Source organism: Amia ocellicauda, chromosome 20 (assembly GCF_036373705.1).
Source record: "Amia ocellicauda isolate fAmiCal2 chromosome 20, fAmiCal2.hap1, whole genome shotgun sequence".
NCBI classification, from domain to species: domain Eukaryota; kingdom Metazoa; phylum Chordata; class Actinopteri; order Amiiformes; family Amiidae; genus Amia; species Amia ocellicauda.
In genome coordinates, this window is record NC_089869.1 from 10,605,417 (window position 1) to 10,725,773 (window position 120,357).

At 42.5% G+C, this 120,357-nt stretch overlaps 7 protein-coding genes across 12 annotated transcripts; 2 read left to right on the top strand and 5 right to left on the bottom strand.

Annotated features, from left to right (window-relative positions):
• Positions 1–289: 289 nt before the first annotated feature.
• Positions 290–8,556, bottom strand: selenou1a (selenoprotein U 1a). Of its 2 annotated transcripts, none has more exons than XM_066693233.1 (6): positions 8,450–8,556; positions 4,123–4,302; positions 3,781–3,872; positions 2,564–2,704; positions 2,103–2,267; positions 290–1,826 (listed from the first exon to the last, which is right to left on the bottom strand). In XM_066693233.1, exons 2-6 carry the CDS (start codon positions 4,298–4,300, stop codon positions 1,731–1,733), a joined length of 672 nt encoding a protein of 223 aa, XP_066549330.1. In that variant the 5' UTR covers positions 4,301–4,302; positions 8,450–8,556; the 3' UTR covers positions 290–1,730. The 2 variants fall into 2 exon arrangements, with proteins under 2 accessions (XP_066549330.1, XP_066549329.1); XM_066693232.1 differs by lacking the exon at positions 8,450–8,556 and adding an exon at positions 6,247–6,401.
• Positions 8,557–11,643: 3,087 nt separating this feature from the next.
• Positions 11,644–16,153, bottom strand: dydc2 (DPY30 domain containing 2). 3 transcript variants are annotated; one of them, XM_066693500.1, is made up of 7 exons: positions 16,030–16,153; positions 15,454–15,601; positions 14,795–14,917; positions 13,323–13,436; positions 12,667–12,804; positions 12,130–12,300; positions 11,644–11,834 (listed from the first exon to the last, which is right to left on the bottom strand). In XM_066693500.1, exons 1-7 carry the CDS (start codon positions 16,143–16,145, stop codon positions 11,811–11,813), a joined length of 834 nt encoding a protein of 277 aa, XP_066549597.1. In that variant the 5' UTR covers positions 16,146–16,153; the 3' UTR covers positions 11,644–11,810. The 3 variants fall into 3 exon arrangements, with proteins under 3 accessions (XP_066549597.1, XP_066549596.1, XP_066549598.1); XM_066693499.1 differs by having other exon boundaries at positions 12,652–12,804; XM_066693501.1 differs by lacking the exon at positions 12,667–12,804.
• Positions 16,154–22,663: 6,510 nt separating this feature from the next.
• On the top strand, positions 22,664–33,774 carry mat1a (methionine adenosyltransferase 1A). The gene is made up of 9 exons (XM_066692741.1): positions 22,664–22,975; positions 26,425–26,502; positions 27,656–27,778; positions 28,095–28,207; positions 28,595–28,738; positions 29,775–29,993; positions 30,250–30,432; positions 30,675–30,808; positions 31,105–33,774. Exons 1-9 carry the CDS (start codon positions 22,891–22,893, stop codon positions 31,205–31,207), a joined length of 1,182 nt encoding a protein of 393 aa, XP_066548838.1. The 5' UTR covers positions 22,664–22,890; the 3' UTR covers positions 31,208–33,774.
• Positions 33,775–34,193: 419 nt separating this feature from the next.
• Positions 34,194–67,966, bottom strand: LOC136715525 (transmembrane protein 150A). The gene is made up of 8 exons (XM_066692742.1): positions 67,685–67,966; positions 67,037–67,297; positions 62,618–62,665; positions 61,318–61,404; positions 56,391–56,458; positions 50,829–50,956; positions 38,861–39,038; positions 34,194–38,176 (listed from the first exon to the last, which is right to left on the bottom strand). The coding sequence occupies exons 2-8, from the start codon at positions 67,099–67,101 to the stop codon at positions 37,932–37,934; spliced, it is 819 nt and encodes a 272-aa protein (XP_066548839.1). The 5' UTR covers positions 67,102–67,297; positions 67,685–67,966; the 3' UTR covers positions 34,194–37,931.
• A 2,050-nt stretch (positions 67,967–70,016) lies between these two features.
• Positions 70,017–77,504, top strand: aifm2 (AIF family member 2). Of its 2 annotated transcripts, none has more exons than XM_066693926.1 (9): positions 70,017–70,243; positions 71,326–71,538; positions 71,635–71,750; positions 72,451–72,570; positions 72,806–72,898; positions 73,640–73,748; positions 74,784–74,936; positions 75,209–75,409; positions 75,902–77,504. In XM_066693926.1, exons 2-9 carry the CDS (start codon positions 71,364–71,366, stop codon positions 76,054–76,056), a joined length of 1,122 nt encoding a protein of 373 aa, XP_066550023.1. In that variant the 5' UTR covers positions 70,017–70,243; positions 71,326–71,363; the 3' UTR covers positions 76,057–77,504. The 2 variants fall into 2 exon arrangements, with proteins under 2 accessions (XP_066550023.1, XP_066550022.1); XM_066693925.1 differs by having other exon boundaries at positions 71,349–71,538.
• Positions 77,505–78,083: 579 nt separating this feature from the next.
• Positions 78,084–92,810, bottom strand: LOC136716318 (very long chain fatty acid elongase 6). The gene is made up of 4 exons (XM_066693927.1): positions 92,430–92,810; positions 88,340–88,471; positions 84,407–84,558; positions 78,084–82,797 (listed from the first exon to the last, which is right to left on the bottom strand). Exons 1-4 carry the CDS (start codon positions 92,522–92,524, stop codon positions 82,373–82,375), a joined length of 804 nt encoding a protein of 267 aa, XP_066550024.1. The 5' UTR covers positions 92,525–92,810; the 3' UTR covers positions 78,084–82,372.
• A 10,318-nt stretch (positions 92,811–103,128) lies between these two features.
• LOC136716068 (2-hydroxyacylsphingosine 1-beta-galactosyltransferase) lies at positions 103,129–110,997 on the bottom strand. 2 transcript variants are annotated; one of them, XM_066693552.1, is made up of 7 exons: positions 110,721–110,997; positions 108,730–108,821; positions 106,887–107,746; positions 105,926–106,065; positions 105,339–105,415; positions 104,723–104,942; positions 103,129–104,130 (listed from the first exon to the last, which is right to left on the bottom strand). In XM_066693552.1, exons 3-7 carry the CDS (start codon positions 107,742–107,744, stop codon positions 103,800–103,802), a joined length of 1,626 nt encoding a protein of 541 aa, XP_066549649.1. In that variant the 5' UTR covers positions 107,745–107,746; positions 108,730–108,821; positions 110,721–110,997; the 3' UTR covers positions 103,129–103,799. The 2 variants fall into 2 exon arrangements, with proteins under 2 accessions (XP_066549649.1, XP_066549648.1); XM_066693551.1 differs by having other exon boundaries at positions 108,730–108,948.
• Between the last annotated feature and the right edge of the window lie 9,360 nt (positions 110,998–120,357).

Genomic DNA, 120,357 nt, shown 5'->3' on the forward strand with positions numbered 1-120,357 from the left:
TAGCCACTAATTTACTGTAAATTTTACAGAACATGTTTTAGTTTATCAATGCCTTCATAAGCATTTGATGGGATTTGATGGCGTCTGCTCAGTGTTGTGTCAGGTAGGTATTTTCTGTGTTGAAAATGAGTCCACACAGGAGAGCCCCTGCTGAAACCTGACCAGTCCATACGTGATATGAAGCCAGCTAATGAAGGACATGTATTTCACCTACCAGTATTATAACCTTTGCATCTGCTCTATATCCTCCCAGTGTTCCCAGTAAAGAAAAGCCTGCACAAGGAAAGGATTCATTCAGTTTGTTTTATTTCACATGGTGTCCACATTCCTGGTTCCACCCGTCTGTCTGCTCTGCACTGACCTGGTGCTCTGGGACTGTAAGCATCGGGCCTGATCCCTCAGTGGATTTCAGACACAGGCCGTCATTAATGCACTTCCAGATCACAGTACTGGCGCAGTGGCAGTAGGAACTTGAGGAACCAGTCCAGTTCACACCGGTAGGGATCATACAGCACCCCCACTTGCACAACACCACGGAACAATATAATCCAGCTCTTCAATTCATAAAGAAAGACAAAAAATCCTTTCCAGCTAACTAGATCAGACTAGATTACTAAGGGTATGGGTAGACTTGAGCTTGAAGCAGAGCAATAATTGCAGATATTACATTTAAGCAGACTGGGATGCCTTGGGGTTTATGTAACGGCGCCTCAAACCTCCAGCAGAAAAAGAAAAGCCCCGTCTTTGCACAGATCGAATTCAGAACAGCTTTGACAGCCTTCCAAACTGGTTGTCAAGTTAGGATTGGTTTTTATCAAAGGGGTTTCTGTGGTAATTTGAAAGTACCACAACATTTGTGCAATTGCCACACCTTAGCTACACAGCCTTGTTCCTTTAAAAGCAGCACTACTACACATTCATAAGTTACATCTAAGTGTAAGTTTCATTGACTTGTATGAACCAATGTTCAAATTCACAGTATTCACTTCTCTTTTTCCTCCATTGAGGTGTCAGTATCTAGGAATTGTGTTTTGCTCTTGTTCTTAGGTGCTCATAAGACCTTTGAGAATCCAAAAATGTGAAGGCACTACATATTCTAAATGATGAGGATGTAATGAGAAAGTATCTGTTCAGAAAGATAGATGCTGTGATCTGGATGTGGGCCGGTTGCATAAACATAGACTAAGTCTTAGTCTAATTATAAGTCATACTATCGACAAACATTCAGTTAAAACAATTGCATAAAAAACATTCTTTCCTTAGACTGGTCTTCCTAAGTCTATCACACAATGCATTCTGGGAACTTTAAGAAAACAGGCCTCTCTAAAATAGCGATGATCCCAGTTCACAGTAACTGAAAATTACTGTGCTAATTATTGGAATACAATGCAGAATTGTATTTCATTTAGGTCGGGGGGCAGTGGGTGTATATATATATATATTTTTTAGGCTACATCTTAGTCAGTTTACATTTTAACACAATGGTCTGTCAAATTAAGTCTAAAATTTCTATTTTAGTTTTCTGCAACCGGCCCCTGGTTACACTGTCAAGACAACCTGGCCTTTGCAGAATCTGTACTTCCTTCTTTCTCTATGGGGGCATAGAGTTAATATTGTGTGTCAAGTCACTTGTAGTTCTCAGTACAATTATCAATTATCTTCCTTCAATAATAATGTTCTGGGTTCTGTGAGGTTTTATGGGAGAGTAATGGGTTGTCTATGCATTATATCTACTTCTGTATTTCCACTTTCCTGGCAGCTTCAAGAACAGACGTGATGTTGACTTTGTCCCCAAACTCTTTCTCGCGGTGCTCTAGCAGAATTCCCTGAAGGGAGAGGAAGAGAAAGAGAAGCAGAGGTTGAGTGAGATGCACTTACAGGTTTACAATAAAAGTTCAATAGATAGGGACCAGTGAATGAGTTCTGAAGTGGAGTGGATTTGAAAGAGTGTGCTTCAAAGCAATTAATCTTTTTCTGATGCATTACTTTTCATGTCTTCCTGTTCTTGCACCATGTTTAAGCTGTAATGTAGTGTATTTCTGGTGGTTGGTGGGTGCATCTGAAAGGCCTAAGGTGGTCCTCATGTGCTGTGGCTCACAAACCTGATTCCCAGCTCCGATAACAAAGACCCCCCCTAGGACGAAGCCCTCCCCAGCCACATTGCCCTGGAAGCCCTTCCTCCAGGCTCTGATGAAGTTCTGCCACACGCCCAGCCGAATGAGTCCCAAGGCGCCCATTCTACGGCGGTGTGGACCATAGAAGCGTTTCTGCAAAAGACAGATTACAACGATAAAACGCCACAGCATCAAAAAGCTGCGCCCAGTGTCTGGGGCGGGTATATCCTACAGGGGCTGATATAGACAGTCATGCAGATAGACAATTGACCGATGATGGACACAGAAGTAGAGTGGGAAAACTTGGACAATCCCACTAGTTTTTATTTTCTGATCAAGAAATAACTGTAGAATGACAGACTGAGCGAAGACACTAGTCATGGGCAAAGGGCATCGAGTTGTCTTCTATTGATCTCCACCCCGTTCTCCTCCAATGATGCACCTCTCACCTTGTCATCCAGGAAGATGTCCCCGGCGAAGTGCGGCCTGAAGTCCCTGATCTCTGTGCCGATATTCTCCTTGACCACGGCGTAGAGTGGGACCCCAAGCTGCTCCAGCTGGGGTTTCAGAGAGGACAGCTCTGCAGCCTCCTACACAAGCACACAAACACACAGTCAAACACAGCAAGACCAGCACACAAATACAACAGAGAAAAGCAAGGGAAAGTACGATGAACTCACCATCTCATCATGGGAAAGCAGAACTGCACATGTATTTCTAGAAGAGCACTGGGCCAAAAGGCAGCACAATTCTGCCGTTATAAGAACCTTTACCCATATTGCAAAACAGTTAAAAGGTTTCCCCACTGCGTGACTAATCGCTATTTCAGTGTTCAGTCTGAGGTCAGAGTGTACCAGCTGAGACAAAATCACTCACATGTCTGTCCTGGGTGAGCGCACTAAGAACACAGTTTAAATGCTTTGGAGTTAATCTTTTGAGTTAGCTCTGTCAGAGAGGGCTATCTTACAAAAATACCATATTTAAGATTATTAATATTTCTTGAATGATTCTATTCTCTTCTACTTACAAATCGTGTAAATAAATAAATGCTTGTTCAGAGTACACATTTTAAGATCTTCACAATTGTCACATTGTTTAATGGAGTGCAACCATTTCAATTGCGAGAATTTAACAAATAAAATGACTGCTTTGAAACGTCTCTGAAAACAAAAGCCACATGTCACGAAATACGTCTGAAAAGAGAAAAAAGTTTACACACCCCTGAGCGGAGCATAGTATCTTATTATGTACAGAAGACAGGAAGCACTATTGAGCATGTGCAGATCTAGAAGGACAACTATCAGTTCAAGCTGGAGGGTAGGGAGGGTGCAGAGCCATAATGACAAGACAAGGAAAAAAACGAGACTCCATCTACAGAATATTGTCAGCCAGGTTTTTGCCAGTTGGGTATTGTACATAAGTCATTCATAGGAGCCATACATGTGATCCCTTTTCCAAATACCTGCATTGACGGGCCTACGGAGAGACCATACTTTTAATACAGTTGTAGGTGCACACTGCCTTTTCTGCTAACACTCTGGACTTCATATAGGAGCCTGCACTTACAAGGGGCAGCTATCAGTAGGCGTGTTCATTTTTTTCTGTAGATCGAGGAACACAATTCTGCAAATTCAGTAGGCAAATTCAATAGAAGACAGGACAGTACCTCTCTGCACAAAAATCATCCTGGCCTGCGCACCGCCATAACCACAGCCCCCGTGCGCTCCCACAGGGTCTTGGCTTTGAACGTGCTCTCGTCTGGGAGAACCGGGAGAGAAAACAGGGTCAACACCAAGGGCTCACTATCTTGTCACAGATAAGCTTGTGCAGGTCAAATGATATGACAAATGCACACAATCCAAATTGGTGCTCTGCAAGGGGCATCTGATTTGCTGTAAAGGCTCAGCCAATCTTAATTAATTTCATGGCAGAACCTGGGAGACACACAACTTCACCATCTCCTGTGTAAAAGCCTCCATGGATTGATTGGGCTGGTGGGAGCGCTTACCTTCCCCCAGAGTTTTGAGGTCAGTGTCCTCCAAGTATTCCAGGTTGGCCTGGGCGGGTGTGGTGAGCAGCATGTCAGTGTTGGCCAGCAGAATCCCAGCTATGGCTGCCCCCACTGCCCCTAGACCTAAGGACCACATCCCCATAGTCAAGAGCTCCCCCTCCAGGAAAAAGAGCATCCCTACAACAAAAAACACACACAAGGAACAAGCCAATCAAATCATGTAGTCTGTAACCCTACATCTTGACAGCACTTAGCTTTCACCGTCCAGGATGTAGGAAGTCTCTTACTGTACTTGTGTAAATTATAATTGGAATTTGTAAAATGTATTATTTTGAATTGCTGTTTTAGCTAAGTTGAATTTGTAATGATTGATGCCTTGTACTTCTCTGTATTTTTGCACTTATGTTGTAAGTCACCCTGGATAAGGGCATCTGCCAAGAAATAAAAAATAATAATAATAATAATAATGTTGTTTATTTCAGCTTCCTTCCATCTGCTCTTCTTGCAATGTGTCTGACCCATTGCCATTTTAACTTGTTCAATGATTATTCATAAATACATATTAAATTAATATACACACATTTAAACAATTACATCACAAATGCATTGCATTGCATTGTAACAGTGTAGCCTACATTTACACTAGGTCAGCATCATGCATAAACTGAACTTCATAAGCAAATTACTTAACATTAGATTTTTTCTACATAAATCCTTTTGGTACAGTGAACGCAGGCATCATCACACCCCTTTTTACATAACACCACAATTAAACACTGCTCTCCCAGCATGCTAAGCCACTGCTAAGAGCAAAAATATACAGAGTGTGCCAGTGGGTGTGATTATTCACATCAATCAAACAAAGCATTGTCTGAAAGTGGAGCCCAATTTCAGCGCTATTGCATAAAGGCTTGGCCGTCACACCAGTCATGATGCGATTGAGAACAGCAACCCTGCTGCCACACGGCCGACCGCTTGCCTTACCACCCTCTCCTGGTTTCAAACTCCTCGTCTAAAATCAGTTGTTCTAGTTTCCCATGCTGGTCCATTGTGAAATAAGCTTCCGTTATCCATATTCTAGCCCCTGACCACCATTTGTTTTAAGTTCCTCTGAGTGCCTGCGCTTGGAGAAATGAGAATTATTCACTCCCAACATGGTATGCCTTCAGCGCCTTTGTATTTTCATTTAACTAAATTGTGTGTTAAACTGGGAAAAACGGCCCAGGTTGGCACTCTCAACATAACAGAACAAATCGAATTATGCTCGACACAGAATTTGCACTGACTTGTTTTGAATTAAATGTAACACAGCTAGTTTAACAGATATATGATGTCAGGTTTTGAAATGCAGCTCCCACAGCATCACAGTAGTTACCAGTCCAGTATTATGCATTGCTTTTTAATAAGATTAAATTAATTTGCACTGGTATCATACATTTCTTCTGACTGTACAGCGTGTAATATGAATTTCAGTACAGATATGCGTGGCTTTGTTCTACTGATACTACAGTTTTGTTCCACAAATGTACAGTTTAATTATATCAATCCATTGTGATAGAAACAAGAACTGATTGTCCAATTTTATGAATTAACTTTGACAACAATGCATTTCACACAATAGGAGGAAAGAAATATATAGCAACAGCTGTAAAAAACCAGGACAATATTTTGAATTGGTACTGGTTATCTTCACAACATCAACTATCAGAAAAACCACCAAAGCATTTGAGTGCATTATACAAAAGTTAACCACATACAATTACATATTCCAAGAAGAAAGTCTCTCAAATTAGTAAACTCTGTAAAAATGATGTACCCGTTTTATTTGGGTTGGTAAGATTGTTTGCACAAAATAACAAATTGTGGTCAACATGATCATTTTCTTGTATAAATCATCCATCATCAGGTTTTCCAATAAATGCTCCCTAATGTAAATTAAGTCTCTGAAGATTCACAGGCACCTATTAAACTTTCCTCCAACTTATTCAAATCCCATTAGAAAGACACTCTGACAAATAAAATACTTATGATATTGGAGCTAATTCAAACACATACAGAGTAGTCAAATAAAGAAAACTAGGAGAGCAGAGAATTCAAATCAAGGTAAATATCAATACTGACTTGCCACCTGATGTGTCCCAAACTTGCAGAGAAAACTGCACGTCTCTTTCTGCTTGAGCAAAAGGCACCTACAGGAACATGTCAAAGCAGCGTTGAAGTCAGCTGCTGTTAGCACTGCACTGTGCTGTCTGTGTCTGGCTGGAGTCTGACCCAGATGTGGGATGAGAATAACACAGATTTGCATAATCAGAAAGCAAAAAAATAAACAGAAACCAATCAGAGGGCTTATACAGTCCAGATGGGCTATATCTACAGTACGGAGGAGGGAAGTTGGGGAGGGACAGAGACCCAAGATAGAGATGCAGGATTGCTTCAGTTTGGGCACTTTCAGTTTGGGCAATTCTTGAGAGAGAAGGAAGAAGTTTGTATATAGTTTTTTCTTTTACTTTCTCTCATACATGTTTTTGATATGTGTTTGGAACAAGGAATACGTAATTAAATCAATCAAACATTCCCACCATCTGATTCTGAGGGATTCTTTTTTTTTTTTTGTGTGTCAGGAAACACACAAACATCATCTAAATACATTTATGATCATATTACACAAACATGGGCAGGCTACTAAAATGTGTCAGTTCTTAAGAACTCATATTGACAGGTTAAATTCAGGTTAAGCTATTAGGTAGGCTATATCTTTTAAAGTTCATATTTAAAAGATGAAGGAACACTACAAAGCTTTCCTTCAGTAAACTAAATCAAGAATCAGGTGACCCTGCCTGTCATTTGCATCTTGCAGGTGTGGTCCTTTTTCTTAACATGAATTACGGGTCGAACTAGAAGTGGATTTAAAACAAAATGGCTTTCACTACATTCTGTTATTAAAATAAAAATAAATAAATAAATAAATAAATAAACAAGCACAAATTTCAACAGCAAAAAACCTATATCTGTAGTGAAATGACCTAGCCGGATTGAGCAAGTCATGACAAAGTGAAACCTCTGCGGTTTGGGAAAATGTCAGAACTAAGCAGCTTTGAATGCAATCAGATTGAAAAAGAACGCATTGGGGACACTGAACTGATTAGAAAAAGCGACTGCACTAGCTAGTACTGATCTACCCAAATATGCAAAGTTTGACAGCTTATTGTCTTGCTCATGTAGAAGAGGATGTCACTTGATTGCCAGATAAACACAACCTGTCACACCATAATGTACACTCACTCTACTAAAGGAAGGGACCATTTGCAGCAGGCTCTAGTTTAGTATCAGCTTGTTATTAAAACTCTGAAAGATTAAATTAACAGATCTGCATTTTCAATGTACATGTACATTATAATGAACTAAACCCTAAACATATCTCACAATAGGAGAGTTACCACCTGGCCCAATTTTACACTTAAAACCACTCTCTAAAATAATGAAAAGGCTCTTTTTAGGAGGTTATTAGTTAAATTAATAGTTCGATTTTGTTTGTAACAAAAATAACAGAAATAATAATAATAATAATAATAATAATAATTTGTAGGGTAAATCGTGACTGAAAGACAATAAAACTGCCACACACTTGTTCCACAATGTTTTGACCTACTCAAAAGGGCTTACATGCCATTGCAGTGAAAACAGACAGTTAAAATAGGATTATCTATAAGCAGCAGACCAGTCCTATCAAGGGCACCCAGTGCGTTTTGGGCTCTTTCGCAAATACACAAAACACCCAATAATCAAAAACACGCATCTTCCAACAGGGCTAATATTAAAAATGTGCAAATGAGGACTTGACGTCTTGACCAAAATAATAACATCATTGTTATTATTGATCATTGAAAAAGTAAAACAATGAACTAAAACACAGTTATTCGCCTTCGCTAATGGAGTCTTACTACAAAGACACATTTACTTTAGCATCATTATTTCCAGTATTTATCTTTCGTGACATGAGCAAAACTTGGCACAACACGGATATACTGCCCAGCTATATTGGGTGACTATTTTGCACCGTCACGAAACCGGCGACGGCAGCAGGTCGGACACACTCGCCAGTCCGTCACGTTTTTGTAACCTAACATTAATTCCCGCTGAACACTTTGTATTAGCGGTTAATATTGCACCTTGAATGAGAAACGCACTTGAACTCCATTGGGTACAAAGTCTAGTTCATATCCTCACCGGCTACATGTTTCGCATTGTAACAGCAATTGCAAAAGATCGCTATACAGTTGAATGTATTGAGGATTAGACACAATGCAGGATGTGTCCCACTTACACACTGATGTCCGCTGCGGAGGTGTTAGGATTGACAACTCATTCTGGAATCAATGATCTGACACTGCATGGTTACTTAGATACATCGATTATGTCCGCCTTCCTAGGGAAAATAGTCAATCGCGATAAGACGATCGCTTCAAAATACAAACAATTCCTGACACAAACTTTTTTAGTAAAAAATAAAATTAAAAAAAAACACCAGTTCCCAATGTTAGCCTATATAATTTCTTTACACATCATAATAAATCTAATCATTATTGAACTGTATTTATATTGGACTCTCTAGTAACTTTACAATCACGTCCCCTATGTAAAAATAATATATAGCGATGTAATACACAAATATTCGAAAGCTATAGATTCTGAAACTATATTTGTTATATTTTATTCCAAATAATTTATATTGATTGTAATAATTTGTTATGAAATGCTGCACCACATATACACCAATCGGCCATAACATTATGACCACCTGCCTAATATTGTGTGGGTCCCCCTTTTGCCGACAAAACAGCCCTGACCCGTCGAGGCATGGACTCCACTAGACCTCTGAAGGTGTGCTGTGGTATCTGGCACCAAGACGTTAGCAGCAGATCCTTTAAGTCCTGTAAGTTGTGAGGTGGGGACTCCATGGATCGGACTCGTTTGTCCAGCACATCCCACAGATGCTCGATTGGATTGAGATCTGGGGAATTTGGAGGCCAAGTCAACACCTTGAACTCATGATTCATCAGACCAGGCCACCTTCTTCCATTGCTCTGTGGTCCAGTTCTGAGGCTCACGTGCCCATTGTAGGCGCTTTCGGCAGTGGACAGGGGTCAGCATGGGCACCCTGACTGGTCTGTGGCTACGCAGCCCCATACGCAACAAACTGCGATGCACTGTGTGTTCAGACACCTTTCTATCAGAACCGGCATTAACTTTTTCAGCAATTTGAGCTACAGCAGCTCGTCTGTTGGATCGGACCACATGGGCCAGCCTTCACTCCCCATGTGCATCAGTGAGCCTTGGCCGCCCATGACCCTGTCGCCGGGACACTTTTGACAGGTACTGACCACTGCAGACCGGGAACAGCCCACAAGAGCTGCAGTTGACGCTCTGACCCAGTCGTCTAGCCATCACAGTGAGGCCCTTGTCAAAGTTGCTCAGATCCTCACACTTGCCCATTTTTCCTGCTTCTAAGACATCAATTTTGAGGACAAAATGTTCACTTTCTGCCTAATATATCCCACCCACTGACAGGTGCCATGATAACGAGATTGGTATATATATATATATATATATATATATATATATATATGCTGCATTGAATATACCAGGAAAACAAACACTAAAAATGTATTTTACAGTGTATTTACATCACTATATTGTATTGTGCATTTAATAATATATACGTAACATATAGGCTACCTACTATATCCTGTATTGAACACATTTGAAAAAAATACACAAGGCAATATATTTTATATTCCATACAGAACATATTACACAATATACTTCAGATGTAGTTTCCGGAATATATTTCAATACTTATCTATAATGTGCCCAATGAAAAGTTGTGTTAATATAATTTTACATCAGCTTAGCTTTAAATAAATGAATATTTTTAAAGAATATTAGTACTATGACTTTACAAACTGCAATACAAAAATCATTAAAAAGTCAGCACTTTTCAGGGCAAAAATGTCTCCTTTCAGGTTCAGCTATGATTCTATGAAAAGCCAAAGTTGACTTTTTCCCTAATTAATTAAGCAAGGCTATCAAACTCTAAGCCTTCTTATAGGTAAGGTGATTTTTTTATTTAATGCATACTCGCCTCTAATGTTTACACTGCACAATAGCAAGAATACCAGTGGTAATGTACAACGTGATATAATCTGCAAAACCTCACTATCTAGGGAGGAAACAAAACTGAGCCAGTTGCATTGCAAATTGTTACACAGCACTACCAGTCCCACTGCATTCGTGTTTGGGAAGCAGTACAAAATGCAAGTTAGGATACATCATTGCAACTTTAAACTCTCAGCATGACCATTATTGTAAGGAGTTACAAATCAACTAGTTTGTTTACACAGCAATAGTTTGTTAAATAATTCCCACATCATCTTTCAGGGGAAAATCTGGTGAGTCCTTGAGAAGAGACCTACTCAGAATTACAGTAGCTTATCTAAAAATGCGGAGAAGCAGGGTTGAGATAAGGCAAGCATTTGTCCATACTAGTGTTGGCATTGAGGAAAGCTGTTTAAATTTCTTTCCCTTCAATGAAATTCCCCAGCTTCCCTCTGTATATATGGGAATGGGGAACACACCTTCCACACAAAATCAATACTATTCTAACTCTCTTACACAGAAATATAAACACTTTGAGTTTTTGTAAGTTATAGAACACATTCAAGAGATCCATGTATTCGGGGACTGTACAAAGCCCTGGAACAGAACGAGTGGGATTCTGTCATTGTCTGCTATTAAAACCTTATAATTGTGTTGCTGTCCTTCATTCTATCTAAATCAGCAAGGCATTTACACATTGCGTGGACGTGGATCAAACTGACACAAATGGTATTGAGTTGCATGTAAATTGCATTCCACCGCTCTCACACAATCTTTCACATAGGTCTGTGGGTCTGTACATGTATAGATGGTCTAAGATCGAGTACAATCTCCTGTGTTTAATACGCCCTGGAGACTTGACCATTGGCATGAACATAAACATTACAGTTGCTTTGCAGGCCACAATCTGTATCCAGTGGCTCCAACTGCACCCCTTGACTTGATTATCTTCTGTTTGTGCATCAACAAAGCAAACCTAAAACCTTCACAGTAGCACTCCCATGTTTTACTATAAGTACTGCTCAGCCTTGACAGTTCCTTTCCTTGTCACGATACATCCAAGTTACCCTGAATGATTGTAAACAGATCATCAATAAAAGATAAATAAGACTCTTTCCATGCCAGCAGAACCCAGATTCCTCTAGACTGATCATGCCTTTAATGTGTGGCTATGCAAAGAAATTAAACCTAGTTTGTGTTGTTTGAGTCTTTGTTCAATTATAGGTGCACAGATGACAAAACTGTGCACCTATGTACTTCGTCTGCATTGTGTTGTGTGTGTTGTGAATTGTTTTTAACTGGGATTTCAGCATTAACTGGATAACTATTGTACACTTGATAAAGGTTTGATCGATGTGTGGATTAATTCTGAATAACAGTGCTATTTTATTTTTGGATGATTACAGTAACTGATATACTGCCACTCAAGAGGGATTTCAAAGAGGGGGACTGCAATATGGTGAAAATCAGCAGATTATTTGAAGTCTGGAAATGGTAGTTTAAGTATTGAACAGTTATGTTCTTTATTTTCAGTCATCATCTTCAACTTCCTCCTGAAGGATGAAATGCATGTTTTAGTTGAATACCTCTAGAGCAAACTATCATTCAATAAACATAAGGTAAAGCAGCTACAGTCTTCTGATTGAAAATGATCTGAGTTGTAAAGTTTAAAGTACACCTTTATCAACTTTTCAGGAATACAATCAAGCTTTAAAAAAGTAAATAATGTAAAATGTCTTATATGCAACAATAGATGATGCAACAGTATTATTTTATCTATGTTAGAATCAGGACGAGAAACCAAAGAAAGAGTCTCAACTATTATGAATATGGAATTTAAACGGTCACCTTTTCTTCACCCTCATCCCTGGGACTTTCTGCTTCTGCCGTGTCCTCTGGGGGATCGGAGCCCTCCTGCCCCGTGGGGAAGGAGTCCCCTGCACTCACTGCCTCACTCTCTGACCCCACTGCGGGCTCTGTTTCACTGGGCTGGGGAGCATCCAGGCTGGAGTCAGGCACCTGATGGCAAACACCCAACAGGGAATTACTCAGATGTACACGGTGCTTCATCACAGAGCTGTGCCTTTCCCAATTCTGAAGCTCCCCGCTCTGAACCCAAGCAGGGCAATCGGCAGCAGAAGCAGGAAGACCAGGCAAAGCGCAGGAGAAGAACGATCTACCACGACTCGGTTTTGGGAAGAAACACACAGCACAAAAACAGCAGGAGAGGAACCGTCAGAGGGGGAAATGGAAAATCAATTCAGAAAGCGCCCCATGGTGGAAACTGGTTGTTGCAAAATGAAGAAAGACATCGTAGAGCACAAGCAGAAGGTTCTGGAGTGGTTTTATAAACCGATTCAGTGCCGTCACCTCCCCAGCTCGTACAGGCTGCGTATCTTCATCTTGTTCCTGCGGTCCAGAGGGGGTCGGTTCCTCTGTTTGCAGAGGCTCGCTCTCGGTGCCCCCGACTGATGCAGATTGAGCAGACCGATTCGGATCAGTGACAGCAGTGTGATTTACCCCCTGATGAAGCGTTAATAAATTAAAACAAACTGACTAAAAACAAAATAATGTGTCTCAACTTTCAAAAATGAAATGCACACATTGTGATACGTATAAAGTTAATCCTTGTTTAGGACGGTTGATTTACACTAATGTGTTGGCTTTAAGGAGAAAATGTGTGTTAAGAAGCAATAGGAATGCATATTAATGTGATTTTCCTCCCTGTTTCGTGCATACATTTTCTGAACATCTGCAAAATTGGTGTAAAAGGCCATCTTGATTGTGTTTATTTGATATGTTTTCTATCTGGTTTACATTTACCACAGCTCTTGCTTGTTCTGCACAACAGTTGAGATCATCACAAAGATAAATTGTTTTGCCATTTTCTTTAAAAATGTTTTTTTTGCAGACAGCATCACATTTCAGAGTGCACTAACCTCCAGGTTTATTCAAATGACTGTGTCAGCCAATGGGTTTCAGAAAAAAAAGGCAGGCAAGATGTTCAATGGGGAATGCTAGTGAAAGAGTGCAGTACCTACCCCTTGTCCAGCGCTATTCTCATCCCTTTCCTCCACAGATGCAAGATTGGGAGCCCCGTATTTATCAGAGAGTTCGGCCAATGTCTTATCTGGCGTCTGCGCAGCTGCTGCTTTCTGGAATAAAACCACTCTGTAATTCACAAATGGAACGAACTGCAGGGATTTTTGTTCACAAGGCACATTTATTCAGATGAACATCCCTTTCTTGCTCTTATGTCTTTACATTAAAGGAGATGGCATCCAACCGAGCTCCCACCCCAGAGACAGACACGACTGCAGTTCTGTTTTGTTCACTGACCTTAGTCAACCAAGATTCATTAACACCTGATTAAGTTCAAGGAATTGTGATTGCGTCCCACTTAATGAAAGTTAGTCAATATAATACTGTGGAATTATATGGAGAGAATCTGACTAAACTCAAAGGCCTAAACAATGACTTGAAGTATTAATTTTAATATCAGCAGACACTTCCCTTGGCCACCTATCTAAGGGATAATATATGAGAAAAAATGAGATAAATTAACATTTGATGTCTGCTTATGTTCTCCCATTATAATCCCTGTCGGTTACATGGTCATATAAGCTCTCAAAGGCTGTTCAAATAGCCTAAACGTAATAAAACCCAGGCGTCCTAGAACTTGATGTATTTATCTACAGTCATAAATTTTAAGCGGACAAGAACAAAATAATCCAAAGCAAGGAAACGGTTATTTTCTTATTTGTAGTCACACTCAGTTCTGATTCATAGCCTTGAAATTCTTCATTACGCACTTGGCAAAGTCATTAAGATAAATAATGAAGTGTGTCACACTGGACCTCATAAAAATAATGATGCTATTAAAAACAACAAGTCAAAGCTATCCTCAATCCATACCTGCTTATTTAACAAAATGAACATCCAAACCCTTTAATAAAACATGTTTTTAAATTAACTAACCAACATAACTTGGTTGGTTATAACTTTTTTTATGTTTCTGAAGCACATACAGATCTGATGGAATATGACTCTGGGTAAATTGATTTTAAATTATAGAAATTTGAAGTGGTGCACTTAACTGAAGAGGGATTCAGTATTTTAAATATAGGTTTTGGGAATGGAGAACAACTATCCATAATCAAGAAGCACTAAAACATTTCCATCAATCATTTTTTAACTATACCTGCTCATATTGAAAGCCACACAATTGCCAAAATATAAAAACATTATTTTAATAGTAAAACAAATATTCTCGATTAGGTACATTATATCTATAAACACATACACATATTTATAAGCACACTTAAAAAAAAAAACATTATAATACATACACATAGGTGTGTGTGTACAATGTATTTACATAAAGTCTATTGCAAAATCAAAAGTTGTATGATATGATAGCACATCTAACTTGGAGATGGCTAAGTATGTTCCCGTACCCGTCGCTGAAGAAGCCACAGGTGATAAGAGCGTGTGCGCCATGCGGCCTGCTCACCTTCTCCTGCTCCAGCTGCGCGTGGCGGATCTGCTCCTCCTCCTGGCGCATCCTCTCCAGCAGGGCCGCCTCCGCCTGCACCCTCTGCAGCTCCTGCTCCAGCTGCACCTGCTGGATCTGCCTCTGAATCACACGAGAGGCACAAGAAGGGAGATGGCTGCTCTGTCATGCAATTTCATATACTGAGATGCTCCATTTTGGGTTTGATTGGTTTATGCTAATCATTGAACTATGGCAGGGTTCTACATCTCTGCTAACACTAATTTGCTGACACACACTTATTTAAGTGCTTTGTATGTATGCATTTATTTAGACTAATGTGATTTACAACACTTACTTACTTGTTATTGCACTTGACTTGAAAAGTAAACCATGACTGCCTCCTTGTGGAAACTGAGTAAAATGGAGTAAACAACATGATTCTGAAGAGGGGCAAATGAAGAACTGGGGGGTAGATTTAAAATAGACTGGAACACAACCCAAAACACCCCAGACTCCACAACCTTTATATTGAGTTTACCCACCTATAGCATTTAAAATCTGATATATTGTTGTTGCATTATAGATTTTGTATAAACTCTATCAAAAAATAATGATTTCTCATATTGATTCTCTTGAAGATCTTGCTGATGGAAACACACACTGCGCAGGCGCATTACCTTCTCCTCATAGGCCAGGTTGTCTTTGTACTTGTAGATGCATTGCGCCAGGTGCTCGATGGGGTCGGCGGGTCTCTTCTCCGCCACGTCCGCCAGGCCCTCGGTAAGGCACTTCCCCAGGCATCTCTTCAGGTACTCTGTGTCCATCCTGGCGCACAATTTAACTCAATTAAAACACGGGTTCACCGCAGCGGCCACCTCAGAAAAAATGTCAGTTTCTTACCCCATTAACCGCCATAACGGTCTGAATCTTGAGCAGTAACACATGCATATAAACATACATACACAAACTTCAACACTATCGTGCGTGACCGTCGTCTGTATGTTTCTCTGCATCAGCTGCTATATTTCCCATCAACTTAAACGAAACATGCGTGACTTTTTGCACACCCCTTTAGGAAAGTGGCGTTTGAATAATAACACCTGTTCTTAATGTTTGGCTTTGGGCTCAATCCAAATGCCATGTTTTGGCACAAGCGGCCCTAAATGTACATTTTGTGAATTGACATTTTCCCAAATTGACATGCATGTAATGGCATTTAACAAGGAAGTGTTGAGTTAGTAAGACAGATTTACCTCAAGAGTTTATTTTGCACCGAAAACAGCGTCCGGAAATGTCTTTCGTTTCCATAGACGCGGTGCTGCGCGGATGTGTGTCCCCCTGCAGCACCACACTGCGCAGGCGCGAACATGACGCGCCTAACAGGTAAGCATACTGAATTAATGGCTTTAACGGCAGGCTTTTTGCAGGAATCAGGCTTTGTATTTTGAGGAATTGTTCTAGACTAAGGAAGTAGCTAGACTAGAGGCACCAAACTGAAATAACAGTATAGAATTAAAATTAATTAGACACCAAATGCATATTCATATATGTGAAGCAGTGAATTATTAACATTTCAATAAATGAGGAATTAAAATAGTGTTCATACTACTAAACTTCTAGACACATGTACCACTGTTCTGTTGGTACTGAATAGATGCTGAATAATGTTGGATTAATAAAAAAAAGAGTTTGGGCATAAAAATTCCAAACATTAAAAACCATTACTACATGGCACATTGAGGCCTTTTAATTAACATTGTTTTCTAATTTTAGATATAAAACAGCATACAATTACATTGATAATCACACTTAAATTGCAAAACATTGTGGGTTTTTACTATAAGGGAGGTGGTCACCGTCATAGACTGCAACCTCACCCACTGTTTCCAGAAAGATTGGATTATCTGGGATTTACAATAATTGCTGCTGTATTCCTATAATCTGTACTGACTCCTTGTAGCATTTAGGGTTGCAAAAGGGGAGTTTTGCTTTGTGATTGGCTGATCACAAGTTTTATTTACATTACAGTGTACACTCACCTAAAGGATTATTAGGAACACCTGTTCAATTTCTCATTAATGCAATTATCCAACCAACCAATCACATGGCAGTTGCTTCAATGCATTTAGGGGTGTGGTCCTGGTCAAGACAATCTCCTGAACTCCAAACTGAATGTCTGAATGGGAAAGAAAGGTGATTTAAGCAATTTTGAGCGTGGCATGGTTGTTGGTGCCAGACGGGCCGGTCTGAGTATTTCACAATCTGCTCAGTTACTGGGATTTTCACGCACAACCATTTCTAGGGTTTACAAAGAATGGTGTGAAAAGGGAAAAACATCCAGTATGCGGCAGTCCTGTGGGCAAAAATGCCTTGTTGATGCTAGAGGCCAGAGGAGAATGGGCCGACTGATTCAAGCTGATAGAAGAGCAACTTTGACTGAAATAACCACTCGTTACAACCGAGGTATGCAGCAAAGCATTTGTGAAGCCACAACACGTACAACCTTGAGGCGGATGGGCTACAACAGCAGAAGACCCCACCGGGTACCACTCATCTCCACTACAAATAGGAAAAAGAGGCTACAATTTGCACAAGCTCACCAAAATTGGACAGTTGAAGACTGGAAAAATGTTGCCTGGTCTGATGAGTCTCGATTTCTGTTGAGACATTCAGATGGTAGAGTCAGAATTTGGCGTAAACAGAATGAGAACATGGATCCATCATGCCTTGTTACCACTGTGCAGGCTGGTGGTGGTGGTGTAATGGTGTGGGGGATGTTTTCTTGGCACACTTTAGGCCCCTTAGTGCCAATTGGGCATCGTTTAAATGCCACGGCCTACCTGAGCATTGTTTCTGACCATGTCCATCCCTTTATGACCACCATGTACCCATCCTCTGATGGCTACTTCCAGCAGGATAATGCACCATGTCACAAAGGTGGAATCATTTCAAATTGGTTTCTTGAACATGACAATGAGTTCACTGTACTAAACTGGCCCCCACAGTCACCAGATCTCAACCCAATAGAGCATCTTTGGGATGTGGTGGAACGGGAGCTTCGTGCCCTGGATGTGCATCCCACAAATCTCCATCAACTGCAAGATGCTATCCTATCAATATGGGCCAACATTTCTAAAGAATGCTTTCAGCACCTTGTTGAATCAATGCCACGTAGAATTAAGGCAGTTCTGAAGGCGAAAGGGGGTCAAACACAGTTTTAGTATGGTGTTCCTAATAATCCTTTAGGTGAGTGTATGTCACACCACAAAAGAGTTCAGCTTTGAACTCAGGCCTGGAAACCTTTCACTCTGTATGCTGAAGCAGGTGTGTTGGTATATTCGGTCATTTAGAGATCCTTGGGAACAAAAACCTTTGTACACCTTCCACAAGCAGAGTTCCCTGCATTGATCCGTAACTAACATGCATACCCACTTTAGCAATTTGTGAGTAAAGGTTATCTATAGAAACTGGATTGGAGCTCTCCAGGACCAGGGTTGAAGGTCACGTATGAATGAATGAATGAATGAATGAATGAAGTGATTTATACGTTTTTTTTTCTTCTGAATTAGCTTATCTGAAAAGTGATTCACAAACTCAGGATCCTTTGCCTTCCAGGGCCTTCATTTATTTATGTATTTTTAGACCCTCAGGAGTTCCGAGTGAAATCCAAGATTACTGGTCCACGTGAGGTGGAATCTGTCCGGTCTGGAAAGGAATGCGCTGAGGGCGAATCATGAAGACACCCCTCCCAACAGCTGCCATGTTACTCACAGCCATTCAGACGGGAGCGGTAAGCAGATATTGGGATGAGAAGCGCAAAGGTCATTGGGGTCAATCCGACCTCTCAGTATCTTAGGAGTAAGGCCCAAGTACGGCTCAGCTCCCAGATGCATAAAACAGCTTAAGTTTCCCTTTCCCATTCGTTTTGCCCTGAAGTTTCACAGAGTAGAACCTCAACCATTCAGTCACAGCCCTGCCACTGAAGGGGTGGGTGGGGGAGTATTAGGCTACTAAATATGAACCGCCTGAATTAACTATCAGTTAACGTTAATGTAGCACCTGTTTGTAATGAGCTGTAACCCTGTGACGTGACGTGGGGGCAGCTGCTAAAAGTAAGACCAGGGTCTCCATTCCTGTGCTGGAGAGCTACAGAGTCATCAAGGGTGGGTTGTACTAATGGGATCCGATCTTGGTCTTGATCTCAATTGTGTTGTACTAAACGGATCAGGGCTCAATCTGAGCTCAGATCCGAGCTCAAAAACGATCCAGCTTTTGATCAGTATCAGAGGCTCGTATTTCTCCAGTACTACTGTAGCTTTGAGAAGCACCCCTACACTCCACAGTTTTAAGACATTTCCACACCACACCTTTTTAAGCTTTAAAGGATCTGTCTTACTCTTAGTTGCAAGTTTTTTTGAAATACTCTTGAGTTGCTACTGCTTTGTTGCGTGTTTGATCTTATCTGTTTTGACTGACTTGTAGCGCTATTGGGTAAGAGAAAAGGGCATTATAAATACAATTGATTATTGGCTAATTATTATTATTATTATATTTTTGTAGTTGAGGAGTTAAAGAAATGCACACAAGTGCAAGAAATTGGAAAGGTTGTGTACTTTGTGAGGCTTTAACGGATCCAATGTGCCCTGTCCTTGACGGACAACTTTTCGGATGACGGACTACAAATGATCGTGTCGCATTCATTGGCAACGATAAGCACACTGACATTGACACGCATTGGGAAACGTGGTGGACAACTAAGCTTATTTAGTCAATATACTCATGAGCAATAGCACAGTATAGTTTTCTGAAAGGTTTATGATTGTCATTGAGTCATGGCCCCGAGTGTTCATCCCTTCCCACAACTCGGATACATACTGGAACCAATCATTGACACGATTCACAATTCTGGATAACATGATCTTTGGCCATTGATCGAGCACCAGATTGGAGCTGTCCACCCTGATGGGAGGCCACTACTGCACCAAACGCTACAACCCGAGGTTATTTAACACACAGCTGCGTCTGTTACAGTGTGACTGGCTCCCTTTGGCACCTGCAGAAGACAGGCTCGAGTTTCAAACCCACTTTAGGCCGGATTCCAAATTCCAGCTGTGGAGTGGATTTCAGGTCTCGAGGCTACAGAAAACCACTCCCCACCCCCACCTCCTCCTCCTCCTCCTCCTCCTCCATTTACTCTACGCCCCCGCCTCGGTCTCTGCTTTGTTTTTGTCTTTTCTTTCTTTCCCCTGCAGGAGGAGTCAGCCAATTAGGGACCGGGATTCCCGCCCCACCTACTGTGGTGTAATGTGTCCTGCTGGCTATTGGCTCCTTCGGAACACGCCTACCTCGGCGAATGCGGCCAGAGAAGAGGAAAAACAACAAGACAGGCCAGAGCATAGGCTTGGTAATATTTAACCAAAACATGCAAATCAAAGTGCAGTGCAAAGTGGCACATACTGGGAAGCACTTTACAGTTGACAATCTGACCACAATGCCACCCCCATTCACCCCACTGCACTGTAGTGCCAACACCAAATATAATCCTAAAGGGTCCAGTGTGACATATTTGACAAAAACATTCAGCAGGCTTGGCACACATACATTTTCCCTATATACCAGGCCTCCGTATATAACACAGATATGTACCATGCTGAGTTCCTAAAGGGATGAGGAGGCTGGAGCCATTTAATTCATCTTGCTCTTCTGGGTGCTAGAAGATGAATGATCCAAGAATCGACTTGTTCTTTTTTTCTCAAAGGAGACCATTGAGGTGTGTGGTGGCTGAGGAGTGGGGAGTGTGCTTCAGACCCCCACCACTCTCTGTGTACAGAAGCTCCTCCTGTTGTCTGGGCTGGGAGCTCCTAAATTACTTAACTTTTATACACTATGGTGACACAATGACCCCATTGACTTTCTCTCCCTGGAATAATCACAGTAAACACAGACAAAGTTACATTTTTCAGTCACTGTTTTACTGTACTGATTATGTTAACTTCTTTGCAACTATGAGGGAGGTGAAGAAAATGTTTCACAGCGTAGATCTGAAGACATGTTGCAGTGATTGTGTCGCTCATTTTAGGAATGTATAACCAGTGACCATCTGGACTGCTACAAACTTATGCAAGCTTCACTCCCATCTGTAACCTTTGTTTCTGTTTAACCTGTAGGCCAAGGTTTGAGACGGTACAGTACTTTTCCATCCTGTCTGAGTCTCGGCTAAGTAATGCACTAGCTCTTTGCCCAGACTTTGCAGGCCAGAAATCTACAGGCATACTGAACTCTACTGGTTCTCTATACAATGCAGGTTTTAATCTGGGCAATCGGCACTTTATTTAGGTAGGGGACAGTAGGTCTTTTGACCTGCCAGGATTTGTGTACATTGTATTATAAACTCTGTATTCGTGAAGGTATTTTACTCTATAAACTCTTGTTGGAAACTGCTCCACTACTCTTGTTTGCCTTGCAGTAATGTATTGACTCAGGCAGTGGGCCATTACCCTGTCGGTGCCCCTGTTAGCATCCCCTACCTCTCTTTACTGGAACAATCTTGTCTGAGATGGAATAAGTCCCGATCGTGGGCACGGCTCTGTAACTCATTTACCACTGTTCTATCAATTTGTAGCGACCTGCTTTGCTCTATATCAGTGCCAGTTGGCATCTCCAGTGTTTTTTTTTAAGAAAGAATACCAAAATAAATAAGCAGTGTGTTCCTGGGGATTTGTCAAAAGCTGATTGGATCCCAGGCTGGCGTTGGCACCAGTTCAAATGTATTGATTTAAAAAGGGACAACTTTGAGTGTGCAATGTATAACATACTATGTTCTATTAACAAGATTTTGTAAATGTGCATATTGACCTTTCTCCCACTATCAAAATAGCCCAGCAGGTGTGGACAAAATAGGTGTTATTCAGTGGTCTTCAGCCCTGGTCCAATTCAGTGTGATAGGTCACCCTAAATCACCCACTTTTTGAAAGACTGGGTACACATGTTTTGTTATTGATTGATTAAACAAATCAGTTACTTAATCAAGGAAGGGAAATCTGGTCTTTGAGGGCTGGGGGGTATTCAGGATGCAAATTTAAATGAATCCGCTTTGGGGTCGTTGTAAACTGATATTTCAAGAATATCGTATAACTCCTGCTGGACTGTGTTTCCAATGTGTGAGTCCAATCACTGGTGTACAGTATTCAAAGTTATAATAATAATATGGGACAAGATTCAACTTTTTTAAATAGCTTTTATAATCACTCTTCCATGTGTCATCCTTTTCTTTCGCTGAGCAGAGTTTGCAATGCAATGCAGTCCAGCATGTACACTACTACTACCTCTAAACCAGTCCAGAGAATCCAGAGAGACCACCCTTCCTGTTTGAATGAGTTCTGGTGAAACACTTCTCTTTCTCTTCAGCTGCTGCTGCTGTCGATGAATGCGGACAATTCCGGACAGCCAGCTCTGTGTGTTGCATCATTGTTTTGTACAGTGAGATCCAGCTTAAACATTTCTCTCAGTCCCGGGCATCTAGGCTACAAGGCCTTCCTCGCCGGGAGTGCAGTCCTAGAGCATGGATTTGGAAAGGGAGAGGGGGGTGGATCACACCAAGGCCGGAAGCACAGGGGGGAGGACGCCTGACAGTATTAGACCCTCAGATCTCCCAGAGTTTCAGCCACCGTGCTGAAGTTTATGGGGGAAGGGGGGCAGGCAAAACCTATTCAAACACACAAGTCGGGGTTAGATACACAACGGCCCTGATCCACCCTCCCCCTCTCCTGATACTTTCAGAGAACTTCACATCAAAAGTCTGGAGTACCGCCCCCACCAACCTCCCTCAACTTTGAATGGTCTCTCCCACTAGTTCACATGACGAAGATAGTTACTCTTAGCCATATATAGGAGCGTGTTTGGGAATGAGAGCTGAGAGGACTGTGAGGGAGGCACTAGTGGTGCTGAAAGTGGGACTGAGTTTGGGATCTTGTTAGAAAAGAGAATTGGAAACAAAGGTGCAAAGGCTAAGCCATCTTTGGACAGGAGACAGCCTGTTATTTTTGGGTTCTTGTCGTTTGCAAGGTTTTTGTTTTTTGTTCCTGTGTGTAGTGTAGAATCCAAGGCAGTTTAAGATGCCAGTGGAAGGTTTATTTGACTCTTTGCATGAAGACGGCTCCTTCATGTTCACCTCGGAGTCAGTGGGAGAGGGCCACCCAGGTAAGTGAGAAATGTAGCTTCAGATTTATTTTCTGCAGAGATCAGATGGCCGTGTGCCGGTGCAATGCAGTTGGGTGCATGGAGACACTATACACACAGCAGGGCTAGCCAAATTCCAACATGCACCCAATGTTGGAATGATTTGTGTAGAGGGGCCTGAGGGGTATATATACATGACTATTGCAACAGGATCTCTTGGCAACTCATAAAGTTCATTGATCACTCAGTTGGAGTGAAAGGGGGAAGCTTTCGGAAAAGTGGGTCCACATTTTCCGCCAGCTCCTCTTGAATGCATTGAAGCTCATATCCCCACTGTTGTACCGGAGTGGGAATCCAAAATCCAGTTCTCTCTCCCTGCCACACACACACTCTAGTTTCGGACTTTATCAGCACCTGTGAAACCTACTGAAGTGTACTTTCAGAAAACCAAAAAATCTCAAAGAAGAACATTGTCACTTGACTCATTGCCCAACAGAAAGATATGATATGCAAGATCCTGGAATGTGTCCTCCCCCAGCCTCAAAACCCCAACCGGGTGCACGTAAACCATTTAATTCCAGTGGGATATTATTGCACTGACAGACAGCTGTTCGGTGCAGGGCCATGCGTGAGAATCAAGGAGTTGTCTCCACACGCCAAGGAGTGGCGCAGTTTACAGCTCATGGTGTAAACCGTTTCCGCTGCAGAGCAAGATAGGTAAATCCACAATCTGGTAGATTTATAATGTCTTGCCCATTTTTTCCCAACTTGATGTACAAATTAAGTGGGAGGAGTCTGTTGAGGGACAGTGCTTTGTAGTTACTTTTTTTTTTGCGTGTATTTTGCTTCCCTGTGACTTTGTTTCTGTTTCAGGGTCTGCTATACAACTGCTCTCCATGCTTTACCATGATATCACTGCTCTCCTATTCTCTAAATCTACTCTACCATGGAATACTGCAGGAAACATTCATAATGGAAAAACTGGGAAAAGTCTTCACTGCAATCTATCTATATTTGTCATGTCTTTACATAATAATAAATTCCTGGAATAAAAGCAAAATACTATTTCAACAAAACAATACGAGAGTAGGGCACTGGAGTCCTGAAAATCCGGAAATAATTTGGGTTTCTCTACAACAATTTGTGTTTCTGTAACCAAAGCATTAAACCCCAAATGCATTGTTTCATGTGTGGAGAAGTAGATCAAGGGGACACTGTGTCTAACTGGAAGAATGTAGTGAATTGGGCAGTTTACAACCTGCCAAATCTATAGTTTCTGCTGAAAAAGGCGGTATAACGTTTGGAAATGTTGCTGGTATGTATTGTCTGGCACTGGGCTGTGAAGGAGGAATGGGATCAGACAGTTTTTTTGTGGGAACTGCACAGCCCACGCTCCTTTTATCAGGCTTGGTGATATGTGCTCCTGCTGTGCAATGCTGAAGGGCAGTTTTGATAGCTAAGCATAACTGACTCAGTGAAGTGGATTCAAGTATTACGCTCACAAAATCATCAGGGAACCCTGCCATGTGTTCAGTGGGGGGATAAAAAAAAAACAACAGAATGGTCCCACAATGCTATTCACCAAAACTGTCTGGAAAGTGCAGTGTGGCTTTAGGTCACTGAAGTCATATTTCAGAGGGACTGAATAGCAAGATTGTTTTTTTTTTAGATGCTAGGTAGGTTGGGGGTCCTTTGGTTGCCGTATAACAGTCTTACTTCTGTTAGCTCCAGTGTATGCAGGATACAGAGTTGTGTGTGTATATCTCTCCTGATTCAATATTAAGGTCGTATTGGGGAGCCAAGTCTATTAACACCTGTCGACTGCAAAAATGGAGGGTAATTAAGAAAAAATAACATGACTATTTAGATTTTCGAAAAGAAAGAGCACGATGACTCAGCATTAATATGACTAGACAAAAGTACACTTTGGAGTTTGGTGTAGAGCGAAACACAGAAATTGTTCATATGTCCACACAAAGCATAAAATGATGCCATTTATTAGTGGAAAGGTGAAAAAAAACATATACACACATATGTCTATAAAAGAACAAATGTACACATAATGTAATTGAATTAACATGGTAATCTAGACAGATTTTCGATAATGATCACCACAGAGGGTAACAGCTTTTTTGAATGCAAATAAATGGTCAGATGCAGGGGGGCTTGTTTGAACATGACACGTCAGAGTTTTTTTTCTTTCTTTCTTTCTTTCTTTCTTGTTCCCAAACAGACTGATTGTGCGGGTCAGGCTGTTTATTTTTTCTGATGCAATTCCAGTACTCAGTTACTCCACCTCGCTGTGCCACTGCACTATTCAATGGTGTTGATAAGGGAGCAAGAGCATTGTTTGTTTTTTTCCCACCACACGTGTTTTCAGCTGTATCAGCCATATCACATAATAAAGGACCAAATAAGCAGTGAAGTGTGTAAAAGTGAATATCAATTGTCTTGTTTCTAAGGAATTATACTTCACCTTCTATTATCAGTAGGCTTGTGCTGGTTGCTTTATGTAAGTGGTAATGTTGCACTCCGCTGATAAACCATCAAGAGAAAGTTTATGCAATGAGTGTGAGAGGAAGACATTTACTCCCTCAATAGATAGGCGGACAAGGAACATTCAGGAGCCAATTAATTAGAATAATACCAAATAAATAACTATAACAAAGTGCGCTAGAGACAGCCAGTTGGGAAAACATGTCTAAAATGTTTCTAAAGAACCTAGTATCATTACAGAAAATTACTCTCTTGGTTTCTGAGCAACAACTAGACGTACCCCAAATTCTATCACAGACTTCTTTTTTGTTTCCTGTACTCAATATGGCCTTGGGTATTTATTTCCTAAAATCAGCTTCACAGACACTGTACTGAACCTGAAATGCACATGATTTACACAATCTTGCTACAACAGTAATACAAAGAATATATTTGGCATCTAGAAAAATGCAACTTTGTTGTTTCTAGTTCCTGTAGGGACTATTTTTGTAATTAAACTGCAGAATAATTTTGTGCTTCAGTGCAGCAGAAGGGTCAGATACTACAGTTGTATTAGATTCCATTTTGACTAGCAATTGAAGTTTCATAAGCCCGACTTTTTCAACATAGAAAAGGAGCATTTGGGACGTCCACCTTGCCACACAAAACGGCAGATCCAAATTATAGCTTTTTATGTAGGACTGATCTCACTGGTAACATAGGCACAACCACAAGTCAAGGAAACTGTAAAGTGTTGGATTTCCAAACACACAGGCAGAGAAACAAAGCGAATGAGGAAGCTGAGATGAAGGAGAATTGTGTTTGTGGGGGGTGGTGTGAGGTTAAGGAGAGTAGCTGGAAGTAGAGAAGCGTTAACATCAGCTTACTGGTCTTGTGGTGTCAGTTGGTGTTTTCAATTGACAGAGCAGGAGGTTGTACTCAATGATAGAGCACCAGCGAAATGTGCTGATCCCTGTCCCCTTTGTTTTCTCTAGACAAGATCTGCGACCAAATTAGCGATGCAGTCCTTGATGCCCATCTGAAGCAGGACCCGAATGCCAAAGTGGCCTGTGGTGAGTCAGAGCTTCCAGCTAACCAACTAATGCCATGGTTATATTTTAATCAACAGAACTTTATTACATTTATGACACCAGTTTTTAGACTCCAGCGTGATGTTGTCCAGACACAATGTACCATAATGGTACCAGACTCACTGGCTCTGCCTTCAGGATCTGCTCCTTCACCTGCTCCAGTTTTTGCTTATTGATAAATGCTAAAGATATGCTATGCGGGGTTAAAATAATCGAAAAAAAAATGTTAACGAAAAAAAAATGTACAGGGGAAAAAAAATAAACACAAAAAATGAAATTGTATGCGGGGAATAAAAACCTTTGCCCAGAAAAACTATTACTTGACGGATAAAGAAATCAACACTGAAAATAAAAAATCTACGCACAAAAAATGTAATCTATGTGGGGGAAAAAAATCTATGTTCAAAAAAACAATTGTACGTGGGGTAGAAAAAATTTACGCGAGGAAAAAACATTCTATGCGGGGAAAGAAAATGTATGTTGGGGGAGAAACAATCTATGGACAATGAAAAACTTCACAGGGAAAAAAATCTGTAAATATGCATTTGCAGGTAAAGGAAGCTTGCAAGTTATGGTAACATTATATAAACCTATATTAAAAGTTTATTTGTCATGGTCTTATTATGCATGTATTTTATTAAAGATCCTATGATAATGCAATTGAATGAATTAGCCTCATGATCTTTGGAAGTTAAAGCAAAAGAAACAAGAGATCGTATTTATTTACCTCTTAAGGAATTTCTCCTGTACTGGTGATATTAACACTCATATTTGCCTATTTCTGGCATTTTCAGCACATATGTACGCTAATGGATACACCTGAACTCTGTCAATCAAAAAATGTGTTTTTCTGGGAGACAGTTGTTGTATAGAAATCAGGTGTTGTGTTGCTGTGTTCCATATTGTACATTGCACCAGCTACATCACATCTGAAGTGGCACAACCCAGAACATTTCTTTTGATGGATATGCCTGCCTGGGCCCCACTTTAGAAGACATGGTGTATGAGCAAGCACACGAAGACACAGGATTTCGAGCGGTGGTTGCCAGATCTCCTGTTACCTAGAAAACCATGGCAAAAAACAGCCACATGGTTTGCGCCTGCTTCTACCCAGTTCCCTGTCTTGTGTGTACAGAGACGGTGTGCAAGACTGGCATGGTGCTGCTGTGTGGAGAGATCACATCAAGAGCGGTGGTGGACTACCAAAAGGTGGTGCGAGACACCATCAATTACATCGGCTACGACGACTCGGCCAAAGGTACAGAAATCAGTTGTGTGCTGGTAACTGTATTGCGCAGGATGTCATATAACCTGGATCCAGTGGCTCTGATTGTGCCTGCTTTAGCCTGGAGTTACCAGGGGCAGTGGTGGGGTGGGGGGATGATGACTGGGCAAACACACAGCAGTGGCTCAATTCCAGCTGCATCCAAGCCTGGTTGTGGGAAGAGCTGAGCCAAGTTAACTTATCACAGAAGATTTCACAGAAGGGAAAAAATGACTCCATATTAAAAACATATTGACAATAAATAACATGCGTATGTGTGGAGATGTAAACCTCTGTGCTCTGGTTTCAGGTTTTGACTACAAGACCTGCAATGTGCTCGTGGCTCTGGAGCAGCAGTCCCCAGACATTGCGCAGGGTGTCCATCTGGACAGGAACGAGGAGGACATTGGGGCAGGAGACCAGGTATACACACAGACACAGACACAGAAAAATACACAGTCCGGATCATACACAGGGGGACAAAGCAGAGACAGAGATGGAGAGCCACTCAGTCTAGTCCAGATCTGAGACTTAGACAGAGCCATAGAGAGAGACAGCCCAGATCAGTGACAAACACACAGATACAGGAACTATGGTAAACACTGCAGACTTCATAATAATAACAATAATAACAATACAAAAAATCTTTCCATATATAGCAGGATCATAGCAGGAACAGAGATACAGAGACACAAAGATCAGGTCCAGTGATGCAGACAGAATATCCCAGTAGTATTGTAAGTGGGTATGATGGTGCCCTGTCTAGTCCAGGGATTCAGCGATGGTGTTGGTCTGTTGTTGCCCCTCCAGGGCTTGATGTTCGGCTACGCCACAGACGAGACCGAGGAGTGCATGCCCCTCACGATCATCCTTGCACACAAGCTGAACGCTAAGATGGCTGAGCTAAGACGCAATGGTACCATTCCCTGGCTGCGTCCGGACTCCAAAACACAGGTGAGTGGCAGTTCCAGGGCGGGGGTGGGGTGTTTAAAAGCACAAGACACATCAATAAACAAGTCCAAAGACCCTGTCTATACTATCACCAAAGTGAAAATAGGAATCTCAAGCCACTCCAAACCATAGTACTGGAGATATCAACAGCTAATGTATTTCCACCCCCTGGGTGCAAACACCAGCCTTCTGTCAGAGTCTGCATCAGGATTTGCATAATACCCTTGGCAGAGCTTGCAGTTGGTGAAATATTTGTGCCTCCTCCATTTTGTGTTGGTGTTGTGCTTTATGTTTTTCCCTCTGCTCGATCGCATATGGTTGAGGGTCTCTTTCAGTGAAGACAGGGGAAAAGGGGTTGTATTCTAAAGACAGGCTTAGATCTCATGAATTCTGGGAATTGGCCTATAAAATTGTATGACTACTGTATCCTCTTCACTGGGAAAATAATCCAGAGCTTGTAGGACTGCCAGGGTCATTTCTTTCCATTCACTGGACAGGAAATCTTTGATTGATATCTCAAGAGTGGTCAAGGCAGCCAGATGCAACAGCCAGCCAGTCACCTGTTCCACTGCTCCAGCCTTCAGTCAGCTACAAAGCATTGAAGTCAGTTCCTGCCAGGAAAGTTGAGACCTCCTGACCATCCTTGACGTCATTCCAGGAGTCTCCATAGCACAGAAATACCCGGAGCACCTTCCTCTGGTTTCCATACTCCGGCCTTGGTAGAGTGACTCTTAGTGATGCCAAAGGAAGCCTTTCCAGTTTCTCACAAATGCAACTGTTTGAATCAAGGCCCGCAGACTCGATTCCTAGAGGGCTGCAGTCGCCTGGCTTGTTCTGATCCAGCTCACAGTTACTGAATTGGTCTGAGAGACAGGATGAATGAAGTACCCCTCCTCAGGCTGCAAATGTTGCAGTGAATCCAACTGTAAAAAAACAGTGCTGTGTCCAATGGGAGTAACAACTAAGTTTATTAAATAATCTCCCTCTCTCTCTCTCCTCTCTCTCTCTCTCTCTCTCTCTCTATCTGTCTGAACCCCAGGTGACGGTGCACTACGCGCAGGAGAACGGGGCGGTGATCCCGATGAGGGTGCACACTGTGGTGATCTCAGTGCAGCACGACGACGTGGTGGGTCTGGAGGAGATGCAGGAGGTCCTGAAGGAGAAGGTGATCAAGGCTGTGGTGCCCGCCAAGTACCTGGACGACAACACCGTCTACCACCTGCAGCCCAGTGGGCGCTTTGTCATCGGGGGACCCCAGGTGAGCATCCTGCCCCCTGGCTGAAGAGCAGGGGATACCTTTGCCCTGTGCATGTGTACAGTAATCACAACATACATCTCACAAGACATTACATATTATGGTAAGGGCAATCAAGTGCCACATACAGAATAAATCCTACTAAAAGTGAACTAAAATACATTGCAGCAGTTGCAAAAATACCCACACACTCACTACCTCTCACACTCACTCTCTCTCTCTCTCTCTCTCTCCCCCCCCCCCCCCCATCTCCCCACAGGGTGATGCTGGGGTCACTGGTAGGAAGATCATTGTGGACACCTACGGGGGCTGGGGCGCCCACGGTGGGGGGGCCTTCTCAGGCAAAGACTTCAGCAAGGTGGACCGCTCGGCCGCCTACGCCGCCCGCTGGGTGGCCAAATCGCTGGTCAAAGCCAAGCTGTGCCGGAGAGTGCTGGTCCAGGTGAGGAGTCCAAGAACGCGGGCATAAACTGTGGCTGTTCAGAAGCTGATCGGCCCTAGTGTGTAGGCCGTCTGGGTTTTTTGATGAACCTGCGCCCTCTAGTGGGAGTGTAGTGACAATACAGAACGTATAAGGCAGGTGGAATTTAAATCTGTTAATGTCAGTTTCTCCCCTGAAGGGTAAGTTAGGCAGAGGGCAGGAGCCGAGTTGTCTGAAGGTCTCCCCCTCTCCCTGTCCTCCAGGTGTCCTACGCCATCGGAGTGGCCCACCCCCTGTCAATCTCCCTCTTCACCTACGGCTCGTCTGAGAAATCAGAGAAGGAGCTGCTGCAAATTGTGCACAAGAACTTTGACCTCCGACCCGGGGTCATCGTCAGGTAGACCTCTCCTTCTTCTTCCAGATGGAGTGTTTCTGTTGTCCTGGTCATTACAAAAGAAAGAGTGATTTTTACAACTGTCTCCAGCCCTTGATACATCTTATAATAACTAGTATGTTTCTGGTATCTCTCTTTCAATGGGATCTAGTTGAAATAGGAAGTAATTAGTGCTGAACTGGGAATATACAAAACACATCAAACATGTCCGGCCACTAAAAATGTTAACATCATCTGGATACAGTTCAATGTTCACACAGTATCTCTCCAATATATGATTTACAATCCTCTTTTTTCAGGGACCTGGATCTCAAGCGGCCCATCTACCAGAAGACCGCCTGCTATGGTCACTTTGGCAGGAAGGAGTTCTCCTGGGAGGTGCCCAAAACCCTGAACTTCTAGTAGACATCAACTGTGGGCTCAGAGCTGCCGAGCATTGTGTATCTGCACCTGAGAGAGTCGACAGTTCAAATTGGTCAGAGTAATTCAGTGATACAAGAAATATAATTTACAATTCGGCGATAAGAACCACTCAGCTTTTTTCTTCTTATTCAAGGCAAAACTACAGATGTACAATTTAAAGTAGACAGTGTTCCACTCCTTTCTGGAAATGAAAAGGCCCAATTATTTCCAAGCTGTGGTTTGGGAACTGAATTTCAAAGGATTTCTGTGGGAAATTGCCTGATGTTTATTCATTTCATTTGCTGACATCACCTTTGTGGTGGAATGAAACTGGAGTTAACCTGTTGGCCATTTAATTTGGGCCAGTAAGTTTCTTAAATGAAAAAATACACCCCCCCCTCACAAAAAAAGAAGGAAAAAATCATTCGAAACTGTGAATAGTTTATTTTTCTCCTAGGTTTGTGACTGTGATTTCGTATTTTCAGAGTTCTCCACACCATTACTGCTTAATGTTCATTACGTCTTAATGTTTGGGAAGGTAATAGAGACCCCGGACCACCCTGGTGATGTGTAGTTCAGACAACAACTTTCAAATCTACACCGCTGCAATGACAACTCCCTTCAGAACCAGCGTTCCACACGTCGGTTTTGCTGTAACTGCTGCTCTTCGAACATATTGCATATATTATATTGCAAGTTGATCATTTGTATAGTTAGTAATAATTTTATTTTCCAATAATGTTGGATTCGGTAACAGCAAAACGAGTCTTTTACATTTACAGAACATTGTCAACCAAGAGCGGTTTTACAATGAATTTGTCTTAACTGCTCTCTTTGCACGGTAGAGCGGTCTGGAGAGAACAGTGTCTTAAGGAGGATGAAGACGTGAGGATAAATCAGGGAGTAGCTACAGTAGCTTCGTTTCTGTGTTGCTTGGTAGAAGCGCTAGTTTGCCCTGCGCATCAGTTGGGGCATTAATGTACAGGCTTAAGCTAGTTCTTTGCTAACTTGTATATACTCACATAGTGAATTTGTTCCTCTGCTTTAAGAAAGTGTCTTAATTTTAGGTACTAGCCCCAAGCATTTTTGGCATCCGTGGGGCCAAATACTAATACTTGTGGAGTAATCTCAGCATAGATCATTATAGCATCCTGTAAGCAAGGGAGCTCTTCAAAACTTTATAGACTTTCTAGCCTCCCTTGTGTCCGCATTAGAGCAATATAGAGTTAAGCACAAACACAGAGTAGAAATCTGAGAACTTTTTTTTATACATCGCAGCAAAAGAAGAATATTAATAAAACTGCAACTTATCCCTAGCTAAAAAGCACTTATAGATTGTATCGGTATGCAAACAAATACAAAAATCTCTGTTGACAGTCAGATGGGGCCGGTTGCATCAGGAGCAATACAGGAAATGACATCATCCACAAGAGTTGTGTATGTTATGCTTTCAGATAATATCACAATTTAAAAAAGATCAAAGTGTCTCATTTCCCTGTTGTATTTTTTTGTATTTGACTTCTTTATTTAAGCCATCTGAAAATGTGTATGATAGAAATGCATTATATTTGAAAAAATTCCAAACTCTGAATCTCGGAACAAGCGATCGCTGGCTATGATCGTCTTTGCGGTGTATAATCTAGCGAATTGGAGTTGTCATTCTGTGACTGATGCACTAACTTTTCCAAATCTATGTAAGGAAGTGATACAGGGCTTGGGGAAGTAGTAAATCTGTCACTTCAGGCTATTCCACACGCAAGGTTCACACACAGTGCTAGACATCAGGTAACTTCAGCAAGCCACAGTACATTGTGTATACCAAAGTTTGGCAGTAGTAATACAAGTTCATTTGGAACTGGATAGTTTGTTGTGTATTGTGCATTTGTGTGTAATTATTAAAAGGTTATATTGTGTATGTTATATACAGAGTACAGAATCAGTGTTTTGTTAGCTGGCCATTAGTAGCTGGAAAAACATAATTACATTTATCAACAGACACAAATTTATTTATTTTTCGAATAGAAAGCAAACCCAAAAAATCTGGATTTTTTTGTCATCTTCTTATACATGTGTAGACGTCTAAAGTCTTAAATTATTCCCGTGCTTGCCTTATTTTCATCTGATGCGAGGACACTGTTGCTTTTATATTAGCTATAGCCACTCTCAAGTTATTGAGATAGCTGTAGAAATGAGTTTCCTCCCTGGTGCCACTCATAACAAGATCGCACACCAACTCTACACTGACAACAAAACCACAAGACAAAATCCTGGATGAGGACATATTGGGACTGACTGCATTGGGGTAAATCTGTGAATTCTCACCACTGTTGGGACAGTGATGGCACCCCCTACCCCCTTGCTTTGGTCCAGGTCTCAGGTCAGCTTCTGTCTGATGTTGAAATGTCCGATGATTGTCCGTTTTTGTCTCTCTCTGTGTCTGGGTACCAAGACCTTTTATTTTGCTGCTCTCATGTGGAACTCCTGTCTACCTTGTATTAACAGTTCACGCAAGAACTCTGTTACAATTGTAAATAATTGTTTGTAATTAAATGTAATTGAAAAAATCACCAGATGTGCTCAGATATTTTATTTTTTAATTTTCTATCCTGGTTAAAATCTCAATTTGTTTCATGCTTTCACAGTCTGTGGTTCAAAGGATGTACTCAGTCCCAGGTGTGGTTGATTATGAAAAAACATTGAGGAGAGCAAAGTTAAACCGAGCACCCATTTAATGGGATGATGCCACCTTCACACCATCAAAATGAGAAAAACAATATCCTCAATAGTCAGCCACTGACTGAATTGCAGACTCTGGCCACAAGAAGGAGCCAGTGCTTGTTTTTGTATGCAAAATATTTATACGGAAATATATAAGGAAATTGTAAGGAAATATTTTTGCTATATTTACTATATTCAAAAAATTGGACAAAAGCAGCCTTTTGAAACTCACTGTAAATAAAAACATGCATCGAATCACAAGGACACATTTCTACTTTTACTGTACATTTGCTTTATTTGGTTGAACAATCTGAACAAGGCACAAGGTCTATATATATATATATATCTAAATATCTTTCTCATCAATTTCTCTGTCTACAAAATCAATGCAGATTCAAAAGATTTTATACAAACAAGTCTTTCTTTGGTTTAGTTTTTTTCTTTTCACAAAAATATATAAATCTTAAGGCACCACTGCGCACACCTCACCACTTTGGAATGAGACAAGTGTCTGGACTGTGGCCCGGACGAGGCACTGGGTTTCTGTACAGAGATCAGAGACGTCACGGTGCTCAGAACGCATTGCACAGCCAAGGCAGCTACTTTCACAAGTGTTGTTGGGCATGGTGTTAGATCTACTGGAATTAAGTAGAAAAGTGTGAATAGGCCAGTTTCAAGGAGGTCTTCAAGCCCTTGTCCTAGAAAGCTTAAGAGCCCTTGTGGTTTTAATGGCCTCCTAACTCTCCTTTACCTAGCTGAGCAGAACTAATGGGTTTAATTCATTCTGATTTAGGTGATCTTTTGCCACCGATTGAAGATGCCTATAAAACATGACGGAAGGATGCTCTCCAGGACCAGGGTTGGCGATCACTGCATTCTGGCATGGCACGGACTTTATTGTAATGGAGCTGGCACTAATGCTGACCTGGGTCTCAAAGGGCCAGTCGTGTTTACGGTGATTTTAAGAACTCGACACGTCCGTCTCCGATTGACTCGTGCAGCTTGGTCTTGTCAGACAAGTGTTTTGATAACTGCAGTGTATGTTCACAACACAATCAGTTGTGGTTAGTTTTTACCGCGTGGGACAACCCAGAACAAGTTCATGTTAGGAATTCAACCCCCAAGGATTTAATACCTCCTGTTGGAATCCTTCCAAAACAAATGCAGATATCGAAGAAGCTGCCAGGACTCGTACGAATACCAGTCAAATTCTGAAACTGGTTCCTCCATACTATTCAATGTTATGAACTAGGTGTTTAAACACCCTTATGCACAGTTGGAGAAATAAACACCCCTACTAACCAACTAGGCTGCTTTTGGTCTGCAAATGTACAAAAAATGACTTTGCTTGCATTGACTGTACAGAAAACACAGGCTGTAGCAACTAATCAAGTATATGGGTTACCCTTCCCAACTATCCTTATGCATGTGTTTGTGAGAAAGTAGCTTAAATTAAATCGCCACTTCTGTTTGGAAATGGCAGTCAGGATTCCAACACAAGTATTAAATGTACCGGAGACAAAGGTGCGGATATAGAAGTACAGTGACTGACAACAACAGTCTGCTACACAAAAATAAACTAATTCAAATCTCCAAAAAAATATACGTAGACGTCCCAACACACATACAACCGACCTTTGATTTCCTTTTAGAGATTTTTGCATTTCTTGAAAATATATATATATATTTTTTTTATTCTTTGTCTTTGGACTTGCAAGTTGGTGAAGACAAAAGGATTTCCTGAGTAGAAGACGACAGCGAGGACAACAGTCCGCTAGTAGGAACTGACGGGGGGGTTAAATGGATAAACGGACACATTCAGAGGCGATGCAAACTTAAAAAGTTCAAATTCAAAGTTCCATACGGACAATGACAGTGATTGGGAATGGCTTGAAAACAATTAAATTAAACCGGTTTACCGAAATATTGGTCGAAAGTCGAAGTGCCCAAATGAGTCACGTTATACCCGTTCGCAGGTTCTGACCCCTAAAAGGACACTTGTTGCTTTTTCCACATGAAGGCAGAGCAATGTCCATGGGCCTACTATAAGAAGTTCACTTTCTTGGGCCCTTTATCCCATGAGTAAAGCTGTGCCATTCAAGAGGTCACAGTCAGAAAACATTTACCACCACTCAAAGCTGAAGTTGAAAAGTGTCACTGGTGTCTTTCAGGGTGGAAAGTTTAGGGTCTTTATATTACGACAGTTCAGAGATGATTCACTCCTGTATGGTAGCACTGGGAGCTTTTTATTTGGTTTGAAAGTGGGCAAGCCCTTGCACTCCAACAGTGTGTGTGAAAGAGAAAAATATATACATTTCAACATAGACGTATTGAGCGTACTGCTGCCGTCTTCGTTGAAGACAGAGGCCCGTCTGACACCAATTCAGACTCCATTGTGCATAGGACAGTATGAGCACAAGAGGGTGCCAAAGTGCTTTGTTCATTTGTTGGGGACTGTTGAGGTGAAAGGCACAATTTCCACATCTTTGAGAAGTACTGGGAGGGCATGGAGGTTGGCAGTGATCTGGGTTAAAGAGTAACTGCATATGGCCTCCTAAAGGGGCGATTTGCGCTGTGCAAAACACAGCTAGTCCCCGAAATCCTTATAAAGAAGCACTCCGTCTCATGAGATGGATTTTCAAAAACATACCACTCCTCCAAACCGAAGAATGTGTGGGACTGGCCTGGTATTAGGTCAACTAGACTTTAAGGTTAATAAGTGTTTTCTTCTTCAACCAAATACTTCCACACACAAAAAAGCAAAATACAATTACCGTCCACTGAAATTATCAGCAGATTCCACCGTTGTTGCATAGTTTCTTCCTGACATTGTTTGCTAGCAAAAATTACACACAAAAAAGTACTGGAATATCTATATTTCCTTTGGTCCCTTTATCCTTTCTTGTGCGTTAAACTGTCAGTGAAGGGAAATGTAACAAATCTCCAAAAAAATCACAACTTTATATACCCAGTTTTCAACAGACCAGCACAACTTTGCCAGTATTGTATCCTGAAAATAAACTGAAATCATTACAATCCATTACTTTTTTCATTTTCTCTATTGGCATTTCTGTCATTTCACCCTGTATGTGGATTTTGGTTCACCCATTTCTGGACAAGGCACCATGGTTTGCATTATAGGATGCGTTTACAGACTGACAGCAGTTTACAACATCATTCCTTGAGCTTTAACACAACAGATCACAGATAAAGGAGGATAGGGCAAAGTGTAACCTTCTCCTTTCCTACGCGGATCAGAGATCGTCATGAGGGAACACCGGTGGAGAGGTCTGGTCCTGATGGGTGCTGGTGTCCCCTGCTTTTTGTTCCCCCTCATATCTTCATTCCTGAATTGAACTGTTTATTTCCAAAATGAAACAAATGCAGCTTAGTTTCCAGTGTTGGGAGCAGGCGAGGGATGTAGAGATCATGTTTCCCAAAACACTTACAACAATTAACATCTTCAGTTGATTTCTTTTTAAACTTTATCTATCCTATGAATAAGTCATATTGTTTCTGGTCTCCTGTGGGAATTACGATGGGTGTGTGTGGCACAACATTTTAAATGGGATGCGACTGACGCCCCCATCAGATTCAGAGAAGATCTGCAGGGAGGCCATCTTGGGTGTTAAGAGGTTCGGTGTCTTCGTCAGACATCAGTCAGTAAGGCGGTCTTGGAGCCAGCAAAGACTCCCATCCAGAAACCAGTGCTCTGTATAATCTCAGCATCTGCAACTGTATTTGGTCCTGTCTTCATGTACTGGCTGGTACACAAGGTAAATAGTCCTGGTGTTTTTTTTATTTTCTTTGTACAGAAGACTTTGGCGAAGTAACAATGTGCAAAACTTGAGCCGGGCTTTACTTGAGTCAGGGTGTTGGGGGGGGGGGGGGGGTGTTTGTAGGTTTATAATTGTTCCTCAATTTTTCCTCAATTCCCCACCCTCACCCCATTCTCATCTCTCAGCCCCAGCGGTGTGATTGTCCTGCCCGCAATGTCTGTGCAGCTCTACAGCATGGAGATGCTCTCAGGGGGGTGCAGGTTGGGTCCCGAACCTCCCTCCACCTTGCCCTCCCTGGCTGAGGCACCCTGCGCCCCCCCCTTGACCAGCACCAGCAGGGTGTCGCTGGAAACCCCCCCGAACTCGAAGGCAAAGGTCCCATAGAAAAGCATGATGATGATGGAGAACAGCCACTCAAAGATGGCTGAGGCATGTTGCAGCATGAAGCTCTCCTGCACAAAGAACACACCACCTGCAGGGGAGGTTAAGGAACAACAAGCGTGGGATGATACACCATATTGAGCTCACACACTATGAACCCAATTACACTTAGGCAACTCATTTCTAAAGAGATGGAAACCCTCAATGACCAATGCAAGCAGGTTTAGTGGTCCATGCTGCAGTTTACAGATCATTGGGAACAAACACCTGGATACCCTTGGGCCCTCAAGGACCACAGACCCTTTAACTGATCTTGAGATGGTGCTAAATCAGAAATAACTGATTCTCCTATTTGTTTCTGAATTCTGACAAGGAGGAGATGTTTTCAGTCTACAGAAAAATCCTCAGGGGGCAGGACAAGGTTGCAGGGAAACTTGCTTGTGCCGGCTAAGCAGACTGAGCCGCCATTTTGGACCATAAAATCGAGAATGACCTTCAAGGTGGTCCTTCTTCAGTTCAAGTTAATTCACTCAAACTGACCCCAGCCAGGCTTGTCCACAGAAAACACCTCGGTAACAACACAACCACATTAAAACAAGGAGTTATCAGCCTCCTCCATGTCTGCCCCTATTCTCGGTATGAGGCTGGGGTTTTAACCTTGTATACATGTGTATGGCAGAATGTAAGGACAACTCGGCAGCAAAGGGCTGGTTCCAACTGGCTTAGAAACCAAAAACAGATAGGTGCTGGCACGGGCTGACCAGGAAAAGGATACTGAGCACCAGAGTCACGAAGGCCAGCAGTGTGAGGGAGCAGCGCAGGTGGCCCATGCTGTAGTCCGTCTGTGTCTTGGCCAGGCGGTAGGTCAGCGCCGACTGCAGGCACACGAACAGCATGCTGGTGGGGAACGCCACCCCCGCACCAACGTAGTGTAGCACCTTGGCATTGTCCACCTGCAAGACACAGCACAGCACAGGGGTTAATGTGGCAGAAAGCAATAACATACACTGGCTAGCATTCAAAGTGCCCTGTATTCTCACAATTCCAACTAGAGATCTCAGTCACTTAGTTAACCTCGGTATGGGACCAATTTTGTTTTTGTTTTCCTCACAGTGGGCTGAGCATCTTCATTCGATTCAAGGTGCAGCCTGTGGAGAAGTATTCAACTAAGCTGGTAATCAGTTAATTAGCCCAATTACTGGGGAATGGGCTGGAGAAAAACGGCCAAAAGACAACCTCAGCCCTGAAGCAACGGGGCCTGCTTTGCTATTTCCATTCCTTTCCAAATAACCACAGGAATATGTTAAGGAAGCGTTTCTGGTAAACACATGTTGCAAGATCAGATAATAACAGCAGCTAAAACAAAACACCACACACCTGGCACTGGTACACAAAGAATGCTACTTCTTTCTTTTAAAGACATTCACAATCTGCAGACAGGAGATTACAAGCCTTTGAAAAGAAATCCTTGTGCAAAACTAATGTTGAGGTTCTCAATAGGGCAGCTGCTGAAGCAACCCTGCTTTGGACAGTGACACACTCTGGAGTGGACCACAATATTTCACAACACACACACACACACACACACACACACACACAGGGTCAAACGGTACAGTGAACAGGACAGCTCTTAGCTACTATAAATAAACCTCGCTGAACACTAAATAAGGCATGGCTGTGTACATGAATCCAGCCTGTCTTTATCTCTCATCGTTCAATCTGCTCCTCTCCAGTTTAAAGCCCTTATCTTAAGGACACTTTACTGAAATCGCACTGTGTTTACTGACATCAAAACGTTTATATTAGAAGGAAGGATGTTTCCTGTCGGCACCTGGGTGTAATCTGCCAGTACAATTATTTACCCATTTAGAGATGATTGAATAAACCTATTTCAGGCAACTAATTCGGGTGTTGGACCATAGGAGTTTTGCACTAAGGTCTTAATGGGTCTTCATTGTTCTTTACTACTTGATTTCAAGCCCGTTAAATGCCTGTGACATACATGTGTGTTAGTGACCTCATAGTAAGCTCCAGCCTACTCTACTTGATTGCTCCTTGATGCGCTATTTCCTGGTTATGTAGTTAAGTGTCGTCAGGTAGTCTTGCGACTGTATCCTGTGCGTCCCGAGACATGAAAATAAAAATCAACATCCACTGTCCAGCACAGCCCAATGTCAGAGTGAGAACACACCTGCAAACTGAGGCAATGTAATGCCAATGAGTGAAAAAGGGCTGCTCACTTCCCGGTACAGACAGCAAACTCACAGTTATCTTTAAATATACACTCACCTAAAGAATTATAGGAACACCATACTAATACTGTGTTTGACCCCCTTTCGCCTTCAGAACTGCCTTAATTCTACGTGGCATTGATTCAACAAGGTGCTGAAAGCATTCTTTAGAAATGTTGGCCCATATTGATAGGATAGCATCTTGCAGTTGATGGAGATTTGTGGGATGCACATCCAGGGCACGAAGCTCCCGTTCCACCACATCCCAAAGATGCTCTATGGGGTTGAGATCTGGTGACTGTGGGGGCCAGTTTAGTACAGTGAACTCATTGTCATGTTCAAGAAATCAATTTGAAATGTTTCGACCTTTTTGACATGGTGCATTATCCTGCTGGAAGTAGCCATCAGAGGATGGGTACATGGTGGTCATAAAGGGATGGACATGGTCAGAAACAATGCTCAGGTAGGCCGTGGCATTTAAACGATGCCCAATTGGCACTAAGGGGCCTAAAGTGTGCCAAGAAAACATCCCCCACACCATTACACCACCACCACCAGCCTGCACAGTGGTAACAAGGCATGATGGATCCATGTTCTCATTCTGTTTACGCCAAATTCTGACTCAGACTCAACAGACATCGAGACTCATCAGACCAGGCAACATTTTTCCAGTCTTCAACTGTCCAATTTTGGTGAGCTTGTGCAAATTGTAGCCTCTTTTTCCTATTTGTAGTGGAGATGAGTGGTACCCGGTGGGCTCTTCTGCTGTTGTAGCCCATCCGCCTCAAGGTTGTACGTGTTGTGGCTTCACAAATGCTTTGCTGCATACCTCGGTTGTAACGAGTGGTTATTTCAGTCAAAGTTGCTCTTCTATCAGCTTGAATCAGTCGGCCCATTCTCCTCTGACCTCTAGCATCAACAAGGCATTTTCGCCCACAGGACTGCCGCATACTGGATGTTTTTCCCTTTTCACACCATTCTTTGTAAACCCTAGAAATGGTTGTGCGTGAAAATCCCAGTAACTGAGCAGATTGTGAAATACTCAGACCGGCCCGTCTGGCACCAACAACCATGCCACGCTCAAAATTGCTTAAATCACCTTTCTTTCCCATTCAGACATTCAGTTTGGAGTTCAGGAGATTGTCTTGACCAGGACCACACCCCTAAATGCATTGAAGCAACTGCCATGTGATTGGTTGGTTAGATAATTGCATTAATGAGAAATTGAACAGGTGTTCCTAATAATCCTTTAGGTGAGTGTATATTGCAATTTTATAATCCCAGAAATGTCTCGCTCCAATTTCCCTGATAAGTCACTGAAAGCACATGGAGGCAATTATCCTCGACTCAGACCGATACCAGACTCCAGTTGCTATGGCCTGGGTCTAGGCTTTGGGCCTGCCTTGCGTAATATACATGACGCACTTGCAGACTTAATTCAGTATTTTCTTGCGGGAGGAGAATACAGTAGCATGGTTTTGCATTGCTTTTATTTACCACAGAGTGGGCCGTTTCCCACAGCTTGGTTATAAGGACCCTTGTTTCTTGGCAATGATCAGGAAGATATAAAGGAATAAAAAAAAAAAAAAAAAAAATGAATGAGATTTTGATAACACATGACTAGTCTGGTGCTCAGAAGACAAAGCTTCTTTCAGTTTGGCAATCTTATCAGCTGTAATGGGTTGACGTTAACGCGAGCCGGAACGAATTAATAACAAAAAGCATACAGAAGAGATTAAAATGAATCTCAAGTGGCTCAGCTACTAAAAGCCTCCATTTCAGGGCGCAAGTTGGGCCCTATAGGCTATAGTCCAGACTGCGCTGGTTTCTGATCTGGGCCATGTCATAGCCGAAAGTCACCGGGATTCCCCAAGGAGCAGCATTCAATTGACCAAGAACCAACTGTACTTTCATTCTTTCAACAGGAAAATAAATATGGCACCTTAACAGCAGTAGAAAATTTACGTATGGACTTCAGGCCACAAGCATCCTGCCTCTTGAATGTCATGAACCCACAGACTTTCCGAGATAGAGTAAGTAAAGCACGCTCTGTACCCAAAATCAATAATCTCTTCTGCTGAGGGTACCTGCATGAGAACGTCCCATTCAGAGTCTCACAGCAGCCAAGCGCGCATTGACAGGTTTCTATGAGGTTGTGCTTTAAGCATGGCCGGTCCCAGCACATCCCCACCGCTAATGATATCAGAAAAGCTGGAACAGAGTCCTGGCACTTTGTAGCAGCGGGAGGAAGAACTACAACATTTCAACAAGCATCCTACCTAGAAAGAGGATTTAGCCTCCGCAACTGGCAGGAACAGAGGGCAGATACTGGGAATTAACAGAGGGAGGGGAATTCCGAGATGAACATAGGTGGGCTTCCTTATTGCTCAGTGGTGATCCTCTCAAGTCATTTGTTTAGATACAGAATAGACACGCCAGACGTCTCAAATGTGTCAGTATGATTCTCCCTCCCACTCTGCAAGCTTTGTGTGGGTGGATGTTAAAACAAATCTATATTCTGAAAAACAACATATTAGACTATTATTGTCATATAAACAAATTTATTCCAATAGTTCAAACTCAGACCTTAATTTCTGCTTTGTCTACTACAGTGTATGCACAGCTCAACAGTGTTTTCATAAAAAGACAACTGCATGTACACAGTGAAATCCTAGCAGAGCATTAAATTGACTATCCTGTAAACACAGAATTGTCTTTCTTGGAATAAACTATGAGTGTGTTTACATGAGTGTTCGAAATCCAAAGTTTTGTTTTTAATTCTAAAGCTGAGCACTTAGTCGTTTCCAACAGTAGTCTGGAAAACAGCATTTTCAATATTTTAACATCTATTCTTGATAACCCTGACCTCATGTAAAGGTAAGGCATGAAACCAGGGAAAGGGGTTTCAGTGGTGTGTGATTTGGAGCCTTGTTCCGGGGCCCGTGCCCAGACAGGCCCAGTGGAATGTGTGCTGCATCTCACTACAGACCTGGCGAGGCCTACACATTGGCAAGTACTTTAGCCTGTCTCTACAGGTTTGAGATGGTGGAGCAGAGAGGAGTCCAGGCAGACACACAACCAGAAGTTCAGTTCAAACCTCTGCCGCCGCTCAATCGACTCCTGTAGGTGACTCGCTTTGCTAGCTCGCTGTCCAAATGTATCCTTTCCATTTGGACACCTGTCTGGGTGACGACTAAAACCGATCAACCGCAACGCTGAGTTCTGTGCCCAAAATAAACCGACACAAACAGGTAGCAGGAGTGACTCACACGTCACCCTGCCAGGTTTGTCGCGCTATTATCAAAAGATCCCGATATAACCTGCATTCTGGTTTAATGCAAAGGCTCAACTATGCCTCCTGAAATGCTTGTTTATTGTTGTCATGTTTGCTGGGTGCTATGTTTAGTTGTGTCCCCAGACACTTTATAAAACAAGGCGTTTGCTGAGAGTACATCTGGCTTGAAAGCAAAAGCGTCTTCAAATTTAGAATTGGCCCCACCAGCTTGAATTGGACAAATCTTCAAATCAGCTTTGCTGCTAAGACATCGATACTAATATGAGAAAGATGGCCATTAGGGCTATAGCAGTGTAGGGAGGGATTGATGCAGCTGTCACTGGGAACCCTGCAGAGCTCATAGGCTCCCAGTAAGACAAAGGGCTCTCTGTTTGCAACGACAAGCTCAGGAAACCCTGATTGCCATCGAGCCCACCCTAGATTCAGCTCAAACTGAATGCTGGTGGCCTTTTTTTGCAATCACTTGGGCCCTCCTGTGCCCATTAATCCCAGGAGATGATGTCCTACAGCAGAATCCACTCCCTGTGTCCAACCAGACGAAATCCAGTGTCTGATGTCAACAAAATGGGAGGTTCTCTTGTACTGTCGATTTCCCCAAATGCATGACTGAGGTATAGAGTCATAATAAAACAAGGTACAAACATGGGGGGTCGGGGGACACAAAGAAAAAACCCTGCTCATATTTCTGCAGAAATAATTTTGGAAATAATCAGAGCAGGGTATTTCTAATCACAGACGGCCTCTGGATGGTGCAAGGACCATTTTGTACCCCCCCACCCCCCACTTCCACCTGTACAAACAGAGCAGAGGCTGGCACAGGGTTCTTGCAGTGGAAATTGGTGGTGCCTTATTTAGAGCCAATCTAAATAGGCTTTGCTATCATGCAGTGAGGGATGGCTGTTCTTCGTGTTGTAATGGATTACGGTGCCTACGGTTTGGGATTTCAGTTGCAGTATTCTCCTCTTTGGAAGCTTTTAGAGAGAGGACAACAATTCCAGGCAAGGAGTAGACCACAGCCTCTTGCTCATCTGTGAACATCTGCAATGAGCCACCACTCTGTCCAGCCCTGTAACCTCTCCATTCCTAGCAGTCTCCTTCTGATGCTCCCCTCTGGACTCAATCTCCAGAATGTGACATTTACCGACTCAAGACACTGCAATAATCTGAAGCAAAGGCTTGAGTAACTTTACCTGCGAGAAGCTGAAACGTGCGGAGAGCAATTAGTTCAATAATGAGATCTAGAATTAATTATTCCAAAATAGAAGTCTGGCCAATAAAACCATGCCCTGCAGAGAGCTAAATGTTATACAGTGAGGGAAAAAAGTATTTGATCCCCTGCTGATTTTGTACGTTTGCCCACTGACAAAGAAATGATCAGTCTATAATTTTAATGGTAGGTGTATTTTAACAGTGAGAGACAGAATAACAACAAAAATATCCAGAAAAACGCATTTCAAAAAGGTTATACATTGATTTGCATGTTAATGAGGGAAATAATAATAATAATAATAATAATTTGATCCCCTATCAAATCAGCAAGATTTCTGGCTCCCAGGTGTCTTTTATACAGGTAACGAGCTGAGATTAGGAGCACTCTCTTAAAGGGAGTGCTCCTAATCTCAGTTCGTTACCTGTATAAAAGACAGCTGTCCACAGAAGCAATCAATCAATCAATCAGATTCCAAACTCTCCAACACGGCCAAGAACAAAGAGCTGTCCAAGGATGTCAGGGACAAGATTGTAGACCTACACAAGGCTGGAATGGGCTACAAGACCATCGCCAAGCAGCTTGGTGAGAAGGTGACAACAGTTGGTGCGATTATTGGCAAATGGAAGAAACACAAAATAACTGTCAGTCTCCCTCGGTCTGGGGCTCCATGCAAGATCTCACCTCGTGGAGTTTCAATGATCATGAGAACGGTGAGGAATCAGCCCAGAACTACACGGGAGGATCTTGTTAATGATCTCAAGGCAGCTGGGACCATAGTCACCAAGAAAACAATTGGTAACACACTACGCCGTGAAGGACTGAAATCCTGCAGCGCCCGCAAGGTCCCCCTGCTCAAGAAAGCACATGTACAGGCCCGTCTGAAGTTTGCCAATGAACATCTGAATGATTCGGAGGAGAACTGGGTGAAAGTGTTGTGGTCAGATGAGACCAAAATCAAGCTCTTTGGCATCAACTCAACTCGCTGTGTTTGGAGGAGGAGGAATGACCCCAAGAACACCATCCCCACCGTCAAACATGGAGGTGGAAACATTATGCTTTGGGGGTGTTTTTCTGCTAAGGGGACAGGACAACTGCACCGCATCAAAGGGATGATGGACGGGGCCATGCACTGTCAAATCTTGGGTGAGAACCTCCTTCCCTCAGCCAGGGCATTGAAAATGGGTCGTGGATGGGTATTCCAGCATGACAATGACCCAAAACACACAGCCAAGGCAACAAAGGAGTGGCTCAAGAAGAAGCACATTAAGGTCCTGGAGTGGCCTAGCCAGTCTCCAGACCTTAATCCCATAGAAAATCTGTGGAGGGAGCTGAAGGTTCAAGTTGCCTAACGTCAGCCTCGAAACCTTAATGACTTGGAGAGGATCTGCAAAGAGGAGTGGGACAAAATCCCTCCTGAGATGTGTGCAAACCTGGTGGCCAACTACAAGAAACGTCTGACCTCTGTGATTGCCAACAAGGGTTTTGCCACCAAGTACTAAGTCGAAGGGGTCAAATACTTATTTCACTCATTAACATGCAAATCAATTGATAACTTTTTAGAAATGCGTTTTTCTGGATTTGTTTGTTGTTATTCTGTCTCTCACTGTTAAAATACACCTACCATTAAAATTATAGACTGATCATTTCTTTGTCAGTGGGCAAACGTACAAAATCAGCAGGGGATCAAATACTTTTTTCCCCTCACTGTATACAAGAGATACATGACCAACTCGGAAGATGCCAAGTTTCGATAGATCCAAACTGCTCTCTTCAAGAAGGAAGCTGAGATGGGCCAAGGCAGTTCAAATAGCGCAATCTCAGAACTGGAAGTGTATCAAAGGACCCGGTGGGAACCTGCCCAAGATTTGACATTTTGTTAAGGTACCTAGATGAGGCCTGGCCTGGCTTTACAAAGAGCAGACATTTGGAAGCTGGTTCCTGGTTTGTGCCAGGGCTGTGGACGGTGCCAAAAAGGAGCCAATAGCAAGGGTGTCCAGGAAAAACAACACGTGGAGACACAGGTCCTCTCCACCAGAACTAGAGCACTGTTTACATTCCCCACCTCAGGAGGCCTCTCTTGCCATGTCTCCATGGTAACCTTCCCGTAAAGCCTCAGCTTGACGTCTCACTGGCCTCGAAGCTCACCGCATCGCACACAAGCTGGGCGCCGAGCCAGCCTCCCAAATATTTCTCCTCATAAACCCTGATGCTGTTGGCTAGACCCCCGCCTCCCGCCTCCCTCCCATGGTTTCTTTAGTAGAGGAACATCAACACTCTTTTCCCTGAGTAGAGAGAGATGCTGTGCTCATTTTAAAAATACACCAAAACCAAAAACCCTTACACATCTGTTTCAAGGGACTATTAATAGGCATTGAAAAGTCTGTGCTGAATTCTCGGTTTAGTATTGCATGTAAGGCGTCGCAAATAGAGCATTTAGCAAGAACTTTCAATGTTTTCCAAACTAGCTGTACGCTTTGAGAAAATTCTGCAATTTTTTCCCACCGTTTGTGCAGATTCTCCGCCGACGGATGAACGTTTATCAGTTAGGGCATTCCAAATGGCGGGGAAAGGGAAGAGGGTCAGGAGCTCTTCCCGTCAGGAAAGGACACGTCAATTCAGAAGAATTTCTTTATTTTTTGCTCCAAACCAAAAGGGATTTCTGCTGTGAAGGACAGGTTTCGTTCGAACAAATGCAGAGTCTGAATTCCCATAGGTATAATCCAGTGGGCTGCCACACTTTTGCCAGACGAGAAGAGCAGTGACAGCCAGTGGCGATTTCACTCGACAGACACAAAAAAAAAAAACGACAAAGAAGCGATTCACTATCCTCGCCCACTTCCCACTTGCTTTGAGCAGCTTACATCTCAAACTATAATAAATCTCTATAAATTCCTAATTAATTCTTGTTCCATGACTAACCTCTTGATTATGACCTTGGTGGTTAGATTCGATTGTCCCTCATAATACTAAAAGTTCGCATCTAATACGTGTAATTCATGGGCGTTGACTAGGCAAAAGAAATGTCAAAAAACAAGTGACACACACTGCAGTGTCTCGAGCCCAAACAGGTGAAGTGAACTACCACATTGCGCCACCTTGATCACATACCAAGTTTTTCTGCCGCCTCTCGGGTTACAGTGAAATCTAGGAGTGCCATTAGCTGGGCTGTATCACGGTGCAGTTACTGGTGCCGTGACAGAGGAGTGTGTGTGTAAAGCTTGGGTCCTCTGGGCTCAGCTCTTATTCCCCAGATAGGAGTTTCTGACGTGAGCAGTGGTGGAATTAACCCTGAAGAAGCTCGTAGTACCCGACATCCATATTGCACTGGGCTCATAAGGATTCAACTCTTTTTTTTTTTTTTTTTATCAATAAAAGAGAAACGGTGATCTTAACAAACTGATAGCTGAAATACATCATCTTATATATATCTAGTGTGCAGATGTTCAGGTATCTAAGTGTGCCTGTCAAATTCCCCAGGATGCATTCCGACAGATCAGATGTCAATTGGCAAACAAAACGATGGTAACAGAAGACAATGCAACACAAAGGATGGTCAGAACAGGTGTCTGCAGCTTACTGCTTCTATGACACCGCTTTATATTGAGCTGCACTTTGTAAAGTCTATCGTTTTACAACCATCTCCAAAAGGTGTGAAAAGGCACAATCTGACAGAATCGACTGTCTTTCTCCAGAATTAAACATACAGGTAATCAGGAATAATTGAACCTTCCAGACAACGAAGGCTAGATCCAGTGATGGTGCTAAGGCCCAAGAGAGCAAGGGAGCTCTTGAGGCCTTTTTGATCCTACGGCTAAACGCGCCCACTACATACAGAAGTCATAGGCTGAGTCAGAGTTTTTGGCCCAGAATAAATAATCTGAAGCAGCACTTTCTGAGGGATCTACTGTTCTGCATGCACACAGGGCATTGTGTAACATCCATTCAAGTACACGGCAGGCCCTCAAGACAAAACTCAAGACGTTTCAAGAATTTTGATACATCGCCAGAACACATTCCAGTTAACGAAGTGAAACATGGAACTGCAATATTTAAACATTTCAAGGACAAACAAAACATTTGACATGGAAGTACTGTGACCATAATCGCCTTCTGAGCTTTCATGCAAGTTCATAATCCGAGATCTAAACAAATGTATGAACAGTAATACAATATTTTTTTCATTTCTAAAACACCTTCTTTAGAGTTTTAATTGTGAGCCATTTAGGCTTTATATTAGGCTGATATTATTCACAAAACAGTGATCATAAAAATATCCCATTACATGAGGAGTACTCAGACCTGGCCAATGGAATATTATGTTGATAATGCAAAGTGTACACTGATACACAGGTAGTAAGGAGACCCATAAACAGCACATGGCTTGACCTCAACTTGAAGACGATGTGTGAGCTGGAGATTATTTGAAATTGTCTACATTCAGATAATGTGTGAAATTGATACAAAATTGATATAGATAGATACAGTATACACTGAAAAAAGGCACACTTGAAATATCTTCCCTAATCACTTCCCTAACCTAGCTTTAGTTTATATATATATATAGCTGACTCTGGGTTCCTTTAACAAGCAGCCAGATACATTTTCTGGGATCAATTAACTACTACTACGTGGGCCTCTTGAAGAAGAATCACTGACAAATGATGACTACAGTAGCACAATGCGATACAGGCACTTAGCAAGGGGGTGTCATCTAACTAGCTAATTGGGACCAGGTGGCTGATCGCGTGTACATGGTGTGTTGGAATTTCGGTTGCAAACAGCGTCCAGAAAAAAGTAAATTACATTATGAACAAGTTAAAGATCCAGTTTTTCTGTAATACAGTGTGTGTTTGTACCATTACGTTTGTTTGAACCTGTGTGTCCATGGCGTGCCAAACATTTATGCCAAGTCCTCGGCAAAACTGAAATATTCATATTATCAAATGCACCCAATACAGATAGGCACCATTACATTCCCAGGTTTTACCACAGTGTTTTGAGGTAAACACTAAGACTGGTGAAAGCCTGGTCATGAATGACTGTAGTAACGTTTAGTTTTTCTTCCTACCTCATCTCTAAGTTACTCAGTTTGTTATTTCTTCTAAACTGCACCATTAAAGCACTTTTTCACGGTCGGAAGCAGGTGGAAATGTTAAGAGGCTAAAAAGCAGCCTTCAAGGGTCAGGACTGTTTTTCTTTTTTGTCAGACAGGAATTTTACAAGTCCAGGACAAGGAGGACAGAGGATGAGCCAGCAGAGAGGAATGCTGGGAGGAAACAGCAGGTTGAGCATAACTAGTTGCCTTTCACTCATTCTCTCATTCTGAGCTACAGTGAGGGAAAAAAGGGTCAAATAATTATTTCCCTCATTAACATGCAAATCAATGTATAACTTTTTTGAAATGCATTTTTTTTAATTTTGTTGTTGTTATTTTCTGTCTCTCACTGTTAAAATACACCTACCATTAAAATTATAGACTGATCATTTCTTTGTCAGTGGGCAAATGTACAAAATCAGCAGGGGATCAAATACTTTTTCCCCCACTGTATAAGGATTTCAACTGGTATGTAGAATCAGGGGAAAGCTTGAAAACCGTTGTATATACTGTTGAATAATTTTCAATAGCTGTCTTCATCCACAGGACTTACCATGAGGTTATGTCTTGCAAATCATAACTCTAGCAAGTCCAATCAGCACAACCAGACTCCCCTGCACCTGCTCTTCTCAAGCTACAGTGGGTGTTGCTATTGTATAAAGCAGATTCCTTGCATAAATGCCTCAAATGAATAATAATAAAATAAAATGCCCTCGTGCTTGTGTAGACCGATCAATCCAGTATTGCCTGTTTCACGGACGAGCATTTGAATGGCATCTAGTAGATGGGGGAGATTGATTTTGGGGAGTGAAGGTATGGCACATGAAAATTCACAGCAGCAAGCAGATAAAGGCCAACCGCATTGTTGTTTAAAGGCATGTGCTGCCATGGCTGGCGGCAGGGTGTGCTTACCTGGAAGTTTCCCACCATGATGAGGCCGGCCGCGCAGATCCAGCACGTGGAGAGCCCAGCAGTGTTCAGCACACAGTTCTGGTGTTTCTCAATGACGTGGGCATAGCGCAGCAGCCCGATGACCATCACTGAGGAGAGGGAGAAGGAGAAAATAATCATCCCAGCACAATATGGAGCATGCCCCAACACATTCTCAACTGGGAGCCAGCATCACGGAGAGGGTGATCTTACAATATACAATGACATACTGTGGGAATAGATGACATTATGCTTGGAAGCCAGAGGGTCTGTTCCTTCTCATTCTCCCATGGCAGCACTCCGATATCTCTGGACTGCTCCGTCAGGATCCCATTTCAGTCAAAACAGAGAGACGACCCACCAGGCAGGATACAGCCCTGTTTTCGCACGTTTCCAGCCTAAACTCAGTGTTTCACTTGGACTAGTGCTCTTTCTGGGACACTTGAAGCCTAGAGAGGCACTTGGAATGTTTATGGGACTCGTTTTCTGTGAAGTTTATTTTTTTTAATGTCCAAGCCACTCCAGTGTATCCAGCTTGCAATAATTTATTTTCTTGGGATGCTTCCCAGAGATTTTGCAAGCATGGTGAAGTATCCTACCAGCCACTGCCAGACCTCAGTACTGTCATTAGACTGTAATCCCACATCTGTGACTCTGCAAAGGTCCAGCAGCAACACAGATAATTACAATAACATCAACAACAAAATCACGAACCAGCTTCACAGACTAGCTGGTCCTATATATATATATATATATATATATATATATATATATATAATTACCCTAACTATAACACCTCCAACACGATGAACACTTAGTTTGTTTTTAAGGTATTTAAGGTGTTCTTACTTTCTGTAAAATTATCTGCTATCATGTACTGTCTTGCTTTGGCAAAATAATGTACTCTGGGGCTACAATTCATCAAGTCATCTGTGTGGAGAACTATATACCTTTCAGCATTACTACTAAGGCACAAGTAATACCCTCAGGAGTCACTCTTGAGCCGGTCACTATGACATCACTACCCTAGACTTTAAACCACTGAAACATTCTCTGGCCTTTTTGGGCATAACATCTAGCTGCAGTTCATTCATATGATCATTCACTTGAAAATTGAAAGTATAGGAGTTGCATGCATTTAAACAATAAGGCCTCAGTATCTCCAAGACTTGGGCGATTGCTGCTTTAAACAATGTGCAAGCTAGTCTCTAATTAACGTCACTACTGGAGACGGTGCGGTCTGTATTCTAAGAAGAGTGACCAGGGAGGACCTACGGAAGTCCGGCGAGAACATATACTCTGCCTATGTGCTTGCCCAGGACAGATCTTTTTGGCTGAGCACAACATAATATCCACTTATTATTATCCACAATATAGGGTCATTCCCAGACATTGCACTGGACTGGAAAGATGTTTTTTTTCTTGGTCATCGCGTCTGTTTTCTGATACAAAAGCATAATTTAATACAGAGAACTTTGATTAAAAAAAATATGAAACACCTTTAATTACTTATCAATCTTCTGGTTTTGAACCAATTGTCAAACTGGGTGCTTTGAAGTGACGTTCTTAAATTATTTATAAATATGCAACCGAGCTCGTTTCAGGAAGTACATTTTTGATAGCACAAAATAACTGGCAAAATATCCAGTACTGAACAATGGGCATAATATCCATACTTAGCCAACAGCAAGGCTTTGTATTCAGAAAGCTTGGGAAATCTCAATGAGACGCACATTTTGAGATATCTTACGATTTCCCATATTGGTTCTGTAATAGCTGGTCCGAAATGGGCTGTGATGACACATGCAACACAGCCCATAAGTCTACCAGTCTCTCGCGTCTGTGTGCCATCCATGCCTCTGCCAGAGACTATGAATCTGCTACAACAATCAACCTGCAAAAGTTTACTTAAAGTGCTGGCACCCCCCCAGAATTGCCCATTCATTTTGAAAAACATTTGTATAGTCTGTACCAGTTTATCCTTCTGCCAAGACAGATTGCTCATTTGTAAAATCCATTCAGTTTAAAGTGAAGCCCTTTAATTAGTGCATCTGTTAATCAATACAAAACACGCACAAGTCCTTCTACAGTATAATGTAAAAGGCACGTCAGAATTTAGGGTTTGGATGCTTTCATAGAAAGTTCGATGCCTTGCCACTCAGCCTTAAGGGGAAAGCGTCCCAAATAGACTTTACATGGGCAGAGTTTACAAAGGGATATTGTGGGAATAACTCCCTAAAGGTGAAAGCAGCTGTATCAGAGAGGGCCTATTGTCCTTCCCCCCCCATGATTCCTCACACCCTGTCCTAGAGCAATTCAGTGAAGCAGTGTAAAGACACAACACAACGCTTTACAGTGGGTGCCTGCCTGTCAGCCAGAGCTCTCTCTCATGGGAATATTTTTCAGTTGTTTTAGTTGTTTACCACTGTGGTACAACTGCTTAAATACCAAGATCGATGACCAAGTGCATTTGTGAGCAAAAGATCCGTCTGAACAAACAAAACAAGTGGTGCTGTAGGTCCTGATTTTCCAAATTTGGTTAAGGACCTAATAATGAGCTGGGGCTGTACATGTTTATTACGAATTACTGTAACACACAGACAGATTCTCTTCCCACTCAAAAGGTTGCATAAAAGCCCCCATAAATGATCATCATTAAAAACATCTGCTAAATATAATCAGCTGCATTCAAACTGCTGGTCTTACTCACGAGGAAATCATTCGCTGCATCTTAAATGATTTATACACGTGCGAATGTGCCTATGTTTGGAGATATTTTGTGACTGTAGTGAAACCAAAGCATTGTAGGCATTTACCGCTCATTGAACTGCTTTTCCTTATCTAACAACTGGAATAATAGTGGAACACAACTGGGATGAAGTCCAGAGCGCATGGGTGGGCTTCTCTGTTAAAGCCTTGTTAACTGCAGGGACACCTGGTACACAAACTGCCAACCCCTTCTAAAGAACAGACCAGGAAGACAGTACATGTAACAGCTTTATCTCTGGCAGTTTTACTTTAACACTGGCACATCTAATTATCCTAGATGTGCCAGTGTTAAAGTAAAACTGCCAGAGATACTCAGATAATGGACCTCCCAATCCATTTCTCTTTGTTTCTCTTGAACTCTCTACCTATTTAATAAGTAACTCCATTATTTAATACAAAGTTGGACCAAAACGCTGTTTATATCTCTTCTGTATTCCCTTCCTCTTCGCCTCCCTGGCCTGCTAGTCCGCTGGATGGAAGGGAAAAGAGCACAACATCCCCAAGGGGGTCTGACCACATTATTCCACCAAATCAAAACAAATGACCTTGTTAAATCCCACAGGGTGAGAGAAAAGGTCAGCGTGGCTGTGGGTTTATGGTGACTCACAAGACGTGCAAACAACTTCGTCACTGGCATCAACTATGATCCTTGCTTTTGTCAACGTTCACTCCCCTAAACCTCAGCCTGTCTTACAGTCCGACCCTCTGCCAATACGTCTATATTCTCTCAGAGATTTACCATGGCCCTACTTAACTCTCCCAATATTCCCTCTTACTGTCAGCAAGTCCATAGTCCCCACTATCCAGAACTTTGCACAATGCTACCATTTCAAGACCGGTTTGCACTGACCAAGAGTTCCTTGCTGCTGAGCTTTGTTTCAGCTCCGCCTCCTTCCTCGATCCTCCTAAAAGGAATCCCACTAGATGTCCACAAATGCAAAAGGCAAAGGAGATAACCCCCCTACAGACTGACCAATAAACCCATCTCTCTGCCATGTCAATCACAGTCTTGGACCAACGCTCAGACCATTTCATTAAATCCCCCCATTCCCCCCACCATCCCTTTCAGAATGGGACAACGCTACACGCTGGCCTTCAAAGAAACTGAAAGTAACCACAATGACCCTGAGCAACTTTGGGGTTAAAGGTCAAAAGCCAGCCAATAAAGATCACGTTTCTTCCTCAGACTTTCACAGGTCCATGTGGAGTTTACACTTTGAAGTAAATCATAGGAACATCACACAGACCCTTTCTCATCTGTCAGTTCCCGTCCTTCACACCTCTCATCTCCCATGGTGGAAACTGGATTGTTAGAAAGCTTATGTGTGGAGGAAGCTGGATGGGCCAATGAAAAACAAGGATCTAGATTTCTTATTTGGCCTTTTTTTTTTTTTCAGTGAGAAAAAGTCACTGCCAGTGGAAGTATAAACAGAAAGGACTCCCAGGGATGATGCAGTGGGTAATTATAGTGCCGGTTGGACCCCATTGGCCAGAAAGTGCTGGTTCCAGTCTGGGCTGCGTCATCGCCAATATATATATATATATAATTCTCTATAAGGCAGAGCATAACTTCTTGTGCACTGTCAAGATTGGAGTCGGCCAGCCTGACAGCATAGCTCTTAGTAGATTAAAAGGCATATATCTACAACTGTCCCCAGCTTAGTCACCAACATAGTTGAAGTTCAATAGCCATTCTGCAAATTGAGAGGATGGAAAAATAATAATTCTACACAATTGGAAATAAATAAAAGATAAAAAATATATGATATGGGGACATCTAGGGCTTACATAGAAGAGTCTTTAGCTTAGAGAACCTAAAATGGCTCTAACAAAACAGTGTATGTACAGTGGGCGACTAATTTTATCCTAGCTGCAGCTCTGTATAATTGTTTTAAACTCTCACTAGTTCCAGATGGGAAAGATTCACTGGGAACCACTACGGCTGGCACGGGAACTCCGAAACAACACGTAACCAAAAATAACAGGGGTCAAGGTGTAGTGGCTCACGCTGGCCTGTGCCGGACAATCTGGGCTTTGCAACACGAAGAAAAGCATGCACTAAATCAGCCACCGCAGACAGGATCTCTCCACCGCCTGTATAATCACATTGGGGGCCTAATCTAAACAACGCTTCCTCTAGCTGGCCCCGGGGGCGAACCAGCTCTGAGGTAGAGAGAGAGAGAGAGAGCAAGATCGGCTGAAGAGAGAAACATGTTTGTGTGCGATTTAATTTATAGGCTATATAAGTCTGTCTTACTGTATGTATTTATATATTATTATTTTCCCGCTACTTTTCTAAGGTCAGGAGGTTTGTACATACCGAGTTTCATAATCACACATCGCAGTCCTGGCGTGGACACTAGACAGCCCAGCAATGCATACACTTCTAATTTTAGCTTTACAATCTAAACAGCTTATTAAACTAAGTAAATACATTGAAATAAAAAATGATGGCAGGTTCCTTCCACCTCTATGTCCACAGCATAAACAGGAGGCACTGCGGATCTCACAGGCCCGTGTGAACAGCAAGCATGGCAAGCAGAGGAAACCCTGGCAGACTTCTGTCAACTGCACCTTTTGGCAAATTAACCAGTTCGATTTCATTTCTTTTCACATAAGCTTCTTCAGAACATTCACCCTAGAAGCACCAATGTGAAAACTATAGGCACCAACTGGGTGCTTTTAATGCTTCAACCCAGGAAGACTAATATACGAGTGTGTGAAAAGGGCTGAACTGGAATGGCGCTTCCAAAGAGAGCAGGTTCCCACACTTACCCATGAATGAGCCTGTGCTGCAGATCAGACTGAAGAAACAGCTCTCTGGGGGCAGGGTGCCACACTTACTACAATAGAGAGAGAGAGAGAGAGAGAGAGAGAGAGAGAGAGTGAGGGGGGAGCCATACAGATCCTCCAGTTAAATTCAAATAACAATCAGCCTGGTAGCAGATGATTCAATTCAGAGCAACTGATAGAGTGTAGGGGGACAAATTGTGCATCTCTGCAGAGTTACTGACAACCAGTCCTCAGCAGAAATAGGATCAGAAACTTGCTTAGTCAGTCAGGGCCAGAGCTGTCTCTTCAGAGATGTCATTAAGGCTCTTCATGTTATTGCTGCAGTCCAGATGAAACATGTTTTATCATGTTTTATTGTAATTGATTATAAAGACCAGTGTAGAAGATACTCAAAGAGTGATGTCTCTTAGTAGCAAAAATATATCCTCAGCAGACATTATTTCTAAACAGTATGATAACTGACCGAGGAAATTAGGCAACTGAGTAATGATTATTTATTTTTAAATTTGTATTGCAGAGGTCACGATAATAGATTTAAGAAAACTATTTTAACCAGTGGGTTTCACATAACTCTAAACGCTGACCGGTTCCTTGAAAGTTGTTTTAAGAAGTCTCTTTAGAGATGTTATATAGAAAAAAACATAATATTCTTGGGAGAGAAAAAAAGAGAATCACATGGAAAACTCTTAAGAGGATGTGAAACTGAGCGAAATGAAACAGCAGTTTACTGTAAACTACTCCTTTAACCAGAAATGTAAAATAGTACAAAGGTATCCTTCTGTATGCTTCTACAGCATAAGCATTCAAGTGTAATAAAACATTATATATACACTCAACTCATTTTGCAGTTCCTTTTTTATTATTGCAATGTACAAGTCTTACATGTTGTCTTAAGCAAACAAACTAAAAATAATGACCGAAATGTCTTGCTCAAAACTAGTCCATGTCTCTAGAGGTTAACAGAACTCTGCTTCTGACCAGCTATGGGGACCTTCCCATTTATAGGCTGGTTTGAATTAGCCCTCAGATGAGCTTTCTCACAACAAAGGACAGATGGCACTGGGAACAACATCTGAACCAGCAGCACAGTGAATTACAATGGTAAGAAGCTGATCAAAGCCTTCCATGGCATGCCAAAACAATACTCTACAGGTCTCTAAGTAAAAACATCTCCCATAGGGGCAGAAATCAAAAGGACTGGTCTGGAGAAGGATTTCCTGCAAGAGTTTCAAACAAGGAATCTCGGCTTTTCTGAACATCAGGTCTGGGAGACAGATGTTGACCAGGCAAGCAGTGCCACACTCTGTTTGAGGCACAGAGATTGCAGGGACTCTTGTGTCGGAGTTCCACGTGCTGTACAGCATGTTGCAACACAGCTCGTCTGCATTACATAACACCAGAAAGACTCACTTGTCTCCACGTGGAACCAGCTAGAAAGCATAAACTGCAGAAAGACATTAACTGAATTTATTTTATCTAGTTTTAAATCTTCAGTGGATGTTTTGTTTGAAGAGTTTGGAACAGGAAAAGAAAAAAAAATCATATGTTCTATAATTTTACATGAGCGTGCCTGGCCTCCCAGAATGACATTTGGAGTAACGTGAACTGCTGGAGGACCCCGGCTCCGAGGGCAAAGAGGAAGTGACGTTTAAGGGGCTTTCGGAGGCTTACTTGGCAGGGATACTTATTGAAATGGAACTGGGAGGTCTCTGGAGTGCCATAACTGGGAGAAACCTCCACTCAGAGCACAGGTTGGACCCTACAGTCCGGGCAGCACTTACTCCACTCTGGGCTGTGATGTGATATAGCTCGAGTGTGACCAGGATTCCTCAAGAGACAGGAAAAGAAACAATGAACCGAGCGCCACCGGGGCTGGGTAGCTTTGAGTCGGCCAGCGTTTCCTGAACTTGCACAGCAGCGATGCCGGTGTCATACTTGGCTAACCCCAAAAAACTCACTCAATGGCCTTACTCATTAGTAGATCTTTTACCAAGTCTGGGAAATACACAGTTCCAAATAACTATAATAAGTTAAGCATGTAAAGAAAGAAGAAGGAAATTAAGTGATGGTGCTGGAATCCTATGCCAGGAGACTAAAGAGACACGAAAATAACTTATCAAACTGTTGCACACTTTCAGGCAAGACGTTCCAACAGAACTTGTAAGTACTGCCTTAACACGTTGTAACTTCACTAATCTGCTGACTTCACCAGATAAGGACCTTTGCTCGAGCAGCTTAAATTAAGGTTGCGGGGGAAATGATGATGGGAATGTGACTGAAGGTCTATATGCGACTGCACACCGATATCTTGGACTGCTCTGACATTCCTGCAGTCTCCAGCCCCTGACCTTTCACCTACTTCACACTCTGACTGCACACAGCGAAGGTTGTTTGGGAGGGAGCAGACAAAATAAACCCATGAGCCTCTCAAGAGTGCAAAAGCTCAGGACCGGCCAGAGCGTGCATTCAGTAGCAGCAGCAGCAGCAGCAGTAATGGGGACGTCACAGTCAAAGGCTTGTTCACATTCACACACACACACACACCACTATCCCCCCACCCCAGAACAAAGAGATATCCTAACATACACAAACTTGTAAATCAGCGTTCAGTTTCACAGAGAAAACAAAAAAAAGAGCAGTATTGTTCCATTTCCCATGATCATACGTAATGGAAAACAAATACTTTCTTTTAGGTTTTTTTAGGTTTTAACGGTGCCTCTGTCATCCTTTCCACCGTGAAATCTCCAGCAGGATGAGTGTGAACCTGTCGGAGTCTCCCAGCTGTGATGTGGTTAGAATACCTCAGAACGGGGAGTGCTATTTTAAGAAGATGATCCGTCTTTCAGACAACTTCAATCACTCAGTCGCAGGGTGTGGGAGGGGGAATTGGGATTTTCTCCACACCGACTCTCTGATCTTGTTCTGGGCGGTCAGACCGTCAGATGTGTCTCCCTTTCAGCTCGGTTTGTTGGCCCTGTGAGAACGCTTTGTCTCTAGGTGGCAAAACAGAACCACTACAGTTTCCCTTAAGAAAGCTGAACAGACTCATCAGTCAATCTGCCCCAAGACTGGAGCTTGTTTCGCTCCAGTGAACTAACAGACAGTGCTTCAGTCTCTGGACGTCTGATTTTTTAATCTCTCTGAAGCTCTCTCCCTGCTGCTCCTAAGTGAATGATGCCCAAAAGGTAAAGAAAAGACTACTTTAGATGGGGCAAAAAAAAGAGCACCAGTGTATCTTGACTTTCTCGTCTTGTTTCTCGTGTAAAGCAAGGAGAATGCAGACGTAGGAAAAGAAGAAAAAGAACTGGGAAAACCCTGCATATCCCAGAACATTGTCCACCCCCACAATGGGGGAAGAAAAAGTATTTTCAAATGGAGCGAGAACCAATGAATCATTCTGGGGGGCTGTTTATAGTGAGACCCCAGCAGGCGAAAGAGCCCTGGCTTTATCCCCAGTACATTCCCTTTGCCCTGGAAACAAATATCACCTTTTTCACACGAGCATCTGCGTCTGCAAGGCCGAGCTACAGACTATGGCTGTGATAGGGTCTCCTCCATTTTATGCTGCGTATTGGGAAAACATGAATCCGTGTTTGCAGGTAGTGAACAAAAACGGCCTTGTTAGCCTCTTGCGGTTGTATAAAGCTGTGCCAGCCAGTAGCTTCCAGATACTGCTGTGTTTTGTCACCTATATCTTGTGTCTGTTGTTGTGTCAACCCTGCTGTGTGTGTCAAAGTATCTGCCATGCGGTGCCATTATTGTCTGTGGAGATTTGTTTAATTGAGTTGAACTTGGTGTGGTTCTGCTCAACAGAAACTAAATGCAAGGGTGTGGGCAGTGGTGAAACAGTTAAAGTGAGGTGAAAAGCAGCACTCCTTCCCTCAGGGGCTCCTGTTCTCCATACCTGACTGCCGCTCCTGTCAGCCACAGCGCTCTCAGTCTGTGGAAACCCTTAATTTCCCAGAATATTGTCCACCCCCACTTCCAGGGCACTTGGCTAAGCTCTGATTGGCCAGCAGCTCTCAGCTCATGCTGGAAAACTCACCGGCCTTATGATTGGCTACCTGACTTAGAAGGGAGGATCTCCACACCAAAACAGTTTTGGACAGACGCCTGCAGTCAGCTTTATACTTAACTTAATTTAACACATAAAAGGAAGGTAAAAACCTAAAACAAGAAAGCCTGTTGGCAGACCACGTTCCCTGCTTCCCCCCGCCCCCCCATCTCCCCTGCTGCGTTCCCCAAGAGAACAACACAAAACTGTGCCAAACTAGGATTTACTTATTCATAGTATCAAATATGAAAACACACTTTTACTACCTTTTGAGGGTCTATAAAAACAATCTGCAAGTAATTTTATTCTGGTAATAAACACAAAGTTCAATATTGCACTGTTTAGCAGTAAAGCTATGGATGTACTGTAATATTAAAGAAAATGCTGTACTGCACATACAGCCAGTTGAAAAAAGGTAAAGCAGTATTCAGTAAATAGTAAATAGCCTGTATAGGGCTGGTAGCATGAGCATACGTCCTAAGGTATATAAAAAAATAAAAACTGGGAATTCTAAATGATCAAAGAATAGAAATGAAAACTAGAACCACCTACTTCCAATTCCAGATCAGCAGGGACTTTCCCAAAGAGTGAAACAGGCAAAAAGGGCATAGAGATTTTAAACACACTTATCCTATTTTCAGCCATCAAATACAACCAATCACTCAAGCTAGGCCATTGGCAAGTCAGCTAGGGTTCCTGGCTTGCTACCCAACAGAAGTCCCTATATCCAACAGTGCAGCTGAGCGGCACTGCAGTGTTATAAGCAAGAGCTACATCAGTTCTCCCTATGATGCTCTAGATCGATAACCAGTTATGGCAGGTCCAAAGAGAGAGATTAGATAAACGTGGGCTAACCTGATCAGGGGCACATTCTCCAGCGTGCAGCACAACACAGTGCCTCTCTGCTGGGACAGCTCTTCCTCACATGACTGGTTGTAGACCCTGACAACACAAAAACAAGAGGGCAGTTAAGATACACATCCAAACCAAGACAACAAGGAATGCACTGTAAGTATAACTGCATACACACTGCAGTACACATGCAGAAACTTTCATTATTAGCAAATAACAAAATACAACACGATTGACTGGCTGCCATCTTGTAGGAGTTTGGAATTATGGTTTTTCCAATTACATATGGCAAAATGTGCCAGTGGAGAAGACATTTTTAACACTCAGGCCAAGGGGGGAGGGTGGTATTGGGCCATTCCCCCTGAAACATGGCATCTCTCTCCTGTTGGCAGCCTGCTATGCTGGGCTGCCAATTCACAGCTGAGTAACACAAGGTGTGCAGATGTCACATTGCTCCACAGCAGACAAAACAAACAGCTAGTTACACATCAGCAATAAATCCAACACGCTTCGCAACTCGCAGTTAATGTGTCAGTGGCCAATGTGTAATGCAGGTTAACTTTTCAATCTATTTGCATTTGTATTAATTTCGGAATAAAAGCTTAATTGTTTTGGGAAAGAACTCCGGCATCAGAAAAAGTTCCAAAACTGCAGCAGCCTAGTTGAGGTACAAATGAGTGTGTAAATCATACAATAGCTTCAAACGGAACTTATGCACCATCATTTCAAATCTTAAATGGGAAACTTAAAATAATCAGGTTAAAGAATCTGCACGCGTTTCAGGTTAACTCACAGATGTGTATGATGTTTTTTTCCAGCATAATTCAACCACGCTGTACGATACAAGGAAAGTAACGTGGGTACATAAATGTCAACGCCTTTGTTCCTGAAGTGTTAATATAAACCCTGAATCATTTTAATCCCATGTTTCACTGCAACATCTTTAAAACTGCTGCTCACAGTTGACCTATCTGAGGTTCTTTCATCCTTGGACCAGTTACACTAAGTTCTTGGACCAGCTGGACAAATACGAAGAAACATTGTTGTGCATCTGGAACATAACTGTGTCTAGATGGAAGATTTGTTTTTTGCTTCTCCTGTACACAAATAAAGATGGAACCCACCCTGGGAAACATTTGGCTTCGTAACCAGATGTTCTTCAGCTTACTGTAAAAAAAGATAATTGGTCGTTTTCTGATTAATCGCAATTGAGTTGAAATAGAAAACCCAGCAGACAATGACTGCACGTACAGGAGGGCATGAGGATATCTGCATGTGAAGCAGAAAAGGAAGAGTACTCTACCAGTTATCCACAGGGCAGACGTGCTGATTGTTGAGGGCCATCGCGTAACTGCAAAGACAGAAGGGCACAGATGTCAGCGATAAACATGCACCTGTATACAGCACAGAGCAAGGAAGCATTTGTTGTTTGAGAATGTCAAACGATCTTGATGACCCCTGACCCGGCCAATACCCCCTTGGCACATTCACACACTCACAAAGACATTCGCTACTTAAGAGCCCCAGGTACCATTTCTATAAGAGCTTCCAGCATGCATTAACTGTAAATCAGTTAAGTTAATTGATCATTAACTTATAGCTTCACAGCCTGTAGCAACTGGTGATTTAGGGTCTAACTTATAACACTACCTGGAATGGCAGTCTCTGGGAGAGGAGACCACTGTTAGAATGGCCCAACCAACCCAAAGTTCAAAGACAATTAAATTAAGGATTATAAGGTTACCAGCTTCAATTTAGGACTGAAACTTTGAGACGTACAAGCCTACATTAACCGTGGCTCTTGAAAGTAGCAGGAATGCATGTGGTTATCATAGGGTGGGGTGTTCCTTCATGCATGGACAGACCCTGACTTTCTACCAGTCCCAACTTGGATGCGTGTCAAAAATAACCCCAGGAAGTGGCTGAACTCTAGCTCGAGTCAAACACAGACCCAGTTCCATGTTCCTCTTCTCGCCTTACACTATTGATAACGGTGAAAGGCCAGGAGAGAGGAAACCAAAGCAGATGGCAGCCCAGTGTCTGAATGGCGGCTTGTGGTCATGGTCTATGACAAACAAAAGCAAGCCGTCCACATGTTTTTAGAACTGCCGCTCTAAAAGAGGGGGTTGGGACCCAGAGGAAACAATTCCTCATTTATACACACTTGGGTTTTTACTGGAGCAATCTAGGTACAGTCCCTTGCTCCAGAGTCCAGAGCCCTAACCACTACTCCACAATGCTGCCCAGTTAGCTTCATCAGTCCAGTATGATCTCCAGCCACTGCCTGAAGTCACCTGTAAAACCTGACTTAGCTCCAGGACCAGAGTTTAAGGAGAGAAGCAGTGTTAAAGCCCAAACATGTCAAATCTCATGTTTGTTTTATGATGCACACTGTTCATCACTATTGGCAAGTGATCCTGATTGGTGCATATAGAGAAGAAGTATTCACACTGCGCGGAAAATGAGACAAACTGGAATTTCTGCCTCTCATGTCTTCCTCACCCGCCCCTCTCATACAGCTGGAATGTGGCGATGGGGAAAAACCCAGGGACACCCTGTATGCCCCCGGTGTAAGTCCCACTGAGGCCAATGCACTGCAGTTCACTGCACTGTAGTCAGGTCACTGGACCAGAAAATACCTGACCGATGACATAGACAAGTCCCACGGGTTTGCGTTTGATTTTCATAGAAGTATAAAAATGCTCCTGATATAATGAGACCTTTACTGGATTGGTAATTTTTTTATTTGAATCGTATTGTGTTTATTTACAATGTATCTGCATTCAAATACATATATCTATTGTATATTTGGTCGGGGGGGGGGGAGCAGCAAAACAGCAGTCTGACACCAGAGCTAATAGGAGACAACACACAGGATCTCCTGCTTTAAACTCCACTGATTGTCTTCCATAACTACTTCTGACAGCCTACAATTTCAGCGATGGGCTAAAGACCAATTCAAACTACCCTTGATTATTTATTATTTGAATTCAATCTGGTAAGGAATCCTGTGATCAGTCTTCATCTGGGTAATGAAAAGAGAAAGTGTTTTTCTAATCAGATTTTATTTGATTTAATACACAGAGCCTTGACATAGAGATAAGCGACAAAACAGGCACAAACCGGAGCATACCCCCAACACACCAAGATCAGCCCACTTTGGCTAATATTCATACTATAGCTAGGTTGAGCATTTGTTGAGAATTAAAAATTTTTTGCTGTGAAACCCCTGCATCTCACTCCCATCGTTACACAAAAACAAAGCATAGAGCAAGAGAAAGCAATGTAGCAGATGAGATAGATATGGGACTGTTGTTCCCATCAATAGCAAAGCCTATACAACAGACCCCAGGAAGCGAAGATTGTGATCTGATCTTCTGCAGTTGCCAGTGTGGCGTTGCGCTGGATTGTAGCAGAGACAACAATGTGCAGTTTGTACAACAGAAGGAGGCACCACAACATACAGGTGAACTGCTCTGGCACCGCGGCCTGTTGGCATTCTCGGTTTGTAAAGCCCTGCTGGAAGAATTCCTATAGAGTAATGGCAGCTTTTTTTTTTTTTTTATCACTAGGTAGGTACGGTTAGGATAAGCTGTAGAATTTAGAGCAATAAAACACCAGGTTTAAAAAAAATATATATCACCATCATCCCATATCCAGCCACTACTGGATGAAGGCCTCCCCAAGATATTTCTACTCCGATCTACAGCTTCTCTTTTCCAGGTCATGCCTGCAAAGTGTATGATTTCATCTTCTCATCTTTTATGTGGTAGTCCTCTAGGTATTTTTTCATCTCTTGGTATCCATTCAAGAGCTTCCTCTGTTCTTCTCACAATGTGTCCAGATGGTTCTTGGATCCATTAATTTCATTCTCTGTTCTTGTTATTCCAAGCATACATCTTTCCATGCTCCTTTGTTGTCCACAGTACAATATACCTGCTGGCAATCTAGCAATGGTAAACATCTAATGGTGCATCCAGCCAGAGACAACAAAGCACTGCAAACTCTAGGTTTTGTGCCAATACACAGTTGGAAAAAAGCAAATAGCTGAAAATGTATCCATAAGAGCAGATGGAAAAACTGCATCACATTTTTGCCCTTAAGAAATTTCCCTGCAAATGTAGCTTCTCTCTCCCTCTCGCTCAAATTCAAAATGAGCTTTATTGGCATGAGATGTTTACACACAAGTATTGCCAAAGCAATTGGGTACATTTAAATTAAATACAATAACATTAAAACGTTTTACACATTTATCTCTCTCTCTCTCTCTCTCTCTCTCAAAGACATCCCCCAACTCTTAACAGATGTTTGGTTAACACTTCCCATTCCGCTTCCAGTGTGCCGTCTCATTTTCAGAGTAGCTGCCCTATTATTTACTTAAACCTAACCTTATCCCTAAAGAATCGTAACCAAATCCGAAAAACACAGCGCACAAAGGTTCCGTTTAGAAACTGAGAAAATAACTTGTTACTACATGTGCCCTAAAGCAGCCCACACAACTACTGCACAACAAAAGCACGCTGCTTTAGGCCCTAGGGGAGATGTAACTGAAGCGAAGAACCATCACAACAAGACACTTTTGTCTACCACCTTTCAGAATACTCTCTGATATTTAAATGCAAAGGCATTTACTGTTATTACATCGGGCCATTAAGATCCAGCTGGGAGGCTATTGTAAATCGGGGGCCACACAGAACACTTATTGACACACAAATTTGGACAAGCACTAGCCCAAAGCCAGCTGACGCACAGGCTAGCCTGAGAGGGGGAAGAAAAAAAGACATTCTGCCTCCCATTGCCATGGCTCCTAAGAATGTGAGCAGACCTTGTAAGTTCTAAAAGAATGCCAATTTGGAACATCCCAGCCCAGCACAGCGGAGTTCACAACACAATACAACAATTAAAGCTCCAGTACTGGCTTTTACAAGTGCATTGTTGCCTGAAGGTACCTGAAGTCTATACCAAGATCCGTATTAGATCTGTTTCTCGGCTGAGATTTCAGATTACGTATTTTAAGATCCACTCAAATGGATACACTAGGATTGAAAGCCAAAAACAAAAAGGAAACCTTCCTAAAACTACTGCCTGGGCAAAAACATACACAGAATTAATGGTACAATAGATCCAGTAAGCTTAAATCCCAAATTGTTCCTTGTAGGTAAGAAAACCTTTACATCAGAAGGTGAGGTTGTCTTAAAAATTAAATAATTGATGTACAGTATGTACATTTTCACACTTTTTCTTTGACAATCTACACTTGTCACTTTTAGTGGCAATAAAACTGTAAACAAACCATGATTCTTTTCACCTATACAAGTTTTCTTTCCCCAACTTAAGTCCTCAAACTTCCACCCACAAACAGACATGTGAGTGGATAGGGGATATAGTCTCTACAGAAGAAAAATGAACTTTCCATCCCAGACAGAAGAGTATTGCAGCAATCATGCTCTGAATGTTACACAGGGCAATTCGCCTGCAAGCAATTATTGCTAATGCTGAGAATTGTGGCTTTCCAATTACTAATGTTTAAACCCACTCTGTGGTTAAAAAACATTTGGCCTAACCACAAGCACAAGGACCAAACTGGAACTCAGACACAACCTGGGCACCTCTACTGTGCCATACATGATTTCAAACTTTGTATAGGTCTAATAATCAGAAAATAAGAAAATTAAGTAAACCATGAATCCCCTGTTCTGAGAAACAAAAGTGCCATACTCACACCACCCATATCCCAGTGATGGTGAACGCAGGTAAACTGACAGGCAGGATCATCCACAGTGACATCGCCGACTGTCGGGCTCCCCGGTCGGACTGCGCCTCCGAAGCCAACCCGCTCCTCTTCTCTCCCTCGCCGCCGGGTCGGTGTCGTCCCAATTACCATTTAACTCCCGCAAACGGGTCAATCCATCACTTTCCTCTCCTCCCCTCTCACAAACGCGGGAGCTGGGTTGAAATCGGTAACTGTGTTGTGCTGCCCTTTCTGGAAACAAAACAACAACAACAAGTCAAACGCGCGTTATTTCAGATACAGGGCATTGTAAGGAGTCAGCATTTCACAACAATTATCATCATCATCATCATCATCATCATCATCATCATCATCATCACCGTAAGATATCAATAACACGTGTGCAAGTGCATGATCGCCACACAAGGCTGACAGAGAAGTGGGTCCTTTCTTGGAACGTTCATTGAAACCGAGAAGACGACGTTCTCGAATTCTAAGGAGTGATCGAATCTGTTCGAAGATTCTGTTTCTTCCAGCTTTCTCTGTCGTGGGTGCCGGCAAAATGGCTGAAAAAACAAAAACATAAGGGGGGAACTCGGGAGATTGTGGGTGCCGATCGTGGTTGTTGAAGCATCTTACCTTTTTCCCGTGCGCCCCGGCTCCCCGGCGGTGTTGCAGCCGCTCTTTGTGTCAACGTGGTGGGACGCTCCGTGGCCACGCTTCGGACGCGTTACTCTCCACCTCTCCCCTCCAACACACTCCCAGTCCCGACCCTGTTCTCCCAAAAAGTGCTCCACGACTGAGCTGCGAGTCCTCCCTCCCTCCTCCTAGGTGAGACCTGAGTAGTTGCCGCCCCCAGACCGCTTTCTCTCTCTTTCAATGGAAGTGTGTCCGATGGGGAGTTGTGTTTGTGTCTGTGCGCTCAGAAACGACACAGCTGTTTCAATAACCCCACCTACCGCTGCTCTGAACTGATTTTCCTTCTTGCACTTCCCCAGGCAAGATCCTTCCTAAACTTTTCAATGAAACGTCTTCCATGGGGTTGTAGATTTTTTTTTTTTGTCAGCTTTATTTTCCAATCTCGGTTTTGTTGTGTCACTTTGCAAGAATTAAGCGTCCAGTACAGAGCAATTAGGCTCACAGGGCGACTTGGTGCTACGGGAGCACTGCACTGGAGCTGGGAAAGTATAGGGTGCTTTTCTTTCCCATGCAATACTGTAAAAGGGTCATTTCTTAACATCTTGTCGTTCTTAAAAGTGGAAGCGTTTCCCAGCTATCACACAACATTGCAGTGGCGTAATATTGTCCGCTGGCGTTCCTGGAATGCTTAAATTAAGTTTGTGTTCTCCCTTCAGAAGTTCATCTCCCCTATTATCTCTCATAAATCAGCTTGTTTTTCCATTCTTCCAGGGGGATAGACTGTAATTATTACTAAAGGAGAAGCTGGTATTCAAATAACAAGTGTCAAAGTTTGAAAGGTTAAATGTTGAAGATGACACCCAAGTTCTGAGAAGCGAAACAAAAATATTGTTCCTCAAAGCGAATTGACAGTAATTAGAGTTAATGTGTCAACAATGCCCATTTAGTATGCATTTGGTGTATTTTCCAAACACAAACCGGGAAACAACAACCATGTTGACACATACACTTTTTAAGAATCACATGTGGCCCAGGGTTTGGTCAAACACACATGAGAGCTGTTCTAATTTCACTCTCCGGTCTTGGCCAGAATTAGATGATGGATATATTTGTTTTAGTTCCTGCAGGGCTATACCTGTTTTAGGACATCTCAGATTGCATTGTATGCCCCCCCACTCCTACTACTTGGATCCTCTTCATACCAGAACTGCAGGTGAGAGTCAATGGAGAACAATCTGTGCCATAGCCTGTCTTGTCAGGGTTGTCATAACGTGCAGAATAAAGATCACTTTTTTGCTTTAATGCTGCGCAAAAGTGAAACTCTCCTATCAGCTGAGTATAAACAGCGACAGCAAGAACCATAGTGATGATAATACGTTTACAAACACCTTTGCCACTACATTCCTATACTAATGCATGTATTAAACCAAATCTAATTAAAATTACTTTTGTAAACGTGCATGGTCCTAACATGTGGCTAATTGTAACCCTGTTGGGACTAAACCAATGCATTCAAAGTACTGTGTTGTGTGGATTCTGTATAAAATGTAATTGATATAAATTGTTATTATTATTATTATTATTATTATTATTATTATTATTATTATTATTATTATTAGACTGTATATGTTGTGCAGTTGCGGAAAAAGAGGACAGGACAGGACAGAAACAAAGTGAAGGGCTCTGCAAATACGGTGGCAGTTTTATTTCCCATGCAGGGCTGCAGCAGCATCTAGTGGTGTGTTGCGGACGCCTCTGCACAGAGCCTGCAAAAGTCCTGCACACACTAACGTCACTGACTAATCTAATCATCTAATTGAAATTGTAGTGTGAAAGTGCACACACCACCTGCCTGACACCATGTTGTAACCTGCGTAGGGTCAACTCAGGTAGAGGATGCTAGTGTGAGAGGGGTTAAAGACTAAGGATTGGGAGAGAAATACAAATGACTGGAAATGTGGAAGGGTCACAGTTAGTTTGTAGTTCAGTAGTTCATTGATGTAGTAGAGAGCCCACATCTCTTGGCTACAACTATCCCAGAATACTGTGTGTCATTCCGGGATAAAAGCTGGAAATCTCTGCTATGCAAGGAGATCTGAGCAAACAAATCTCATGAATATAATTTGGGGGAAATAACCGAACAGCTACTGCCAAATACGCCCGGCAGGGGGAGCAGCGGATCATTCTCAATACAAGGCTGTGTTCGAATGCTGCGCAGATCTTGCAGCATCCCGCCGATGCCATTGGCGGAGCCGCGGAGATCTGCGCAGAGCTGCGGCCATCTGCGCCGCACACGCACACGACCGCTTCCCCGAGATTTGCACCCTTGGCGCCGGTTGAAAATGGCAAAATACCGACGTGAACAAATCCGGGTTGGCTGAGTAACGAGGAAGGCGGATGACAAGGGGGTGTCTAATCTTTATTTGTGTTGTGAAAGCATCTGGGGTCTGTTGTGTGTTGCTTGACGGAGAAAATCTACTTTTTAGTTTTTGTTTCAGCAAAACGCAAACCGAACAGCTCGTCCCTCCGGGTTGCAATCTCTTTCGTTGCACTTGTGTGGTAAGTAAGTCAGTCAGTAAGTAAGTCGTATGACTACACTGTGTGAATAATGCATGCAGCCTTGGGGTGCCATGTGAAGGACAGATAGGGGTGTTGAGATGTGTGCAGGGCTCCTCTAACAGGGCAGCATTAATCATTTAAAGTGCAAGTCGACTTGAAAGGCTCTGGCTGTAACGGTAGGCGTTTTAAAATAAATGCTTAGTCATGGTACTGGATGCCTTGCACGGCATTATGCTAATCTTTTCATATTTGAACAGTTAAAAGAGCCAGTCACGTTTAGTGCGTCTAACCTGCAAAGACAGAAGCGCAGCTACTACTGCTCACAAACAGTACTTAACTCAGTGTATGTATCGATACAGTGTATCTAGTGTCTCACTTGATTGACAGAGTGCCCAAAGGAAGGGGATGATAGGTAGGCATGTGTGTGTGTGTGTGTGTGTGTGTGTGTGTGTGACAACCGGTTTAAAGTTTGAGGAACAAGTAAACAATAGGGAAAACAGCCCTGAATATAAATATGTCGTTGGTCCACCTCACTATATAAAAACAAGGAGACTGTATTTGGCAGGCATGTGTGTGTCTTTTGTGTCATGTCAAATGTATTTATTTATTCATAATTTGGTTAGCTCACCCCCCCCCCCCCTGCCATGTCACCTAGTGGAAGTTCCTACAGTTTCATTCAACATCTAAACATCACCATGCCTATAGGATTGTAAACTGGTGGTTTTGCTGCCTTTGCTCTAAATCAGTGGTGTCCTTGGTCCAGTTATTGTATGGTTATTCCCTTAATTGCCAAGCTGTGGAGACTTTAATTAGGCCATACATGACCCAGGTACATTATTTTATGAATTGAAATCTGGTCCTGGAGGGCCACAGGGTATGAGAGTATTATTTCCCCGTGATCTGGAACCAGCCTACGCATAATGGATCCCAGCTTCACCTGTCCCAGTTGTTTAAGATACATAGAAGGGTGCCCTCCAAACTGCATTGGTCACCCTAAATCGCCAACCTCTCAAGACAGGGCACTGGTGTGAGGTATTGCCCACATAGGCAAGTCACGTGATAGAGTGAGGGAACTCCGCAAGGGGTCCGTGCTGCTGTTTTTCAGGGTTACCGGTGCCGGATGGGCGGACAGCTGTCTGTGGACCCCAGCGTCCACGTGGTGATCGTGGGCGGGGGCTTCGGGGGCATCGCAGCGGCCAAGCAGCTCCGGGACAAGGGCGTCCCCTTCACCCTGCTGGACATGCGCGACGCCTTCCATCATAACGTGGGCTCTCTGAGGGCCTCCGTGCAGACCGGTCGGTATCGCCAGTATGCTTTTATACACTGCCTCTGAGGAATGAAGTGAGCGCTGCCTGGATCCCTTTCTCATCATGTCCCTGTCGTGTTGCCAGGCTTTGCCCGGCGGACGTTCATCCCTTACTCTGAGACCTTCGGTGACAGCTTCAGACAGGGCCGCGTGGTGCGGGTGGACCTGGAGGCGCAGGTGGTGGTGCTGGAGGGAGGGGAGGTAAAGACTAGCTCTGCAGGGTACAACAGCAGCCACAAGGGGGCACTCTGGTTATGCTTTTTTAAATTTGTAGGACTGGTTTCACAGAGCTAAATTAAGTCATGCACTACTCAGTGTTAGTAGTCCTAGAGTAGTGCTAATCAATCTTTGTGAAACCAGCAATTAGTTAAACACAAGAACATGAAAGGGAAATCTGTGGTAGCAGACTTGGGTCCTGGGTCTCTTAAAATCACTAGCACTTTAAGCAGGCCTCTCCAGCTCTCACAGCAAAGGTCTTCTTCAGTGCGTCTGATATGTGTGAAAGCATGCAAAATGTGTCACATTTGGTGTCATGAGACCAGCACGAGTCTCTGCACATGAACAAGACAAGAATCATGCCTTTCATACAGTTCTATCTTTCAAATTGCCGGAGAGGTTGCAAATGAGAGGTGGTTTAACCCACGCAGGCTGGATTTTTACTTTTTTTAATGAGAAATATTGTTTTAATGAGAGACCGTTCTTATTATTATATTTATTGACATAAAATGACATAAAATTTCCCATTTATATAGCTGTTTTTTACTGGAGCAATCTAGGTACAGTGCGTTGCTCAAGGGTACGACAGCAGTGTCCCTCCACCTGGGATTGACTCCACAATTGAGCCCTGACCGCTAGTTCATTGTCTGTGAACAAGATGCATGTATTATTTTTATCATTGAAGGAAATTAAATTTTCCCACCTCATCCTGTGCACGGGGAGCGATGGGCCCTTCCCTGGGAATCTGAATGAGGTGACTGACCGGAAAACTGCTATTGAGAAGTATGAAGACATTGTGAAGGAGGTAAATAATACAGTTTTCATAGCAGCATCAGATGTGGCATGTTTGGTGTCTCTTTCTGAAAAATGCATTTCAAAGTACTGTGCTGAAATGGTACATTCCAAATCACTAATTAAATGGCCTTTAGATTGGACCAGTAGGATTGGCAATTTTATAAGGGCACTAGACACAAATGTATACATGATTTGACTGGTCTCCGCTGTCTGAATTTATTCATAGTTTTCTGTTTTGGCATCAGATTCAAGCAGCCCAGAGCGTGGTGGTGATTGGAGGTGGCTCGACAGGGGTGGAGATGGCTGCCGAGGTCAAAACAGAGTTCCCTGAGAAGAAGGTAAAGCCCAGGTTAACTCAACACTTCCGTGGTTGGGTGGCTCCAGTTGGCCAGGGTTTCCTCCGCTTGTAGTGCAACCATGGCCCCTGTGTCTTTCTGGGCTCCTGTGAGGTCTGCATTGTTATCATTGAGGGCCACACCAGTCCTCACATGTTGTGCATGTTGTGATGTTTGTTCTGTTTGTGCTGTGGTCTTGCAGTGTGGATGTCCTAACAGCACATGTTTCACAGGATGTGTGTGTGTGTGTGTGTGTGTGTGTGTGTGTGTATATATTAGTGCAGCAGAGATAGTTTATCAAGTTCTGGTTCCAAGAAAGGGATATACAATTAAATCAAATTGTAGATTCCAAATTAAAGAGATAAAGAAAGAAAGACAGAGTACTACAAATATTAAAAATAATAGGAAGGAAGGGTGGGATTAAATAAGTAGTGAAAGCTTTAGATATTTCATCCAGTGTGAAGGATTTAATAACCACAAATAACAGCTGTGGTTCAGAGCTGTGTTTGAGTGTTTTTTGCTGGTTTGTGTGTGTGTGGATGGTAGTAATTACTCAGTGTGTGTCTGTGTATGTGTGTGGGTGTGTCTGTGTACGTGTCAGTACAGGTGTGTGTGTGGGTGTGTCTGTGCACGTCAGTGTGTGGGTGTGTCAATGTAGGTGTGTGGTTGCGTCTGTGTGTGTCAGTGCTTAGTGCCAGTGTGGGTGTGTCTATCTGTGTGTCAATGCTCAGTCTCTCTTCTCAGGTGCTGCTGATCCACTCTCACATTGCCCTGGCGGATCAGGAGCTGCTGCCCTGTGTGCGTCAGCAGGCCAAGGAGGTCCTGCTGGAGAAAGGCGTGGAGCTGCTGCTAGGTATAGGAGCACCTCTGAGAAACTCCACACTGGGGGCCCCCACCATACAACAGAGTGGTCCAGTCTTCCCATTCCTCCAATCCCAGTGGAATTTATCCGCCTTCTCCCTGAGCATCTGCAGCTGGACAAATAAGCTGCCAGGCCCTGTGGTTTTTAGGTCTCATCCCTTTCATGCACTGTATTGTGTCGTGTACAAATTCAGCATGATATCCCAAAGGGGCGAGATGATGAGCTGGACTCAAAATGATTTATACAACCAAATAATTCATATTTAAAAGGTGCTGAAAGCCCACGTGTGGTATACTTTATATCAACTCTTTGGAAGAGGTTTATTTATCCTGAATGAGGTTTGAGAAGTGACTATGCAAACCAGCTTCTTGTTGGGCCCCCTTTTGAAAATCATGCTGATTATATCTAAATCTCTACATCAGGGCTCTGCATGAAATGGATAGTCCGGTCATTTGAACCAGGGCTTAAATAGAAATATATTTTAATAATCATTACAACATCAAATGTTAAGCAAAACTAAAACTCACACACCTGCATAAATAGATGACATAGCTGTTCAAAAAATGTTCAGGTGTGTTACGTAATGTAAAAACAAAAATATTCAAATCCACAAAGTGAGTCAAAATTCAAACAAAGCACACATTCCTCAGCTGCAGTCAGACTGATGGCCCCTCCACTCAAATACCGTGTCGACGATGGCAGATTTTAGTTATTTAAAAAGGGAAAATGCTAAAAAGGAAAAATACTTATAATAATTACAAATGCACAGCATTCTTTTCAGCATACTTACATTTCACAAATCAGTAATATCCCTTTCTTTCAAATAATTATTATACAGCTCATTATTTAATTTGAGCTGGAGAGCAGAGCTGGAGCAGAGCAGTTGAAACTTAGAGCTGAACTCTGGGGTTTGCACTTCGCAGGGCCCGTCTGCCCGTCTCCTTTCACAGTAATTGAATGGAAATCCCAGAGGACTCTGAGTTTCCATCTCTTCCCCCCCTGAACTCTCCTCTCCCCTGACTGCAGGTGAGAAGGTTCACAATCTGTCCGACCTCTCGCTCAATGTGAACCAGAAAGATATGAAGCTCTTGACGGACAAGGGCACCGAATTGGTGGCTGACCTCCTCATCCCCTGCATGGGGAACAAAGTGAACTCTGCGGCCTACCGTTCGGCGCTTGGTGAGTGTTAAGCCTCGCCGGCAACAAATCCCAACGTTGTCTCTTTTTGATCTGCTCACGCCCTTCCTTATTGTCACATCCAGTGGTCCCTTCTAATCCAAAGTGTACTTTCTATTCATCGAATGCAAAAAGGTAGCCAAGTCTTGGAACGTTCCTGTGCCCAGAAAACCAAATTCACTGCCTCCTTTTAAAAGATAATTATAAAAGATTACCTCTGTGTGTGTTTGTTTGCCTAAGTCTCTGTCTGTCTGTGTTCTTCTGTCTGTTTGCAGAAGACAAGATGGCTGAGAACGGGGCACTCAGAGTGAACGCTCACCTGCAGGTGGAAGGCCTGGACAATGTGTATGCGGTTGGGGACTGCACGGACGTGAAGGAGCCCAAGATGGCCTATCACGCTGGCCTGCATGCTGACGTGGCAGTCGGCAACATCATCAAGAGCCTCGCGCAAAAACCCCTGAGCTCCTACAAACCAGGTACTCGCACCTCTTCTTCCTTCATCAGCTTGTGTACAGAGGACTGGGAAATAGATCAATGTGTTTGTGTTTCTCATGGGAGAGGTTAAAAACCGCTGCTCCAGACGTTTCTTTGGACTTCTGAGAGAGGTCATGCCCACCTTGTTATTCTAAAGGATGAGATAGTCAGAGCTGGGGAAACAGAGTCTGGGGGGTGATGATATGTTCCAAGGTCTGCCTTGAAGCCAGAGACAGAATGGCACCTCTTATCTCAATAAATGACCGAAGAGTTCTGTGCTTCTGGGGTTTCCAGGTTGTGGTAGTCTGATTGGTGAAGAACAAGGGAACAAAGTCAAATTGTAAATTGTAATAGAGAGGACCTAGGAGTTATGGAGAGACAGTAGAAGCCAACACGCCTGGAGAGTTCTGGAGTGGTTGACTGGAGCACACGTGACTCCTCTAACTGGAGTGCTGCAGTCCCTCACACCCTGCTCTTCCCCCTCCTCTGGGCAGGCAGCGTCACGATGTTGCTGGCAATGGGCCGGGATGACGGCGTTGGGCAGTTCAATGGCTTCCGCCTTGCCAGGTTTCTCGTGGCTCAGGGCAAAAGCAAAGACCTGCTGGTGTGGAAGAGCTGGAAGGAGATGGGACAGATAGACCCCAAATGAGCTGGGAGCACCTGGAACACAGCAGTGGGCAAACTGGTTCCACTTTGCAACTAACTTTTTACATGTCTTTATGCATAATATACTACACTATAGATTATACATATGTATACTAGACATATCACTATACACTCACCTAAAGGATTATTAGGAACACCTGTTCAATTTCTCATTAATGCAATTATCTAACCAACCAATCACATGGCAGTTGCTTCAATGCATTTAGGGGTGTGGTCCTGGTCAAGACAATCTCCTGAACTCCAAACTGAATGTCTGAATGGGAAAGAAAGGTGATTTAAGCAATTTTGAGCGTGGCATGGTTGTTGGTGCCAGATGGGCCGGTCTGAGTATTTCACAATCTGCTCAGTTACTGGGATTTTCAGGCACAACCATTTCTAGGGTTTACAAAGAATGGTGTGAAAAGGGAAAAACATCCAGTATGCGGCAGTCCTGTGGGCAAAAATGCCTTGTTGATGCTAGAGGTCAGAGGAGAATGGGCCGACTGATTCAAGCTGATAGAAGAGCAACTTTGACTGAAATAACCACTCGTTACAACCGAGGTATGCAGCAAAGCATTTGTGAAGCCACAACACATACAACCTTGAGACGGATGGGCTACAACAGCAGAAGACCCAACCGGGTACCACTCATCTCCACTACAAATAGGAAAAAGAGGCTACAATTTGCACAAGCTCACCAAAATTCGACAGTTGAAGACTGGAAAAAAGTTGCCTGGTCTGATGAGTCTCGATTTCTGTTGAGACATTCAGATGGTAGAGTCAGAATTTGGCGTAAACAGAATGAGAACATGGATCCATCATGCCTTGTTACCACTGTGCAGGCTGGTGGTGGTGGTGTAATGGTGTGGGGGATGTTTTCTTGGCACACTTTAGGCCCCTTAGTGCCAATTGGGCATCGTTTAAATGCCACGGCCTACCTGAGCATTGTTTCTTACCATGTCCATCCCTTTATGACCACCATGTACCCATCCTCTGATGGCTACTTCCAGCAGGATAATGCACCATGTCACAAAGGTCGAATCATTTCAAATTGGTTTCTTGAACATGACAATGAGTTCACTGTACTAAACTGGCCCCCACAGTCACCAGATCTCAACCCAATAGAGCAACTTTGGGATGTGGTGGAATGGGAGCTTCGTGCCCTGGATGTACATCCCACAAATCTCCATCAACTGCAAGATGCTATCCTATCAATATGGGCCAACATTTCTAAAGAATGCTTTCAGCACCTTGTTGAATCAATACCACGTAGAATTAAGGCAGTTCTGAAGGCGAAAGGGAGTCAAACACAGTATTAGTATGGTGTTCCTAATAATCCTTTAGGTGAGTGTATACTCCATGGAGTATGTATATATATATATATAGATATATATATATAATATAATTTTACTATTTTAAAGGAAAAGATTAAAATAAAGTGCATCTGATTTATGTTTTTGTCACTGCCAATGTTTTGTAGTTACCAGCTAAAGCATGTACTTGCAGAACTCAGACTAATTTACACCTGATACACATTGACCACATGAACTAGAATCTTCCTCAGGAAACTTTCTGAACAACAATTAGTTAAGTTATTGGTCTTATTTATTCTGAGCCTGAACCCTAAATTCAGGTATTTTATTTTTGAGAGAGAGAGCTTGAGCAATGAAATAATGCTATATAATACCTACTGAAATGGCAATGCTTACTGATGTGCCCAAAAATCTATACAAATAAAAGGAACAGCTTACCCCAGGAATAGACCTTACTGAAAAGAGCAGTAAATATAGATGTGCATAAAGCGATTTAATTTCAGTATTTCCGTGGCATGGCATCTCAAATCAATATTAATGTACAATGGATAAAATAAATTAAATGCCATGATAACACAATATAATGGTGATAATACATTATCATATCCACTGTACTTTAGGACAGTTGATAATCACAACCACTCACATTAGACAAGGGACTATACACTTGCTTCCTGTTAAAATGTGCCTTTAAAAAAAAAAGGAAAGACTCAATGAATTCAAAGAAACATACGTTTATTTAACACCTTTTTTCTGAAAACATTGAAACATAAAAGCCCTTGTTTGAACAGTTTAATTCAAAACTGGAATACATTTGCAAAAAAACAACCATACTACACACCAGGTTCACTGTGGAATGCATAAAGCATGTGTCCTTTAACTCTAAATGGCAAGGATTACACACGGAAACAGGACAGTGCTATCAGCAACATTTACCTGATGGACAATAGAAAAATGCTTAGCATCATTTGGCACATAAATGTCTTAGTACAGTATTATATTAGTTATTTGTCCCTGCACATTATTATATTAGGTTATAGTCTAGTCTATTCTGTGCAATCAGTGCAAACAAAGCTTCTGGTGATAAGTGGGCAAGACTTCCACGATATCACAATTCTAGAGCTGGAAAAGGTAGAAGCGTTTTCACATTGAGCTCATCTTCTCTTTTAAGCAACTTTGTGTTTATTAGATTAGACCCCCCCCCCCCTCCCATTAAAACTACTCTTAAAAAAATACAGCCCACGGCTAATTTGGAGAGACTACATTAGTCGCTGTAACTGTAGACAACAGCTTTAAACTCTGCAAAGATGTACAAACACAGTATCTCCGTAATCCCCAGCTATAAATATTGTGCTAGAATGTGGTTCTGTCGGGGCTGGGACCAGATACGTACATGATCACAGAGTTTAGGCCTTGGACCTTGTTCTTCGCGAACAGGTTAGCACTTTGCTGCTACTGTTGATCAAAGGAAGATATATGTAAGTATATGACAAACCTACAAAGCTAGATCTCAGATAACAATGAATATTTAAATGGCTTTTAACGAAGAAACGGACACTCGCAAGCCACGAGATGGAGTTGTACGGATTCCAGTTACCAGTAACGTCATACTTTAGAAAGTAGACACAGAGGCTCGAAAATCCTAGAATGTGACCTGGGAACTCTACTGCACATTCTGACCAGAGCCGATTGGATGTAACAATCAGATCTGGCTTGCACCTCCTCGTCTGTACATTGCAGCCCCTCCCTCCCACTCTGCCGAGAACAGAATTGCAAACATTTTTTCAGCAATCCTTTTTCAGTAGACCATTAAAAAAAAAAAATTTAAAATATGATATGTATCCTCAATATGTTCCGTGACACTTCTAAGCAGATGTGCTAAACAAAGAACCATCTAGTCCTCAATTCTCATCAGTCTTTTAGAACTGGAAATAGTATTTTCCTGTGGCAAATTACAATGGAGCAGATCTGTGATTACTCTAAATCTAAACCTTTTTTTTGCCTTTTTTTTTTTTAAATAGGAAGGGAAATTCATATTTTTAAATATTAAACCATACTTTTTCGTTTCCAGCTTTGGAAGCCTCGAGTATCTTTAACAAGATGACTTCCCATTCATTTAGAATGAGGTAATCATCAACTAGGATATTTCAGCCACAGCACTGCCAGAGTCATTTCCATTGGATTTACAGGATCGGACGCCTCTTTATAAAGGCTTCGTTCAATAACAACTTGCTTTTCTCAAGATCCTGCTTTTGGACAATGACTTCTGATCATACTAAACAGATATGAACAACGCTCAATATGCACCAAGAAATACCTCCCCTTCCCCTCCCTCCCTCCCCAAGAAAACTGCACATTTTAAAAATCGGTGCCAAACTACTCTAGGACACAAACAGTATTACCTCAAAAGACACTCCCCTGATGTTGTAATTGAAGAAAAATGCAAAAAAGGCTATTTTTAAGTCTCTTCTTAATAATATTAACTTCAAATAAACTTTTATTGCATAAAAACCAAAGAAAACAAACGAAAAAAACGAAACAAAAAACTGTGGATTAGTACTACTATTCTCCCTCCCTGTCTCTGGAACTACCAAGCGATAAAAAAATAAATAAATTCTCCTGATCTATTATATACATTAACACATTTTTCAAGAGGTCTTTGCCCCCCCACACTTTCCTCCTACTCAAGTGTTCCCAATATAAATATGTAGGTGGCACTTTGAGCTTTTTCAGGGGGGGTGGGGGGACTGAAGCTGGAATCCCACAGAGAGATCATATCGTACCGTACTTCCACTTAACACCAACCTCGCCTTCAGCTGTAATCTCGTGTTGGCTGCCAAACCGAAACAATAACATTACCAAAAAAAAAAAAAACACTCACACAAAAGAACAGAACAATCTGGCTCCAAATGCGTGACAATACTTGAGACATCAGATGCTCAACCCTTCAGCTGTTTACCGAGAGATTTTTTCTGAAAGAATGAGGAAAAGCTTCAGGTCACACAATGAACTGAATCAAAAGTTTCGGGTTTGTTTGACTTCACCCCACATGCTAAGAGGAGCTACCGACAAGCCAGTTGGGTGGGTCTGCGCAGGGGCCCTGGCAGTCGAACTGTACGGAGACACAGAACCCCCTTCGAATTGCTCCACTAGGCAACAGGCACAAACCAGAGACCTGTATAATAGCCTATTCATGTGGTAGGCGCTCATATTCTGAACTGGGAGGATTTAGCCAGTCTGAAACATCACAGTTCAGTCTACATAGCCCAACCAAGCTTTAATACTGATGTGCTTGATGCAGCTGTGGTCACTGCACTGTAATCAGTGAAATCTTCATAAAAATGCCTTCAATTGTACTTCAATAAGACTATTAAAGGATGCTTATACATTAGATGAATATAGATCTCCTTCTGTCACAGAAGGTACAACTTCTGCGACTGTCTAAAACTCCCGATGCAGTCCATAAATGCTTCATTTGCTCTTCCCTTTTTTTGCCACTTGTATTTCACAGAAAATCACCAGAAGCCAATACAGATCTCCAAAAGTCAAGACAAGTCTATTCGCAAGAGGAATTTCAGATATGATCGTTCTCCAGATTAATTACTTCTCCGAGATGCATTTTTGCCAGTTGTAAAGCGTACGATTTGCAAGCTCATCTCTGGGTACTCAAGTTTTTACAGGTATACCATTTTGCTGATATATACTTTGATGACTGGTGGAAATCATTGGTTAAAATATGTTCGGCAAAAATGCAAATCAGGATCTCTATACATTATTTTTTTTAAAGCAGCACTGCCAATGCATCTACACTCTACAGTGGCCACTTCATTAGGAACAATAAAACACTCTCCTTCCACAATACAAATGCAAACTAAATTCCGCTGATGCCATGCCAAAGCTCAGAAATAGCTGGCAACCATACTAGAAGGAGAGGCTGAATGATAGTCTGCAAACTTCCACACATTGTTTATCTCGATACAGCCTTGGGCCAGGGCCTCTGGAATGATATGGAACTTTTTATGGAATGCCATCTGTTCTCAAGCTGTGGAGATACCCAACTCGTGAGATCACAGTCTGTGAAGGTCTTGGAGCCTAATAAGTGATTGAACACCACTGTTGAGGACTTCCTGTCCCCATTTGTTTTCATGTCCCTTATCTGAGCTCAATTGACGTCTTCATATCCAAACGTGCCTGTGTGGAGTCTCAGAACAGCGTCACGAGACTCCAAATTAAACTTCTGTGTGACGATCCAAAAACTAGACAATCTCATCTGTGATCAGACTCAAAATGTAGATCTCCAATAGGACAGGGGCATTTGGATATGTATGTATGCCATTTACAATAAGCTCAGAATGCAGCATTTATAATGAAACAAAAAGAAAACATGAAAAATCAGCCAAACTGAAGTTATTATTGGCATTTTAGTAGGCTGGCGCTTGAACTTTACTGAAGGGCACTAGGACCCACACAGAGTCAGACCGGGTCTAATGGCACTTTATCAATACTGTGCAGTCAACATGTGGCCCACCAGCTGAAGGGCAGCTAGCATCATTGTAGGGGCTGTTCTAAAAGGGTCGCAGAGGCAAAGATTTCACTGTTGTGCATTTGCTTGTACTAGAGCCCAGGAATGAGAAACGGTGACAAAATGCCAGGTAATGAGAAGTCTAAATGTGGCCAGGGGGGATGGAGGGGGTCAAGATTCAAACCAGACCTCTCCCTAATAGGTCAAAATCATTGTAGGCCACCCACGTTGCCATTCTACGGTGTGCTCGTATAGTTCGCTGGTTTCCTGGTCCTTTCCTGTTGTAGGTCTTTTTTTGGTATGATTATGCACAACACAGATCAGGAAACCAGCAAACAGGAAAAGGTTAATCTGCTGCCAAGGGAATGGGAGGAGTCTGGAGGGCACTCTAACATGAACCAACAGATTGGGTGACCTTTTATAAATTATTTGTATTTTTCATTATCATTTACTCTCTTCAGGGTACCGTTGACAGCTGGGCCGGTTTAGTCTGCCTTGGAGGCCTTACTGCTGCCCTTGAGGTAGGTCTTGTAGAAGAAGGAGGAGAAGAGGAGCAGGTAGCTGAGGTACATGAGGGAGGCCCACATGATATTGTCCATGTAGGAGGGGCAGCGGCCGTCCTGCATCCACAGATAGACCAGCCCGCTCACCGCCAGCCCCATGACCATCTGGGCGATCTGCGTGGTGGTGATGACCATGGCACAGGAGCGAGGAACGCGCACCCCGGCCGCTCGCACCGCATAGTAGCTGTACATCAACGCGTGGACGAGGTAGTTCATGGTCATAAACCAGCCGCCTCCGGCCACGCGGTCCTTGTAGGAGTACCAGGAGTAGAGCAGCACGGTGATGTGGTGGTACCAGTGCAGGAAGATCAGACGCTGTTTACGCAGCACGATGAACACTGTGTCACCTGGGAGACAAAAAAAAATACAATTAAAAATGATATATAGATTATACACCGATCAGCCATAACATTATGACCACCTGCCTAATATTGTGTAGGTCCCCCTTTTGCCGCCAAAACAGCCCTGACCCGTCGTGGCATGGACTCCATTAGACCTCTGTAGGTGTGCTGTGGTATTTGGCACCACGACGTTAGCAGCAGGTCCTTTAATTCCCGTAAGTTGCGAGGTGGGGCCTCCATGGATTGGACTTGTTTGTCCAGCACATCCCACAGATGCTCGATTGGATTGAGATCTGGGGAATTTGGAGGCCAAGTCAACAACTTGAACTCGTGATTCATCAGACAAGGCCACCTTCCTCCATTGCTCCATGGTCCAGTTCTGATGCTCACATGCCCATTGTAGGCGCTTTCGGCAGTGGACAGGGCTCAGCATGGGCACCCTGACTGGTCTGCGGCTACGCAGCCCCATATGCAACAAACTGCGATGCACTGTGTGTTCTGACACCTTTCTATCAGACCCAGCATTAACTTTTTCAGCAATTTGAGCTACAGTAGTATCTGTTGTATCGGACCACTCGGGCCAGCCTTCGCTCCCCACATGCATCAATGAGCCTTGGCCGCCCATGACCCTGTCGCCGGTTCACCGCTTTTCCTTCCTTGGACCACTTTTGATAGGTACTGACCACTGCAGACCGGGAACACCCCACAAAAGCTGCAGTTTGGAGATGCTCTGACCCAGTTTTTCCTGCTTCTAACACATCAACTTTGAGGACAAAATGTTCACTCGCTGACTAATATATCCCACCCACTGACAGGTGCCATGATAACGAGATTATCAGTGTTATTCACTTCACCTGTCAGTGGTCATAATGTTATGGCTGATCGGTATATACATCATCATCAGCTCATATCGCTCCATTGCTGGATGAAGGCCTTCCCCAAGAGGTTTCCACAAGGCTTGAAAAAAATGTTATCCCAATTTACTAGGCCTTTATATGTGGCATAAAGGTCACATCAGCGATCCTAGGGGTTGATTGGTTTGATTCGAGGTGGCATTCCCCATAACCGCAGTTTCAGCGTTTAGTACATGTGGTTAAATCGGTAAATCAGACCAATTAAGTAACTGGGCACTGGGCTGGAACAAAAGACGACCCTACGGCGCTGCACTGTGAATGGAGTTGGAGACCTAGTGCCCGGTCACAGCAGCACCCACATTCCAACGCCCCAATCTAGAATAACTTTCCTGGAATTTGACGCCATGCCTCCTTGCTGCTCTCCCAAAACATTCTGTTCTGTTTCCAACTCAGCAATTTCACCTTTGTGTGTGTGTCACAGTGTTCTGACAACAGGAATGTGCTTGAGGTGGCAGGAACAGGTTGAGAGGAAGTCTGGAGGCTGGTGACATGAATAACATTGCATAACATTGCATCATTGGCCTGTGGGTGAGATTGGTAGGACACTCCAAGAATCATATTCCATGTGGGCCTTAAGAATGAAGGCAAGGACATTTCCAAACAACTCCCACCCAGCAAAGCTCGAATATCTGGTATCAATCACACCTTCCCAGAATGTACTTCCCGACTCCCCATCCTCCCTTTCTGAAGCTTGCACTTACCCAGCTCGGGAGCCTTGCTCAGAACAAAGGCATAGGCCCAGAACTTGCTGACGGGCCCGCTGTAGAAGCTCTGGTCACAAACTGACTGCTTGAAGCCACTGGTGTTGAGAACATGCACCATGTACCATCCCGTCCGCACGGCACCAATTATACTGAGGAGAGAAGATGGACAAGTTGGGTCAGCAACCGCCCACCTCCCAGGAATCATGCACACAAACTGCTGTTATCATTGTCCATTAATAAGGATTCATAATTTAATTCAAGTACAGTAATTAAAAGGCTCTGTGGGGGAGTGGATGAAGGCAAGATACTTCCCTGTTGTAAAGCTTTTAGCTGCACACCCAGGGACAGATGTGCCGAGTACAAAACATATTCATCAATCAGTCAGTATTTTATAACGCAGTGACTTTTATTAACGATCTGGTGAAAATGCTACAGGGAACCCAGACCCAGTTTCTGTTCCGCAAGAAGGTGGACATGTTGACGACAGATCACCTAGGGAACCAATTAATCCTAGCCCCCACGCACAAGCCCCACCACTGAAGTCTGTACAACTGTCCCCATCACTGCTTCAAAACAGCAGGGGCACTGTGCGGATTGAGGATATATGAAAACTTTAGTGGAGTCAGGTTACTCCCAACACTTCTGCCTCGAATCCATGTCTCACTGAGTGTCATTGAAAGACTAACTGGCAGAGCTGGTTTGGGGAGAAGCAAAGTTTTCATAGTCCAATATTTCATGGGGGTGGGGGTGGGATTGTGAACTTTCCTTACACACGAAGTCATCTCTATACATATGCTAGCTTTTGTGTTCCTTCCATCCAGCCCCTGTCCTAGTCAGTGCTGCAGGTTATGGTTGACCTGAAATGGAAGCTGGCTATCACCTGGTGTTACCGTTTAAACCAAATAAGCTCGAAAAAAGATAAATCAAACCGAACTTGTGCAGCCTTCTGGAAATAAAGCTCTAGGTCTCCCATTAGACAAATACCTAAGAATGAATGGAAATCCCCCTTATTGAAAACCACAGCGATGGTTCCAGAACGTACCAGAACACAATCCCAGTCAGGGATGTGCTGATGAAATACAAATGCCTCAGTTCAGTTTCCTGCATCGCTGTAATTTTAATACTTTATAATCCTGTGCCATTCTCTGCAGTGTGCAATCTAAAAACTTTTACAGCCTGTGTGTTTTTTTTTGTTTTTTTTTTACAGCATGTTTGTGCTAGTCAATGTACTTTATTTCCTCAGTTGTTTTCCAAACCGCAAACAAAAATCGATTATTCTGGGTTGCGTGGGCGTCATCTGTAGCAGACGCTGCCATAGTGAAGATGCATCTTGGGAAAACTAAAACCACACTGCTGTCCCAACACTTTGTTTCCAGCGCTCTAATTTTAAGTGGGTCTAACAACCATTAATTACGACTAATGAAACATTGGTCATCCATGCCTCTGATTAGTTTAACTCATGGATTTCTCACATCGAGTGAATATTACGGAGACACGATCTTACAGGAGACAGATGAGAGAAAAAAAAAAAAAAAAAAAAATTGCTCTCCGTACTGCAATTCCCTCTTAATCCCCAGGCTGTTTTCCTTTCAAAAAGTGATTATCGGCTCAGCGTAGGAACCTGAAAAATCTGATTTTTGTTTTTTTTCATTGAGACTGTAGTTAAGGCACTCAAGGGTAAATCAAGGTAAGAAGAGGTATTCGATGCACCTCATACGCCCATGCCTAGCTGCAGATTGATGCCTGCAGTATAAGTACAGCACCCCAGCGATAGTTTCAGGCACTGATGTACAGTTATAATTGAAAGAAAGGCACAATTACAGATTTCCAGTGTTTACCAAACCACGGTTTCCCCACCACACTTCTAAACAAAATCTAAACGAGTTATCTTACTTCACGCATCAAAGTCTTATTAGGCTTCGGCCAAAGCTCCTAAACTCTTCGTTGTTAAACCTGTTTTTCCACTCTAATAAAAGAACACATAGTTTGTCATGTTTTTATCCTTGCTCTATTAATAGTATAGGCCCCGTTTTTGATATTTGATCGTATTAATACAGTAGGCCTTGATTTAAAGATTGTGTTGGTGTAATAATACAGCAGGATTTGTTTAAAAGCTGTTATAAGCACTACGGAAACACACCAGGTAACAACGCTTATCAACGGTCTCCGGTAAGAGCTTAACGTTGTGAGATATAGGGACTGTATTGTTCTCACCCCCTGGCCCATATTCAGAACAAGTTAAAAGATACTACCCCTTTTTAAAAAGATGGAAAAACAAACAGATTTTTAATAAAGCTTTTCATTTACTATTGTTATCATATGTAAAAGTTATGGGACACTTCCCCATCTCACTTTTCCTCCCATCATGAGGTGTTAAGCTAGGTGTTATCTGGAATGCAAACGATGGCCTGTGTTGTAAGGGCAGCTCAGTACAAAGCTGTCCTGAAGGCAGACCTGAAATTATATAAAATGGTCAATATACTTTGGTTCCCTTACAAACGTCTATCCTTTCAACTCCATTAGGAGTTGTTATTCATCCCTTAGTTGACCTCTATGGCACTGAAGGCGTACGGGTTGAACATCTCCGTTTGCAATGGGAACCACTAGGATGGCCCATTCCTTTGAAGAACCTCTCATGTACATTTTGACTTCTAATGGAATGTATTGTTAAAGTATAGAGGAGTTTAATTGGAGAAAACTGCATTATGGGAAAAACCTCATTTTAAACTTGTAATTCAGAAACATTACTGGATAAACTTGTACACACTGGGGTACAAGTTTTAATTTAATTTCTAGGCCTTTACATGCGTACATGCGAGGATTTCACAGTGGAATAGTGGAGTAAATGTTAATTGGGGTGGCCCACACTAATTTACGATGAATAATACAACACCTCTGTATCCCTCACAAACAAGACAACAGTTACTACGGAAACAGATCTGATAAAAGGTCATGTTCATGTTGACCATTTGTCTCCACGGTAACCCCCGTCAGCGCAGCACTGTATTGCGGCTCCCAGGTGAAGCGCAGAACAAACGCAAAACAATGCTTCTGTTTTCGCCTATTGTTCTCTGAAGAAGGGGACACACTTTGTATATTGTGCCTGATACAATAAAACAATCACAATCTTACCAATAAACACATACTACATTTCTCTACTGGTCCCCCCTGCCAATTATAGCAATTATTTTGACAGTGTTATTATAATGCATGCCCCTACATCTACAACCACCACGACCACTACTACAGCTTTCAATAATGTCTGCTGTCTGAGCTCTATAGTTCAAATGATCTAGTATTGATGGTATACAAACACATTTGCCAACTGTAACCAATTAAAAAAATCCTAAAATCGACCCCTCTACAAAACAGAACAGTGCTTCCAGACTCATTTCCCAATCTTCAATTTTGACACGGCACTGGTCTTGGGAATTGCCGTTGGTGGCGACGTTTTGATTTTATCCGGGTAATAGGTCAGCACCTTGCTTGAGCAGACATCGATCTTCCATGGGGGCGATCAATAAAGCCTGTTTCCACCTGGCTTTGGAGAACCTTTGACCTTCCAAACGGTAGACTGGGGATTTCACAGTTAATGCTACAAAGACATTATTGGAATATGCAGAGAGTGCTGTCTGGCAGTGGGTTAGACTGACCCTGAACTGGGGAAACATCTGCAATGGCCTGTATCGATCAATCTGTCAGCTCCTCATGGAAGGAAGTGAAAGACACAGATTCTCCTGGCCATAGCGGAAACTGATCATGAGATTTTATGGTGAAGCGAGGGGTTATCGATGACTTGAAATGGTGAAAACTGCATTATGGGAAAAAACGGACACTAGTTTTAAACTTGCAATTCAGAGCTGTTACTGGATAAACACGTACATGTGCCGCCGGGGTACAAGTTTTAATTTGCGATTTGCATTTTCTTACCTGAAGACGGCCAGGCTGAGAGACCAGATGACCAGGGGTCTGCGTAGCTCCAGCTTCTGCCTCTGCTTCATGAAGTGCTGGCCCCCAAAAATGAGTGCCGCGTACAGGCCACAGAACACGAATGACTTGCTCCTGTCAAGGGGAAACGGATCACACAAACATTAGCGTGTAGGACAGATGAGGCTGGCCTAGTAGCACAGTACACCTGCACTTTCCTCCTGCATGATGGATTTATATCATTTATGCACACCAGTTTTGTATATGCAACTGCCTAACTTGAACTGGACTCAACTCAGATTTTATTTATAGTAGCATTTTTCTTATACCTGCCTGAACCAATACAATGTGTTTTCCCGCTCATGCCGAGAAGGAAGCATAAACTTGCACCGAAGGCCAGACTACATGTAATCAAAGTAAAGACGTTACTAAAAGGCAAATTAACAACATAGAAAAGAAGAAGGCGAAATAAATGCTCTCCTCATCTCTCCAGATTTCCTTACAAATATGATTGTAGCATTTAGAAGCCAGATAATTCAATCCTTCCTCTTAAAACCACAGACCATAATGTTTCATGGCTACATTCACTCACTTTCAAAGCTTTTTGCTCTACAGTCTACACCTTGATTTGTTCTTAGTTTTGAGGGAATATATCCGCAGTGGGAGTTCAAGAAAATTGGGGCACGTTTCGAAAAGGAGCACAAGTCTCTGCAAATTGTCCTTTTAATCTGAAGTCTGTCTGATTAACTCCCTGACATTTCTGCAGCGTGGAGACTGTATGAGCCGCTTAAAAAAGAAAACAGACAAGGGCAAAAGCAGGCTGAGTGAGCAGAAGTATCTCCACAGCTCAGCCCACCAGCACTGCCGCACTGAGACTCGGGAGGGAGGTGTGGAGAAAGAGACACACAGGTCACGGAGTGGAGAAAGAGGAGAAAGTCTGCAGTTCCTTATCTCAGCTGTTCAGGGGCAAAGCACAGCAGAAGGGAGCGAGGAGAAAAGGCAAAACGTGTGCTTTGTTACATTTTCCTCACTACTCAGCAAAATACCTGCTGAAACAGCTCCCAGCCATTCATCACAGCAGCTGGAGCGTCTTACTCGACAAAAAGTTGCTCCCTGTTTTTTGCCCTTTCCACTTGTGTGTGTGTGTGGGTTTTTTTTTTTTTTCCTTCTGTACCCTGCATGTGATTTATGTCTCAATTCCAGTCGTTCGATCTTGCTCTTGGGAAACCTCTCCTGATTAGTCAGGCGGTGCGAGTGGGATGGTGTGACCCAGTGTTGCGTGACACTGGCTGAGAGAGGTCTAGCCAAAGGGATGTTAACGACCTGAGCCTTTTACCTTTACAACTATCCCTATGGCAGTCCCAGCTAATGAAATATAGTCCCAGCCTTTTCAGTTTCTTCATCAGATTCACACTTCATAAGTCATTGGAGTTAAAAGCAGCTGTTGTGCCATTCCAAAATTATTTACCAAAAAAATAATGATAATACAAACATTATCAGGTTCACAATTTCTTGGGAACATCTTGCACATTTATTAAATCAAGTAATCAAGATTAATCACAGATATGAATCTAAACCTAGGATTGTATCATTTAAACATGATTATCTAAACCTTAAAGAAAGAAAACAATTCAGTATGTTGCACAACATCTAGAATGGACTGTAGATGTAAGATTACAGAGGCTAGTGCATAGTATCTAACTTGGCCCAGCAACAATACTTTGGATTGTGTGTGTGTGTGTGTGTGTGTGTGTGTGTGTGTGTGTGCACAAAGTCACCAGCCTGGAATGTGACATACCTGTAATAATAATGCAAGTATGTGGAGAACTTCCCTGGAATGCGAGACAGCACAGTCTCTACTCCCATCAGTATCAATACACACAGGCGTGATTCATTTATGGGAAACCATATTAAATATCAACACGTTCAAGACTTGTGCTTAATTTGGCAAGTGAACTAATAAAAAACGAATTAAAAAGAAACTGCAGATAATTCAACATTTTAGTGGGCAACATTTCAGAGAAACGTCCTGCCTCTTTGTAAGATTTGTAAATACACACACAACATTTATGTTTCCATTAGAGGTAATAAAATGTATAACATCAAACAAAAGGGGAGAGGGCCCAAACAGCTGTATATAAAAATATGTTATAGTTCATGATGGGCAGTGCGAACAGCTCCACAACAGTGTTAGTGGGGGCTTTTTCATAGGAGACAGCTCTGCAAATGCATCAAAGACATTCTGTGCATGGATTGATCTGCGAATATCTAGGAGAGCCTTACACATCTTTACTGATAAGTGCAGTGCTGCAGCCACCATTCAGGGCAGACTGGGTGTCCCAGACAGATTGATTTGTACAGAGTAATGCTTGACAGGTTGTCTTAGACACCTTTGGACATCCCATGCTGTTCTTTCCTCTTCCTTCACAGGTGAATTTGGAAATCTGGTGCAGGCCTACGTGACTCCGAAAGTCAAATGCACATTCAGCCATAAAGCACATCTGCTCCTCAACATCGGATCTGTAAACACAGCCCTTTATCACAAACCCATCAGCGTCTGAAGAAACTGTCCCAAAACTGCAGCAGCACCCTGAAGGCAATGCTCTAACAGTCGTGAAGAAAGCTCATTTTACGAATGGCAAATGCATTGTGCCTGTTACAAAATATTGACGTTTAAACACGTCTCCTGAAGAGTATAAAGGCTAACAATTCTGTGTAGTCAATTATTTATATTAAAATCATTCGGCAGCCTAATACTAGTTTTTAGATCTGATCATTTACCAAATGCATGCAGATCATGTCCGAAAGCCCTTATTCCCCGGGAACATTTTGGGGCACCACATTATACTTCACGATTTTCACTTCACGCGTGTTTTGTACAAAGGAAGATATTTCCTAGACTAGTCCTAGTTGCGTTTTGTGCACTCAACCTACACGGATTAAGGAAGAAAACAAAGTATAGCGTTTTTTCATTCACATCCGCAGTCCCTATAGCAGTATCTACCGCCCGTCTTTATGCCACAATGCAGCAGTTAGCAGTTTGTTAGGCATGTCTACCCTAGTAGAGTGCATAAAGCATTTACACCATAATTAAACAGGCTATCGGTTTGCGCAACCTGACTACACTAACCCCACCCCAAGGCAACTTCGCTGAAACTAAAGTCGCGTTCGTGTAGCTCAGATGTCCGCAGTTCTGCGCGGCTCCACCAATGGGATCGGCGCGATTCTGCAGCTCTGCGCAGACCTGCGGGGATCTGCGCTACCCGAACGCGACCAAAACCCTGCGCTAGTGTGCTGCTGACGTCACCCGCCTTCCGTGTAGCCCACAGCCCAGGCACCTGCAGTGACGCGCCGGCTCCCGTCATGCCCTGCGTGACGCGCTTCCAACTTCGCCGAGTCAATTAGCAGCTTAAACCTCGGCTGCCGTTACGTCACTCAGGCTATACCTGGCCAAATATGCGTTCTCTCTGGACACTAGCCTACACGCATCAACGTCAAAACAATATTTGAAAATGACTATACATTGTCTATTACGATGTGTGCTAAAGGATGCATTCATACTTTGTGCTTGATAACACTTTTCTATGTCTGGGACGATATGTACACCAACATACAGAGCCGGACAATCTCGTACGGCAACATGCATACATACGTAAATAAATGCATGCAAACACAATCGTCTGCATCACATCACAGCGGCGTATTCCGGGAAATCATGGTCATCCACAGGGCGACTGCATTGTTAACACGGATGTTTTAAATGTGGCATCTGAGGGGGCACGTTGCACACACACTTCCCAAGGACATCCGCGAATGCAACGGACATTGCTAGACATGCAAACGAACAGCAACACCATCTGAACATCCATCTCTTCAATACGAGTGTAAAGAAAAAAAAGATATGCATTGCTTACGTTAACGTATTCACAATGAAATATTAGCTAGCATATCTGTAGAAGTAAAATGCAATGCCGAAACGCATCCACCCGCACTGCCTGGGTGCGAGAGACCAAGCGCAGCAGACCCACCTGCTGTCCACCACCCTCCCGGCACCAAACCCCACGATGCGCGGATCTCCTTTGCTTTTACTTACCAATTTTCCCGCATCCACTCGATCGCCACCCTCTCGTCAAACCGCCGCTCGAAATCATATTCTGTTAAGGGCAGAGGATGCTCCGTCTCATTCATCTTAGATCCCCGGGCACCGCGGTATCAAAAGCGGGGAGGCGTCCGTGCTCTTCCTTGTGCTGGGTGGAATTCAATCAATAAGACTGAGACACCGGAGCACCACATATAAAATACACCACTATAGCGTGTTAGGCTTTCTTTTCCGCCTTTATTTTTGACACAGAAAATGCAGGATGAATGAATGAATGGATGAGTTACACATCGATGCTACGCTGGCGACGGCGCTGGGAGGATGCAGTACTGCTTCCCGGCCGGCACAGCCTCGGCAATTAAAGCGTCCGGGCGGGGACCTCTCCGGCGAGCCGCCTCCCTCCCGCACAGCACCGGGAGAAGGAGGGACAAGGTGGTGGGAAGGTGAACAGGGGCGGGGCTTCAGCGCAGCGCACTGCAAACCTCTAGGGATGCGGACGCCATTTTGGCTCTGCTGTTACACGCTGTTCCGGCGGAGGTGAAGGCGTGCTGAGGACCGGGGAGCGCCGCTGGGACAGGGATAGAAAGTAAGCTGGCCGCAGTTGCACTGTCGGTTAGGGCGCTGGGAATAAAGGGAAGGAGTCGCCTGTGGAAACTGCATCCGTGTGCAACCATGTTGGCTCTACGTTGAGATGTCATTTACAACGGGATGCAGTGAAAAGGAATTCATGAGGAAAATGACGTCCACTGGTATACTGTTATATGTAGTGCATACAATGACAATACATTCAAACTAATAACACTAAATGCATCTGTCCACATACTTGTCCATCTGTGTCCCAAGTACTTTACAAGTTTTAAATAGTATATATTATATTTGATTTGACTGTATTTAACAAATATGTTAATTGTAAATAAATAAATAGTGGGGCCCGGGGACGTGGCAGTGGAAGAGCCTTTGGACCACTTTACAACTACACCTAGTCACATGTATTGATACGTGTTTTACTTACATCCAAAACAATATATTTCTGTCTCTTTAATTCCAGTTTCAGCTTACTGCCCAACTATCCCCGAGTGTGAAACTTCTGCCATTATTACTTAGTGGTTTGGTATTCGAGGCCTAGATATGTCATTTCACAACAGCTCAGTTCGGTGAACTGTCAACCAGAAGAGCAAGACCCAGGATTGCAAATATTACTGAGCAAGCTAAAGCATCTGTTGGACACAGGTAGGTTTTAGATGTATATGTAGCTAATTATATACAATTATCACATTTAGTTGAGGGCTTTACCCAAGCTGAGTGGCGTGGTCTGAGCACACATGCAATGATCTACATGATCTGCAACAACGTCCCTTTTTAAGAATCTGCTCCTCATTTCAGCGAAAAACCAAAATAAGTTTCAGTTTATGGCATTAGTTTCACTTTTACCTCATTTGCATGAGCTGTGTAGCTATAGACAGGCTGTTGAAGTGAAGACCAAAGTCAGGACATGAAAGATTAGGGGGAAAAGTATTGTGTGGAAAAGTAAATATACAAATTTATAATTGCAAATATCTGGTATAATCCAGGACAATTCCTGTATCTAGTTTCATTCACAGTTTTAAGTGTAACCTAATTCTCATCCTGATACACTAAGGCTAACCCCCCAAAATAGCCAACTTAGATGACCTGATTGATCTGTTCAAATGGTCATGTTGGGACGAGTAGCTCACTATGAGTACAGCTGATCATAAATAAAGGCTCCTTTTTAAAATGGCATTGAAGGGAAGTGTCACCTTGTCACCAATGCCCGACACAAACTTGGACTGCACATTAGGTTTCAGGTCTTTTAAATGTAGCTTATGTAATACCAGTGAATGATGTTTTTGTGGATTTATGTTTCCATTAGAAACATGGAAAAAAACGATGTATTAACCATTTAGTAAATGGCGTAATACTTTCACAATGTTTATGTCAAAAGGTATTTTAGCATCTTCATATTTGGGGATCTTGGGAACTCACCAATGAGGCAGGTGTGATTGCAGTTGCATGTCTAATAGTACTAATGAAAATTGAAGACTTGTTGTGGAGTGTAGGCCCATGACTTTAAGGTCTGTTTTTTCACCATAAGAGGATGCCAGAGCATCATGTAAAAATCACTGTGTCGAGATTAATTCTGCATTTGGCAATCACCACAGTTCCTCCAAGACAGAAGAATCGTACGAGGTGATGTTATTCCTCGTGATGGTTGCATCACTCTTACACAACTGAATACATAGAGCTTTCCTGAAAAAGTAATTTTTGTAATTTTAATAACATTTATTTGATAGAACCCCCAACATTTTAACAAAACAACCATTTATTTTTGTGTGTGTAAATACTAGTGCTTTTGTGAAAGCACATGCAACGTCATATCATTGGTTCTCATCAAATTCTGTATTTTGTACAGACTTTTAAGTATCTATAATAAACTAGTATCCTTCATTACAACTGACTCTTGCTCTAATATCTACAATGTTCCCCCAGTGCTTTCACACCCATTAAATAAATACAGGATCTGTGTGCTGCAGGACTGTCTGCATGAGGTACCTAATAAATCTACGTGATTGCTCCATTTTGTGTTTGGCTTTTTACCTACGATTGTGTATGATTGGCCCAGTGTAAAAGCATATTAGTCCAAACCTTAGTATTATTATAATTGTAATATAAGTGTCAGCCACTTCTTGTTTCAGTTTTTTCTTATTTGTAGTGTTAAAAGTGTTTACACCCAGAGTAATGGCATCTGCTAAGAAATAAATAATAAGAATTTATATTGTTTATGTTTTTGTTCTAAAACAGAAGTCTAAAACATTTTTTAAATGCAATGGCAGGAGAACAAAACAAGCTTTAACTTTGCACATTCAGGGCAGGTGTGACAAAATCCAAAGGGTGTGTATATGTGATAGCAAGTGTGATCAGTAGAACTAATGAGCCACCACCCTCTCCAACTACACAGAGATTGTTTTAGGGGTGGTGGGCACTTACTTCTTGAGGAGGGGACATTTTCTCACCTTATTTGCATTTATATGCTTTAGCAAACTTACAAAGCCGGTCACAGTTGTGCAGTGGTGATTTGCAATTCATTATATTAGTGTTAGAACTGGCCTTTTTAGAAAAGATATTTGCAAACAAATCTTAGTTTAGCCGCAATAGCACATTCATCTTAATTGTCAATACAAAAATAAAACTCAAAACTTGGGTATCAATATACATGTAGGTAGCTAGTTTAGATCTCTGTTCCTTTTGTGGATGTAGAATGTATAACTTGCTTTACTGCAGTATGAATGATAGCTGTAAAACAATGCAATGTTAGCTTTATGGGCATTTTTAAGCTGCTCTTTTTATTGTGAAACAATGTATGGCAAAGAGAAGCTGATTTGTCTACTCTGCAGCCTTCCTTAAGTCCTTGTATTTTGTTATATTTGGACACCTCGCTACAAGACAGACAGAAGGAAATCCCTATAATTCCTTATGACATATACCTGTTTCCACCTGTTGTCTATGAGCTCTGAAAAGAACTAGTCCAGTGAATAGTTTAGAAAAGGCGGACACTCATTACAACTGTAACGTGCTAGCAAGTAGAAACAAGTCTAAATGCAAATGCTTTACAACCCATTTTGCATTTTTTTATTTCAGTTCATTGAAATGTACATTACCAGTGACCCTTAGCAGGTTGTTGTGGGTTTTGAAAAGAAACGGACAGAATGGAATTGTGATATTTGCTGTGTTATTTTCTTTCCAAGGGAAAATATATTGTCTTTGTTTACAGGATATGAGACCCCTGTGGAGGGCTTGTACTGGGTCCGCAAAAAATCTTGACCGACCCTACCTTTGCAAAGCCATACAAGACGGTCAACCTTGCTCTGTATCTCTTTTTCTTTCTCCTAATCATATTAGGTACATCCCTTCACCGATGATGTGACATTGCCTGCCTTTTTCATGATTTCTCCAAGACATACACTAGGCCATTTTTGTTAGGGAAGTTTATATTGGTGTGTACCTTTTGCTTAACCCTTCTGTGAATCCTGTTTGTGCGCCCGCCTGGCTATTCTTCTACTCCACTCTCTTTTCCGTGAAGTGCGGGTAGTTAATGGAGAGTGACATGCCTGTTAATGTCTAAAAAGGATTAGCTGAGGTTAGTTTGTTCAATGGGTTAAAGTACTTACATCATCAGGCACAGAGTTATATCTGGCTTGGGTCAGGACTGAAATAAACTCGGTGATTCATGTCTAGAGAGTCGATGAAAAAGGCATGGCTACTGTAGTAAGAGTAAGTTTAAATTCCTTTCTTTGCAGCCCAGTTGACCGTGGGCTCAGGAAGCAAAGAGAGACCGAGGACTGTTGAGGGTGTATTGACAATTTAATGATTGTTATTATAGTAGGCAAACTCAAAACCAACCAATAGTGGTAATTACATGGTACAGGTGTCAGAATTAGTGCTTCAAAGTAGCGTACCAAGAATGCTATACGTGTCAATCCTGACCAAACAACGTCAGGTGTGAGAGGTTACAGACCCCACAGTGTCATTGTTTGGCCTCAACTTAATGACTTTAGTAATCCCAAACTGCATGTCATAACAAGGTATTAGGGATTGTCTTTAGCTTTGTAATGCCGTGTCATTTAACTGTAATGTTCTGAGTATTCTTTGTGTTCGGAGCTTGAAAACCTGTTTGGAAATAAAGATTCTGCTGTTTAATTCTGGATCCCCTTTTCATGTGTTAGAGTATCAAGCAGTGGTGATATGGAATAACTGTAAGATAATGTCAATTTAAATGATTTTTCTTATCCATGAAATGTGTCAGTTTATAGCTTCTAACTGATTTTAGATTAGGCCTACTTCAGAAAGCTATTGCTTGGTGAAAGGGCCCTCTTTTTCTCTCTATGTAAAATACATGGCAGAGAAGACAACAAATATCTGTCTTACAGTCAGGGGAAAATGTCTATTAAAACTGTTTTTACTGGTCGTAGATGTCAGTTATTGAAACCCTGAAACCCATGTAACTTCCCAACTGTGTATAACAACTTAAAACCATTTTAGAATGCTTACTCACTCCTCGTTACTATGACTGACGTTTGTGTTGTGTTCCAACTTGCATTTAAAAAGCTCCTTATCTGTAGTGTCCACCCAACTTTAATTGTGTAAAGAGACGTGTTTAAGGCTTTTTTTTTTCCACGTACAACTTCCTTGTGTTTACAAAGTGATTGGTCTCAGGTTGGTAAATATAACAATCTGTGTTAAAGGACACATGCTATTAAATCCTGGATGAGATCAAATATAGGATGAAAAACGAAAAGCTTTCTTTATGCTGATTTGAGCTGTGAAACACATTTAGCCTACATAATTAACTGCATGCATTCCAATAATGATCATCTAGATTTCCAATAAGAATATGAAGGTGTTTATAAGCAGCAGGATCATTCACTTTATTATTGAGTTTAATTGTTACTGAATGGGTGTTTTTACTCTAAGGTAACAATAATAGTGGGGTATGTTAATAAATCCTGTTCCTTAATGTTGGACAACTCCCAGGCCATTACCAAATTCCTGTTTCTGTATTGTGTAAATCCTGCATCTGTGAAGCAATTACTTAAGACATGCATACAAACCTAGTGCATGGCAAGAACCAGTCTGCAGCCTGTTCTGCAATTGTGCAGTCATTTAAGAAGGGATCTCACAGACTTCAACAGCTAAGTGTTCATTAATAAAGTGTTTTAACTTGCCCTTCTACAATTTTACTCAGAAACAAATCTGTCTGCCCATTACTTTATAACTTTAGTAGTTAATAAATCAAATTGAAGTAAAACATGCTATTATCACCAAGACTATTCAAATTGAAGAGTCCTTACTGACACTATGCTGTATAACATAACGCTCTCTTAGAAACAGTATATCAATTATAACATTAGCTGCAAATACCCCATCTGTAATCTGTGCTGTAGTGTAAATCAGAAATCCTTTTCCATTAGGTGATCCCTTAATGCTAGTAGTTCATACTCATTATTAAGAGCTAGTAGTTAATCCATTATTAAGATCACAGACATATATATATATATATATATATATATATATATATATATATATATATATATATTTTAATCTGGTATAATTATTATAATTAAAATATATATACTCCACTTATATTTGACATTTAAGCATCTTTTAGTATCATCCTTTTCATTTGCAGTGTTTAACTGAATAACTATATGTGTGTGCCACATGCTATTTGTGTTTCTTTTCCCTGCAGCACTAATATATGATGCTGTGATGATGATGTTTCACTACAGAAAAGGGTGTTTCTACTTTACAACAAATCCATTTTATTGTTTCACAGAACAGGTCAATGACAGCAATGAGCTTGTATTATTGTTTCCACCCCTGAGACAAAGAGGAACTAGATTAGTTAAAAAAATATATGATTCTGTTTGCTCGTTTGGAAAAGTAGGTCCCTGTATATACACTCACCTGAAGGATTATTAGGAACACCATACTAATACTGTGTTTGACCCCCTTTCGCCTTCAGAACTGCCTTAATTCTACGTGGCATTGATTCAACAAGGTGCTGAAAGCATTCTTTAGAAATGTTGGCCCATATTGATAGGATAGCATCTTGCAGTTGATGGAGATTTGTGGGATGCACATCCAGGGCACGAAGCTCCCGTTCCACCACATCCCAAAGATGCTCTATTGGGTTGAGATCTGGTGACTGTGGGGGCCAGTTTAGTACAGTGAACTCATTGTCATGTTCAAGAAACCAATTTGAAATGATTCGACCTTTGTGACATTATCCTGCTGGAAGTAGCCATCAGAGGATGGGTACATGGTGGTCATAAAGGGATGGACATGGTCAGAAACAATGCTCAGGTAGGCCGTGGCATTTAAACGATGCCCAATTGGCACTAAGGGGCCTAAAGTGTGCCAAGAAAACATCCCCCACACCATTACACCACCACCACCAGCCTGCACAGTGGTAACAAGGCATGATGGATCCATGTTCTCATTCTGTTTACGCCAAATTCTGACTCTACCATCTGAATGTCTCAACAGAAATCGAGACTCATCAGACCAGGCAACAACTGTCAACTGCTTCAACTGTCCAAATTTGGTGAGCTTGTGCAAATTGTAGCCTCTTTTTCCTATTTGTAGTGGAGATGAGTGGTACCCGGTGGGGTCTTCTGCTGTTGTAGCCCATGCGCCTCAAGGTTGTACGTGTTGTGGCTTCACAAATGCTTTGCTGCATACCTCGGTTGTAACGAGTGGTTATTTCAGTCAAAGTTGCTCTTCTATCAGCTTGAATCAGTCGGCCCATTCTCCTCTGACCTCTAGCATCAACAAGGCATTTTCGCCCACAGGACTGCCGCATACTGGATGTTTTTCCCTTTTCACACCATTCTTTGTAAACCCTAGAAATGGTTGTGCGTGAAAATCCCAGTAACTGAGCAGATTGTGAAATACTCAGACCGGCCCGTCTGGCACCAACAACCATGCCACGCTCAAAATTGCTTAAATCACCTTTCTTTCCCATTCAGACATTCAGTTTGGAGTTCAGGAGATTGTCTTGACCAGGACCACACCCCTAAATGCATTGAAGCAACTGCCATGTGATTGGTTGGTTAGATAATTGCATTAATGAGAAATTGAACAGGTGTTCCTAATAATTCTTTAGGTGAGTGTATAATATTGTACCAAGAATGCTGTGATTGTTTTTTTACGGTGTTAGTTAAAATTAGGGAAAAGTGGAACCTAAAAACACATTAAAAAGAGTGATTGAATTGCTGGGTTTTGTTCTGAGGAAACACTGCAGGCCCAGTCAGGAGAGAGAGAGTGTGAGCTGCTAATAGGACAATATAAAGGCATACCGACCGGTCTGTGTGTACAGTTTAGCACTGAAGCCACAGATAGGTGCATTTCATTTTATCCTGTTTAAGACTGCAACCCTAATCCGCCAAACGTACAAGCATGCAGGCGGCGCCCAGTTTACGGCTAACCAAACAGAACTGAGCATCTGACTAATAAAGCACCAGGCTACACCTTAGATTAAGGACAACTCCAGACAAAACTCTTTAGTGATCAGACACTGGGTGGAATCAGTGGGAGGTTTTGTTTTTTTAAGAAAAGGGGCATAGGGCATAATTGTATTCTCAGTGTTTACAGCAGGTTTGTCTTCAATTTGATTAGTGGGAAGTTTGTCTCCTGTCTATTAGTGGCATAAACTGACATTGACAAGCGTGGCATGACAAAATTGGAGAGATAACACCCTCCCGTACAGATAGGAAAGTTTTCTTCTCATTTCATCAAACAAACGTTGAGCTCAGGTCATGTCAGTTTGAGTCGTATATGAAAGCCTATAAAATCACCCACAAACTGAGACCAATCCGAGATTGACCCTTGCTCAGTGTTCTATATCATAAAAATAAATCATGTACACTAGTTGTGTTATGCAGAGAGTGGGTAAGAGGTTGCACAGATCAATATCCACATTGAAATGATTTTGATTCTTAAATTATATTAAAACGTGGGCTTTGAATGGAACCAGGTATTTATTGAATTCAGTTCATGCTGGCCTAACAGCTCGTATAGTTTAATGAAATGCTATAAAGTTTTCTCTCCTTAAAATTTGACTTTAATGCCAAAAGGAATCAAGAGTTTGGCTCTAAAACTCCAGCCTGGCTTTCCATTTTTAAAAATGTGTGGTAGTGGAGGAGGAGGGGGTGACTGCAGAAATACCAAGCTCTTGCTGTAGTCAAACAATTAAAAAACAGACCAGTTGAGAGATGTACATTATTGTCATATTATTGCGAGCACTTATTGGAGTAAATATTCTTGCTCAAAGGGATTGTGGTTTTCCTCAGAACCTCCAAGCTTCACCAAAATGTTCTCAGCTGCTAGTGTTTTTTTTCAATTGGTATTTTAAGTATTTTAAGTACACGTCAGTTCAGGTTTGTGTACAGATACACTAGTCACTCATCTCGAGTTGTCTATTGTAGATTTAATGACAATGTGATTGTACATGAATGTATGAAGTAACTGGACAGTTGTTATTCTCGAATAACGTGCTATAATAATAGGCTCCAGAAGAGACAAATATCAACCATACCCTCTTTTTAACTCTGCTTATTTATTTAAAACCATTATGGAATATGTTTTCAGAATTCCTGTTCTTATTTTATAATTTGCTCATCCTTTACATTGAATTGTGTTGCTATTTCATGTATTGTGATTTTCAACTCTTGTGAATCGTTTTTAATGTAAAGAAGTGTACAAAAGTATTGTTGGCCTAAGAACTTTTTATTTTATTTTATTACACCTCTGTAGAGGAAGTCAGCAATGGATGTAAATGCTGTGGAGCCCTCTAGTGGTGTAACTGCAGCATTGCTAACGAAAACCAGCCAGACACATGGGAGCCCCTTCCCAGTGAGTGTGGACTACATTATATATACACACTGTGCTGTCCAGTGTGTGTGTGTGTGTATTATAGGAATTGTCAGCACACATTCTGATATTGTTCTTGTTTGGGGTAAAAAAGCCTTCATATTCAAGGCTCGATTGTAATACATACATTGAAATAGTTCAGATATGAAACCATAGTTTTACATCAGTAAAATCTAAGTAAACAAAGACACTTAAAATTAGTAAAGCAATCATTAAAGACAATGACGCACTTACATGCCTGGAAACTAAAGGCTTGACCTTCATATAAAATAACATACCATTGCATACAATCATAAACAAACTTTGCAGATAGAGAATGTATTTTGTTCTTATTTTCACTACTGTGACGTACATTATGTAGGAGTCAAAAGGGGAAATGCGCAAAATGATTAAAATCTTTGCGATTTACTTTAACCAAGTATTCCAGAGACCTCAGCAACAATTGCACAAATGTGTCCTTCGTGAACTCATCTAATGATATCAGTCTGTACTGAGACTTGAAGTAATTAAGTGAAAGTGCAGGGAAGATGTCTTGGACAGTGCATGCGACATAGCTGACCGTTTTATCCAAAAGATAACTTGGCACGGACAGACGTTCGCAGATCTTTCATAGTGGAACAAACGAAAGCCTTGGTAAACAGTTTCTGTGTTCATGAAGAGTGAGACTTTGGGCAGCTTTAGTCTTCGCTCTTCCCTTCAGTGGATCAAGTTCACAGTAAGGTCTCTCTCACAGGAAAAAACACAAGGCAAACCTGGTAGAAGACATTACTGCCCAGCCCCCGTCACCGCTTCAGGTGAGGCAATGCCTTTTTATACTGCTGTGTCAACCGCCATCCTGTTTGCATTGTAACCCACATAATGCCTCACCAGAACGCAGCCACATTTATGATCTTAAAGGGGAGGGTCTTTTTACACTCATTCACAATAACCTTTAGTCTCTTCATAAACTTTACAGGGTTTTCCCTGCAATTAGTTGTAATTGTAATCTGAAGTGATGGCAAACTATTTCATAAGATTCTCGAGGTCTAGTGCACACCTTTCTAAAGTAACTTTTCTGTACCTCTCACAATACACGATTATCTGTATTTGACAAATTACCTTGCTTCAGGATGTTTGTTATGTGCATGGTCACTAATGATCCCATAAGAGTTGCCTGTTACTGTTCTTACCTGTTAACGTGTTTTTTGAGTTCTGAATTCGGGCATGATCAGTTATAATGTTCAATTAGTGAAATAAATTGCATTTTTTATCAAGTTTTATTTGTTTACAATGACACAAAGGAACCAATATATTAATTCAATTCACATCCATAAACAATGTCCATCATATGAAATGCATGTGGAATTAAGACCCCAAATCAAAGTAGTTTTAAACTTGGTGACTGGAGCACAGCAATCTAAACGTGGAGATGATGTCGTTGCCCGAATACGCATCACCGTTACCACCTCGTAGCTTTGCGAGTCCCCATCCGACACTCACAACTTGACAGGGCAAAATGAAAAGGAAAAAGAACATCGTCCCCTCTCATTTTGAGAAGCTTCTCACTCTGCTAGTAGTAAGCAGTTCATTTCTCTCTCCTTCTAGAAACTTACTGATCAGTGAACGCACAACACATTTAATTTCTGCTGTAAAACCTCCTGATGGAAGCGTATTGAAATGCAGCAATGGCCTTATCTAACATTCTCCGCAGATGGGAAATCCCATCCAATGTGCAATAATATTAATAAGAAAAAAACCTTTGCAACGTGCTTAAGTTACAGAATGCAGAGGACATGATTTAGTCTAAGATATCTGCTACTTCTGCATCACTAATCACATTCTTGTCCAGCCCCTAAGGACCCAGGTGTCATTACAATATTGCAGAAGAACTGTAAAATCATATCAGGAGCACATCTGTAGTCGGGCACATGCATTCTAGTCCCCTTTCTTTCCTCTCTCAGGGTGTCCATTCAGCAGTGTTGTGTGGGCTTGCAGGCTCCCCTTCGCTTCTATGATCTGCCCGTTTTTTCTAAACCTGCCACAAACTCTGCAGAGCAAATAGAAAACAGCCACCGTCACCACGGTGCAGAAAGCCAGCACATCCAGGAGGTAGTACTGGTAAGCGTACAAGTCGTAGGAAGCAGGGCGCAAATGCAGGGCCCCCTCATGTCTCAGAAGGTACTCGATCCAGTACACAGTCCTGTTCAGAGGGTGCTCGGGATGGTCCCTTAAGATCCTGGAGAGATGGCCTGCCTTTTTCCTGTAGCTGGAGGAGACAAAATGCAGTTTGTAGTTATTTGCCGGCCTCTCAGAAACGATCCTCAATGTGTTCTAAAAGGCTCATATCAGTGTGCTGTTTTCCTGTTCTTGTGTCCAAAGAAAGCAGGCCCTTTCATCAAATGTGTGCTATGGTTTGCAATCTATAGATTTTAGCCATCTATACATTCATTTTCCCTATATAAAAGACCAGAATTATGTTTTTTTTTGTGTGTTCTAAAAGTCCCATGAATTTGATCACTAAAGTACCAGTTGTTAAATTCTATAGTGTGTGTTTTATTCCACAAATGTCTAGCTCCTTATATTGAGCCCCCCCTACAAACATCTGTACCTCTGGACTAAACAGAAGCCTTCTCACTTGAGCATCTGCACCAGGTCCTGTGTGATGTCCTACACCAAGTAGGTGTTTGTGCTTAGTCAGTGTTGTGCTTGGTGTTTTATCCGAGTGCTAAGGCTGCTTATTTGAATGTGTCAGGACTCTGAAAGTAATTTGTGTAGGGGTATTAGGCTACAAAGTGCGTCTTTGCATTTCCTGGTAACTCAGCCCTGTCTGATGAGCGCACCAAACCCAGCCCTCTCACCTAGGTTGGTCCAGGACAGCCCTGATGGCCTGGTAGAAGCGCTCCTCAGTCAGAGCTGCCCAGTCCAAGTAGATGCCCATTCCTTTAGCCTGGACACGAGTGGCGATGTCGTACTGATCACCATATATTGGCATGCCAACCATGGGGACCCCATGATAGATGGCCTCATAAACTCCATTCAGACCACAGTGACTGACGAAAGCCAGAACCTTGGGGTGACCTGGACAGAAGAATCAAAGTTTATGTTTATTTCTCAATTCTTATTTGTACCCCCAGCTGCTTTGTTTACATAAAGTTTCAGTAATTATTGTTATTGTTACTTATGATCTCAGCTTCAAAGTTTAGATGGCATGCAAACATGTCAAGGGACATTGCTTCAGAGATTGCAGAAGTGCTTCTTAATGTCCTTCTATGTCTATGTGCCAGCATGTTCCTTCTAATATCTATGTGAAGCCATGCTTTGATGCAGATATTCCACCATGTTGGTTTCTGTGCTTTGGTGCCGTGTCAAAGCTGTTGGTTGTGAAACATTGAGGTGCTATGCTGTGTAATGGGGCAGCCTCCTCCCAGGCTGTGATGTGGGGGAAGGGTAGGGAGGAGGTCGACTGACACTCACCCAGTAAGTCATTCTGTGGGATCCAGCCCGTGATGTGTGTGTTGCTGCCCAGAGCCTGGGGAGTCTCACCAAAATAACTGGAGGCAAGCAAACAGCAGGTCACAAAACGGGCATGCAGGCCACCACTTAAGCCCGGGATACAGAACAGTGTCCTCTAGTGTCTCTATTTACACCTGTGTCTCAGAACCCTGGACTACAGAGACACGGTTAGTGAAAGTGAGTAGGCCAGAGAAGGCGCACAAGAGATCTTAATAGTGTCATTCGCATCAGTGTGAACTAATGCTGGGAATAGCAATACGATTCTGCCGTATAAGGCCTGAGGATTTTACGCACAACACAGTAGTGTAGAGATTTACAGAAAGATTAACAACAAATAAAAAGCATAAGTAACAAGGACATTTAAGCATTGATTTGACCATTTGTGCCATGTGGCTGTGTTATGTGCAGCATGCGGACCCTGCTTGGCCGTGCACCGCAGGAGAGGTGTTAGCGTTTGTCTGCCGTGATTCTAGTCCGATCAGCTCTGACACTGAAAGTCCTGCTCGTGGCTCTGTCTAAAATGTGTGTGTTTTGAGTTTGGACCTCACCTCCACATGACCTGTTCTGGCAGACGAGCAAAAGTGGCAGCCATCTTCTCCGCCAGGTCCCCCGGCAGTACCTGACCGGCCACTCCCAGAGAGACCAGGACCACGCCCCTCTGTGAACCCTCTACCCAGGAACGCAGCTCCTGACAGCAGACACAGACACCCAGGTGACCCAGCCGAACACACTCCCATTGCACAGCACAGAAGATACGCTTCAATACCGCCGAGTTTCCCCGGTTAACCAAAAGCTAATGTTAAGTCATGATTGAATGCCAACTCTTTCAAATTGACTGCAAATTTGGCTACCCCAAATTACGCAAAGCGTGTATCCATGAGCCAGCAGAACTGTTCAGATTGCTTCAGCAAAGGGAGTCTTATGTTGCAACACTGAACATTTACATTTACCCCACTGTACTGGTAGAATACCCCTTTCCTCAATGCATCGGTCCAAAGATACTAGGACAAAGTGTTGCCTTGTTTTAAAAATAGTGCAGGCCCATCCTTATCTTTAATGACTGCTGTGGTCCCTTTGCTAGAAGGCATAATGTGACATTGCATGTACAGAGTAGTTTCTGTGCAGTGACAGGAACGGGTCTCGTTCTAATTTGCCATTTTCAAGTTCATCCCAGGAATATTCTGTGGAAACCAGGCCCTAAAATGATTTCTATCACTATTGTCATTGAACCACTGTGTTATACTGCAGCACACTGTCATTGTGTACCTTCTTCTGGCAGATAGGCCTTCACTATAAAACACAAGACGACATTATTTTGATAGTATAAAAGGTTAATTGTATGTCAAAAAAACACCTAAAAGGATATACTGTAATTGTTATTGGCCCAGGATAAGGGCGTCTACTAAAAAATATAATGACATTTCAGTAATTTTTTCATTTATTATTAGTCGGGGGTTGGCCATAAGACTTTTTCCCCTGTGCTCTCGGTCAGAATAAATATAATTTAACCTGTGGCAGTGCTGCAGCTGGCCTGGTAAGGATGCCCCCTACGAATTCCACATTGGGCAGCGAGGGCCGGGGGAAGTCCAGCGCCAGGTCCAGGCTGAGCAGGAAGAAGCTGGTATGGGTGACCAGATCCATCATGCTCGGGTTGTCCCTGGCCTCCCTGTCCCCTCGGTGCCTGCGCAGCACGGCCTCGAAGGCAGGGAGGACGTGCCACTGCGCAGCTGCTCGGCCAGTGACCCACACCAGCACGTTCCACAGCCGCTGACCGAAGCCCGAGCGGTCGGTGGTCCGGGAATTGAATTCTGGAACATAGCTGAGGGGCGAGGGGGCTCCGATCTCAGCTGGGTACCAGTGGCTGGGGGACAGCAGGAAATAGGGGACGCCAATTAAGCGGGCCAGGACGTAGCCGCACAGCTCGCTGGGGTCCACCAAGACCAGATCGAAGCCTTCCGCCCTCAGGCGAGACAGGAAGTCAGCGGCACCCACCATCAGCTCGCAGTTTTCTTCCGATCTCTTCAGGATGCCGAATAGCAGCAGGGAGCTTGGACCACCACTCAGGACATCTTGGACTTTCTCCTGCAGGAAGTGGACCTTCCCCTGGCCAGAGAAGACTCCCTTGTAACGCTGCTCCCTGAAGGTGAAGGCCTCAATGCTGCCACCGCCGCCTCCACCACCTCCCGGCCACTCCCGGCCCTCATGCAGGGCAAACACCACCTCGTGCCCTCTGCCCTCCAGCTGCCCCGCCACATGCCCCAGCACACGCAGATGGCTGTCAAACACCAACGGTGGCACAACCAATAGCTTCGCACACAGACACAGCAGTGGGCAGAGAGGGAGGAGAGCCACAGCCACGCCACTCATCTCTGAAGAACAAATACACAGGAATACATTAATATCCATTCAAGTCAATATCCAAGTCAATTTTAAGTCAAAGTTGAAAAAGATCAGAATATTTTACAAAGTGTCTTCACTTAATTTAAAATATTTCACTTTAGCCCTTAGGACCAATGACATATGTCCCATACAGAGGCCAGGTGAATTGTTATGTTTTTGCAAAGCCTGTAAAATATGTGACATATATGTAACTCTGGGTACTTAATGGTTAATGTTTAAATATGCTAATGAGTCACTGGACATGTAGAAGAATGCAGAAATAATCAATTTCTTGTTTTGCATTCAGCATATTCGAGGTAGTTCATTTCTAGAATCCAGTTCAGGATTCACGGATACCTTAGCTTTGACGTCTTTAAACCACCGTTGCTACAGAAGTATGATTGTTCAAAAGCCAGTTACCGGACTGAAGATGTCGCACATTGCGCGTCAGGTTTAATTTAGTTGAATGGGAAAAAAAAAAGGTACATCATGCCACAGTGTGAGCATTTTATATGGGTGTGACATTACATAAGTCAAGGGTGGATCACTTTTGAGAAGTTAAAATGAACACATTGGTAAATGCAATTCATTTCAAGCCATACATTTATTAAGTATTCATTTATTTTATTTTTTTAAGTTTGCAGTATCCGTCTTATTTTTCCACGGATAATTCCCAACGTCGTTAATTTGGTTCTGCCCAGCTTTGCATTACATTGCCAACACCTGGTTTAGGTTTTACAGTAACTATCAATTTAATGCATATACCCAGTTAAGACGAGATTTGTATTAGTGTATTGCTGTGTAGAGTAGTAACAATAGCATCTTCCGATGATAGAGGTAATACATACATAAGAACTGATATTGTCCCTTTACAATGCGCTTGCCTCGCTGTCCATGGTTTAATACATGGGTTGCACATGGTACATCCGCACAAAGCTCAACGATGCACCGGTTTTGGCTCTATGGTCTATACCTGGATTGGTGTCCTGTGCTGCTGAAGCTGCTGCAGGTCCTCACCCCCCAGGTCTAGGTCTCCTTGGCTCCGGTTCCAGCTATGGCAAGTCTCTGCACAACAGATTAGCATCATTTATGAAACTCCCGGTTTGAGCAACCAGCAGCAAGAGCCCAGACCAGGAATGCGGACTAACAGGATCCTGCTCTCGGCTCAGCCGCCCATCCCCATCGGAGGTCCCTATTAAAAAAAAAAAAGACTTTATGGGAGTATGGGATTAAGATAATGACATTAGTGAATAGAGTATAATATAATTACTAGTCAGCTGCATTCCTTTTCATTTTGTAACAAAGGCGTGCATCCAAGATGTTTGAGAGGCACTTGAAGGTCAATGTAAGGGTTACTTCCAAATGTTCCATGAAAACGACTACAAATAATGACGGATTTTGGGTTTGTTTGTTGGTTTGTTTTTACAAAGTACGTCCGCTTTTTGATGAACTTTCCAAGTAATACACTTTTTGTGCATTGCAAATTGGTTACCGCCGTAGTTTTGTGGGCAGTTAACAGACCATCGGACATCTATTTTTACAATATACAGTCGGAAATAACGCATACAGTACTCCCGAATCCCACCATATATATACACCATATATTGCATGCCGTCCTGATCTAGGTCAACCCTGACCCATATAAAGTAATTGTAATAGGAAGTGAGAGGTGACAGTGATGTACAATGCAAGGCACTTCTTTGCAAGAGAAACACTGCCCTCATGTGGACAAAATGGGGCGGTTAAAGTGCCATACCAGCAAAAAACAACACACCCCCTAAAAAAAAAAAAAAGACGACGTTTTTATTGGTGCACCCTGCTCGTACATCTTGAATTTGCCATCATCATAGCCCATTGGGGTCTCATTACCTTACACTGTCAGGAGGACGTCTTTTTTGAATGAGAAAAGGGAGAGAAAAATGGCCAATGAGTTCTCACCGGAAATACGTTTGTGCAAGGGGCCTATATTTCATCATTACCCCCGGAAACAGGTTTGACGTCATTCCGCCACCGGCACAAAATTAATTAACTATACATACAATAGCTACTCATTCAAATGAAACGAGGAAAACTACAAAAGCAGCGTAAGTTAATTTTAGAGTCTTACAAAATCAACCTAAACGTCGTGAAGATGAGCCAAAAACATCGCCCACCGTGACAGGCTTGGATGTTACAGAAGCACAAACTCCCATCGAAACCAGTACCAGTACCAGTACCAGTACCAGTCTCAATCACAATAGATCGATTAGTCGGTAAGTCACACTACTTTTTACCTTGTATCTATAGTGTTAACTATGTGGTGTATGCATTGCTAAGGTTGAGATCGGTGTTAAAAAACAGTCCGTTTTTAAAAGCAGACTACGCACAAATATCTGAAATGACCTTTTATCGCATTGAAAACTTAGATCAAGTGCTGCAAGTAAAGAAAAGAACAATCCGCATCCAAATGAGTAAAACTATTGGGATGATGTTTTCTGGCGACGGTATAGACTGCCTGGCTGCATGTCTTGACAATGAAGAACTGCTGCAGGTTGTGCATTGATTCACCGGCACTGTGGGAAGAAATTGGGAGAAGTGAAATAGTTTGCAGGAGAGGAGAGGCAATCCACAGCAATTCCTCCAGTGATAACCCCCAGTGTTCACAGAAACCAGCACCCGAAAAGCCAGGAAAAGATCATGTGCAACACCTACTGTCATATAAAGCAATTGTGCGCTTCCCTGCTGGCTTTTGTTCCAAACGAGCTTTCAATGACTTAATTGCACCCTTATTTTAACTAATTTCCTAAATCAGATCATTTTAATTATGTTAAATAGTAGGGGTTTTAAGTTAAGTATTACATTGTATAAGAAACGTCTCTTATTAAGGAATCCACTTTTTCTTTTTTCATCAGTTGCTCAATTTAAATTACACAATCTAAGCAACGCTTTGCATGAGAACCCGTTTGAAAAGAGGTCAACACTAACCGATTGATTTAAGCTTCGTCCCTTTCTGTGCTGGGGGCTTTAGTGGCGGATAGGGTTTCTCCGTTTCCAGGCGAAGCTGTGGAAGAAGAAGCTGCGTCTGTTCATTGGCCACTTCGGCCAGGCCATTGAAACCGGATTCATAAGGGATCTGCTACAATGTGTCCACACGAAACGGCTGGAAAAACGCAGAGCTCCGTGTGGGTGTGACATACACGGAAAAGCAGACCTGGCGTCACATGGGATGCAGGCACTGTAAAATGAGACGTGGACACTTTCAGTACTGTCATCCCTGCCCTCCTGTAGCCTAGTACAGTGGTTCCCAAACCCCGGCAGAAGCCCCTCATCAACTGATCCATAGATTACTTAATTAAACCTTCAATTAAGCAATTTAGAGATCAGCTGGAACGAAAACCAGCAGGGGGAGGGTCCAGGAACCACTTGCCTAGTTGAGCAGACAGACAGACAGACACCCAGCAGTGTTAGACAGAAGCTGGGGGGTCTATTAGAATTAAAATCATGAGAGAGGAATGACAATGACACTGATTCATTATACAATTAGCGTTTACATTTAGAATACATTGTATCCAGAAAAATAGGAGAACACGCGTCCATTGGGAGTTGGGATGGTTATTCGACTGATCTGTCCTGCATGTGGTGGGGGGGTGGGTTTGGGCAACAGCACAGAAATAGAAACCAATAAACAAGTTTTATTTAAGCAAGTGCAACTGCAGCTCTGCCGTTGGCAACTTGTGTCAGTCTCGCCGCATGAGGACCTTTCTTTGAAACCAGCGTGATGGTTTATATATAGCCCTCTCTCACGGCCCGTCCTGCCCAATTTCCCGAGCAACACAACTGAGTACAAAGGGGAGATGCATACGACCCGACTTTCATGACACGGGTGAAAATAGTTGAATTTTGATGCACAAACAGGTCGGTTTGCTTAACTGAATCCCAGCACCATGGGGCAGGGAGAAAACACCAGACAATATAGCCGTCTCCTCGATTCTAAAAATACATACAAAAGCTTGATCTCTGTGTCACCAGGGTGCCGATCAAATAACAGCAGCAGGAAAAGGCGATGCTAAAATGTATTCACCCAGACATGCCAGGGGGCAAACGGCTTGGCTTCGGATATGCTTCCTTGCTGGCATTGCAATTCTCCGGAGGTTACATTATTGTGTCGCAAGATCTGCCCGGGGCTATCCGTCTTACAGAGGAAACGAGCTATATTCCAGGTGGGAGGGAAAGTCAATAATCTTCTGCTTTTGCTAGCAATGTGTGATGTTTGTTTTGTCTATTTATAAACGGGCAGAGACACGATATATTATGATGCACTGGTGTGATTCTCAGCAGTAATGGCTTAATACTTATACTGGTCGCTTTCTGTGCCTGTTGTTTATCTGTAGTTAGTGACCGCGTTCGTGTTGCGCAGGTGTCCGCAGTTCTGCGCTGCTCCACCAATTGGATGGGTGGAATCTGCGCAGAACTGCGGACATATGCGCTACAAGAATGCGACCAGGGTATATGCGGGGCCGGGGGTGCGGGTTTCTGCTAGTTTTTGTCCGTCTGCGATGATGTGAAACAAAGTTTGCGACGGCTTCTTAGTGTGTGAGGTTGTGGCTTTGCTCCAAATGGATTTTGGGTCAAGGCTCGGTAACTTGATCCTTAAAACGGATGATATTAATAAGGCAAGAGCATACTAAGGCACACCCCCCCCACACCAAGGACAACTCATGTTGGGTTCATTTCAATACATTATTAGGAACAAAAGTGCATTGACACTGTAACCACAGAGTCCAGAGAGGCGTGTTAAATTGTTATAAATGAACATGACAAGCAGCTGGACCAAAAGCCAGGAGGCACCGAAACGCACCAAGATCTGAGCCATCATCTGGGTTTTTTCCAGTCCAGCTCCTGGTTACTGAATGGGTCTGATTGACCGGATGCGTTTAGTACAGTAGTTCGCAATCCTGGTCCCGGAGGGCTGCGGTGTCTTTTTGGTCAATCCTCTGTGACCTAATTCAAACACTTACTTGATCATTGAATCCAGCATTGTGAGCAGGCGGGGAGTAGAGAGATCCACAAACCCTGCAGTTCTGACTGTGGCCTGTGGCACCAGTGTTGCTTCACCACTTATTTAATAGTTGTCTACAGACTTGGGCAGTGTGATGTATTTCAATGTAATAAAACAGACAATGCTACAAAATGCCACGGGGAAGCCTACACTAAATCATATTATTATTATTATTATTATTATTATTATTATTATTATTATTATTATTATTATTATTTTGTAGTAGTATTTGGGGTTGGGTGTTTTCTTGCAGCTGCTCAGTTTAATGTGGCATGTTGTTCCCCTGTGTTGGATTATTTGCATACACAGATTTATGTAGGGCGTTGTGGATGTATTCATTCATTCATTCATTCATTCATGTATGATTTTTGCCTATGTATTTGGGAGTACACAGGTGTGTGCAATACTATTAGTAACACTACTAATAAGGACATATTCTCATTGGTATGATATGTTCACAGGTTTTACAATCAATTTTAGTTTCACAGTTCTTGACGCAGATGTATTAGTAGTGGTCTTTTCCATGTGTCTACCGGTACCTGAATGACTTCTATCTCCCGAGTTCAGTTCGCCTTTCCCCAGTGGGATGACGACTGACTGGGCATGCTCCGCAGAGGGTGTGTGTGTGTGTGTGTGTGTGTGTGGAGGACGAAGCGTGTCCTCCGCGCATCCCTCCTCTCCCTCGCAACAATCGGGCGCAGAGAAAGACGGGAGCTGTCCGTTTCAGCACCGCAGGCTGGCACTGACAATGCGCGTCCAGACCCGGGCGGGTCCGCGGCGCCCGGCCGTGCTCCGGCTGCTCTGCTCCCGCAACAAAGGCAGCAGCTGCTCCGTGTTCGTGTGAGTCCAGCCCGATCAGCAGCGTGTGGCTCTGTGCGCTGAACACCGGCGTCTCCCGCGTCGCTCCCCTCCCGTCATTTGCGGCTGTGCGGTAAGGCTATAGTGTTACTTTGCTGTTTGTATCCTGCACGGTGTCGCTTAACGGGAGGCACCTTTGCTGGTTGTTGTAATAAAGGGAAATAGGAATTTTGTTGGACCCCCCCCCCCCCCACTGAGAAGCATGTCTTAAAGCTACCGTTTACCTTTCAGCTGCCTATATATTTAATATATGTGTTATGATGTATTATTATTAAAGAACTGATGTATTATTTTGTTCAGATGCTAATTTTCAAACGAACCACTTTAAACTCTTGAGTAACCGAGTAGTTGATTAGACCAGCCATTCCTGACTAGCACTGTGTATTGCAACAGCGTTTAAATGTTTAGGGTAAATTAGGCAGAGAAACGGTCCCTTCCTTTCCTATTTTTTATTCAGACACAAAATATAAGTCTTAAAAACGCTTTAACTACTCTGTTATAGCTCTGCCCAGAAGGGTACGGAATTGTAGACTTCTGCCACCTACATCCCATTCGTTTTATATTAAAATATGTTGGCATATTAAGGTATTCATATTAATGTGCATGCAACTAATCTATGAACATTTCTTTGATTTTTTTAAAGAACATAATGTTATTGTACAAGGTTCTTAAGTTGCATGCCTTTTAAAGCGTAACACTATATCAAGTTAAATATGATTCCTTCCCTATTCCTAGGTTCCTATATTGTTTTTATACAACTGCTTATTTGAACTATATCAGGAAGTATTCCTTGATCACAGTCTGCTGGCTTACATTAATCCTGTTAGTGGCAGGTTTATAAAATAGGTTTAGTTTACTCAGATGGTATTTAGGCCTGCATATCAAAATTAACCCTTAGATTTCTCAGTGGGTTCCTGTTGAAGTCAGGCCATTCTACAAGAACAACAACAACAACCAAATCCAGCTAATTTAATGCTCAGTTGCTAGGGTGTTGACTTGGCCTCCTTCTAGGGAAGATATAACCCCATTTATTCACAACTTTACACTGGTTGCCTGCTACATATGGGATTTATTATAAAGTTTCAATGTTGGTTGAATTTCTCCCCCAAACTCGTGCTCTCTGCTCCTGGTCGTGCCTTGCAGTCTTTTGATGATGGGCTTGTTGCAGTCTCTTCAACAGAACTATGAACAGTGAGAGACGGGGCTTTTTCCTGTGGAACCTACTTCCTTGTGACATCAGAGATCCTGCGTCCTTGTCTGTTTATAAATCTCGCCTAAAGACTAATTAAGCATTAGGCCTATATATTCTGTTTATTGTTTACTGTCTGTTTATTTTATTGTATGTTTCTATGTTGCTGTAAGTTTTTATGCTTGTTTCCCGATCTGTTTAGCATATTGGGTTTCATAAAAATGTTTTATGAAAGGAGCTATATACAATTGTTTTTATTGTTATTATTCATATTGTGGAACTAAACCTCGATTCCCTAACCCCCTGGCTGTACACTGCTAGCCTGTGATCATGGTGTCAGTGTCTGTGATGAACCTGTGTCTGTGGGGGTTATCTTATGCTGTTAGTTCCCTGTAATGATTTATTCAGATGTTGTTGGACGAACCCACTCAGGAGCTCTAAGTACAGTGAAGGGATGTTTTTAGCCCAGCTTGTGGCAAGTGTGGAGCAGAAAATATGTTTTTATCGCTGCAGGGATCGGAACATTTTACGTCCATATTCAGAGCTTCAAGCAAGGGCTCTCAGACTCAATTCTTGAAGGGCTGCATTGCAGTCTCTTTTGGCTTTCATTTCATTCTAGTTATTTTATCTATTCGTAATAATAGATATTATTATAACTATTTTTTTAAAGTTTATATTTAATAACTTAACATTACTTACAGCACAATTCACAGCCGGAGAGAGAGAAGATTTAAATTCATCCAGATAAGTAACTAACTGGGATTTTGGTTAGATTAAAAGCTGGAAGACACTTGTGGCCCTCTGGTAATTGAGTCTGAGACCCCATCATAAACCGAGGCTATCGAATAGATGTCTAGAAGAAAAGAATCAAGCAAAATCTGATTTCTACAGGTCAGAGGGGTACATAGACAATGCTCCCCTTTTGCCCCTAGTTTCTGAGATATGTATTGTGTTTGCCTTGACTTCCCCACTGTACTAGAAAAGTCCTTTGTCTTACTATTATTGTGAAAACTTAGTGGTCTGGAGTCTGAAAATGGCACAATTGCTGCTTTCTCTGAAAGAGTTGTTTATGTGCCACTTGTCATGTTAAGAGATGACTGAAAAAATCAGACTTGAATGTGTGTAAGGCTGTCACACTCCTGTCCTCAAAAGCTAGTGGGTGTTCTGGTATCTTCAAATTCAGTTTTTCTACTGTTGATGATTTGAAAATGGATTCAAGATACCCTCGCCTCCACAGCATCTTAAAACCTGCCGAAAAACTATAAAACGTGTCCAATTTATCAGATGATTAGCCTGATTAAGTACCAGGGGCTCAGCTGGAAGGAAAGTCACCCCTCCCCTCATCCTCCTAACACAGCAACAGCCAGAAGCTTATGGTAGGCACTGCATGAAATTTGGATTTAAATTGTTCTGATGGCTATACACACTAACAAGAGGAACAATTGCATTTGACAAGGCCAGTTGCTCAGATAGAGGGCTTCATAATGCTCTATCTGCTCTGCTAAATTGGATTTTGATGTGAGGATTAAAAAAGGAATTGTAGGATTTTATCTTGACTTCATATAAGTGACTGCATTATGAGTGCTACCCAGAGATGAGCATTATATATAAGTTGTACATACTGTTGAGGACGTTGAGCTAAAGTATGATATGTATGAGGTATGGAGCACATTCAATTTCTGAGGGATTTCTGTACTCTTTAAATTCTGCAGGATGATTAAAAACATTCAATATAATTGTGCTTCTATGGTGGGTCCACTTGTCCAATATTCTAACATCCATCTTGAAACCCTAGTTTTCACCCCAGCCAGGCCATTAGCTGATCGATATTTAATGTGATTGTGTTGGAGACTGGATTTAGATTTCTTGCTGAGAGACTGATACAGGCCAAGCTGGCATGACAGTTTCTCGCTCGCTCGTTTGTCATGTGGTTTGCTGGTTGTCAAGCCTTGCTTTCACAAGTTGAAACAAGTGTAATTCCTTGCTGAAACATTTTCTCTTTTCTCTCCCTCCCACTCTTCTGTAAGTCTCCTCCTACTCTCTTTTCTCCCCCTGGTGCTTCTCTCTTCTCTATTTCTCCATGGCCTTCTTTCTCTCTCTCTCTCTCTCTCTCTCTCTCTCTCTCTTTGACCATCTTTATTAATAGATTTAAGACAACTGTATATAGTTGTTCTGCACATAATACAAACCTCACCTTAACTTTCCTCCCTCCCCTCAACCCATTAATCCCACTGAAACCATACCAAAAAACCTTTGCCTATACCGTGGTGGAGTTGTAGATTGATATATGTCAGTTATAAATGTACATATCCAAGGATATCTCAAATTAGAGGATTTAGTTTGATGGTATTATGGAGTCTTGTCCTATTAAACAAATTGGAATTGTCAAACTTTGCCACAGTGCTTTCATCTGGATGATGGAAAAGTCTGGTTGCATTACATCTACCTCAAGCTCTGCAGATTCAGAGCATTTGTGCATTTTGTACTCTGTCTTATGGCAGGTCAGTCTGTACCAAGGCTTCTTTTATAAGGATTTGTTTCATGCGGTGGTTGCTTTCATCAGTAGGTACCATAACGAATCATGTATAATCACATTCAGTCTCCCTTGTGGATTAATCTCTCCTGGTTTTGGGAAGTAGAAGGGAATAACACCGTCTTCACCGCAGCCATGAGAAACTGGAAGCTGTAATTACTATCAAGGAGTAAGATCGTGATGCCAAACCAGTTGATAAAATTGCTGCGGGGATGACAAATCTGGTGATTCCTGTAGTTTTTCCGTCGTCCGGGAAGTTATGACGGGTAACATTTGAAAAAACGGTGTATGTGCTTAAATTTGATATCCGTTTATATATTTTCGAATGTTGCTTATATGATAGACTCGATCTGGAAGTATGGTCTGTATCTTTAGATGTGTGCCGTGCCATTCATCTCGCTCTACTCGGGTCAGGTCCGGCTGACCCAACTCCTGTGGTACGTACTTCCATAATAATGAATAATGGTTCCTAACTGTAGTCACTGTGCAAGTGGGAAGGGGCTTTAGAAGGTTTAAGATGATATAGAGGTAACCAGCAAAGTTCAGGAGAGCAGACAACCCACATCCTGTCCTCAGCTGCAGGCCCACTGAGCAGAACAGAAGCTTTCCCTCAGCCAGCCAGATTAAGGCAGATATATCTGTCATTGCCAAGCCACTGGTAACGTACTCTGGGTTTGAAATGTTTCGTGAGCTACTTTCCGATTCTGAAGCTGAACTTCTAGGTGCATGATGAATATGCAAACGCACGATTCTAAACTTGAAAGCAACAGTGATCCTGAGATAACATGTCTGTAACAAAGCACGAAAGGAGAGATGAAGCAGACACTGACAGGTCTGTATTTGGGAGTTTGGAACAGATGCAGCCAGTCAGGCACGACACTGATATGTCAATAATCAGTGTGGAATTACTGTGGGATGCAATTTTGGTCAACATCATGTGTATGAATATTGCAGGACAGTCCAATCACTCGCCCAGTAAGTCTTTTGGTAATAGCAGATCTGTATTTATTTACTGGAAATCAATGCCGAATCCAATTCATTGCTTGTACTTAAAAAATCAGCGGTTAAAATGATTTTTGTTTTTTTTGTTTTTTACTTTTACATCATTTTTTTTTTCCTTTTCAGTTTAAGAACACACAACCTCATATTGTCAAGCATCTGACAAGCTTCCCAGTTCCAGTTCTTGGCAGATTTCTTCGCTATACTTTCTGAGGAGAGGAAGAGTTAAATCGTTGAAGTTTAGAAGGGGGTGGGAGATGTGTCATATGCACAATGCTGAAAGGTTTCCCAGTGGAATTAAAAGTTAGTCATTCTTACTGTGCGGCATAAAGATTGCCAGTCTGGGAGCCTAGCTGTTTAGCTTTACATTGAATAAAACAGTCCTGGCAAAGACGTTTTAAATCGGGCCAAGCTTCGGAGTACTGATGGGAGGGTGAACAGACTGCCCACCATTTGTTTCGTCCTGAATTCCCGGCGATGGACAGCATTAGCATTCTGTATTTCTGCTGCTTTTACATAATGTCCGGGCCCATAAAAATTCATAGACTTTTTAATTTATTGCAGATGGAGCCCTTTCGCACTACCCAGGCAGTATTGATTGATCTGTGGTAAATTAAGATGAAACCTGTTAAAGCTGTACGTCTCTTGTTTACAATTGAAAAGCCACTTTCGTGCTTTTCATTAACTAGAGTACTCTCTTGCTCCCCCCCCCATTCCCTCCATTCCTTATTGGTCTCCTCATCTTCCACGCGTTTGATTTTTAATGAGGCTGCTGCAGACCACTCGACGAGTGTGAATTTTGTTCCTCGCTGGGGTATGACTGGAATGATATTAAAATGAAATTAAATGAATCCTCCCTCTTAAAAAGAATCTATTTGATCATAAGCAGCTTCACCAATCCTTCCCTTCAAACATTCGAATAATGACTGGAGGCTTAATGGACGATGAAGACAAAATCACGGATATAAAAACATTGCCGTGGACTTTAAGCATTGAGCCGTCAAAGCCTCTCCAAACCAGTACCATCGATATTACTAAATAGAGTACTTTGAAGAGTCTAGTCTTGGTGAAAGCATAATTCTGGGGATCATTTTGGATGGAGTGAATATGGATATTTATCCTTTGGCCAACTTTTATCCCGACCCCTGGTGAAAATGTAACTTCCACAATGATCGTTCAAAATGATTTCACTAGGTGCAACATGAGATTTGTACATCATTGCTATATTGGGATATATGTTGTTAAGCTTTAATGGTTATTAAAAATATTAATTTTGCAGGGTGCGAGTGGGAGCAATATGTAGGGGGTATCTGTGGCAACCAGACTGTTTACAACAAAAATTATATATATATCTATACACATAATAAAATACAAACACAAATATGACCCAAAAAGTGTCCAACTATAATGAAAAGCTATCATTTGCAGTCTCATCAGGTCTGATCATCTTCAAAGGCCACATAGTCTGTAGCTTTAACTATGGATGAGTTTTACTCTTCTGTGTATTTATAATATTATGATTAGTATTATTGTTTGTCATTATGCAGGATATTGTTTGCTATTTGACATTAAGGAAAGCTTGGAAAAAGGTACGGCAACCACTTCACAGAGTTCTGTGAGACATGTCACATTTATGTACATTGTTGACAGCAGTTTTCTATTTGTGTATCGCCGTCATGTAAGTTTCATCCACTGTTCTGTTTGTTCATTCGTTCCTTGTCAATCTGTTTTCTTGCCTACAGAATGATTGCTCCAGTCATTATCTGGATTGCCTCAGCCTACTTGATATGTTTCTCATATACACATTTATTTTTTCAGATTGGCTGGTTTCCAGGATGTAACTCGAGGAAAAAAAAAAATGGCGTCATGGATTATTTTATTGTTAATTTTCTCCAGATAGGTAGTGTTGTTCTGCTTGTGAAGAACAATGTGAGCATAATCTGAATATATACCAGTGGGCCTGTTTTGATTTAGTTTGGTGTTC

Coding starts and splice junctions, on each gene's coding strand:
- LOC136716068 (XM_066693552.1), bottom strand. CDS start 107,744: ATGAGTGGCGTGGCTGTGGCTCTCCTCCCTCTCTGCCCACTGCTGTGT. Junction 106,066..106,886: donor CAGCTGCAGCACTGCCACAG/GTTAAATTATAT, acceptor GTCTGCTGTCAG/GAGCTGCGTTCCTGGGTAGA. Junction 104,131..104,722: donor GCTGTCCTGGACCAACCTAG/GTGAGAGGGCTG, acceptor TGTCTCCTCCAG/CTACAGGAAAAAGGCAGGCC.
- LOC136716318 (XM_066693927.1), bottom strand. CDS start 92,524: ATGAATGAGACGGAGCATCCTCTGCCCTTAACAGAATATGATTTCGAG. Junction 84,559..88,339: donor CTCAGCCTGGCCGTCTTCAG/GTAAGAAAATGC, acceptor TTCTCTCCTCAG/TATAATTGGTGCCGTGCGGA. Junction 82,798..84,406: donor GAGCAAGGCTCCCGAGCTGG/GTAAGTGCAAGC, acceptor TTTGTCTCCCAG/GTGACACAGTGTTCATCGTG.
- aifm2 (XM_066693925.1), top strand. CDS start 70,082: ATGACAAGGGGGTGTCTAATCTTTATTTGTGTTGTGAAAGCATCTGGG. Junction 72,571..72,805: donor ATGAAGACATTGTGAAGGAG/GTAAATAATACA, acceptor TTTTGGCATCAG/ATTCAAGCAGCCCAGAGCGT. Junction 73,749..74,783: donor AGGCGTGGAGCTGCTGCTAG/GTATAGGAGCAC, acceptor CCCTGACTGCAG/GTGAGAAGGTTCACAATCTG.
- mat1a (XM_066692741.1), top strand. CDS start 22,891: ATGCCAGTGGAAGGTTTATTTGACTCTTTGCATGAAGACGGCTCCTTC. Junction 28,739..29,774: donor GTCCGGACTCCAAAACACAG/GTGAGTGGCAGT, acceptor TCTGAACCCCAG/GTGACGGTGCACTACGCGCA. Junction 29,994..30,249: donor TTGTCATCGGGGGACCCCAG/GTGAGCATCCTG, acceptor ATCTCCCCACAG/GGTGATGCTGGGGTCACTGG.
- dydc2 (XM_066693499.1), bottom strand. CDS start 16,145: ATGTTCGCGCCTGCGCAGTGTGGTGCTGCAGGGGGACACACATCCGCG. Junction 12,301..12,651: donor AGCCTGTACGAGCTGGGGAG/GTGACGGCACTG, acceptor GTTTGCCATCAG/GTGCCTGACTCCAGCCTGGA. Junction 11,835..12,129: donor GGGATGAGGGTGAAGAAAAG/GTGACCGTTTAA, acceptor TTCATCCTTCAG/GAGGAAGTTGAAGATGATGA.
- LOC136715525 (XM_066692742.1), bottom strand. CDS start 67,101: ATGTCACTGTGGATGATCCTGCCTGTCAGTTTACCTGCGTTCACCATC. Junction 61,405..62,617: donor GTCTGCCCTGTGGATAACTG/GTAGAGTACTCT, acceptor TTGTGTTGTCAG/GGTCTACAACCAGTCATGTG. Junction 56,459..61,317: donor GAGAATGTGCCCCTGATCAG/GTTAGCCCACGT, acceptor TCTCTATTGTAG/TAAGTGTGGCACCCTGCCCC.